Source organism: Lontra canadensis, unplaced genomic scaffold (genome assembly GCF_010015895.1).
Source record: "Lontra canadensis isolate GAN:19392208 unplaced genomic scaffold, GSC_riverotter_1.0 scaffold63, whole genome shotgun sequence".
Lineage (NCBI taxonomy): Eukaryota > Metazoa > Chordata > Mammalia > Carnivora > Mustelidae > Lontra > Lontra canadensis.
In genome coordinates this window covers 5,879,871-6,024,049 of record NW_022631057.1, presented here as the reverse complement: position 1 = coordinate 6,024,049, position 144,179 = coordinate 5,879,871, and the positions used below count along the sequence as shown (strand labels likewise).

The 144,179-nt window shown below is 35.7% G+C and overlaps 1 long non-coding RNA gene across 3 annotated transcripts; it reads left to right on the top strand.

Moving 5' to 3' along the window:
• The first annotated feature begins 76,042 nt into the window (after positions 1-76,042).
• On the top strand, positions 76,043-139,043 carry LOC116879764. 3 transcript variants are annotated; one of them, XR_004385100.1, is made up of 6 exons: positions 76,043-76,086; positions 111,220-111,368; positions 121,258-121,345; positions 129,241-129,329; positions 137,536-137,583; positions 138,495-139,043. It is a non-coding gene; the product is annotated as an uncharacterized LOC116879764 (long non-coding RNA). The 3 variants fall into 3 exon arrangements; XR_004385099.1 differs by lacking the exon at positions 129,241-129,329; XR_004385101.1 differs by lacking the exons at positions 76,043-76,086; positions 129,241-129,329 and adding an exon at positions 107,799-107,830.
• Positions 139,044-144,179: the final 5,136 nt, after the last annotated feature.

Here is a 144,179-nt window from a genome sequence, read left to right as displayed (position 1 = left end):
AATTTTAAAAAAAAGAGAAAGTGAAAAGAGGAAAGAATACTTTAAAATAAGTAATAAACATGAAATACATTGATGTTTTCTCTAAACATGGACAGAATGAATTTGTCCACTAAGGGCAAATACCACATTGTGTAAAAATGTAAAACCAGAGTACCTAATGTTTATAAAAGATAGCTTTAAAATAATTGATACAGTAAGCTTGAGTACAGTAAAAGAGTAAAAAAAAAAAGAATAAATGCAAACTAAAGAAAGTTAGAGACTCAATGTTAATATTGGAAAAAAGTATCATTTAGAGTGAAAGAATGATGTTATTCAAGGAGGGAAATTATATAAAAGCTACTATATGCTAAAAAGTTTCAATGGTGATCAAAGCAGTGGACACCATATTCTGGAACAGCATGAACACAGAAGTAATAGCTAACATGGTATGAAGCCAAGAGCAGGTCTTGGTTATAAGCAGAGCAAACTCCCTGTCTTAATGGAAGAGAATCTCCAGCTGACTCGATGAAGTGTTTAAGGCAGCAAAGTAAGTTACTTTAACTAGTCTGCCCACTGGCTGCAAACAACCATGGAATAAAAACATGTCTTAGAAAAATCCTATTTACACATGTCCGGTTGAAGCATGCCCAAAGAAAATGGGTCATAAAAATCTAAGAAAAAAGACCCTTCACTCATGGTAAGGGCCAGCCGGGCAAAATAGTAGAGCTGGTGATTTTTTTTTTTTTCTGTCACTTTTGCCTCCTCTAGTTCAGTACTTCTACCCCCCACACCATGTCCAGTAACCACCACCTCTAAAGGTCGGCCCAGAGCTTTCTGAATGCCATTCTGAAAATAACCTTGTCTTCATTCCATTTATTAGAAACCTCAGAGAGAATGGGCACTAATCTGATTAAGGAAGTCATAGTTTATAGTGCTAATTTATCCTAATTCTTATGAGTAATTAGATAATATAATATAATTGCAATTGACTTTTTACCTAGACATAGAGCCAACCTATTCGAACTGAAGAGGAAACATCAATTCTCTTTTCTTCTTTGGAGTTAAGCTCTCTAAAACAAAACCATCTTCATCCATTCAGTTAATCGGTTGATATAAGTTATAATTTACTAATTAATTTTGTTCTTAAGGAAGAAAACCGTGAGGATTAAAAATGGAAAAGAAGACCAAAATGATTTATTTGGAACATAACAAGTGACTGGTGGGATGGGAGGTGGGAGAGAGAGAGAGAGAAAGAGAGAATGGATGGATAGATAATAGAGCAACTTCTATTATGAGTAACTTATGAGATAGTGTGTTTATGTAAAATGGATATGTTTATCTTTATGCAATTATTAAAAATCATATTTAAAGTATATCCAGTGGCCAAGTACCTGAGGGGAGAGATGGAGAGAAAGTAGTTCTTGCTGTCTTATTCACATGATTTTAATTGTGAATTTTACTTAAAAAATAATGAAGTGTCCCAAAAATGCAACATGGCAACAATGCCACTTTGTAACTGTGTTTCTGAAATACCTGTTTATTATCTGCTATAACATTTACATGGAAGCAAAAAAATGTAGTGGATTTTCAGGGGGGAAAATGAATTCTTATAGTCAGAGCTACATGTCACTGAAAGCAAAAAAATTGTCCACATTACCATCATGGCCCCCTTCATTACAGTTGTTCAAAGCTATTGTCCTGAAGAAAAGAAAGAAAAAGTGAATGTTAATAACTTTTGATTCCATCATGCTGCTGCCCACTGATATGACCCCTGCTGCCCACTCCCTGCACCACTGGACCACCCTTCCTCTGAAGCCTAGGCCTGGCCTCCCAACTCAGGGCGGCCCAGCAGCCCCCCACGACTCACACTGCCACCTGCCCACGTGAGCAGGAGGCTGGGCTATGGGGACAGTAGGCAGCCTACATGCCTCCCCTTCCCCTGCCCTCGCCATCCTGCCCCTCCTCCACGTGCCCCTCAACAAGTATTTATTGAGTACCAAAAAAACAAACAAACAAACAAACAAAAAACATGCCATTTCATTATAAGGAGAGGTCAAGCAGTTGTGGGCAGTACATGTGGATTTCATTCCGTCTTCCGCTGCCAACTTGCCAAGTGGCCTTGGGCGAACAAATTCATCTAATTGAGCCTCAGTTTCTTCAACTGTTAAATAATAGGCTTGACTGGGGAAAAACTATAGTTCTTTTTAGTCCTAAAATAATTATGGTTACAGTACCATAGCTAAGTAGAGACATTGTACAATCTTTAATTATCGGTGGTGTTACTACTACTCCAGACATACGGAACTTCTTTAGTTTTGCCATATCCATAGTAGAACAATAGCCTGTCATTTAAAAGAAAAACTCTCCAAAATATTTCTCATATTTACAATTCAAAGTTGTTTCCAAAACGGGCTGAAAGCCTATTTCCATCATTTTATTACTAACAAGCAACACATTCCCTTCTTGAATATGCAAATAAGCAAATATAGAGAATATTCTACATATTTATTGTTAATATTTTAAAATAACATTGATGGAATGCAAGTTTGAATGTGAAAAAATTCTATATTGTACAACTTAGTTCGGCTACACTCATTTAACTTGATACTTTTGAAATATGTCACCGTGATCCAAATGTTATGAACAGAATACTCTTCCTTAAACTTTGTGAAAAGAAACAGAATTATTAGAGATCATTGACAAAAATTACAACAAATTGGATTTGTTCTTCATTTTGATCTTCTTTTCGATACAACCTTTCATGTTTCATTTGGTGGGAGAGGAGAGAAGAATGCCAAAACCCATGTGGTTACTCCTTCAGTCTAACATATACTTTTCTAAAATAACAAATGTAACTAAGAACTTTTTTCTGAGTAGTATAAAAGAGTCAGTTAATTGGTATCAGTCTTTCTTTTTATAGTTTTCACTCTATATTTTTCCCAGTTTTATTGAGAAATAATTGACTTACATCACTATATAAGATGAAGGCATATAGCATAACGGTTTGATTAACGTACTGTGAGATGATTGCAACAAGTGGTTAAGCTAACATCCATCTTCTCCTATAGATACAATAAAAAAAAAAAGGGGGAAAGGAAAAAATATCTCTCCTTGTGATAAGAACTCAGGATTTGTTGTCTTAACTTTTTATGTCTCATACAGCAGTGTTATCTACAGTCATTCTGCTGTACATTATATCCCTATACTTATCTTATGACTGGAAGTTTGTACCTTTTAACCACTTTCTTACTGTCTCCCTTCTCTCCATCCCTCACCTCTGATAACTGCAATTCTAACCTACTTTTCCGAGAATTTGGTGGCTCTTTTATACTCCACATGTAAGTGAGATCATTTGGTATTTGTCTTTCTCTGTCTGACTTATTTCACTTAGCTTATGCTCTCAGAGTCCAAACATGTTGTCACAAATGATAGGAATTCCTTGTTTTTTTATAGGTTGCTGAATAATATTTCATTGCATACATATTGTATACATCATATATACATCACAATGCTTTATCCATTCATCCATCAGTGGACACTGAGGCATTGTTTCCATGCCTTGAGTATTGTAAATAACGCTGCTATGGACACAGAGGTGAAGATATGTTTTCACCTTTGGATATATTTACAGAAGTAGAATTGCTGGGTCATAATGATAGTTCTATTTTTAATTTTTTGAGAATCCTCTACATTGTTTTCCATAGTGACAGTAGCAATTTAGAATCTCAACAACACAGCACAAGGGTTCCCTTGTCTCCGCATTCACACTAGCATTTGTTAATTCTTGTCTTTTGGTGATGGCTAGTCTAATAGGTGTGGGATGATACCTTATTGTGTTTTTAATTTGCCTTTCCCTAATGACTAGTGATGTTGAACATCTTTTCATGTGCCCATAGGTATATGATCTTCTACATAGGTAGATAGGTAGATCTACATAGATGTACATAGGTAGATCTTTGCAGAAACGTCCATTCAGGTCCTTTGCCCATTGTTTAATTGGGTTATTGAGTTGTATTACTCTTTATATGATAATTTTTAGATATATGGTTTATAAATATATTTTCCCATTCCATAGGTTATCTTTTCACTTTGTTGCTGGTTTTGTTGTTGTGGTTGTTGTGCAGAAGCTTTTTAGTTTTTGATGTGGCTCCACTGGCTAATTTATTATTTTGTTGCTTGTGCTTTAGGTGTCATATGCAAAAAAAATCATTACCAAGGCCTATGTCAAGGAACTTTGCTCTTACTCTTTTTCTAGGAGTTCATAGTTTCTGTCCTTACACTTAAGTCTTTCATCCATTTTGAGTTAATTTTTGAGTGATAAGATGAGTCCAGTTTCATTCTTCTAAGTGTGAATATTCAGTTATCCCAACACCATTTACTGAAGATACTATCTTTTCCCCATTGAATATTCTTGGTTCCCTTGCCAAATATTAGTTGAACATATATGCTTGGGTTTATTTCTGGGCTCTCAGTTCTGTTCCATTGGTCTTGTGTGTTTTTATGCCAGTACCATATTGTTTTTGTGAGTAGAGCTTTAAAGCATAGGGCTGGCAAAACTCCTCATTTGAGGATTTGAATCGAGCAGATCTTCACCCTGCTGAATTCTCTCATTAAACTGTGCTCCTGACTTTTTTCTGCAGGTGAACAAGGCCACTAGTTACAATTACTACTTGGGTACTGCAGGTGTTAATTTTGTCTACCAAGAACCATGTGCAGTTGTTGTAAGCAACTCCCAGCTGTGACTCTGTCATAGTCAGATTCTCAGTGGAGAGGCCCTAAAGATTCCCCTTTAATCCCCATGGTGTGAGATCCTGGTAGGGGCCCCCACAATGTAACCCACTGTGCTGGGGAAGGCTGGTTTCCCTCCCTGGGTTTTCTTTTTCCACTGAAGAAACCAGAGGCTCAGGGGGAACTTCTCCCTGTGGTGCTGTGTTGTTCTGGGAAGGGGTGATACAGTGAGCACAGGGTAGCTGCTTCTCTTACTCTTCTAGCGCAATCTGTCTTTGTCGCCGAGGTGAGCCTCACCCTATGGCCCTCGCAGTGGTGACTTGTTCTTCTTGTGAGGGGGAGTTAAGTCAGACACAACCTATGTTGCCCTCTTTGTGACATCACTCTCTGTCACTCTTGATTTATACTAAAGCCATAAATGATTTAGAAGTATGATGTCTTTGATTTTTAAAAAATATCCATAATCTCCACCCATCTTCTTCTAGAAGTTCAGACTGCCATGTGACTGGTTAGTTTGTAAGACTCTTGCTTTCATGCTGTATCTCCTAGGTCAACATTTGGACACTGACCCAAACAGATCAGCACAATTCAGGCCTTGATGAGGCAGCCTGTCATTTCCTGTCTCAGAATATTATAAATTTGTTTATTCTTGTAAATTTTCTTCTCTCGACAATTCCAGATCTTTATAAAAGCCCCACACTTTCTTTTAGATTTTGCAGTTTTAAAAATAACATTTTATTTTCTTATTTTTTAAAAAAAAAATTTTAATTTTTAAAGAGATTTTATTTTTAAGTAATCTCTACACCCAACATGGGGCTCAAACTTAGCAACCTCAAGGATCAAGAGTTGCATGCTCCATCAACTGAGCCAGACAGGTGCCTCTAAAATCAACAGGTTTTTTTTTTAAGATTTTATTTATTTATTTGACAGACAGAGACCACAAATAGGCAGAGAGGCAGGCAGAGAGAGGAGGAAGCAGGCTCCCCGCTGAGCAGAGAGCCCGATATGGGGCTTGATCCCAGGATCCTGGGATCATGACCTGAGCCGAAGGCAGAGGCTTTAAACCACTGAGCCACCCAGGCGCCCCTAAAATCAACATTTTAAGTGAAGGTTTAAAGAGAATACAATTTGAATAATATTACAAACCTGAAGACTCTTATACAAGCATAGCAAATTCTAAATTTGAAATAATTACATTTTCTGGAGAAATGAAAGCTGAACATATTTTATCAAAATATAAATTCTCACTTCAGTCATATCTTAAAACATTTAAACATATTTTCTTTTATAAAATAACATTTATTGTCTGCCACCAGTCACTTCATCTTTAAAATGTGTTAATTATAAATACCGTGTGAAATAATAAATACAATAGAGTATTTGAATCAGGACACCATTATAAAAATAAGGGCAATATAAGATGAAACTAATAATTATATAATTGATCTGGTAATACAGTAATTTTGAAAGTGTACTTTATGTAGTTCTGTATTATTTGATTTTTTCTTACATTCATAATAAAATATATACAAAGTTTAAGGAGGAAAATAAATTGCCAAAATTACATTTAACTTCAAGTACAGATTTTAATGTTTCTTCTATCAATCAAAACTTTGTTTTTATGTTATTTTATAAATCTTAACTCACCTTTTAAAAAAATCATAAATAACATACAAAATCAGCTTTAGATGACAATTTATTATCTTGAGGATGAGTCTCTCTTTCTGGCTCTCTCTGTCTCTATGTATATAATCCCCATATATCTATACATATATTGTCTATAATAAATATTTACCAATTTTTTACTTCTTTCTGTGTGTTAAATATTGAATATGTTATTTATTTCTCAAAAATCCTTATGAAATAGATATGATTTCATTTCTGCTAATGAGAAATGGCTTAGAGAATTTGAATACTTGCCTAAGGTTACTTAGCAAATGACAGAGAAAGCCAAACTTTTAAAGTCAGGTATGACTCTATTGCGAGCCCTATTTATCCCAATGCTTCCTTCCTTCGTTCAAAACACCTGCTCTATGCCAGGCACTATGTCTGTGCTGCTAATTTCTGGTTGGCTGTGACTCACAATAAATACATATACACCCACACATACAAATGGGCACAGCTAAGATGCAAATTAAACAGGTTGACTTTCTGGGCTGGGTGACAGTGGCTACTTTAGGATTGGTGACCCACAAGAATTTTCTGAGGAGGTGACATTTAAACTGAGATTTGCATGCCAAGGAGGAAATAAGCACAAGAAAATAAAGGGGGAGCAGCTGTAACCATAATGTAGAGGTAAATCCTGGGATATTCAAGGACCAGAACATAGACTACTGTGACTGTTGCTCTCTGAACTGGGGAAGAATGGTGAGTGGGGACCAGTGAGGGACCAATCATACAGGGTGTTGTTAAGCAACCAAGACATTTGGATCTATCCTCAGTGTTTTGGAAGATACTGAAACATTAAGTAGAAGGATGGGATAATCTGGGTTTCATTTTAAATGGAATCCTCCAGCTCTTCTTTAGGAAAAGGATTGCAGAAGGGGAAAGCAGATAAAATATATATTCATAAGGATTAGGTATGGATATATATTTGTGTGTGTAGGTTCACAAACAATGATAAGCATATTGACTTTAAGATGTTTATATTTTAAATAACGTATTTGTTATAATGATAATCTTCAAATTATTGCCTTGCAGAAAAGCACAAATTAAGAGTATATACTATAAAAACCTCAATGAAAAACTGTTGAAAAATAAAATGAAGATATTTATAAGTATTTTAGCAAGCAGCATTAGGAAAAGCATATTTACAATAACGTAGGATTTAATGTGTTCTTTTAAATAACATGTTATGACTTTTTTGACAATAGTATTTCACATGCTATAGGATGCATGCTTTAAAGTAATTTTCCAAAATGACAACACAAATTCTAGCAAGTGAACATGCTTTTGATGTAGACTGATTTGATAGCAGTTACTGAATACTAACCATGTTTTTCATGCTAGAAAAAAACGTATTAAAGACTAGGGCATCAGTTTGTTGGGAGGTTTTTATTCATTTTATTTATTTTAGAGATACAGAGTACCACTTTTAAACCTCTGATTATAAAGGATCATTTCCATTCTATTGTTAGCAGTTTAGGGTTGTATATAAAACAAATTTTCTGCGATACTAGTCCTTCCTGGTTCATACAGTGGAGATCTAAAAATGTTCTTTTGTTAAACCACAGTTCTGCAATTGAATGATTTTTAAATCAGTGAATATTTAGAAAAGTGTCCTGAATCTAAATTACATTTAAACAGTTTTTAGAACAATTTAGTATCTCTGAATATACTGGCACTTGCTACTATTAGAGAATTAGCCAATTCTTACAGAATATAGATATTATAATCATGCATTCTCAATAAGCTAGCACATGAAGTTACATTCCCAGCAGAATACATTTCTGAATTCCCTTTTATTATAATAGCATTACCATATGTAATATTAAACATTATTACAATTTTCTTTAATGTTTAGCAATTCTTATGAAAGCATAAATCCCTTTCACATATGATGTGGCTGTTTTACAAAGCACACACACTGTCCTAGACTGTCTTCATGTTAAATAGATTATTCCTTTCATATTACCTTCTACTTTTACATATTTTGTTTTACATAATTGAAAAAGGTTAAATTATCAATCTATGTACCTGTCTTTGCTAATCAGTCACCTTACCAATACAGACAATAGTTTTGATTAAAGCAGATAGAAAGTTCATTATCATTAGAAAACTGAAAAATCATGGACTATGAGGAAATGAAGTTAAGCTTCCTTACTTTTATTCTAATATTTAGGACCTTATGACACTTTTAGGAAAACTGTCACCATTTATGTAAAAGGTAATTTCTAAATAGTCTCATATGTTTTCTCTAATGCTGTACATTTCTATCATTCTTTTAAAAGCTTTTTATGTTTCACAGTGCAGTTAGAGCTGATCTAGAAAAAAAATAATTGGAAATTTGAGTCTATTTCTCTGCAGTATTTTCTAGTCAGATGCCCACTAAGCTTTGCCACTTTTTTTTGAAACAAAAAATTAAGCAATGTTTTAATTTTCCCAGTACCTAAATATTTAGACTCAAATATTTTGTAAAGTTTTGTCAACTTATTAAAAATATTTCTTGAGCTATTAAAACATGCAAGGCAATGTGCTAGGTCCCTTGATACTAAAGATGAATCAAACACAAATTCTGCCTTTTAAGAGGTCATGGTCTTGCCATTTGCAACAATGTGGATGGAACGAGAGGGTAGTATGCTAAATGAAATAAGTCAGTCTGAGAAAGACAATCATCATATGATCTCTCTGATATGAGGAATTTGAGAGGCAGGGCAGGGATGCATGGGGGGAAGGGAGGGGAAAATGAAACAAGACAGGACTGGGGAGGGAGACAAACCATAAGAGAATCTTAATCTTAGGAAAGAAACTGAGGGTTGTTGGTGGTGGGTGGAGGGGGGGCAGATAGTGTGACTGGGTGATGAACACTGGGGAGGGTATGTGTTATGGTGAGTGCTGCGAATTGTGTAAGACTGATGATTCACAGACCTCTACCCTTGAAACAAATACTACATTATATGCTAATAAAAAATAACAATAACAACAACAACAAAAAGAGGTTATAGTCTAATAGATATACATCCACAATAAAACTTGGAAAAAAAAAAGTTCCTTAGAGTAGGTTTGGTAAGCTGTTAGAGTAGAGAAATGGGAAGGATTGCTTTCTAAGACTTGAGAGAATTTCTCAAGATAAGTGGCATTGAGATATAAGTTATAGTATAATTAACATTCTTGGTCATGTAGAAGACCTTTTCAGGCATGAGGTAAAGTAAAGGATATGTATTAGTTTTTTGTTGCTGTGTTGGAAATTACCACTAATTTGCCACCTAAACAATACATATTATCCCACAGATCTATAGGTCTGGAATCCTGGAATTGCTTAGCTGAGTCCTCTGCTTAGGGTCTCAGAAGACTACATCCCTGTGTTCATTAAGGAATGCAGTCTCATCTGAGCCTTGTCTGAGGACCCATTTCAGTTGGCAGAACTCAGTTTTCTGAAGGTGAAGAACAGGGTACTTCAGTTTGTTTTTGGTATTCAGCTTAGAGAGGCTACCTCTGTTCCTTGCTATCAAGGCTATCGAGTATGAAACCCACAACATGGAAGTATAGTTCTTTAAACCCAGTTAGGGAAAAATAGACTTGACCAAGATGGTCACACAATCTTCTATGTGCAATAACAGACATGTAATTACAGACCTCTTGTCCCATTTGCTGTATTGTGTTAGAAGTAGATCACAGGTCATGGCCCTGCTCATGGGACAGTACTGTGCAAGACCATGAATACCAGGTGATGGGGATCATGGGAAGCCACTCTAGAGTCTGTCCACCACAGGTTGAAAGGTGAAAGTTTTAATTTTGCTGTGACATTTGACACATGGCAATCAATCCAATCAGCTTGGGAAAGAAGCTTGGATTCAGATCATGGATGGAATTGAATTCCCTACTCTGGAACTAGACGTTATTTTACGTACAAAAGAAGACTGTTGTAATACCTTTGAACAAAGAAGGAAAATTAATGGAACTAGGCTTCAGAAAGTTTAATCTGGAAATGGCTTCTAAAATGGCTAGGAGTGGAAAGTAATTGGTTTAGGGGAAAAGTGAATAATTTATTAACTTGTTGAAAGAGTGAATTAAATAATGATGAGTATTATTATAGGAAAAATGATCAGATTCAGAATTTAAAACAAAACTCTCGTCCATCAAACTGCATTACAAAAAGTAAGGATGACCAGTCACTTGACAGTTCCTTAATATATGAAAATGACAGACTTCCTTTTATCTGTGAATACAGTGTAAGATGCTTTTTGGAACTACATCTGCAAGAAGAAAGGTGGGGTTATGAGATATTCAGGTATGGAAGACCAGTCCTCCTGATACTCTAGAAGGGAAGGGAAGATGAACTTTGCGCATGTAAGTTAGTATCTTCAAAAGGGTGTACATTTAAAAAGATCAACAATAGTTTGTCTAAGAAAATATTAAGTATGCATTAGTTTTTGGAGATTTTAAAGCTGTTCTCTAACTGTTAACAAATAACACTATCAATTAAGAAAAGGCTGATTATTCATAAGCATCATATGAGAGACATGAAGATCAGATCAGCAAGAGTGACAGAGGAAACAGAGCTTGACAATAAAGGGATGTCACAGAAAGATAAAAATAATAGGTATTTTGAATCCAGGTGATTAGGAGATTAGTGGTAACTACAAGGATAAGAAATGAGGGTAAGGCACCAAGTTTTAAGGCCAAGAGAAAAAAATTAATTTGTACATACTGAATTTAAAGGATTTTCAGAACTGTTAGTGAAGCTGTATAGTGCACTCTTTGAGAACACACTGGAACTCATGGGTTAGCCAGGGGTGAGTGTGTAGACTCTTCATAGTCACTAGGTAAGGGTATCAATGAGTGTGTAAGATTGGGTGAGGGTGCCAGGGGAGCACGTATGGTGAGAGAAGGCCTACGAGCTTATCTTATAAAGTGTGAATATTTCAAAGATGGAATGAGGAAGCAGAATTGGAAGAACTTGAGGGAGCAAGAACAGAGAGAATGGTCATAAAAGTAATTCAACAAACAAACAGCAAACAAATGAAAACAAGGGTAGTGTCTAAATTGGAAATATATCTCAAAGGAGAGCCTGTTCTAAATAGGAGTTGCTTATTTCATTCCCTTGAAAGTCAGGCAGATATCATTGGAGCAAGCCAAGTATGAAGTAATAAGAAAGGGTGGGACAGAGGCAAATAAAATGTGTGTGCCCCATATTAAATTTATTATTATTATTTTAATTTTAAGTAGGCTGCACACCCATGTGGTGCTTGGACTCACAACCCTGAGCTCAAGAGTTTCATGCTCTACCAACTAAGCCAGCCAGGTGCCCCTTAAAGTAATTTACTTTAAAAGAAATAGATTTTTTAGGCGCGCCTGGGTAGCTCAGTGGGTTAAGCCTCTGCCTTCGGCTCACGTCATGATTTCAGGGTCCTAGGATCGAGCCCCGCATTAGGCTCTCTGCTCAGCAGGAAGTCTGCTTCCCCTCTCTCTCTGCCTGCCTCTCTGCCTGCTTGTGATCTCTCTGTCAAATAAATGGATGAAATCTTTAAAAAAAAAAAGATATAGATTTTTTAAAACAATGTCCGTGTGGAAAAACACACTTGTAATCTTAATTTGGTCTGCATATGCCAGTGTGTGATCTCTGGTCCAGAATTTAAAAAAAATGATTCATAGAGGAGAATTATTATTATTTTTGTTATGTTAAATAATTTATTTATATATGACATTTATTTATATGACAGAGAGACTATAAGCAGGGAGAGCAGCAGGGAGAGGGAGAAGGAGGCTCCCGCTTAGCAGAGAGCCCGATGCGGGGCTCGATTCCAGGACCCTGGGATCATGACCTGAGCCAAAGGCAGAGGCTTAACCCACTGAGCCACCCAGGCACCCCAGGGAGAATTATGATTAAATTGAAGAATACCCTTGATTTTGCAAAGAAGTGGTCTTTAGAGATATTTAAGTGATGAAGATAGAATCCAAAGTATAAAATTTAAGGAGAAAGTGGGTGATCAGGAAGCAAAAACCTTGTCCTCTTTTATTTGCAACCTAAAATTGGAGAAAACTATCTCAGGTAGTTGTGAAGGCAGACAGAGAAGGTCATAGCTGGGCATGGACAACAAGAAAATAAAACAAGGCTAATTACTGAGTGTTCCAATTAAAGATGATTAAGAGCTGCATGAGGCAACTACAATAATCAGAATTGGGAATTGGGAATTCAGATACTGAATTGGCAGTAGCACCAAGGGAGTGGAAGTCCAGCCAATCCTAGAAGTCCAGCCTTGCTGGTTTGTAGCCTACTTCAAAATTTGCTCTTCATCCCACCTTACCAGTCTCTGGAGAGACTTGAAGTACACCCAGATTATCAGGGAATAACTTACCTTTGGAAGATGAAGGGGAGTTGCTACATGGGCAATAGTTTGATCAACTCTTTGGGTGCTGGGAGTTTGGGTCTTTATTTTTAGGAGACATGAGTTGTGCATGGTTGTGGACTGAATGAAAGCAGCCATAGGGAACGAGCTGCATTCCAGAAACAAAAGGGATGCTTGATAACCATTGGGCCCTGAAATAAGAATTTAGAGGATGGAATCAGGGTCATGGGTAAAGAGGTTAGCTTTGGAGTCAGAAAACAGCACTTCCTCTAACTCTGGAGCTAAAGAGGAAAGAATACATGGGAATAAAGATACATTTGAAGGGGAGCAGAGAAGTACTAAATAAAATCAGTCTCTTAAGTACCAGGGTAAGTCCATAAAATACTGGGAAGGGCAGGATCACAGATTACCTGTGCATGCCAAGTTAGCTTTTCAATTTTATTCTGATGAAATGTGTGGTTTTCATACTGCTAAAGAACAACGATTCATGTTTCCCAGTTTGTGTGGATGATTTCATGCTCTGTCCCTGGGTTCAGTCATTCAACAAAGATTTATGGAGGTCCTACAATCTGCCATGTGGCATAGTTGTTTTCTCAATCTTTATTGTTTATTTTTACGACTAGAAAAGTAATATTTGCTCTTTGTGAAAACCTAGTGAAAAATGAATAAAATATCATTCAGTCAGTAAGTGTTTCTTGAGCCTGTACCATGTGTTAGACCATGTGTCTACTAGAAGTTAGGTATAGGGGCAAACAAACAGATAGGACTCTAGCCCTATAAAATTTATAATTTAGTGGAAGAAACTAAATTTTCCCCAGACATTCCCCTATTCCACTTCTTCCCGGGGAAACACTCAGTAGTTCTGTGTCTATTCTGCTCACTGCTTTTCAGATTTAATATAATTTGGATAGTTTTATCACATCCTGACAGTTACATTTTTCATCTTTGCTAAATAGAGATTAGGGTTGCTTCTTGCCATATTCAGAGACTAATTCTGACATTTTAGACAAAGATGACCCAGAAGGGATGGCAGAGAAGGAGATTGGAGCTGGGATGGATTGCAAATTCGGTCCCTCTCTTTACAATCTCTTCTGAAAATCTTCTTACTCCAAGCTGTATAATCAAAAGGTTAATTTACATGACGTAAAACACATTAATTTATTCCATCAAATTTTGAGTGCCTACCTTGAGGAAGATGATGTTCTTTTTTTTTATTTTTTAAGATTTTTATTTTTAGAGAGAGCACAAGCGGGGAGGGGCAGAGGGACAGAGAGAGAATTCCAAGCTGGCTCCCCACTGAGCACAGAACCAGACTGGACCAGGGGCTTGATCTCACAACTCTAAGATCATGACCCTGAGATCATGACCTGAGCCGAAATTAAGAGTCAGATGCTTAACTGACTGAGCCACCCAGGCACCCCTAGGGAGATGATATTCTAATTGCTGTTTATTTATCAAAGCAAATTTCCATGAAAACCTAAATTTTTTAGGAACAAACAAAACCGGTAGAGAGGACCTGATAATAAATACTATTGTGAAATCAGTATGTTCCAGGTTAAAAAAAGGAAAATTAGGATTCAGAAAGGGAAAAGGAAGAGAAGGGGAAAGGAAATTTCAGCTAATTTGAAGGGTAGATAGGCAACTTTCTGGATTTCCTTCTGGCTGCAGTCAGACACTAACTTCTTAGCTTCATTCTTCACTTAAATTGGGGTTGTGACACTATCTGTCAGCTATCTGTGGGTAAAAAGGGATTTGTGCATTGGAGCACATAAAAAAATAGATGTGAGATGATAGAGTTTTACAGATTTGTTTATTTTTCCCATTCAAATCGCTATTATGTTTTTCAAAGTCCCGCCTATAGGAAACCTCACAGAGAATGTGACCCGGGCGATTTTGCTTACTCTGCTACAGAGGAATATAAGAAAGTTTATATAACTATAATTTATGACACAGCAGTGACAATAACTTAAAGATACAGGATAAAACCCATCTACTTAGGGTTAAATAGTGGATGAACTAGGAGTTCATCATTTTGTGGATACTTCTATCTCCAATACTCAAAAAATTATTGCTACTGCAATTTTCTCCATTTTTTTTTAACTTCCTAGAAATGTCACGTATAATCCAGTGTAAAATGGGGACAATTCATGCACCTCTCACTCAGGTTGTTACTACAAGAACAATGTTCCGAGGTCATCAAAGTTAAGTGCTTAAATATTCCATGCATCTCAGCTCAACAAACATTTGCTGAGTACCCAGTATTATGGCTTACACTTCAAAAAGTTCTGGTAAGTACTCGAAGAGGGAGATTAAATCAAAAAGGCTGAAGAGACGACCTCTTGCCAGGCAGGGCTGGTTGATGTTGAGCAATTTCTTGACAAAGGGCTAGCAAATCTCTTTTCTCTCCCTCATCCTTATGAAAGAAAAATAAGACTAAAAAACTAAGGCTAAAGTAACAAACGAAAATGTGATTTAGGAAATTTTATATATAAGGTTCACACTGCAATGAAAAAGTAAACATAGCTAAGTGTTTTGTCTCATTTGCTGCCAATGAAAGGCTCATAAGTGGTGGGGATTTTTATCGCAAAGTGTTTCCGGAAGGGATCTCACTGACATTTCAGTTTGATGCTCTTATTTCTCCAGGGGACCACTCTGAACTTTTTTTTTTTTTTTGTAAGATAGGCAGTAGACACAGAGGAAAAAAACAAAACAAAACAAAACAAAAGCTTACTCTATCCCATTTCTCAAGTTGTTGGCTATTCTCAGCCAAAGGAGGAGTTAATCTGTCTTCAGGAGTATGCCCACAAAATATCCTCTCACCCCTGCTTGTGTTTAAAGAATAGGATCTCAGGGGGTGCCTGGGTAGCTCGGTGGGTTGAGCCTCTGCCTTCGGCTCAGGTCATGATCTCAGGGTCATGGGATCGAGCCCCGCATCGGGCTCTCTGCTCAGCAGGGAGCCTGCTTTCCCCCTCTCTCTCTTCCTGCCTCTCTGCCAGCTTGGGATCTCTGTCTGTCAAATAAATAAATAAATAAACCTTTAAAAAAAAATTAGAAAAAAAAAAGTTAGAAATTGGGGCACCGGGGTGGTTTGCTTGAGCATCTGCCTTGGGCTCAGGTCATGATCTCAGGGTTCTGGAATGGAGCCCCACGGCCTCCCTGCTCAATGGGGAGTCTTCTCCTTCTGCCCCTCCCTCACTTGTGCTCACTCTCTCATACTCTCTTTCTCTCAAAAAAATAAATAAAATCTTTTTTTTTTAAAGAAAAATAATGAATTTTAAAAGAAGAAAGAAAATGCAAGGAATCATGTGAAGCGTGTGTGTCCGTGTTCCTGGGGAGTACCAAGCAGGTGAACAGAACGTGCAAAGTTTCTGAGACAAGCAAGGTTTGCTTTGAAAACTTGCAGGGGTTTGCCAACTCTTTTTAAATTACAGTTAGAATGTCAGGTGTGGTGGGATTTACATAAGCATGTGTGCCTGAAGAATGAGTGTACAAGTTGGGAAAACAAACCTTGCTGTGTAAATACAGACTCATTTGTTTGATGAGGACACACTGCGGGGGGTGGGGGGTGGTCTTAAATCCCTCGAGCACTGTGGTTTTTAAACTGAGTCCCGCTCTCTGAGATACGTGCATTAATTGGACAGCAGGGGTTAGCAGGATGGACTCTAGAGACAAATGGCTCTGGTTCTGATCCTGGTTCTACCTCTTACTAGCTATATGGCATTTAGAAAAGTAATTCACCACTCAGCCTCAGCCTTGTGATTTGTGAATTCCAGGCGATAGTGTGTATCTTGAAAGATGGTTATATTAGGGGTGCCAAGGTGGCTCATTTGTTAGACCCTTGATTTCAGTGTAGATCATGATCTCAGGATCGTGAGATCGAGCCCTGCATCTGGCTCCACACTGAGCATGGAGCCTGCTTAAGATTCTCCGTCTCCCATCGCCCCTCTCTGCCAGCCCCCAGCTCATGTACATGTTCTCTCTCTCTAAAAAAAAAAAAAAAAAAAAGTTATATTAAATGAATTAATGTATGTAAACAGCTTGGGACTTTGCCTGAATACCTCCTATGTAAGTGAGTGTTATTTTTTTTATTAACATTACACATAGTTGTAACAAAAATATGACAAGAGAAAAATAAACCCATCTGACTGAGACATGTACACCCTGATTATCTCATACTATGAAGAGGAGTTCATTGTTAAAGAAAAAATAGTTCAAAATGGTTCTCTTTAGGAAAACCAAACAAATGGTGACCTAGTAGACAGATTTTGCTTTAACTCATGGAACCAAGTTAAAGAAAGTACATTTTAAAATAACTAAAATGGGCCTTTTTTTTTTTTTTTTTTTTAAGAATAGCACGCCTTAGACCCAAGGGACCAATTCTTCTTGAGAACTGTTTTAAAATATGGCCCATTTTTAAGTTTCATATTTTATTATTTATCCCCTTGGAGCTCCCAACTTTCAAATAAAAGTGAATGTATTTCTTTTAAATAAGAGGAGGTCTGTGCTACGCACACGTCTAGATCCTGATAGCACCAAGGGAATTTTTTTCAAAGCAGCAGTTCAATTTCAGCCAGTGCCAAACGGAACTTAAAGCTCAAAGGGTTTGACTAAATTTAGAAACCACAATGTTCAAGTGGTTCTAAATTTGACAAAGCAAACTAGAAGCTAACCAAAATCCTATGTAAAATGATCTTTTCCGTCATGACAACAGATAGGACAAGATGTCGTGATCCTGCATTTAGGAAAACCAGACCGACAACAAAGTATGATTAAATTAAGGTCCAAAGAGAAAACAAACGTGTTGATAGTTCAGAATTCAGAATTGTCCTCATGAAAATTCTCAGTGATTTCTGTAGTAAGGCATAAATTTGAAAATATTGAAAATACTCATCAAATTCAAGGGAGAAAAAGAAAACTATTCCTTCCAATTCTCTATGACGGTGCCTCAGATCTGAGTTTCGGTATTGTCCAGAACAATGGATGTCTGAGACACTTTGTGATATAAAAATGGAGTTGTCTACCTGGCTGCCCATTTTATGGTTACGTATGTCATATGCCAGATGACACAGTGACATGGTATCAAAATTGATTTGGGCATTCATTTGCTTTCTTCATATTTAAAAAATTTTGCCTGAAATTTTCAATTCTTAAAAGATAGCGTTGCTCTTTATTCCCAGAACACATTCTTGCTGTATTCATAAAGCTGCCGTCAAGGGCAGCGATGAAAATCTACCAATTTTCCTTCCCAGGGTAAAAATTCCAGGCTAAATCAGGGAAGGTTCAGATTAACTGCTAATACTAGGGAGGCACCTTTAATGATTGGGATACAATTACCTTTAAGAAATAGTGGCCTATGCAAATGCAATAAGCCAATTTTCAGTTTAATCACAAAGGAAAATATAGAAGATAGCATCCATTAAATTTTTCCAACAGATGGGGCTTTAAAGACCGTAACAGTACTGGATTTTACTAATGTGGAAGCTACAAAGGCAAGTTAATTTAGAGACAAGTCAAAGGTGAAAGTAATGTATTTTCTGAGAGGAAGAAAGTGGCCATTTTTTAAAACTACTTTATGGTCTACACCAACCTTTAAAAGAACCTATTTAGCTTCCCAGTATGTCCCCTCACTCTTACACTAGCGTGAAGTCCAACTACCTAATCTTCCGAAGGAATCTGTTGAATTAAGAGCTTTGTCAGTTCAGAGCTCTTATGATCTGGTACAAAAACAAATATCATCAATTTTTAAACAAGGGTCCTTTCCAAAATTAGATTATTTCTGATGAGTGCAACTTTAGATTTTCATAACATGCCTACTAAAGTTCAAATGGAGAGGTCAAAGGCTTAAAAATCCCCTGCTGCCTCCCTAGGAATATGTTAGACATGGAGTCCAGTGAAGTTTTAGACTAGAAAGTTTTAGTTTTATTCCACATAACGGGAAAGCTGAAACCCAAATATTTCTAATTGTGTGTCTATTTTACTTCTGAAGATAATTTGTTACAGTGTCCCTTGAACATTAATATATCAATACATTACTTTGGGATCATGAGTCTATATTGGAAACAGGACCCAGTCTCTGCATTTTCTGGTGATTATTTATCTTTAAATGTATCATGCAGTACTTGAACCGGGTACAAAGAGCTTGCATTAAATCATACTGAATAAATTGGAGGTAATTGCAGATCATTACTGACTGCCTATAGATGGGTAAAAACATTTTATTTTAGGATGAAGAAAAGTATGTTGAATATTTTTCTCACCACAAGCATAATTCACTTTCATTATAAGGACTTAGAATATGCAGATAAGCAAAATAATGACAATATGTCCAGAGGCAACTCACATTAATATAATTGGGGGGGGATAATTTTATTCATGTTTATAATTTGATTTTTATTGGATCTAATCAAGAGAGAGAAATCATGCAGTGATTTAAACAGGAAATGTTTAAAATAAATAGATTTTAATTGTAACAGAGGATTGGAGTAATGAGAGATTTGTTAATAGGCAATAAAAGAATTCTAAAGAATATAGGAATAACAGATACAGGGGATAACCAGTATCCCTGGGTCTGAGATAGAGCCGGGACAAGGGAACACACCATGACCACAAGCATCCTGCTCAGCTCAAGGGAGGAACAAGGGGAAACTTCTGGCTTCCATTCACTAGGGGATTCAGGTACAGGAAAATCCCTGTGCTGAAGAATGAGATTTGTTGAGTGACTAAATGAGGGAATGAATGGGTCTCATCTGACCCATCGGATATTTCTTATTAGCCTCTGTTAGATGCTCTTTCATTCTCTTGGCATTGCCCGCAGACTCTTCTTTATCCCACCCTATACTCACTCCCTGGGATTTCTTTATCCCCCCCACCCAGAGGCATAGATCTTAAGCAAAATAGCACAGAAAATAATTGGGTGGATTTTCCAAGAATCTAAGAATACAGGTCTCTAATTTTCCCCGTATCTAAGATAGTACATAGCATGCTGAGAGGACTCAATGAATATTCTTCGAATAAACAAATGAAAATATGTGCTGAAAAGCCAACATAATAGATTTAAAAATATTTAAGTACATTATTGTGAAATTTGAGGACATTGAATATAAAAAGGAGACACTAAAAAACGTAAAGGGAGATAAGCCGGATCACTTATAGTGGGAGCTAGAATATAACATCCTTTCACATGGTGATACCAAATGCCCACCTCTCCTCTCTCCCTCCCCTCAGTAAAATTATATCACAATTTTTATTTAAATCACACTTCAGTGTTTCCTTTTATTTTAACCTCTGAAGTCTACTGCTTTTTGTTACAATCTGAGTTATTGATTTTTTAAAACTCAAACACATACTAGTTTATTTTTTTTTTAGAATTGGAAAAGGGTTTTTGTTGTTGTCCTTATTGTTTCATTTTTAATGAAAGCAATGGGGCTAAAAGGAGAAGGTTTCTCTCTGAGAAGATAACATGAACAGATACAAAGAAATGCTGAAGTGCACAATTGCTGGTTTCTGCAACTCCATCACTCAACCGAACTGTTTGAGTACGGCTTCTGCTGATTTCTCAACATCTTTCCCTTTAATCCCATCTTTCACAGAACTTCCAAAATTATCTCCTAATCACAGATCTGGTCATTCACTCCCTTGCTCGAGTCCAGAGCAACTCCTGACTGACCACATTAAACTCCACTGTGTGACATGTCGTAAGTCCAGAACCAGCTTAACTCCAGCCAAACTGCCCACGTTTATTTCTTACTAATCAATGTATTAAATCTCCATTCTAGTTATGAATGATTATTTTCTCAACTCTAAATTAGACAGTCCTTTCCCATTTCCATCAATTTCTTTTTTTTTTTTTTAAGATTTTTATTTATTTATTTGTCAGAGAGACACAGTGAGAGAGGGAACACAAGCAGGGGGAGTGAGAGAGGGAGAAGCAGGCTTCCCGCTAAGCAGGGAGCCTGATGTGGGGCTCAATCCCAGGACCCTAGGATCAGGACCTGAGCCGAAGGCAGATGCTTAACACCTGAGCCACCGTGGCGCCCCTCCATCAATTTCTATATTGATTTCCAGACCTGACATGCCCGCCTTGCACTCTCCCTCTTCAGCCTACTTATTTCCCATTTTCCTAGACATGAAAATCCCGCAGCCTCGGGAAATCTCCAGTCAGCTGAATAGACACAGAATTGTGTTTTCCTTCCACGTTCCCACTGTGCACTACACCTCCATGACAGCACTTGCAACATTCTGTTTTGACGTACCATATGCCAAACTGATCCACAAGGAAGCACTTCCTTCCTGGAGGGGAGAAGCTGTGTCTTTTTCAGAGTTTGCCCTCCTGTGAATGTTTATCACAGTGCACGAGCAGAACAGGTACCCCACAATTGTCGGGCTATACACAAACGATTGAAAAGGTGCAAAAATGCACCTGCCCATTCACTGTTAATACTCATGAAGAATCTTTCAAAGGTACACAGCGGTCTAACTATAAAAGTTTTTTGTGTTTCTTCATTTGCTAGAAGTCAAGATGCAGCAACTAATTGTTTAAGGCTTCAAACTACTGGTAAAACTATTCCAAAAGTTCTGATAAAATTTGTATTTGAGTAATTATCACTAAATAGAATTTCCAAAATTTATCAGAATGAAAAATTAAGTACATTACAAAAATGTAAGGTCTCATTGGCAATTTTGCTAGCAGCCTTTTTATGAGTGAGATAATGTTCTTGATCCAGTGAGGGATACAAGAGTGAGTAATCTTTCTAATTGTAAAATGGAGATCTTTTGATTTTAAAGTTTAATTTTTTTTTGGCCTTAACTCTATTATTATTGTTATTATTATTTTTCTTTTTAACTCTGCTGAACTTTCTATATATAGTTCAGGAAGGATAGTGACGTCTTTTCATTTTTTTTTTTTTTTTGCCTTATCCACTCATTGTCTTTGTTCTCCAATTTGAATTTACCAGTTAGCTAAATAAATCAACTTCGAGGGTTGAGTAAGAATATTTTTCAAAATTGTTCACTTGGCCTTTTAATATAACACATGTCAATAAGAGAAAACTGAACGTCTGTTGCAATGAGCTTTTGAAGCATTTCCCTACCTTAGCTGTGTCAAGTACAGTCATAGCACATAGGACCAATGCATGCCATGCTATTTCCAGAAGTTCTATCTGCAAATCAAAAATGGTTATTACAGGGGAAGAGAAAATTTTCTCTCCACTTATTTTTTTTTAAAGATTTTATTTATTTATTTGCAGAAATCACAAGTAGGCAGAGAGGCAGGCAGAAGGGGGGTGGGCGGGAAGCAGACTCCCCGCTGAGCAGAGAGCCAGATACGGGGCTCAATCCCAGGACTCTGGGATCAGGACCTGAGCTGAAGGCAGAGGCTTAACCCACTGAGCCACCCAGGCGTCCCTCTACTTATCTTATTTTTCCTCTCCCTTCATCTTAAAATCTTCTCCTGAAAACTGAAGGAAACCAAGCCAACTTTGATAGGTCAGTGCTGAAAAGAGAAATCAAATGTGCTTTTAAAAATTAGGAGCATCACAGATTATACATAACTCGACATTTCCTGAAATTATTTTTTACTACTCTGCTGTGGATGGGTAAATTAGGGCAACACTTTCATATATACCAGAATGGAAACTATTTGAGAAGTAAAAACATTTGAATTACAGGAATTAAGAAATGAGTAACAAGTAAATATCAATATAAATTATTTATCAATAGACATTTTAAATATTTCTGCAACAATTTCCTATTTTATAAACATCTATACTGCATACCATCTGCTGAGACTTATTTTAATTCATAAAAAGACTATATTTAAATCAAAATGTAAGTGACAGAAGCAGAACAAAAGAGAAAGGGCAGGAGAATAAACTGAGAAAGTTCCAAATATGACTTCTAAAGGCAGACAATATAAAAGCTATAATCTTAGTTTAAGCCTTACACTCTTTAAACACAGTAATTATAGGACATCTGCTGGGAACACAGCTTTGCTATTGGGTAACATTAATTGCCCTGTAATATTTCCTGACACTCCCCAAAATATGCCCCATTGCTAATAATTCATTCACATTTCAGTACCATTATTAGCTACTAATTCAAACAATCAAGACAAAGACAACGAATGGATGACCTTGAACAATTACCCACTCAGTGAACAGAATTTATTTTGTGCTTTTCAAAGACGTAACTGCTTTACAGAGACTGTGAATAGCACTCCCAAATCAGGCAAATGCAAACAAGGGGAAAAAAAAACTGTGGCGTAAGCCTGAGGTTCTTAGTGTTCTTAGAATTTTGATAAAATTCACCCATATAGTATGCTTTCTATAAGGAAAAATAAAAAAGTCAGATGAAGTTCAAGCAAAAGCCAAATTCCTTTTATAATTGAGAGACAATTCAGTCATGAATAGGCAAGTATACAAATGGTTATTTATTTTTTATTTCAACCTGTGAGAACATTTAAGAATCACATAAATTTAGAGCCAGAAAAAACATTCACTTCTCACAGCAAAATGGTGGGAGTTTAATGGACAGCTCCTCAGGGGGCTCCTTGTGCAAAATATTTTAAACACAGTCTGCCAAGTTAACACTCCCTCCTCTTCACCACCTCCTTGTTTCTCAAGAAATTTGAATTTTTTAAGAAATGTTGTACTCTTGGCCTTTTCTAATATGGAATGCATTAAGAGAAAACCCATAAATAAATGCTTACATATGCTCGTGAGAAAGAAAGCAGACACCTCAAATTGATCTATTTGCCAACAAAGGGGAAAAGGAGCAGGCACAACTGAAAACTAAGGCAGAGGAAGTAATAAATGATACAGGCCGGCCGACATTCCCACTATATTTCCTTGATGTGTTGGGGACCATATTCTGGTCTGGTGTGTCCCAGTTAGAAATGCAAGAAGAATGGGGAAAAATGGATTAGGCATGAGCAAATCCTGTTAAGAAAAGAGTGTTGGCATTTTTTCCACTGTCTGAAAATCCCGGCAAGGAAAGTGAAAATACACACTGATCTAATAAAAAATCCCAAAAAGAAAAGGCAAAATTTGAATTCCTTCACTGATAAGAGATAAGAGACCCTAGAAAACAATTCCCACAACATTCAAAAAATGAGGAAAATATGCATCTATCTAAAGAGCTTTCTTATATTGGAACCTCCAATTCTTTTTCTTTCTTCTCCTCTTCTTCCAAAATTTTATTCTTCTTATGAAATTTATTATCATCAAAATTGATAACACAATGATGTTATTCAAAGTTTAGAGAAAAAGCCTTAGGAATTAATTGTTTCTAATTGTGTCCTGTTCCCACCCACCCCCAGTGTAAGTTTAATGCATTGCAAAAGTTTTTCTATTGTTTTATTTTTTCACGTACAAAAACCCAAAAATATAAATTACATAAGCACTCCTCTGTGTATCTTCCACTCGAAATTTTAACTTTAACTATTTCAGCTTACTAAAAATAAGATAGAATTCATCCATACAACCCTCACCTCACCATGTATTTTTTTTAATTCCTTTTTTCTTTGCAGATGTTTACTGCCTTCGGGGATATTTTGCACAGAGTCAGAGAAGTTTATGTTAGAACACATGTTCTACCATAGAGGAATAACCTTCATAAGGTTGCAAAAAGACAGAGCAAAAGAACTCTACCTAAATGATAAAAAATGCAAGTGTTAGGAAGCTGAGAGTGCGAGGTTGAGGAGGAACTAGAGAACATTTGCTCCCTAACACTTGATCAGAGGTACATAAAATAAACAGAAAGGAAAAAAATCTCTAAATCAGCTCCCATAGAACCTAAGATGATAACTTGATCACTGTGAGGTTTCTTTAAGTATTGAGATAGTTCTAAGAGCACCCTGAGTTTACTAGCCTCCAAGTAGTTATTAATAGGGTTACTGTCTATTTGTTTTCAAAAATGTAAAATTCTCAGCTTGCTCTCCTTGAGGTTTCATCTTGATATTTTTAGGAAAGTCAGAGGAGGGTCTTCTCATGTTCTTGGCACTGTCCTTATTAGTCCTTGAATTCCTCCCCTCCCTTCCACCACATTTCGCCATTGCCTCAATGCCCCTGTAGGGTGGCGTTTCCCCATGACCATCAGCCTCTGCCCCCATGAGAAAATCCAATGTCTCCTCCAAGGGCAGGATCTCTCAGTGTTTCCCAGGTTGCTCAGCTTTGAGATTCCCAAGAGATTCTGGGATTCCTATGCTCTTCCTGTTCTAAAGCAATAAGGGAAGCAACCTGTCCTTCCCTCTTTGTAACACATTACCTCACAGAAGATTATCACCATTTTACAGATGAGAAACTTTGGCTTAGCAAAGTTGAATGATTTGACCAAAACCACCCAGGTGGCAAATACTTATTCACTGGTCTTAAATATTATGCAAATTGCATATCATACTCTCAATGGACAGTCCTGAAATTGTCTGGATTCCAAGAAGAGCAAAATTTGGGGTAACTTGAGACATTTGCTACACATCTAAAAGTATGGAAAGCAATGTAATGTCTGTGCTAAGAACAGGCACCCACAGAGCAAGATGTCAGTGGGAAGGAAAGGTAACTCTAGAGGGATTCATGAGTCCTGAATTTATTGAATCCAACCTACTTGTTTTCCCTGGAATTAGTATCCCCTTTTGAGTATGACACAGGGCAGACAAGCATCTTCACATTGCTGAGTAAAATCCATGAGCATCCCATTGTAGCTCCTTCACTGCAGAAGCAAATGTGGGCATCACTGTCTAATCTACAAACTTGAGCCAGCAGTGGTATAGCAAAATGACAAGAAGCACAACTCCAGGAGATGGCTCTACCATTGAAGATCTATGTGGCCATGAGCAAGACCTTAACGCCTCCTTATCTGTGGAAGGGTCATGTAATGGTAACTCCATCACAGATTTGGTAGGAAAATTCAATAAATTAGCATGAAGTGTTTAGAGCAGTATCTGGCCCATGGTAAAAGCTTAAGTATCATTAAAATTAATGTTATAGGAAAGACTACTCTGTGCGTGACGTAATGAGAATGGGGAATGGCAATGACTTTCAGACCACAACTGCCTTTTACTTATATGCCTTTGGAACCCACAAAATATCATTCCGAACCCATGTATCCTTATTTGGCTTCTATTTGCTCTTAGCAAAATATGCATTTTCACATATAAAGAAAAAGATCCAAAATAAGTATCTGGATATCAAATATAACAAATATAACAAATATAACAAAATAGCATTCTGATGAGAGGAAGATAAATTAATCAGATTCATGTTGATTAACTCTCTTTGAAAATGGACTAAACAAAAACAAAAAGACAAAAACAAACAAACAAAAGCCGGGAAAAGTGAGCTAGGGCTTTGTAGAAACACATTTGCAGCCAAATCCTAAACATCACTCCACAAGCTCATGAAATGTGTTGGACCTGTTTAAATGGAAGCTGTGTTGAGCTGCACAATTCTTTATCATTTTAGGGACACTCAGATACCTTTATATGTAATTTGCTTCTGCATTTTTTTATTAAAAGAAGACACCCTATGTGACTTTCTTTGCATAATAAAAATTAATATTTACTTAAAGGTCAATTCTAGATATGCATTTGTCTATTTTAAATATTTGTATGCTAAGCATTTAACACCCTAATATATTTTCTGATAGAAGAAAATACCAAATTATTCTGAACATGGCCCTTGTTTGGCAATGACCTGAAGTTCATTGTAGAGATTTTAGGATGTTACTATTTTAGGAAATAAATGAATGCATTGGTCTATAGCCCACATTCCATTTTGTCTAGAAAATTATATGTCACAGGCCAGGAGGTATATTTTTTCTTAATAAATAGTTGTGCAATGTCATGATTAACTGCGTGGAAATAAAGACAAGGAGGGCGTTTTACTTCCAGGAGAAGTAAAATTTCTGGAAAGGTACTTAGTAATCTTTTCTATTCTTTCTTTTTTTATTTAAAAATTTTTTTATTCTTAATTTCTTTAAAGAACTATCTGTTTAAAATCGTTTAGATTAAATTACATCTGCTTACTTGCAGTTTTGATATTTCCTTCTCAGAAACCAAAACACTTTTCAGCTAAAGTTCAGGTCCTAGCTTAAACGACATACTTCTGGTGTTCCCACATTTCATTTCAGATGTTGAGCCAAGCCCAAATTAGATTCATATTTTCTGTTCTTTTTTTTTTAAATCCCACAAACTCTATATGGTTATAGATGATGTCTGTTTAGAAAATTTTGTTGAGACTAGAAAGATAAGCCATACAATATGAACTTCACAATTTAGCCTACAAAATTCTCTTTAAATCAGTGCCATTAAAAAAAAAAGTAAAAATTAAACGAATCAAGGCTAGTTTGTGAGTAAAGCAAATGTATTTAAATAAGAACGGACTTTAAAAGAAACATGACTTCAAGCAAAATTAACATTTTGTATCACAGGCCTCGCGATTGCTGATTATTCACCGTGTTTTACCAACATTCAGTAGCACTGAATGCAAAGAAAGTCTTGTGCAACTGTTTTATGAAATATTTATTTAGTAAGTAAAAGCATAGTTCCATTTGCTAATTATATTCTTCAAGTAAGTCATTTGGAAATATTCAAATTTTATTATCTTACCCAACAAGTAATGCCGTTGTTTGATCTCACATCTTGAGCTATGCCCATATGAGTTACACAATGCTTTTGATACTACAGCCTCACGAGGCTTGTTTTCGAAGGATAATCTAAGTGGATCTTAGAGATATCAGATTCCTGTTTCTCATATTGAACCAAAGGTTGCCAGATACCAAATGAGTAAACTCATGCATTACTATTCACAGGAACTTGTTGCCAATAGTGTAAGGCAGTTGTAAACGGATCAAATGGGTCCGCTCAAAGAACCAGAAAAAGGACGTCTATAAAGTCAGAAACATATGACCTAGGTTCAAGTCCCTGCTCTAACATGGATTGCCTTTAATCACATTATGGAGTATTGGGAATTATTGTCATTTTAAGACCATACTAGAGTAAAATTTCTTAAAAGGAACTCTACGTGTGGAGTAAATCTATAAGGATCTGCATGAGGGAAGACAAGGCCAAGTAAGGCTGGGTCTCATGATAGGACTTAGGAACCGTCCGGTCTGGATGCCATCAGAAAATGGGAAGTAAATGCAAGGATCCTGACCAAACAGCAGAGTTGAGAGAATGGGGTTGATAGCAGGTGACGAGAAAGTAGCAAGTTTGTCCTGAAATTGAACTCAATCGGGTTTTGACGAAGTCTACAAAGAAGACAGATGGATAGAAACTTTTCTGTGGAGAAAGTGTCTTAATTAATAATGACTTTTAACTTCTAAAATAATGTAAGAATTCTCATCTAATTAAAATGTTGTCAGGGACAAATCTTGTAAAGTATTATTGATGCATAAATTAAAAAGCAGTATATTTTATCAGAGGAAAGGGGCGCCTGGGTGGCTCAGTGGATTAAGCCTCTGCCTTCCTCTCAGGTTATGATCCCAGGGTCCTGAGATCAAGCCCTGCATCTGGCTCTCTGCTCAGCAGGGAGCCTGCTTCCCCCCTCTCTCTCTCTGCCTGCCTCTCTGCCTACCTGTGATCTCTCTCTCTCTGTCAAATAAATAAATAAAATCTTTAAAAAAATTTTATCATAGGATGAATTTTTCCCCTGTATATTAGAGGCATATACTTATCCCAGGGTGTTAAAATTTTGTTAAAAAAAAAGGTATAATGTGTGTGCATATGCTTTTATTTTATTTTTCTAAAGTTATTTGCAATTGTGTTAATGTTTCACATACTTATGCACTATATTTACTGTAGTAAATATCTATTCAGTTGATACTCTACACCAAGCACCATATTAAGTAATAAGGATGAAAAACACATTAGTGTCTTCTCTTGAGGAGCTCATAATATGTTTAACAGAGAGAGATCCTAAACATGCATAAATTTGCACTATAATTTACTAAATACTCTGGTAGATTTAGAAACAAACTACTATAGGAACACAGATGAGGAAATAATCCTGATTGAGCAAGAAGGGAAGGAGTTTTAAACAAAATACACAGAGAAGGTCTTTGGTGTGAACATTGAATAGTAGATAGTATTTTATCCATTCTAGAATCACAAAATATTATTACTAAAAACGTTTTATTGATTATTTAGTTCAAGTTCCTCATTTTAAAGATGGGGACTTGGAGCTGTTAAATGATTTACTGAAAGTCACTAAATAAATAAATAAATAAATAAAAGGCAAAGAGGAGTAAGAATCCAGGGGTCTTGGTTTCCAGGTTACTGGACTTTCTATTTCATATAGGACTCTTTTTCCAAATCAGTGTCTCCTTTGCAAATCCCACCCCTATGTCCACATCAAGCCACTTAGCATATGTTCATTATTGAACAAGAAAATACTTAAACTAAATCTCTATTTAAAGGAAGCAGTGATTAAGTAAAAATCTGGAAGTAATATTTTTAATCATTGTTTCAAGATATTCCCATTTATTTACTTCACTTGCTAAGAAATATGATATTGTTTAGACAGTATTCAGTTTGGAACAAAAAGAAATATAATACTATTTACCTTTTTATTGAATGCCAGAAATCCTTAAATGACCAGTATTATTTATTATTTAAAACATCCCTTGAAACCCATGACCATCTGACACCCACTTGCTAGGTCTGGCAACTTTGAACTGGACCCTTTGGGATTTTGACGGATGTTCAGAAATATTAGTAGCCAAAATACCATATATGTGCATTGATTGTGAAAGTTTTGGGTGTGATTCTAAGCTTAATCGCCCACATGGTTTTCAGTGCTGATTGACACAATCATGATTAAAGAGAGGAGCATGGTAAAAATGTCTCTTCACTTGGTGGCTATATATAGATGTTCAAAATCTCCTGCTACTTTGTAGTTCTCTTCCTGGATAATCCCATTCATTTTTAAAACTACAGAAAATTGCATTTTGAATATTTGTAGGCTTCCATATATTTTAAGCATATGCTTCTATTTGGATGTACCTTAATTTACCCAGAGCAGCCAGACAACAAATTTGGCACTCAAGTATGGATTGTAGCCATGTTGTGCTCTCAGAATTAGCAGAACATTTACATCATTTAGATTTAATATTTTATTTTTCTTACAAGAAATAGGTATTATTGCCTGCTTGAATTTGAAGTATAAGATCCAGCTGATTGTATTATTGATCAAATGTATACATCCGGTTTTAACAGATTAACATTATTTTGGCCATTTGAAATGATGAAATTAGTTTGCCCATATGGTGACCAAATGGCAATTATTAACTTCTCATTAATTAGCTGTTATAATAGCATAAATATAACCATATATGGGTCAATTTGGTTAAGCTGTTGAGACTGCTTCTTCCTAGTATCACCTATGCAGTCTTTTTAAAGAAGCCAGCAGTCGAACTCAATTTCCTCCTCACTTCCAATATAACGAATATGAATATAGTTAGTCTATTAACTAAATGATGATATAGTTATTGGTATCAGTAGATACAATTTAATGTATATTAATCATGTAATGCATACTGATATAATTTTAATACACGTAAAAATGTATATTTATATCATGAAAATTGTCAGTTTTATGAATACTTCTTTTGGGTTCTAATAAGTATGATTTTTTTTCCTTTAACCATTAATGAAAAATGTTTAACGTTTCATAATTATCCTGACAGAGAGCACAACAATGTGTCTTTTTTTCCTGCTTAATTCTAGTGCACTGATTATGATTAGATGTTAAATTTTAAAGTTAATGTTTAAAATGTTAGGGGATCCAATGGGAAAGAAAACAGTGTCTTTTATAGTTTCTTATTAAACAAGAATTATATAGTTTTATGATGAATAGTACTGTGGAATCTTCTGGGATAATATGTGGTACACATTTAAACAAATGACATTAATCATTAATACTTTCTGTAAAATTACCATACACCAAAGAAGATAACCATACTAGTGGGTCTTTCCCTTCAAGGAAATGAAGTAGGAAAGATGATTGGCATGGCTATTTCCTTGTCTTCCAAATGCAAGGACAACAATGATCACTCAACTCCTCCATTCTTTCCCTAGTTTGAAAAATAGTATGTGGGTAAAGATCTGGCAAATCATGTGGAATATGAATTATATTTACTCATCTTTCTTCCCACCCACCTGCCCTTCAAAATGAGACATTTCTTTATTGGTTATTTGAGTATAGAGATAATTCAAATGCAAGTAGAGACTATCTTTTGCACTTGAACTCACAGTGACCCACCTCAGAGCTCTTCATAAATAGATCATAATGTAAATTCTTTAGAACCAAACAAAGAAAAGCATAGACAATCGAGATTTTTGTACACAGCTCAAGTCTTTACAAGTATATAACAGTTCAGCCTCCTGCTAGTTAGGTGGGAAACATGACTAGAGAAAGACTATTTCATTTTTCAATCTTTTTGCCTTTGGTTCAGTAGAGGCTACATTGGAAGGAACACTAAGAAAGTAGTTCTTACATTTGTTTTCCTATTGCTGTGTTTTCCTTAACTGACACCCTACCTCTACTGTGGATTATAACATGACATATACTAAGAGTTTCAAAGATTGACTGGTTTCTCTTGAGAGGAAGGAAATGATTTCTCATAAGAGATATATATAATAATAATGTATATGTTAATATTAATTATGTATGTATCATATCAATTTATAAGAAAATATTCTCTGTAGTTTGATCATGTTACTGTTTGGGGTTATAAAATGAGAAAAATAAATAAATAAATAATAAAATAAAATCATAAAGGATAGGGTCTTCTAGATGGCTCAGTCAGTTAAACAGCCTTCAGCTCAGGTCATAATCTCAGGGCCCTGGGCTCCAGCCAGGATTTGGGCTTTCTGCTCAGTGGGGAATCTGCCTCTCTCTCTCCCTCTGCCCTCCCCCCACCATCCCAACTCCTGCTTTCTCTGTCTCAAATTAAAAAAAAAAAATCTTTAAAAAAATAAAGGATATGGAAGTACTTGAGAAAGTTTTAAATCTGATCAAATAAACTTTTTTTTTTTTTTTTAAAGAAAGAACATGAAAGAGCAAGCACGGGGGTAGGAAAAGGAAGAGGAAGAGGAAGAGGGATTGAGAATCTTCAGCAGGCTCCATGCCCAGCACAGAGCCAGATGTGGGGCTCAATCTCATGACCCTGAGATCATGATTTAAGCTGAAATCAAGAATCTGGCACTTAGGGGTGCTTGGGTGGCTCAGTGGGTTAAACCTCTGCCTTTGGCTCGGGTCATGGTTTCAGGGTCCTGGGATCGAGCCCTGATTTGGGCTCTCTGCTCAGCAGGAAACCTGCTTCCCCCCCTCCACACTCTGCCTACCTCTCTGCCTACTTGTGATCTCTCTCTCTCTGTCAAATAAATAAATTAAAATCTTAAAAAAAAAAAAAAGAGTCTGGCACTTAATGGATTAAGCCACCCAGGCACCCCTGATCAAGGAAACTTAAAAAAGGATTTTTCATGATAAATTTTGGAATAGAATTGAGGATAGATATATCCTTGTGAGGAAGTTTATACATATAAAAAATAAGATGAATATAAAAATAATTATCATGCTAGACCACAATAAGGCAGTTTTCAAGTGAGGATCTTCATCTAGTTGCTTTCCAGACAACTGAGAAATTGAAGACCTATTAGATAGTGGATAAAACAGAAAATAAAATGGTTAATGTGAACATCTTCTATTGATTTTTCAGGTGATCTCTTGTGTACTAAACTTGACTCTTTTCTTTATAATGAAAAAGAATAAAGGTAGGGATTTTCAAGGGCCATGGTTTATATCAGCACAACAAATAGCATAGCTTTAATAACTACATACAAATTTTGTGTCTGTGAGATGTTACCTCAGAGTAAAAAGAGAAAATGGAGTATTAATGATGGCCTTTTAAAAATCATCCTATTATAGCATACATTCACTTTTACAAAAATACCAGTCTTGATAATTTTACCAAGAAAAAAAAATGTTAAGCTTAGGATAAAAATATTTTTCTTAGCTAGTAAACTTTTTTTTTGTCTTCTCTATTTCCCTATGCTAGGGAAAGCTCTGGATTACTAACATTAATGTATAACATAAGGTAATATTATTACAAACTTCCAAATAGCTGATCTTTGAGACAAAAGGCTTATGGTATTTCCATTATATATTCCCAAGAATGAATATAACACACACACACATTTTAAGGAGACATGCTAGCAGGCTCTCTAAGTTTTTTTGTTTTTCTTTTTTTTTTTTTAGATTATTTATTTATTTGAGAGAGCGAGAGTGAGTGAGCGAGAGAGAGAGAGAGAGAGGAGCACAAGTTGGGGGGGGGCGTGGAGAGGGAGAGGGAGAAGCAAACTCCCTGCTGAGCAGGGAGCCTGATTTGGGTCTCGATCCCTGGGACTCCAGGATCACCGACTGAGCTACCAGGTGCCCCAGCTCTCTAAGTTTTATTCCTACTTCTAGTTGACTATCAATAGAAAAGCAAGTGTAGGAGAGAGGGACTACAAAAATTTTGAAAGCAAAACCACCACTGTTTTCTGATGTCACCTCATGTATTTTATTCCTTGGATACTCATGTTTCATAACTTGACCAGCTGTCTCAATAAAAGAATGGGAAAGGAAACCAAATTTCAAAAAAAAAAGAATGAATAAATTGAAGATTCTTAACCAACTTAACTAAAACAAAAGAAATTAACAACTTAAGTTTATCAATATCCTATTCTAGTCTCCTGAAGTCAAGTGATGTGTCATTTTTTGTGTTATTGGGTCCTATCTGATAGAAGAACACAATGTCAGGACATCTTATGGTATATTCAACCTGTCCTTGTCTCTAACCCTCTGTATCTATCTAATCTTGTGTTAGGTCATGCATTTCCTTGGTCATGGCACCATATCTTCTATTGATGTTGCATGTGACTGGTTGTTGACCCTCTAATAACTAACATCTCGTTGGAGTCCACTGAGGTCACTGATGGACCTTAAGCTGTAGATTTTGTGAATTTGCTCCTTAGAAAGTACTTATTTTCATTTATTTGTGATCCCATCATCTTTTTCTTGCTTAGCTTATGTGTCCCCTGAGTACCAATATCACCACCCCCTGCATTTGTTTTCTTAATATGTCACTTTGAGTAAAATATATTTGTGTTGGATTTTGAACACCCTCAGAATGTGAATTGTTTGCAGATTATTGTTTCTTGAATTCTCTGTGAAAGTATAACTCCATTCGTACTTTAGTTTATTAATTATTCACTACACTACCTAATGAGTCTATCATTCCAAATTTTATCATATTTTTATGTAGTGATAAAACTCTTCATAGACAACTAAGGTGCAGTAGTACAAAGTAATTATCAACTTAGCTGTTGATCTCCCTTTTTCCCAATTTCATATGCATCAAGAATATGGGTAGTAATATTTCCTCCTCGCTTTTAAGTAGTTAATTTAAAAAAAAATTTGCATCATGGTTCCTGGATGAATTTTATTTCTTCTTTCATTTGTTACTGTGTCCTGTGCCTCATACAATTATTCCATAGGCAAAATTTCTTAAGTTTACATTTAAATAGGTACTGATATTTTAAACATTTAGATGCAGGAAAAATCCCAATGTCCTTGAAAATGTGTTGTGGGAATTGGCAGACATAATGTACACAACTAATTGATTTTTAACAAGTGCATTTTGAAAATAAGTCCAAGTAAATCAGCTTCTCTCTAGTACGTGCTTCCCATGTACTAGACATTTCTACTACGATGAGAGCTTTTGATTTGAACTCCCAGCATTAAGCTACATTTTCTTCTTTTATCATTGTCATGCTGTTCATTGGATGTTATGCTGGCAAAAAGAAACTTCCCTTCAGATTCTGGTATAATGTTTGTGTCAACCTGTAGATTTAATAAATTAAGAAATGTCTTTAATTTTACATAACATTTCAGGGATGTATCTGCAGTTCTAAACTGAAGAGTTGGTTTTAAAATCATGTTGAGCATTAGCCAAACCGCTTGGTCTCTTCCTCATTGCCAGCTTTGCCACATGTGGTGGCAAAGTTGCTACATGTGGTCCTTTCTAATTGTACTTGAGGAACATGCACAAACAAAGTCCTGTCTGGTGATATATCAGCTTCCATGGAAAACATGCATAATGCTATATGTGTATGGACAAATTTGACATGAATATTTACATGTCCACATAAAGACACACATTTATAGTTTAACCTTCATGACCACAACTGTAAAACATGAACAATCATAGTCCTGTAAGATTGAATTTGAAGCAGAAACAGCTTCATATTTTAATACTTGTTTTTCTCTCAGAAGAACCCATGTGCAGAGAATTAAACTGCAGAAAGGATTCACATTAATACTGAATTTAATCTTTTAAAAGTAACGATGGGAGTGAAGGATGGTCATGGGAAAGAGGGAATAATATAACAGAGCAGGAAGCATGTAAGAACTTTACGACCCTTCCAGAAAACCCTTGGCTTTATTTCTTTTATTTTTTTATTTTTATTTTTTTTAAAGAAAGTTTTTATTTATTTATGTGAGAGAGAGAGAGTGAGCATGAGAGAAGAGAGGCAGAGGGAGAGGGAGAAGCAAACTCCTCAGTGAGCACGGAACCCAGAATGGGCTTGATCCCAGGACCCCGAGATCATGACCTGAGTTGAAGGCAGATGTTTTAACCAACTGAGCCACCCTGGGTGGCTTTACTTCTTTATTTTAAAGAAGTAAAGGCAATAGTTAAGTTTTCTAATGCCCATGCAATACTTACAAGTACAGTTTTTTGAGCACCTGTCATATAATCCTTATCACCACTGTACAGGGGAAATGTTGTTACCCCTATTTCACAGACGAAAAAATGCAAACTTAAAGACTTGTCATGATTTGCAAATGTAGTACATTAAATAAGGGACATCTCCAGGAACCAAAGGCAGTTTAACGGGTTTCAAAGCACATGCTTGGCCCTCTTCATCATGATGATGCTTAATATTTATCATGTTTAAGTCTTTCCCGCTAGCCTCATTCATGATGATTTCCTTTTTCTTTTTTTTTTTAAAGATTTTATTTATTTATTCAATGGAGAGAGAGAGCACAAGCAGGGGGAACAGCAGACGGAGAAGCAGGCTCTCAGCTGAGCAGAGAGCCTGACTTGGGACTCCATCCCAGGACCCTGGGATCATGACCTGAGCGGGAGGCCCACACTTAACTGACTGAGCCACCCAGACATCCACCATGATGATTTTCTAAACCACATAGTTTTTCTCCTTTAGACTCTCTTCAGGCATTACTCATTCAACAAACAATGATGTGTCATCTGATGTATGATGTGCTACACCTGTTCTTCTGGCCTGGAAAATACATTCCCTATTTAATTCTCACAGAGGAAAATACTCAACTTTTTTAGGCCACAAATTCCTGTTCTTTCAATATTTTCTGAAATACAGCAGTACAAGATAATGAACATAATCTGAGAACACTCTAAGTATTTATGACAAAGTCTAAAGAGTACATTTTACATCCCTAGCTTGCCCAATTGAGAGGCCATAAATCACAATTATATCAAATATTTTAGCCATAAAAAGGGATATATTTGTGTCTATAAGAAGGTAGCTTGTTTCTTCTAATAGGATGATCCTGACAATTTTATTATAAGCTTAGTTACATAAATGACTTTTCCCTCCCTTTTTCTGCTAATAAAGTGCTTTTAGAAATAAATTACTTCAATTTCTGTGTAATGGATGAGGACATTAAGCACAATCTTGTGAACTGTTAATCATGCCCGCAAGTCACTTATTTTTACCTAGAAATTATCTCATAAATTTTGAAATTGGGCACTGGCTACTAAGTTTAGCTGTATTTCTCACTGTAAACCATAATAAATGGATGTATTATACTAAATTAGATGATGAACAATTGATGCTTCTCAGGATCTCCTCTATCAACAGTTTTATAATGTTTAATTCCAGTGGATACCCTGCTTACCCCAGAATTGAATTAGATCCTGCATCTTGTTTCAGTGGAGACAGGAGTGGACATAGGTATTTTTGTGGAGACAGAGGTTTAGAAAGAAGTCTCTTTCAAGTTTACGGCAAGTACTAGAGTAATGGGTTTTATGGTGGCCTTCTCAGAATGATTGGCAGAACACTGTGGCCCTGATTTATCAGATGAATGACCTCCAACACAGTCAGGAAGGTGGGGAATCAGGAGGCTGTGGACCGAAGCTATTGAATGTGAGAACGTGTGGACTTGGTTGTGATGTGGGAATTAGATACCCAGAATCAGGCCCAACCCCCACAACTGTATAGATATTGGAAACAGAGTCTGGCCATCACTGCTAAGCTACCATTAATATCCAAGATACTAAGCACTAGATTGCTATGCCAGAAATCCTGATTACAATCATAGTTTCTCAACTTTTACAAAACTGACGTCGGCATCTCCATGATTTGGCAACAGGAAGAACCAAAACCTCAGTAAGTTGATTTCACCTGTGCATCTGATTGGAGAGTCTTATTTTCACTGCTACTCCTGTTTTCAAGAGAGATGGTGACTATAATTTTTAAAGTTAACATATTTTATAGAAGAGGCAGATACACAGAGGGAATGTTGAATGCTAATTTAACCCCATCTAGTAGAGATCCTGGTAACTAGTGCATCCTTGTAAGTAGTAAATGGAATAATTTTTAAAGTAGTAATTATAATAGTGTCCTTATTGAGAAAGAGTGTTATAAAATAATAGGCTACATCAGTGACCCAGACTCTGAAAAGTAGCCAAAAGTTTCCAAAATGTTATATATGATTTGAAGAATGCATGCTTAAATAAGCTGGAGCATATTTAAAGACCTTAGAGTTCATTTGAAGATTTCTCTATGATACATTAATGCTAGAATAGAAATAAGATGTTTTGTTTTAACTACAAAATATGCTAATATATTGCCACCAGGTTTTCTTCTGTCTCTCCGTTCATTCCCATTGCTTTAAATAATATTTATATATTTTGATTCCAAAATTAATATCTCCAGCCCAGATCTCTCCTTTGCACATCAAACTGACAGGCCCAAATTCATATTCAGCATCCCCCCCTTAAATGTCTCTTAGGCATGCTTTGAAAATGGAGATCTGGTGATTTCACCAGTTTAGGGTAAGAACCAAGCCTATTTCTTTCTTATTCTCCATCTCAGTACATGGTACCACCTTCCATCCAATTACAAAAGTAGAAACCTGAATTTCTCTTTTGTACACTACATTAAGCTCATCACCAATGCAAAGGATAATCTTGATTTATTATCCTAAATATGCTTTTTCCCAAGTATACCTCATCCCAATGAATGTAGATGCCATCTACGTCTGATTGCTTAGGTCAAAAGCTTGGGAGTCATCCTTGACCTCTCTCTTTCTCTTATATCACACATCTAATCCATCAACAAAACCAAAGTGTTCTGTCCACAGAATATACTTCAGATCCATCCCCTTCTTCATCACCAATTTTATGTCTTAATCCAAGCATTCATCATCTCTCCTGTGAGCTAAAGATATGACTTCCAAACTTGTTTTTGATCTTCTAATTTTGACCCCTCCAAACCATTCTTCAGGCAGCTGGTGTACCTGAACATTAAATTTAAAATCCATTAAATGGCCTTCAAAGCCTGATATAATTCATCCTTGCCTATCTCTCTCACCCTTCTCAGTCCACTCTTCTCTTTCTCTACACCACAGTTACACTGGATTTGGGAAATTCTTAAAATGCATCCTTTTCTTTTCCAACCCCCTCTGTTCCCTTGATTCATGGCATCTAATCTCGCAGGGCTCAGCCTTAACACTAGCTCCTCTTTGAGCACTTTCTTGATCATTTTGTCTAAATTAATTTCCATCCCATTATTATATCATTTTGTTTCTTTCTGCTTAACTGTTCACCATCTACTTTCCTCATCTGATTTTATAAGTACATACGTCCAACTGTATAATATTACTCTTCTATCACTTATCCCTGGTGTCCAGCACTGTGTCTGGCACATAGTCACAGCTCAGTAATTATTTATCACAGTATTTTCTAATGTGAAATGTAATAAGATTCATTTTTTCCATTTTAAGTAGCCAATATTTACTAAAATAGATAACGTTATTAAATGCTTATTGTAAGCCAACATTGCGCTAAATGCTCCACAAACATGTTTCCATTTACTACTTATAATTAACCCATGAAGTAGCTGTACTTCAGTATTCTTATTTCACAAGTGAAGAAATTGAGGCTTGGGGTATTGACAGAACTTGCTGAGACACAGGGCAGGGAAAACAATATCAATCTTTTTCCATAAACGCAACTTTTCAGTATTTTGACTAGACTTATCTAGAGCAAATGTGAGTCACAATTGCAGTTTCTTAAGTGACAGGCATTTTAATTATCTAGAGTCTCAGACTCTAGGTCTAACTTATTTAGAAACAAAAGCAAGTTTTGTGGGTTTTTTTAGGTTTTTATTTTAATTCCTGTTAGTTAACATACAGTGTTACATACAGTTTCAGGTGTATGATGTAGTAGGTGTAGTAAGTCAGCGCTTGCATACATGACCCTGTGCTCATCAGGACAAATGCACTCCTTAATCTCCATCACCTGCTTCGCCCATCCTCCACCATTCTTCCTCCAACAACCATCAGATTGTTCTCTATAGTTAAGAGTTGGAGAAACTAAAGCAAATTTCAGCCTTTCTGTGTCTCAATTACCTCATCTGTAAACCAGCATAGTATTTTTTTACACATTATCATAAGATGAAATTATCATAACATTATCATAAGACGAAATGAGATAATGTATAGGAAAGCATCCAGAAATGGATTCAAGAGCCACAAAATATAGGGGTTTTGTGTCAAGGGAGGGCAAAGAAAAAAATAACATTCATTGTGAGCCTGTGATACAAAAAAATGTCTGGAGAAGCGTATGCTAATTTTTTAATCCTCAAAACAAATCAATTGGGTACCTTTGATTTGCTGCATTTTTATAGATGTGTACTCCAAGTTCATGGAATGCTGGATCTCTTTTGTTTAAACCTGAAAACTGCTTATGTCTATTAAAAAGAAAACTGTTGAAGCCCTGTCTCTTTATGAAAATGGTATGATGACAAATCTAAAATTAATAATAATAATAATACATTTTTAAAATCGCCACCAAATAACTTACATTAACATACACACCTACCAGCTCTGCTTAGCCCCGTTCACGTATGTAAGTTATATTTTTGTTTACTTATTTTTAAAGTCAAGCTAGCATATAAATCCTACATTATAAAATGTTTAAATTTTTATTGTAAAAAAGTTACTTAAACATTTGTAAGTTTAGACTTACTCCACTTCAAGGGAAAATAAAAGCAAAAATACCCAACTTTGTACAGCAGTTTCCCAGAGTTGTGAATGTCTCACAAGTGCCGTGATGTGCCACATACACATGTATTTTGAAACCTTCCAGGAAGGGAACATGACTTCATTGCGAATATTTTAAAACCCTGTTTATACTTAAACAAACACAAGTATTGTGGGCTGGAATGTAAAATGACTATATATTTGAGAACATGAGACTTTAAAGACCTTCTGGGCTTCAAACTCTCCGGTTCAAGTTAGGACTTGGGGAAGGAGGGTACACACTCACTTGCGTTTGTGGTCAAGGAAGTGCATCAGTCAGCTCTCACAAGCTCACGATGCATTACAAACAACTCCAAGGCTCAGTGCTTTACTGCCTTAACTGCTTATCCTTCACATTAGACAGTGGCTGCTGTGGGCAGGCTGCTGTGTGCTTGCTTCTGGCCAAGGGTGAGGTTCAGGTTTGCTTCTCCTCACTTTTGATTTTGGTAATGAGACGGCAGGAATCGCCTTGCTTGGCATGTGGAAGAAGGCACAGGAGCAAGAGCACTGGCAGAAACCCGCTCTGCTTTGACAAACTCCTGCAGCCACATGCCTAGGTATGCGGAGACCATCCCACCGATGCCCACTCATCGGCCAACCCAAGTCACCACCGCTAGTGGGAAAGGGATGCCTAATTGCCTTGTAAGGAGATGGGGGCAGTGAAAGTTCGGGAAAAACAATGCAATCTACTTCAGGTACTTAGGAGGAAAATTCTTGGAAGTCCTAACATACATTGTTTTATATTCATGGAAGCCAGTGAGACTGCACATATCGATCCCCACTTAAAAAAATCAAGGAACTGAGTCTCAAGGATGTTAAGTGGCTTGCTAAATGCCAGCATCTCCAACTAACTATCCAGAATAGTTTTTCAAGTGCACCATAGAGTAAATGGAATGCTCACTTTTGTATACCTTTTAGTACTTAGCACAGTTGCTTGTGTATGGTGTTGACTAGATTTTAGGAAATAAAGCTCATTCTTTCATTTAGCCATCAAATATTTATTGACAGTTCATCTTGAGTAAGCTACTGTACTAGGTACTGAGGATAAATCTGTGAATAAGACAAAAACACTCTTTGCCTTTGCTGAGCTTTATGTGAAGTGGGAAATAGTTCCTTTTTAAAATACAGGATATTGTCACTATTCTTCTACTCATACTTGGAAATTTCCTGATGAATTTATGTTAGCGTAAGTCTATTTATCAATGAAAAGGACTAGGAATGTTGTATACCGTTTTATCATAGGGAATGATGAACTAAGGTAAGAGCATATTCTAGGATCCTTGGGGGTTCAATCTGCAGAGTCATTTCCCTAATTTACAGTATTCCCCATGTTATTCTAGCCCCTTCTATGTGAACCTTTCAAGTTTTTAGTCTTTCCAGGAAAGGTGATCAGTACTTACTTCCAGATCCATACACTTAAAACGGAAAATTAATGATCAATAAAATAGTGAGATGTTGGCTGTGGTTTGCCTAGAAATATCTTGTGTGTCCTCAGGGAGGCAGCTGGAATCAATGGCTACAATTGCAAAGTGGAAACTTAGGTACTAATCATCACCTCGTTACTAAGATGCCTCAGGGTCACTTGTTCCATTGTGGAATCTTTAAATTGGGGGGTAAGAAGAGGATGGAGCACTTGTTAAACCTTCTTAGGTATTATTGCTAAGGATTATAGGTAATCTTTTTCTACCTCTGTTGTACTTTCTTTGTATCACATGTTAGCTCTTTTTACATATTTTTTTTACTACACACTTGACTCCATACTTGGTGTGTATCTATATAGATATACACATTCCAGAAATAAATTATTCACAACTATACTTGGTTCTGATGGTCATTATTTAAACCAGTCATATTTGAAATTTTGACTAGAAATATTTCTAATCAGTATACAACTTAAGATAAAAATGACTAAAATACAGTCACCTGAGTGGCTCCATCGGTTAAACATCTAACTCTTGATTTCTGCTCAGGTCAGATCAAGATCTCAAGGTCCTGAGATCGAGCACCATGTCTGGCTCTGTGTTCAAAGGTATGGGAGGGCTGCTTGAGCTTCTCCCCCTCTCTGTCCCTCTGCATCTACTCCCATCTTTCCCTGTCGTATTAGAGGAAACATTTCCTCTCCCAAAGGACCTCTCAAAGCCAGGTCCTGTAGTGTTCATGACATGACACCACCCCACAGAGACACTGTACTATTTCCTCTTCCTTGCACAGGCCATTCTCATCCTTGATAAGAAATCAAATGTGACCAAATCACTAGCATCTTTTTAAAAGATGTCACATAAAGAAAGGGAAATTTTAATCCTGCCTATGCCTCTATTCTCACCACATTCCTCGCACAGCCAGTCTTCTTCAATCACCTGCCGTCTGGTCTCTTGCCTTGCCAGTCCTTCATAACAGATCTCACTAATGTCAACTATGATTTCTTGGTCCTGGGGCCTTCACTTCTTCCCACAGAAGTGGACAGTGGCAGGAATAAGTGTCCAAATACCCCTAGTGTGAGACAGGGATCTGAAGCTGTCTTCCTGTAAGGCAGAAAGGTTTTGCTTTATACTTTACCTGAGAAATAAAAGGAACTCATTCATTATACTTACACAGCTATCTATATTTACTCAAATAACAAGATGATTCATACTCATTATAGAATGGAAAAATGTTATTAACATTTATTCATCGTATCTAAAAATATATTTTGAGAACCTACTTTGAACAATCCACCGGAGATTAGATAAAGAGCAAAATCCAGCATAGGTCTTTGCCTTCATGAAGCTTATAGTCACTAGTGGGGGCAGAAATTAACTATTACACAAATATAAAGTTACAGTTTTTGTAGGTCCATAAAGTGCTGTGCACAGTGCTATAGAACATTGTGGATCAAATTTTAAGTGTCCTTGATGGAAGGTTCTGTGCACTGAAGAGTATTAATGCGATGCTTTTTTAAGACTATAATTTGTTATTAGTTATTAATTAAGCTTTTTAAGTTGAGCATATTTTATTCTATTTCTAAATCTAGCTAATTTGAAGGGTTTTAAATAGGGTGTAAATTAATGTTTGGTTTAATTTGGAAACTTAATTAAACTCATTTAAACATTTTAAGCTCCATTTATGTTTATTGTATTCTACTTCCTTTTAAAGTATTTCAATTGTATAACCAGCAAAACCGCAAACAAAATCCGCAAGCACTGAATAATGTCTTTAAATATAATAAAAAGAACCTATAATTGAAAAAGAACCTTACTTTTTCTTAAACGTTTCGATATTAAGTATGCACTTAACACAATTTAACTTTAAAATCCTGTCTAAACCAATAATCAATGATACCCTTTAAATGGATACCACAAGTCTGACTTGTTATAAGAACAGGATGAAAATTCTAAAATATTGTAAGTATATAAAAACATGCTTAGATTTTTCTTTTATTACTTTATTGCCCCAAATTAATGCACTCAGTTATGACTATATTTAGCTCTCTGTAAGGCAGTTGTAGAGGGAAAAAAATCATCTCTGCAGATAACTGAATGCTTTCATGTAGCAGAACTTATAGCTTTGGTGGGTCACCAATCTTTCAGTCCTTTGTCTTTTCACCTGCCATGTAGCAAACAGACCAGAAACCTAATAACCTATCTATACTTCCTTCTTTGTCTACATTTGTATATTTTAATTAATTTATTGTTTCCTATCTTTTATGTTTCCTTACAAATTCATTGTTTTCCTTATATTCTTTGTAATTTTTCTTAGCAAAATTATATTACTGTCCTGATGGTGATTGCCTTTATAATTCTGTATTTATTTTGTGGAATACTGAAACAATGTCTCAATAGAATAAGAAAAGGCAAGCTATCAAGATGGATTGAGAATGCAGGGCTGGATACAAAATAGAAGAAAACTGTTCAAAGAAAGTGCTCTAGAAATCTGTTTAGGAGTTTCTGATGTTTTGGTCCAGATGTTAACTGTGCATGAGCAGGTGGAAAGAATGTGAGGTCTGAAAAAGGGTGACGGGGCTATGAACTGAACAGAGACCTTAGAGACCTCGCCATGTTGGGAGACGTAAGTTTTCCAATGATCCTGAGTAGAGAGAACACACGGAACCACCCGAGCATTTAACTGAGTTCCCAGAATTGCTATATACTACAAACAAGACTGCTCTAGTCCTAGAAGGAAGTCTACTATAAAAAAAAAACAACTGACATCCCTCAAGAAGATCAAGCTCATCTGCCAGTGTAGCAACTGCCTTCGAGAACTAAATTCAACACTCTGGTTGTCTTGAAAGGAAGACAGTTCTTAGTAGGACTCGCAACAGTGTATCCATCCGTAATACCAGCACACAGTTTTAAATTACTGGACGTGAGAAGACTTAATAAAATGTTAGTCTCTAGCAGGCAATGGCATTAAAATGTCTATTAAAATGAGTTTAAAATATAAAGAAGAAGATACACATAACAAGTGAAAAGATGAGGAATCGAAGCAGAGCCACGGAGACTATAAAAATGAACCAAATGCAAATCCTAGAACTGAAAAACACAATAACTGAAATGAAAAATTCACTAGGTGTGCTTAACAGCAGATTGATGCTACAGAAGAAAAGATCACAATAGTAATTATGCAGCACAGTAGTAATTATTCAAATTGAAACTCAGTGAGAAAAAAAAGGCTAAAAAAAGAAAATGAGCACAGTCTTAATAACCTGTGGGACAATAACAAGCAGTTTAACATATATGGAATTGAATTCACAAAAGGAAAGAAAGGAGATATTGGGACAGAAAATATTCAATATATATAAAATATTCCACTCTTGGAATAGAAGTTGCAATAAAAGTTACTTACCACCTCCTCTCTTGTTCTGTCCATTTTCTTGGAATATTACCACCCCTTCCTTCCAATAGAAAGCTCCCCGCTCTAGTCATTGTGGGTAAAGAATTGCCAGACAATGCACCAGATTTCCCCCCCTCCTCCCTTTCTCTGTTGTTTCTTATCATGTAGGTCCTCTCTGGCTCACTTGATAATCCTTACTGAACTCCTGTTTTAATACATGTAAGGCCAACATCTGATATAGTAACTGCAATTGTAGTTGCCATCTGATTAAATTATAAATAGTCCATAACCCATTGCCATTTTCCAAAACTCATTTGTCTTTTGTGCTGCTTAAATTGGAGAATTCAAAGTCGATGTGACAGGAATCCCCAACCGTGCATTTTTCAAGTCTCTGATAGTGTCACTAATCTCTGTTATTTCCCTAGCTACACAGAATTGCTTGGGGTTTAATAGTTTGGTGAAGAGTGGAAGTTCCAGAAGCTTCCCTCAGCCTTTCATAACACCGTATCTCTCAATCTATTGGTTAGAGAGACAACGTGAGGATTCTGCAGTTTTGCTGAAAATACTTACTTTAATGAAACACTGGAAGCACTGAGGATGGGGTTATGAAGTGAGTTTGAGGATCCAATGAGCTTACTATAACGTGAGTTCAGATCAAATGTCCATCATCAAAGGATCCTCAGAAGCACCACCTCCTGACTGAGAGCCCATGGAGGCATTCTGGATCCTCAGGAATCAAAATTCCCTCAAATTCAGGGTCCAGTAATACCTGGATGTAATATTCTTGTTTTCCCAGTGCAGAATTGTCTGGTATCTAAAGCCAGTTTGGGGGATAGTTAGTGGCAAATTTAGAATATGCACTCTGACTATTATTAGTGGGTTTTCCTTCAGGGTATTTGATTCAAGGAGCTATGGCCTGTGAATTGGTCTGGAAATGGAGGGAGGGGTCCAAAATTCTCTATTTTGGTATCTCATCTCAGGCTTTTACCATGAATTTTCCCCTAGTAACTAAAACAAAGAATATTTTTGTGAATGGCTTCATTCAGCCCTAGAGAATATCTAATCCATTATTCCATCCCAGTGAGACCCATCTGGTGAGAAGGTGCAGCCTGAAGCCTATCCTGGTGACCACTTTCACCTGGAATTACTGTCGCATTGCCACTACCTGGCATGACTAACTTCTTGTCTTCTTGTTGAAATCAACTCTGGAGTATGGAGTCTACCATCAACATCTTTGGTATATAAAAAATTTCCACTAAATTATTTTTCAAACATGACAATTCACCCTCCCCCCAGTTTGTTTGTTTGTTTGTTTCTTTCTTTCTTTCTTTTAAGGGTCTGGATGAAGGGAAGAGCATCTAGGTCTTTTAAGAGGGAATATCTTCTAAAATCTTTACTCAATAAATCTCTGGCATCTCATCTGTCTTGTGTGTGGTCCACTTTTGGATCAAACCAAACTAGGAAACAATTCAAACTACTCAAAATGGCTTGTGCTGTCATGACTAGATTCCCTGGTAAGTACACCAAAGCTTATAAATTCAGCCTTGTTTAAAATCATTTCTCCCTTCCTCGCTCTATCAACTCAGAATTCATTCTCACATGTATTTCTTTGAGATTTGCCTACATAAATCAGTAAATTCTTGCATTTTTTTTTCTAAGAAGAGCTAAAGATATGGTACCGCCTATCAGCCTCAACATCAGCCCAGTTTCTTTTCTCTATCTTCACGTCATGGTGTGTCAGAACCCCCAGATGCGCACAAATATGTAGCTACACATGGCAACCCTGTTTATTCACACTGTTTTATGTGCTTTGTCTTGATAGCTAAAGACTGATGCTGTAGCCACTGCAAAATACATGGTCTGATGCAATGTGTATAGCTCCCTCTTTATAGTTATCAATTAAATATTCGACCTGGCCTTTGTAAAGCATTTCAAGAGCCATTATTTATCACTATATAAATAATATAATTATGGTTTTTAGTTTTTCCATGTTTTTATTACCTCTACAGTTAAAAAAAAAAAGGCAAAAACAAAACGCAGAGTTATTTAACGCAGAGTTATTTGTTCCAACATTTTTCTGCTCAGAAGGTAGGATCTATCTGACCAGCAGAGCAAGCTTTCAAAGTAGCTAGTTCTCCTTTAGCTTTCACTCTTTTCTCCATCTTATTTGAAGATATAAACTCCAACATCACCTATTTAAGACACATACGTTTGCAACATTTGAGGAAGCTGCCCTTCTCCAGATCTGTATTACATCACATTCTTACCCTATACTCCAGTATACAGAACTGCTTGCTGATTCAGGAAAGTACCAGGCAGCTTCCTACTTCCTTACCTTTGAACATGCTGCCTCAGCCCTCTGGGGATGGTGGTTGCCTGTTCACCTTTAATAATCTTACATAACGACATATCCTGACCATCTCATAATGGGCAGGCAGCATTGAACACACTCCTTTTATGTAAGGCCATACTGTATTTCAATTATTTTGTTTGTATCTTTGATCTGTCCGGGTAAGTGCCTCTAAGGCTCTCAAAATGTAAATACATAAAGAAGTGGCTTAAATGAAGTGAGAAAATTAGGATTAAGCAAAATTAAATAGGAAAATGAGGATTACATCTTCTTGAGATTATAACATTATTACAATAAAACACATTAAAAAATTCAAGTAGAGTTTCCTAAACTTCTACGTGCTTTGAAATCCTTAGATGTGCTTTAGTCTTGCTTCTGAAGCCTAAGTCGGTGGGACGCAAATATGTTGGGGAGGTCTTAGGAGTTTGATAGTTATTCTGTTTGCCAGAGCCGCAAAACCAGACTCCTTTCTCCATGCAGGGCCTCAGGAAGGTGACTTCTGTGTAATGCACAGAGGCTGCTGTTGCTCTATGTTAGATACAACATACATCTTTTCCCTTTTTGGCTGCTCCTTGTGGTATTTAACCAGTGCGATCCACTGGCCAGAGACTGGAAACTGGAGGAGAGATCAGGGTGTTTCTTGCCCTCTCTCACTGATTCAGGCCACATTTCCAGCATGGCTGGAGCCTCTAGGGCTGGAGCCTCCAGGACTGTAGCTCTCCTCCTGTAACTTGTATCCGTCCTCATCAGAATTCACTGCAGTGTTAACAGAATGTCTTCTCCTGCATCCTTTAGGCCAAGGGTGATGGAGGCTTCTCACTTTTTCTAAACTCTGGCTGCTTCAACAAACCTTGTTGGTTGTTCTAATTCTGTTCACACACTTTATTAGAGTCTCTAACAATTTTAGTTATGTTCTATCTCTAGCCTACACCCTGATGGGTACAGAGTGTTTCCAGTCTGCTTACTGCTTTATGGTTCAGCTTAGGCTAATGTAAAGGCTAATATAAGCCTTTACTTGTACTTCTTTAACACTAAAATGCATTATTAATTTATCTCTTGGCTCCTAAAATGGAAGCAATTAATTTATTTATGACCTGGGGAGATATGACTATAATTTATAACTTTTCCCCAAAAAAACCCATGACATCTTTCTTGGTATAGATGAAAATGTAGATGAAGCTTTTTCAAAAATAATAAATCATAACTTTAGAATATATCTTTCAGGGATTAAATTATGCTTCCTAAATTACTTTTTGTTCAGTGTTCAATTATGACATATTTTCCACTTAAACATGATCGGTGAAGATACCATATGCTCTATTACCCCTGTTGACGTTGACCAGTAGCAGGTCAGTTAATATTCGTGTTTAAAAGGCTAGATCAGTAATTATCTTTAATTTTAGGCTGTTAATAAGTTCCAACGATTATCAGAACTGTGCTTTTTTTTTAAATTATGTAACTACGATTAGTGATCATTCGGAAACCATTCAGTACCTGTTACCTGATAAAATGTACTGAACTTGATTCTTAATCACTCAGATCAGGAAAGGAATTAGCACAGGCAGTGCTTGCTAATTCCTTTCCTGATCTGTAGTGTGGGACTATAAACACACACAAACTGAAATTGTACAAAGCAATCTTAATGGGAAAATTAAGAGTTTTCAATGGGAAAATTATGAGTTTTCCATGGAGTTTTAAGTTTTCTTTCTAAAATATTAGAAACTCTTTCTATCAGCTATAAATGTATGGAGGAATGAAAATAAATAGTAAACTTAATGTTTATTTAGGACACTGTAATGTAAAACATGAGAAACATTGAGAATTAAAGTATTTTATTTCCATCATAAGCATCTTATTAATAGTAGTTTGGAAAGTGCTTGCCTTCTCATAATGTAATGTCTTTTCTGTGCCTTAGTGAATGGTCATATTCCTTTCTAAGTTTGGATCAACTTCCAATGTTTTATCTTTTGCATTTTCAGAGTCATGAAATACCTCCAAGAATCCCTTTAAAGTGAAGTTTTCCGCTTCCTCTGGGACATGTTTCCCATCCCCGACCCCCTTCTGGAACATCCTTTTTTCTTTTTTCTTGTCCTTTCTCGTCCTTTCCGTTTATGTTGATACATTCATCCTATTAAGCTCCTCTGACTACGTGTGTAGAATCTCTTCCCATAATCAGGTATTTCTCATATACTTCCATCTACTCAGATTTCACAGCAAGCATTAATATTTCTCATTGTTTTAACTGAAATTTTGTCTTCAATGTCTAATTCCCTCTTTTGATTATTTGCCTTGCAGAATGCCATGTTGGTTTATCATGACGAGGCAAGGAGGTGACACTACTGCACACTTTCCTGTCTGTGTGTGAACAGAATAACAAATGAGTGATAGACCCTGGAAGAGGCAACATGTTTGGCCACTGACCGTGATTTGCATCCATGATTTATGTAGTGATTTATGAACTAAAGAGCCAGCGGCAAAGGGTGTACTTTATGCAAGCGTTCACAGTTAATATGATGTGGTAACTGAAATTTGAACCATGTCATTTGGAGGTGCATGTTACATAACTAAACCATGGTAACTGAGACCAGTGCATATTGGAACCTTGATAAATAACTGCCTACATCAGTTTGGATTTAAGAAGACTCTTTGTCATTATTTAAGATTGTTTAAGTCCCTAATACCTACTGGACACAGCTTGGTACAAAAGTCACCATGATTTGTGATTTCAAAGAGAATTTGTTTTGGAATGAAAACTAATTAATATATTTTTCCTTCTTCAAACCACATATCTTGGCAGGCTACACAATAGCTATTCCAACAAATATTATCAATACCAGAGCAAAACCCTGGCCTCATTTCCTCCATCACTTGTTTTGGACATTAATATAAATTTAATGTGAAAACTAGATTTAAAAATTGCAAGTAGTTTGGGATCTACTCTCCAAGCCTACTTTATGCTGCTGCATAACAATAAACTCAGACTAAAGTTGGAATTCTCAAGTCACTTGTGAGAATACAGAGAACAATGGCTTTCTGAATTCTGAATGGAGTAGAGAAATTTAGTAAGTTGTGAAATGAGAACCACATTCAGTCTAGAGTAAACAAATTAGTTATTCTTTATTGGTTGGACATAAATTGTGAAAAATAAAAGCAGATTACTAAACCAATTGAAGTATAAATGTATTAATTATACTCCCAAACACAATTTAAAACCTAGAACAACACAAAAAAATAACTAAATCAAGTATCAAAAGCATTAAAATCCAAGAACAGATGTTGTAAGGACATTTTACTTATTGGAGTAGAACATTCACATTTTGTAGTTTCACACACTGCAGAGAGAAGCTGATTGCCTGAACCCTACTATTGTTGCTGGTGGCTTGTGTTCATGCCCTAAAAAGCCAGATGTTAATGAGAACATTTCTTCCTTTATTTATTAATTCACTCACTTGCTCACTCATTCATTCATTTTATTCATGTATTTATTCATTCCTTAATTAAATATTGCTAATGTTAATGTTCCATATGCTAAATACTGGGGATACAGTAATTTATTAAAAATCCACAATTCTTGTGAAGTGTGTAAACCTGGCGATTCACAGACCTGTACCCCTGGGGATAAAAATATATTATATGTTTATAAAAAATAAAATTAAAAAAATTAAAAATTAAAAAAATAATAAAATAAATCAAGATTTAAAAAAAAAATCCACAATTCTTGCCCTTAATGCAGTGACTAGTCTACAGAACAGGCAGACATCTAGCAAGCAAATACACAGTAGTAAATATATAATTTCTAGTTCATGTGGGGAAAGAAAAGAATGAAATGAGCTGAGAAAATAAAAGAGGGGAATTATTTTAAATAGGATATTCAGTAAGACCCCTCTGAGAGACATGCTGAAACCTGAGGGGGGAATAGGACCTGCCTTAACAGTAGGGTGAGGTGCATTCTGTGCAAGGAGAACTAAGTAAAATTACTGAGGTGGGACTTTTGCGCATCAAAGAGTAGGAAAGGCCAGTTGGCCAGAAGATAATCAGTGAGGGTAGACTCCTGTAATAGGAGGAGGGAAAGTGGGTCAGGACTCTCAACATTAAGAACTCTTGAAGTCACGGATTTAATTATATGATCAGAAGGAAGCCCTTGGAGGGGTCTCACGAGGAGAATTATATGAACTGATTTACATTTCAGTTACTAACTCGAGTGCTTTGTAGGGGTGATCGAGAAGTATAACGAGCATGTCCACAGTGAGGAAAGAGGGGACAGCGGGGCACAGGGGGACATGATGTTCACTTTGGCAAACGCTGAGCTTCCTGCCAGTGTGATTTTAGTAGGGAGAGCAGTAGTATTTATGATCATTGAATTCAAAACTGGTGACAGTGACCCTGTGCTGAGTTTCTGGGTACAGCTTACATTCCCGCTAGTAGGGAGGCTCCCTCAAGGTTTGGTTCCTCCTCTTCATCTCTAGATGTGCATGAACCATCAAATGTAACATTTTCTCACTTTGCTGTACTACTGACAAGCTATTACTGACTTCCGTCTGTGACATCCCTGACCCTGATTTCTTGGCCTGTTCTTGTTTGTGTGCATGGATGTGTGTGGCTCTTGGACTACAGTTCTTGCTTCCTGCAGCTGAGCCATAACTCCCAGTGCACTGGGAGTCCACTCCGTGGACTATATTGCATTCCAGCCTAGTCTTTTTAAGTCTTCAATCTGTCAGTCTTGCCAAGCTATGTCCTTGATATTAGAATTCGCTTATTTTCCTGGATCCATTCAGAAGTGTTTGGGTAGGGAGTTCAGCTCTTACCATTGAAAGCCTGGGCACATTTGATTAAATGCCTTTAGGAAAAACGTATATTAACCTTGTCTATCTACTTCTTTATAGGTCAGCCTCCATTTCTCTCTCTTTCTCTAAATCTCCTTGATGATCCTATACTTCTCTGTAGCTTTAAATAACATAAAAATACAGACTTTTCAATTTGTTACCTCCAGCTGAGATAATTCTTCTAAGTGCCAGACTCATGTATCTCACTTGACATACCATCATAAATGCCTCATAAGCATCTAAAACTTCACATGTTTATATTTGATCTTGCTCTCCCTCCAGTCTCCCACTCAAAAACCCAACTTGTTCCCTCCTGAATTTTCTGTTTCAGAAAATGACATCAGCATAAGCTTAGATGTTCAGAAGTCAATTCTGACTTTTCCTCGCCTTCAGATCCATCAAAAAAAGATCTGAAAAGTCTTTTGATAGTATCATCAGAAATTATCTAGAATGATCTATTTTTTTTTCCCTTCTCACACTAGTGTCCTCATAATCTTCCATGGCATCTTACTTTGTCACTACAATAACTTAGATTGACTTACCCAGTTGCTTCCCTCCACTATATGCCAAAGAAGAGAGGGTACCTATGGTGCCTGATCTCCAGAGGTTCCAGCTATCAAACACAGCAGGATTTCTATTTACATGTAATGCTTTCTGGTAGTCGATTTAAAATGTATTCAATGCTACAATTAATTCAGAGAGGAAGGAGCCACAAGGAGCCAAATCTGAAATTTCAACCATGTGGCCAGACATCCTGTGAGCCTATGAACATATAAACATTTTTACTTTTTTTTACTCTTGAGTCTATCCAATACTGGCTGAAAGAGCTTCAAGCCCAAGCATAAAAATATTCTTATAATTATTGCATTTCAATTCTCACATCTCTTACATTTTTGTGCGCTTTCAGAGAAGAAAGTGATAAAGTTGAGTATTTTTATTTCTTCTGTTCATAGTTTGAGTGAAGCAACATGAATCTCTACATAAATAGCCAATGACCAAAAAAAAAAAAAAAAAAAAAAAAAAAAAAGAAAAAAGAGATATCTCTTTTTTGGAAGCATTATTTGTGAAGATATAAAAATCCAATTATTTATTCTTTACCTACTAAGTCACAATCGAAACGGAATAAACTTAAAACCTTGCCATCAAAGCCACATTACTATAAATAAAATTTTAAGGAACAAATTATAGTTGGTTAAAAAGCAGGATAGAAGTATTTTAAGAAGGTAGAAGAAACTGAGATGAGTTCAAATAAGAATGACTAGACGTTATCTCCCTCATCTGACACAATACAGGAAGTTGTTTTTTGTTTGTTGTTTTTTCTGGGGGAGGGGGTCGTTTTATTATTTTAAAACATAAGCAGTAATTCTCCAACTTCTGCTTAACTGTAAGTTACTAGGTAATCATTACTCTCATAGCCCATTACATTTACATATAGCTCCAATTACTGGAAAATCTCTCATTCTTTTTCCCTCGCCAAAAGTTTGGCCAGTGATCCACCCTCTGGAGCCAGGTTGCATTCTGAGTCCTCTTCCACAAGATCTCTTTCGGGGAAAGCTCTTACTCTGTCTTATTGGACAGCTTATCTATTTCAACTTAAATTTTTGAACTTCTTTTCAATCATTCCTTGTATGATTCTTCATCGCTTTGTTCAACTTTTGTTAGGTATTTACTCTTGGCTACTATCAGGAGTTCACATCAAATTTGCAAGTCTATAGTTTCCAGAATCATTTCATTTTTTACCCTTCAAAAAATCTGTACAATAACATTTCTTCATTTGTATGGAAACATTTCCGCTTTCTCTAAATTCTTCTAAAGTCCATGTTTGAGAGTTATTTCAAAGCTTTTGTGTATAATTCTTTTTTTTATTTATAATCCTTTTGATCATATAACAATTTGAACTCATTTGAAGCAAGAAATTCCTTATTTTGTCTTAATGCAACGTGAGTTCCAATTCTCCTTTAATGATACTCATCAGCCCTTTCCAGATTAAAAATGAATTTAGATGGATGAAAATCTGCAAGCACACTAAAACAAAACACATACACACATACCCCAAACCTTTCAACAAGATCACTGTCCTTGTGCCTCTTGCTCAGCTGAAATTTAAAATATCTGGGCAATCATTTTTTTTTTTTCTATTTGTTTATAAGACGGTTTGGTCATTGGTCCCACGTAAAAATCATACAAGAATGCTGGAGTATTCCAGATAAAGCTGATCCCATTATAATACATTGTTTTCTCTCCGGAAACAAGTGTATGATTTCATAAAATGCATAACCAGATTTTCAAGTAGTTTAATCCATATTTGCATGGCCTCAACTGTATCCCATTAACAGAGGAAAAGGGGAAAAGCTATGAAATACATATTAATCTGTAATTTATGACCCTTTCCCATCCTCCATATAATGAAAACCTGAGATTTATTTTCTTACGTAGTTGCACGAGGTAAGGAAAGTGGTACCCCCCCAAGTGCAGGCTCCTAGTGAATGTTTCATATCACTGGTTAGTAATGCTACATATTAAATTTAACCACCTCATCTTCCTGGTACAGTTACTACGTGATAGTTTCAACAGTTTCTTTTTTCTTCCCTGGGCTCATTATGGAACAGATATTACAAGGGCTAAAAGGGGTCATACATTAACTGGATGAGATCCAATTATGGGAAAAACCAGAGCAGTACTCTTGGGCAAACTGAAAGCTGTACTAAAGTGATCATATGACCACACATTAAAAAGCATGAAAATGTTCACTTTTTTTCAAGATAATTTAATATATGTATGTCAGTAAAATTATGATTAAAGAATCCACTCATTCAGTCATAGATACCAGGTGACTAGAATTCCTAGAAAAAGGAATTCTTGCAATTAAAAATAAACTCTCTTCATATTCAGTATTTGCTATAGAAATATACATTTGGGAAATATGTAATTATTTGAAAATACTTGAAGGATGGTTTTTGGCTTTCCACCTATATTTAAAATATTTAAAAATTGAAGTTATTATTGCTTGCTTTATAGGAGAACCACATTCTCATACAAACTGTTAGACAGTCTGAATTCATAGAATTTGAGTTTTAAAAAATCATATATTATTCTGGACAATTACCAATAGCTGAATAGTGTAGGAGACGCCCAAAAGTGTATTGATATAAAGATCTATCCACTTTGGATAGCAGAAGGCAAACATTGATTATATTTTAGCTTGGAAGATAATATATTATTTCAAGTATATAATTTCTGAAGTATTTCTGGGATTTGAAAAAAAATCCCAACAAAAGGTGAGTCACGCTTTATAAACAGTGTTGGAATCCTTTATCTTTGGCATTTCAGAATTTTTTTCCAGAGTTTTATATTGAAATAAATAAAACAAGTAGACGTTTTCTGGCAGCTAAAAAACAACACCTTTATTTTCAGTACTGATTTTGTTATGTATCAGAGTACTATAAATAATACCAAAAAGTGTCATAAAATTTACCTCCAAATTATTTCATTATGCAAGGAAATGAGACAGTATTAAGTTGCAACTCCCAAACTGTTGGAAATCCTGCCTGATGTGATAAGTGAACACCCATAGCGAGATGCACCAAAGCACTTGAAGAAAATGTCTTCTCGGAAGATGGACCTGGAAAATAGCCAAATAACAAGTCGAATTCTCAGGCAACCAAAAGGAAATGGACACTGAACTAAACATGGGAAACTAAACAAGTCTGGATCGACTTGGTAACCACAAGTTCATCCAATGCCAGCCCAAGAAATAAAGATACTTGATTGCAAATGAAAATCAGGTTGGATAGATCTGTACTCAGCTCAGCTAGGGGTTCCCGCAGAGCCACACAAACTCGACGGTAGCATCTCTATTCTTGGAGAATGCAAAACCTGGTTCTGAGTCTGCTGGTTAACCTGAATCACTTTGCATGAAGAAGAGCTCTTCTGGGTCTGAAGGGTTTGTCATATTCTTCAGTGGGATGGGCATGGGGTGGGGGAGGGACACCTGCTTAGCCATTCAGTTTTAGTGAAATCACCTGTGACAACATATAGTGCCATTTCCCCCACATCTGTCGTTTTAGCTAAAATGAAACACGAGTACCTGGAGAACATTGTAATATGCTTCAAATTAGAGCAATATCATGATTTCTAGATAAGAGCGGTCCCAGTTGGGCAGTATCCTCACCTGGGTCATTACCTTCCTCCCCAGGCGCCATTGTCATCACCTTTTAAAGTTTGGATTTAAGATCCGAAGATGGGGATGAGGTGATGAGGGCAGTAGATCCTGATTTTTCCCCTCTTCATTTTCTCTTGGTTTTTCCTAATGGGGATGTTTGTGGGTTTAAGGTTAATTTCAGCTTTTTGAATTCATGTTTTAAAGGCCAGATAATTCTAAACCCTTCCTCTTGTGCTTTGTTATATTCTCACCATTCTTTTCTGGTGATGAATGAGCTTGAGTCCCTGGGGTCTCCCCTGTGTCCCTCCTTCAGGTATCTTTGTTTTGTTACAGTGATAAATTAAATCTACCAAATCTTTTTAGATGTTATTCAGAGTTTTCAAGAACACCTTTATATGGGGGTTCTGTAATACAAGAACCCCAACAGTTTCTCATTTACACTAGTGCCTGTCACAACAAAGTGGAGCAAAGGGACTGTCGGGCCATCATATTTACCTCCTCTATAAATTCTGTGCCGGTGAGCCCCTCGCCACTGCTGTGTGTGGCCTTCTGGTGTCTGGTCCTGCATGTGAGGAGCTTGGGAGCCCCCACTCTGTCCAAGCAAAGAGTAAAAAGCTCAAGAGACTGAAAAATCAACAACTCTTCTTAGCCCCATAAGAGCAGGGTGACCCACTGCCTCAGAGTTTGAAAAGACAGGTGAACACAGGGAGTTGCGCTCCTGGAAGCAGCTGCTCAGCCCCCAGAAACCACCCAGGAACTAGAGCTGGGGTAGGAAACCCTGAACTGTAATTGATGAATTGCTGGAGGCTTAGTGCATACAACTCTGCGAATCAAAAACTCCAGGGGGATCTAGTCATGGGCAGGGTCCTCATAATATTATGTGATTTAACTCCTGGAGTTTCGCCAGGTTCCCACAGTGAATCTGGAACTGAGATCCCCTTGGACTTCTGGCAGAGGAACGGAAGAGGGAACCATTTGAAATATACATCAGCATGCCCTGTTCTTAACAAGGGCTGCCTTAGGGGAGACTGCTTAAACTAGAGTTTAACCTGCTGGGGATTATAAGTGCCTAACCTACCTGGGAAGTGAAATAAACAACTCCAGTCCACTCTAGCCATCCTGTTTTGCCTAAGGTGTGGGCAACGGGGAGCACGAGGAACATGAGAAACTCTTGTGAAGCTCAGTCCAGAAGTACAGGTTCACTAAAAGGCAGAGACCTAATCATAGGGCTATAGAAAGCTTTCTATCCTCTCATACCTCACCACCACATTACTGTGGGCCTATTTACAGCGGTTCTTTTTGCCCTGTATATTATGGCTGGCTATTAAGAAAAAAGAAATTACAAGGCATACCAAAGGCAAAAAGCACAATTTGAAGAGACAGAGCAAGCATCAGAAAAAGGCATGGTGGGGATGTTAAAATCAGAGAAAACAACTATGATTAACATGCCAATGGATAAGGTAGACTGCATGCAAAAACCTATGGCTGATGTAGGCAGAGAGGTGGGAATCCTAAGAAAGCCAAAAAGAAATGCAAGAGACACAAACACTGTCACACAAATAAAGAATGCTTCTGATGGGCTTAGTAGTAGATTGGATGCAGGTGAGGAAAGAATCGCTGTGCTTGAAGATGTATCAATAAAAAACACCAAAATTAAGAAACAAAGAGAACAATTGAGGAAAACTGAACAGAATATTCAAGGACTGTGAGACAACCACAAAAGGTATAACATATGCATAAGGGGGACACCAGGAGGTGGAGAAAGACAGAAAAGAACAGAAGAAATATTTGAAACAATAACAACGGAGAATTTTCCCAAATTAATGTCAGACACCAAACCACAGATGTAGAAAGCTCACAGAACATGAAGCGCGATTATTGCTAAAACCAAACCAAAACAAAACCAAACTCTACCTCAGCATATTATTTAAGAGTTACAGAATATCAAAGATTCAGAAAAAATAAAACCTGAAAGAAAGCAGAGGGGGAAAAAACCCACCCACTTCTGGAGGAATAAAGCTGAGAATTACATCTAATGTCTACTCAGAAATCTTGCAGTCAAGAAAAGAGTACAGTGAAATATTTAAAGCTTTGAGGGAACAAACTAATCCAATTAGAATTCTGTATGCTGCAAAATTATCTTTCAAAAGTGAAGGAAAAATAAAGACTTACTCAGACTAACAAAAATTGGAGAGAATTTGTTGCCAGTAGATCTGCTGTATGAGAAATGGTAAAAGAAGTTCTTCGGACAAAGGAAAATAAAATGAGCCCAGAGACTTAGATCTACAAAAAGAAAAGAAGAAGGGACAAGTGAAAGTAAAATAAAACTTCATTTTTCTTATTTTTAAGTAATCTAACATATAACAGTGTGTTCAGAATATTGCAACAATGTGTTCAATTATGTATGCTTATGTATATATCTTCTATATCTATATATGTCCATGCTTATGTATACTTAACATATGAGTGAAATGGATGAAGGCAATGGTACAAGGGGAAAGGAATAAGGCACTAGGATTGCTTTGTTGTTACAAGGTACTCACACTATCCGGTAAAGTAGTACAGTGTTATTTGGAAGTGGATTTGGATTAGCTGTAAATGTATATTGAAAGCACTAAGGTAACTACTAAAAAAAAAAAAAAAAAAAAAAAAAAAGTTTAAAAAAGGTATTACAGATATGCTAAGAAAGGAGGAAAAAAAAAAAAAGGAAACATCCAAAATGCCCAAGTAAAGCCACAAAAGAGAAAGAGTTGAGAGAAGAGATAATGTTGGCAGTGTTTGGTTATTCCTCAGCCATCAGAAATACACAGATTTTGTGGGCTCAGGTGACTATCAAATGTATCTGGAAGAAATGAGTGTAAGAGGGAACCCAACTTATGAAACTCTCGTGGGTGTACCTCTTCTGCCGTTCCTGTCTATATCGTCCATAGCCCAATGGCGAGGGGTACTTCTGCTTGTTGGAAGTACTGTTCCTAAAACTGGCCCAACCCCTTTCCTTAGTGAATCTGCAACTTCTTTCTCTACTGCAGGATGACCGGACTGTCTATGTGGGTGGATGTCTGCTTCACTGTGGGATGGACCCCCCCCACCTCCTCCCTTACATGAGGAGGGTTGGGCCCCCTACCTGGATGGAAGAGGGACATGTGACTCCTTCCCCTTAGGTACATGTGACTAGGACTTTACCTTAGAAAGAGGGAGCAGCTTCACAAGTAGCCTCATCCCTTTCTTGTTTGTATAGTTTTCTTTTCCAATTTTTCCCTAGAATGACTCACATTATCTCTACTCAGGGACTTGGGCCTTCCTCCCATCATCTTTAGGACACTTGAGAGCGTCTCCAGTGCCTTTCTCACTTTGGTTCTATACCATCACCCTCTTCCTCAGGCAAAGAATTTCCTCTGCTACCTTCTCGATTGGAGTAAACAAAAGTCAGACTTCTATCATTCCCTCCCATTCTCTACCCTCCTAATTCGACTTTGATTCTCTTGATAATCCTGCTTTGTGTATTCCCAAGTCTCCTACATCCCTATAAACCCCAGAGCAGAAAATAACAGTTCCTATCTTTGCTTTTTCCTTACCCAGCCACTTTAACCTGGACTTTTTGCCCTACCAGTTCAAAGGACAGTCTGTAATATCACACCCTCACACTCACACACTGTATTGACTTATCACAGAAAAGAGATTAATTCAACCAGTTGTGGCAATGTTTTCATCACACAAAAGCAAAGTTTCATGTGGATTTATGCAAGCATTGGGGGGGGGTTGTCTACCAGCTCGGAAGATCTCCAGATTTCTTTAAAATTTTTATTTAAAACCAATTCCGGGGACCATTTAGTCAACATTTAATATATGAAATGTATACCATGTCACAATACATAAAAACTCTCCAATTTAAGGCTTCTCATCAGAAATAGAGTTTTCCAAGGAGGAGAGACTAGTGCTTTTCAAACTAAGCCTAACAATGTCTATAATGCTTTCGCAAGAACTCAGCCTAATACAAAGCTTCTCCCTACCCCAGTTTAATCCCCACAATGCCACCAGGGCTAGCTCCCTAAAAATAATTCAGTAAATTTTGTTTGACTGCCTCAAAGCTCCATACCCTTCATGCTCTTTATAAACCTTTTATAACTTGTTATCACCTTTTCTCTCTTCTTCTCTTGCAGTTTTTTTATTCTATAGACCTAACTAAAAGATGCCACTCACACGAAGCCTTTTTCATGTAAGCTTGCCTGGAAACTAGTCATTTCTCCCTCTGTGGTGCTTTTTTCAGAAAAAAAAAAAAATTAAAAAGAATACAAAGTTTAGTTATTGAGTTGTTTTGACATTTAACTCTCTCTGCAAAGCTATATTTGGTCATATGCATTGCTGGAAATTTTTATAGCACATAGATAATTACTCATAAAAACAGATAACTTGTATGAAAATAAACCCTGAATGTAAGCAACCACAGTAAGCACATTTGCAGAAATCTGTTTTGAAAATCTAGTGTAAAAGTGAAAAATATCTCGTGGTTGGAAATGAAATCCAGCTGCATAGGCTTGCAAGACCCAATTGTGCACATCTTTTCCCCACGTGTTCAGTGATGTCACATCAGCCACGTTAGGTGTATTTACATCATGGAAATCAGTGAATGTTCCAAATCAGGACGCTCTCCTACTTCCTCTTCACCGTCTCCTAAAGTCAAACATTCACCAGCACTCCACTGAAAACTTTTTTTTAAACCAACCTGCATCTGTGGTTTGTAATTAAACCTTCTTTACTACCCTTATTTTAAAATTCTTAGTCTTATCATCAGATTTTATTTTCAAAGCATGTTTTTGCTTAGGAATACCTTTCAAGCAGTATTAATTTATCTTTTGGGGTTACTTCCACAAACACTTGACGAGTTAAGCCCTATACTTGATTCAGTCTGATTGGCAAAATAATTCTGAACTTGAAAATCAATATTTTATATCTTTATGATGTGGGAATATTATGTAAAAAATTACAAATGGTGTTGTCACCAAACCTAAAAATTATTTCTAAGAATGAATGAATGATTTAAGTAAACTAGGAAATATAATGTAATTCTTCTATTATTTTAGACTTGTTTTCATTTTTCCTTGATACTTACATTCTGTTTCCTTGCCTTTTCCTGACTCTGGTGTCTGCTGGCATTCCTTGGTTTGTGACCACATCAATCCTACTCTACCTCCATCTTTATCTTGCCTTCTTTTCTTTCTCTCTCTCTGAGTGTTTGTCTTCTCCTCTTCTGTCTGTGTTGAATCTCCCTGCACCTCTGTCTTACCAGGTGACTCATTTATGTGTTAACATTTTACCCACCTGGATAATCTCAAGAGATTCACCATCTCCAAATATTTAATTACATTTTTACCAGTTAAGGTAATATTTACAGGTTCCAGAGATTAGAACTCAATATCAGCCCACTATTTCACTGATCATATTTTTAAAAGAGCTACTAAATATTGGCAAAAACATATTCCAAGGGAGTCTAGGTGTTTTAACCATTTTTCAAATGCTTGAACAAAGTTGTCTAGTATTGCTAAGCATTCACTGAACACTCAGGAGTGGGTAAAATAAAGATACAAATTATCTACCTTATTTATATATGGATTATTTTGATTGTTTTTGAACTTCATCTTATGCATCTGTCAGCGTAAAGTTTGTTATATGCGAAATACCTTGTCCTTTTCCTTTCAGTGGTATAGTATAACCCCATATTCATTTTTAAAGTTTGGTTATTTAGTCATGAAGAAATATTTTTCAGTACTCATCTTGTATTAAGTAATTCTTATTTCTTACCTGAAGATTCTATGACAGGTGTTACCAATTATGTATTTTTTCATAAGTTCCAGTATACATAAATCAAATTGATTTGTCAAAATTCCTTATAATCATGATTTGAATTATAACATTCTCACTGAAAATGTTTTCACTGAATGCCAAGTATGTCTTCACTGTTTTATCATCTTCTCAGAAAAATAAAGAACCACAAACTACTGTTAAGGAATTACAGAGTTTTAAGGAAACAAAGAGAAGTGATCACCTTCAGAAAGATTCAGAACCTTAGCCAGCACAACGGGTTTAAAACCAGATATGAGCTTATTGGTTCATACTATTTTACTCCTCCAGTGTATTTCACGTTTACTACCTCATTTAATACATGGAATTTGACAATGGAGAATCTATTCGTGTCATATAGACAGCTTTGTAGGGTGAGGGGGAGTGCTTTTGGATCCAGACATAGGTTGATTTCTTGATTCTGGCTCATATGTAAGAATGGAAAAATCATTACCTTGCTGTACTCATTTATTCTAAATGATTAGACCTAGTGAACCTCACAGTATATGATAATAGCTTTTAGAATACATAAGATAGAAAATGACCTATATTAGGTGGTTAGTGTGCTTGTATGTTCAGGAATTTTTTTAAAGTGACAATTATTTTTAAGGGAGTCAGAGAAGGCTTTAAGAAGGAGGGTTTTCAACCTTTAAAGACTGAAGAAAGGGATGGGAGAAAAGACATTACACACACACACACACACACACACACACACAGAGGCACTCACCCACACACAAAGGAGGAAGAAGAGGATCAGGAGGAGGAAGATAAAGTTATAGGGGATGAAACTAGCATGATATGTTTATATGACACTAAGAAGCAGCCTGGGTGCATTAGAAAGAATGTGGGTAATACTAGAAAATAATGTTGCACGGTTAGAAGGCACAGATACTGTAGATCTTGAAAATCAGGAAAAAATGATTACATGTGATGAGACAAGAGATAGAGAACTATTGAAGGTTTTTGAGCAGAAGAGTGACATAATGGAAATAGTTGATAATTTGCATATATAGTGAAAGAGTTTAAAGAATACTAATCAAATGAAATTGGGAACTGAGAAAAATATTTCTTCTGAAATAGACAATCTAATGGAAAATAGTGACAGTATCCAAGTAAATAACATAACAAGAAAAAGACTTTGCAGAATATTGATTTAATGCATCAGTTAAGCAAGAGAATATCTCAAACGTGCATTATCTATGCTCTATTTCCTTGTACCTTGGACAGCTTATCTATTTACCTCCCTCCAAAAAACAGGCACATTTTTCTACATGAATTGTTTGCTTATGATGTATAGTATTTAACAGTATGATAAACTGCATCTCAAAGAGAATTCAGCACTTTTAGAAGTTATGTATTTGTTATATGCCATGGGTTAGACTATCATAATAAAAATGACTAAAATTAAATTCAGACCAGCAGAGGATAACTGCCATCATCATCATCTGTTGAAAACATATCACTGCCAAAGAAATCACTTTCAACATGCACAAAAGTTTGTAAATTGCAATTTGACCCCATTGTATAAATTTCAATAGTCATCTGAAACATCAAAAGAACCCATTTAAAATAATTATGTTGATTTTAAATTGTACATTCAAATGATATGTTCAGTTCACAGATTGGGGATATGACAAGAACATATGCCATAAAACCAAGATGAAAAGTTGAAGTTAGTTATCAAGCCTATTGTTAATTTTTAGATGCAGGTATGGAAAAATCTACCTCTTTAAATTAAGAGGACTGATCTGGAGAAAAAACCAACAAACAGAAATTGTGTGCTTATGTCTATGTAGTTACCATATTAGAGATAAAATTAGCCTTTATTACAAGGAAAGCTCTGTGGAATTCTTTTAAGATAGAAAAATAAATGTCATTCCCCATTAAAATGAAGTGAATGCCTTATTTGGTCAAGGCAGCATGCATAATTTAATTAGATGCCTTAATATTCTGGAAAATGGCATGAAAGGGCAGCTCAAATATATTTAGCAGTTATGAATTTTAGAGATACTATAGATAAAAGATGTGTATCCTTACGAATACTTTATGATAGCATCACTTCTGCTCATGACTACAATGGGGTCTTAGCAAATTTCTATTTCCCTGAAACAGCAGAGCACAGTAAGAACAGGAATGAATGGATTTGAAAGTTGAGAGGCAGAGAGCTTCATGAATTTCATAACAAGGATCTGAAGAGATCAAGGTTTGCAGCAATCTGGAACTGGTAAGAGCTGCAAAGGATGTGGCTTTAGGGAGGAGAGGGTAGAGAGCAAAAGGCCCTTGTAATTGAAATTCTTTGAGGGGGGATGAGAAGTTTGATCTCACTTTTGTTTTCATGAATATAAGCAAATAAGAAAAATGATATCTTATTATTTATAAAACCCTGAATATTTTTACAAACCCCTAATTTGGGGTTGGAAGTCAAAATCAAATGAAATACACCAGTGTCATTTGAGTTTCCCTTCCCAGGGAGTTGATTTGACTCTAGTTCAAGGAGAGAATTAGTAAATGTGAAGTGAGGAAGATGAACTCAAAACATTGATAAAAAGCTCCTGCAAAGAACTTAATGAAAATCATACCCTTTACAGACATCAGAGAACATCAAAAACCAAAAGGAAACAGTTGTAAGAGAGATTTGCAGAGCAATGTTCTCGACAATTCGAGAACATCAGTGTTAGTGTTGACTGGACTTTTACATCCTCAATGTTGAGATTATTTTCTTTTCAATGGTTCTCATTTTTAGATTATATATAGCATACATTATATGTAATTCAATACATCAAAAGAAGCCTAAAATTCAATGTCATCTTTATTATTTTCAATGCGTTTCAATGATTCTATATCTTATTAGCTCTTCCTGTGAGGTAATGTTCCTCATTTTCATTTTCTCAACTGATGACAATGCTGGAAAATAGTACATTCTCAGTAAATTTTTATTGGCCAACGGAGTCAATCTTACTATACATATTATAAATGAAGAAAACATTTAGGCCTGACAGGGTTCTTGAGGCAAACTTAAGGACCACTTTGCTGTTGCTCCATGAGGCTGGAAGTGACTCTAATACTGACACATTATCTGATGGTTATGCTCAGAAGTTGCACAAAACCCGTCTAGAATGGATATTTGTTTCTGTGACCTACCCGTGTCTGATCTGAGTCAAAGGAACATAGGTCCGTGGGAATTGAAGGAAAGATGACAGGAAACCCAAGGCACAGAACATAACCAACGGTTAAGACTGAGACCAGACTCTGGCATTGTAGAAAATTCAAGAAGTGTACCATCCATATCTGTAGGCTCTTCTGCATCACTCTTCATTCTTGCTGAGGACTTTCCTTACTTTCTAGTCTACAGTCTTGCTGAACATGGACTGTCAGTCCTCCTCATTCTATTGACTGGAACTAAAAGCTTTCAGTCACAAGTTCAAATTCCCAAGAAAAAGGACTGAAATTAACTGGGCTTAGATGAAATCCCATATCTGGGCCAACACACTGTGGGCTAGGTAATAGGACATGACTGCTCCAGTTGCAGTGTGTAGATAGAAAGCTGCAATGGGACTTCTTAGAATTCTGGGGAAACTATGCACTAGGCATCCATGCTACTCCTGTCTACCTGTAGCTGCTGGCAGGAGTTCTGAGCTCAACAAGAAATACTTTAAACGCTTTTCCTCCCAGCCACACTTCCATATCCTCTCAGGTACACTTGGCTAGATTTAGCCAGTGGATTTTTATTGATCTAGTAATTGTCAACCTAAGAACCAGTCTACCATCATCTTTGTATGCTCCATCCATTCGTGTTTTTTTTGCCCTACCCAGACCTGCCACTCAGATTCTACCATACTTCACAGGTGATCACACCCACTAGTTGGTCCTTTTAGTCCCCACTGACTAAGAAGCATATTTTGGTCATTTGCTTTTCATTCCATGAGCCCATCTCTAGTGCTAAAGCTTAACCTGAAAATTTCCAATATGGCAATTATCTCTTAAGACAGCCCACTGATGTTACTATTGCCCTCACTCCCCAAACCCGTATGAGTGGAAAAAATAATCTGTTTTCGGGGAGGAAGCAGAATGATTTCATTTTCTTTGCATTATTTTATTGCTCTCATCATAGACAAGTCCATTAGAAGGATTTTTTCCCTATTTTTTAATGTCCTTTAAAACAATATTTAAAAGAGTATGTCTGGGGGCACCTGGATGGCTCAGCAGGTTAAAGCCTCTGCCTTCAGCTCAGGTCGTGATCCCAGGGTCCTGGGATCGAGCCCCACATCGGGCTCTCTGCTCAGCTGGGAGCCTGCTTCCCCCTCTCTCTCTCTGCCTGCCTCTCTGCCTACTTGTGATCTCTGTCTGTCAAATAAATAAATAAAATCTTAAAAAAAAAAGAATATGTCCAACAACCCATTTTTCTAGCTGATATTTTCACTGCTTATTCTGAAACTTTAAAATTTTAAGCTTCACTGGTAAAACTTTCAGCATAAATTATTAATCCAATTTAATTTAAATTTTCATAAGTTATTAAAGAAGATTGCATGTGAGTAACCAGTTTTCAGATTTGGTAAGTTCTAATTCAAGACAGCACTAATGTGCAGCCTTTGGGTATTAACTTTCCTTAAGTAAAGCATGAAATAATTTCTTTCATCCAAGACAAAATGTGGATGGCAGATGCTTTTCAAGGGGTTTAATTAATTATCTCAATTTTAGACCACCCAAGAGTTGGAAGTAGACTTGGAATTGAATATATAGATACAGCGCAGAAGTAATGTGATGTCTGGTAGGCCTAACAATTTTCATAATTGGAGATCTTAATAGATAATTTGGTGTGTCTGTGAAAGCTGTGTACTTTCCTCTGTTAAGAAACTAGAGTTGTGGAGTGAATTATTCTTCTTTCTGCCTTTTTTTTTTTTAATTTTCTAAGGTCAATAAGGTAATTTCTTGAAGTTATTTGACTATAAGATACTTGCTTTCATTAAAGTACCAACTCAGTCATTACCATGGTGTGAGAATTATTTTTGAAGACAAGTAAGAAATAACAGAAAAGAAACATTCATAAAAGAGTCCTGAAAGAACATTCTGCAAAAGTTTCCATAAATATTTACAACTCCCTAAATAGGAGTAAAAGTACTTCAACCTTGACTTTCACTATGTTACAACCATATGGACACTCAATTTATACCAAGGAAGTTAGAACAGCTTAATTTAAGGTAATCATATGTGTGATATTAGAAGAAAATGCCAAACCAGGAATGTAGTAGATAACACATCATTTAATGTTATTATTTGAGGATCACGAAATAATCTCACTTTTTATCAAAATGTTTCCTCTCCAAGTAGTCATTGCCTAAAATTTTCACCACTGGACACCCAAATGGATAAATGTCTTACCTAATTCTACTTATTCACACTCGTGCTGTCTAGAGGAACAATGCCGTTGTGGAATGCTTTTTAACAAAATCAACAAAATCAAACAAAATCTTTAACAAAATCGCAAAATGCTGAGCAAATATTTCAGAAAAACAGTAGATTATTTTCACATTTACTTTGTCATAAAAACAGCAAACACTAGGCAAAAATTAGTTATCATATTTTTAAGCCAAAAAAAAAAAATCCAGTTGCTAAGTGAAATCATACCAAAGTTCAAGTTGTGGATGAAAGATTAATGTAATAGCTTGAGTGGATAAATGAGGTAGCGGGACTTTGAGTAGGAGCTGTGGCATGGATCAACAGACTTTTTATAAATTCTGTTTTGCTGGCATGTGGCTGAGGATCAGAGAAGGATTGCCATGCCCCTTTGTAAAGGTATCATGTGCAGTTCCATAACTGCCCAAGACATCATATGCCAACAAGTGATAGCAAGGTATGATGAAATGTGGAGAGTTAGGGAAAGAATGGACAATAGAGGGGGGAAAGGGGGAAAAGGAAATGAGAGAAACTCTCATTGGAGATAATCCGTAAGTCCTACTGAGTAGCTGGTCTCTGATGCTATGTCCTAATATAATTCTTCTAAGTGGTTTCTAGAGCCTTGCTACTAAAAATGTCCTCAGCCAACCAGCACCAACAGCATCACAAGGGAGATTGTTAGAGGGACAGGCTGAATCTAGAACAATGCCTCCCACCGAGAACCAGCTCTATATTTGAACCAAGTCTCAGATAATTCATATTCCTACTAATGTTAGAAAAACATCGTTGTTTGGTAGGTCGATATAGAGACTCAAAAGATGTACTGATAAGTGAAATCAAAACTCTAATGAAATCATTGTTCTTCTACATAAATGTAATTGTGTTATTTTAATCTGAGGCAAGTAATAATGATACCCTGTTTTGGTGAATTTCATTTTAAAAATTAGTCTCCATGCACAGGTTGTATGACATCTATGTAGCTTGTTTCCCTGTGATTGGCAGAAAATACACTGCCTTTTATCATAGAAAGCATTAGACATTGGGAGACTTAAGAAAACAGTAGGTCAGCCTACTTCTCCCACTTGTTCACATGATGCCAAAACAGCCACATGAAAAATGACAAACCGAAATAGTGGGGTTTTTACTTTGTTCCACATTAATCACGTGCATATTTGGGAAATCCTCGATGTCTGAGTGTTAGTTTTTACTTACTTGTAGGAAATGCAAACATCACACTCGAGAGAGGATAATACACTGAGACAAATCAAAAGCCTTTCAGTCACTTAAAGGTAAACATCTAAAGTTCATAAAAGGTTTGTCTTTTACAGAGTTCAAAAAAGGAAAAGAATAAAAGTAAGAAGCAACCTCTTCAGCATGTTTGTTTGGCCCAACTCCCTAAGATCTGACCACACATCCCAATGTGTGCTCGTTATAAATTCAGAACAGTTGAGAAACTTCCTACTCAGATATCATTTTCATCTGATCTCAATTTTCCCACCCAAGTCTCAGACCACCCATGACAAACAAAATTATGACCAAGAGCTAATTTTATAAGAAAAACAGTTTGTATGTAAATGTGTGAAGACCAGAAATTTCTATGTATCCATTCTTTTAGAATACAAGTTTGAGGCCAAGTTAAAAGTCTTAACATAATCCAGTAATTCAGTACTTGCATGTCTGAGCTATAGAACTCTTAACATTTTCCCTGTCATGATAGCTGTAAGTGTTGGGAGTGGAAAGACATGGTGCTTTTTCTATGTTATGATGTTTCTACAAGTCAAGTAATTTCCCATATCTCAGTTTCTTTCTCTGTAGTAAAGGAGATAAGAATACTTTAGTACCTGCCTCATTGAGTTATGGTAAATATCAAATATAACAGTGGACCTTTGAGATATAAGATAGGAGATGTATCAAGTATTGTATAAATATGAAAGAGTTACTGGTAAGTGTGTTTTTTAAAGACATTATAGGATTTATAATATGGTATGTATTCAGAGCTTATTTAATAATATGCAATTTAGACGGTCCAATTCTGCCATCAATGACATTCATTGATGATGATGATATTCATTCTTCAATAGATTTTCCTTCAGAAAGTTGAAAGTAGAAATTGACCTTTCTGATATAGAAAGAATATGTCTATGTGATAAAAACTTTATTGACTGGACTTGAACAATTTTAAGAGCATATATATACAAATTTGAAAGAAGGAGCAAAATACATAACAAAACTAATTTATTGGTGTTATTTTTGTTTTATTTTCATCACCACTGCATTTGAGCATTTTATTCAATTTCATTTTCTCAATCAATGCTTTAGAACTGAATATACTGAATTTATACTATGTTTATACTATATTTAGAATTTTTATACTGTATACTACTTATGCTATACTTAGAATTTTTTTAGTTCAAATTTTGAACAATAAGCACAGCAATTTCAGAAAATGAAGCTCGTTTTCAGGCGGGGAGAGACATATAACAGACAAGTACATTTGAAAAATGAGATATTTTCTGCTAGTAATAAGTTCAATGGGCAAAACCCAAAACCAGACAACAAATTAGATAGGATAATAGGTGGGTGTCTTCCTAGAAGAAAAGATGATGGAAAGGAGCCAGAAGGTGAAGATCTAGGACAAGGGTATTCTCAGCAATGGGCACAATTAATCAAAGAGTTTGAGGAAAGTCTGAGCCAAGGCAAGTGTGATTGCAGTGCAGTGAAAAAGGGTGGATACAAGATGAGATCTGGGTGTTAAGTAGGGACCACAATAAGATGACGTTGGGTCTTATAGTCATAGTAATGGAGGAGGAGGCTATTTTGAGTGTAGTGGGAAGCAATTACAGAAGTCTAAGCAAGAAAGTGGCAGGGTGTATTTTATATTTTAAAAGCTAGCTGCTCTGTGGAGAACATACTGTGGTGTGAGTCCATGTGTAGAGGCAGATGGACCAGATACAAGATGATTAGAATAATGCACGTGAGAGATAATAGTGGTTTGGATGCACATAGCAGCAGAAGGCATCGTGAGAGGTAATTGCATTTACAGTCTATTTCCAAGATAAGGCCCACAATATTCACTTATCTGTGGGCACATAAAAAAGAAAAAGGGGACTCAAGAATGGTAGCTAGGTTTCAGACTCAGCAGTTTTTTTGATAGATGTGTTGCTAGCTGATTTAGAGAAAGCTGGAGAAGGAGATGCATGTGAAAAAAAAAAGGAGGAGGCTTCAAGAAAATTACAAAGCATGTGACTTGTCCAACCTCGTAATTGCTATTAGTTCTTTTATGTTTAGGAAGCCCTTGCTTTTACAGACCCCCAGAAGAGGAGAGAGATGTGTGATAGTACTTCAGATTTACTAAAACTCTGCTGGAGTTTCAAGACAGATTGTAGGCCAGGGGAAAGGAAAACAAGTCCGTCTGAGTGTGTGAGTGGGTTTTGAATCTCCTCTAAGAGGAAAGGTATTGAATCCACTCTGTCTTTATAATTTAGGACTGGAATGTTAGTTTCCCCTGGGAATGCTCCAAATCACTAAATAAATGTGGTACTTTGCTGATTGCATCAATTTTACTTGAAGATTTCAAGGGCTTGGGAGGCCAAGTTTAAGAGGCTTAATTCCATGTAACATATAATACCATTTATAAATTATGAAATAGAATAAACATTTCCATGCATTTTTCTAGATAAGACATGAGATTATAAAAGCAGGAAACTAAATGCCTTTTAGGTTTTGCCTTATGGACAATAGAGGTCACTCAAGGGTTTTAAGTGGAGGAGTGAAAGAATCAGCTTCCCTTTAGAAGACCCGTTTGGCTGCAGGTTTGAGAGAGGATCATTGCAGCAGTGAAGGTGGTAGAGTAGGGGTTAGCAAGACTGGAGATAAAGGAGACCCCTAACTTGAACTGTTGCGCACACTGAGGCATATAAACCAGGAATGAGATGGAGTGAAATGGACAGATTCATGATCTCCATGGGCATGACAATTAATTGGGTATGAAAGCCCAGTAAAGGGAAGGAAGATTTAAGTATCAGGTCCAAGTGTTCTGTCTTCAGTCCCTGGTGTACTCTTCAGTGAGACAGGCAACAATGAAAGATGCACAGATTAGAGGAAGAGATGATGACTTCAGTGTTGTATGTATTGGGTTGAGGTATCAGTAAGTCATCCAATGGGAAAGGTACAGTGGGATCTACAGTTCCGGTGCTCAGGAAAAAGGCCAGGGTTTCAGAGAGAAATCATCTGTGTTAAGTTGTCATTGAACTCAAAAAAGGTGACTTAAAATCTGTTGAGTGAGAAGAGAATAGGGTCTGAGAAGGAATCTGAAAAATACAAGTATATTAGAAATAAGAAGAGAAAAACCAGTTTTTATAGAAGAGAATGAGAGGCATAAGAAAGAGAAAGAACCCAGGAATAAATGAAGCCAAAAGGAAAGAACACTCCAAGAATGAGAAAGTGATAAAATGCCTAAATATTTTAGAGAACACAAGTATTAAAAGGACTGAAAATTGTTCATGAGATTAAGTAACACAAAGGCATTTGGTGGTCTTGCTAAAAATAAATTAATTAATTTAAAAAAGGATGGCAAGGACACAAGCCAGATTATAACAGGTAGAGAAATGAGAGAAAAGAAAGTAGAAATAGTGAATGTCACAAAATTATCAAAGGCAGGAATTTTTAAATATTGAAGAAACTTGAGATTCTTAAAATGCTAATAAGACTTTGTAGGCAAGGAGCTGCTGACAATTTGAGAAAGATAGAAACATCTAAGAAGAATTTTCTGAAAAGGCAAAAGTTATCATCTATGCACTCTGTAATTGATTTACCTTAGACAGGTTGAAAAATTTTTCAATTGTAATGGGAAGGAATTAGAAAAGGATGAATCTACATTTTGGCAAGTTTGTTGGTTTGCCGCTGAGAATGGGAAGGCAATGCAGTCTAGAGAGAACAACAGAGTAGAGAGAAAAAAAATGGATAATGTGAAAAATGAGAAAAAACTAAGTGGGTAAACAGTTTTATACACCATTGAGTAACTAGTCAAATTTGGAGACTATGAGCTTATAGTAACATCTTTTATAGACAAATTCAATGTTTAGCTACCCACTCTTAGAAGCCCAGAATACCCTAGAGGAGATTTTCAGTTGGACGAATCCCAAATTGGATTTTGCCTGGTGAGACTGATGGGACATCAGAAAGAAAACAGATCAAAAAAGGTACATGTCTTGACTAGAGGCTGTATGACATCCTGAAATATGGGCTCTAATAGGGCAGGAAGTATGAAAGGAAAAAGAATGGAACATGAATGAGGAGACAATGGAGGAGCCAAAGAACTGAAGTATCAAAAATGTTGAAAAAGAGGTATGATAATAGAGGTGGAAGGGTTGAAAATGGTAGATGGAAAGTAGGTGACCTGACTTTACAATATTCACAGAAAACTTTTCCAATGTACACTTTGGGTGCAAGTGATTGTGGTAGGACTGGAGGAGGCCACATCATCAGAACTGATACCAGTAAAGAGTGTTGAGTGGATTGCCCTTGTGAGCATTGAACTAAACCAGGGTGATGGCAGAACTAGAGATGAAGGGGAAATCTGAGACCCAGATGCCTGGTGTCCAGTGGATGAAAAGAACTGAAGAAAAAGTTGGTAGGTGACAACAGGGAGGAGTTACATAAATGTGTGCCAATCCTGTGACCATTAGTTTGGTCAGTGTAAGTGTCCTATATGATTAACTTACACCAATATTGGGGGGAATCTTTGGTCTCACAGTAATTTCCCCACTTGTCCTCCAGTGTCTGATTCATTTGTTTGGATTCTATTTTAAAATATTCTTTCTAATATGCTGACATTATCTACCAGATTTTTTGTGATCTGTTGGCTACTAGTGAATAGGTCTTTGCAAGATGGGAAAAAAATTCAGCAAAAATTAATCTCATCTCTTCTTATGAAAGGCATTATGAGGGATTAAAAATAGTGAAATACAATTCAGTCCTTGAAATATTGACACTCTAGTACAGAAATTTAATGAAAATAGGATAACATAATACCATCACATGGGTATTGTATGAGAAGGCAGAACTGGAAAAATTCTGGACAGCATGGGGTGATGACAATTTAGGGGAAACTAAGCACCACTCAATGAAGGAGAAATATTCAAAAAAGGGGAGGACTAAAAAGTATCTTCTAATTCTACTTTGGATCTGTTTAGCCTATCCTAGCTACAATATACTCTAAGAGATAGCAGTGTGTACTTTAGATTGGATTGGTGATGAAGATGCATTCGTATTTCCTTCAGAAATTACCTCTAGTCTACAAAAAGACCACACAGAGGTAGAAGGAGTGAATGGGAGTTCCCTTTAATTTGTATGATTTAGGCTGCAGGAGGGACACATCCAAGAAACTCCATGAGGGCTCTTGATATTTCCCTAACAGAAATGGAATTTTTGATGCCATTTTGGAAAGGATCCATGACTTGTCTGATCCTATTATTCCATGGGCTTCAAGCTCTGAACCAGTCATAGGGCTCCTTAAGCCCCAGACTAATGTTCTGGGAAAAGCGCATTCCTTTAACAAATATGGAAGCTTCTATTGTTTCAAGATTCTGTGCAGGGGCTCTTGTGGGGCCCAGAGAAAAATATGGCTCCATGCCTGTTACTCTAATGCCTGTTTATAGTCACATGTGGGTCACTTTTAATGCTATGGTCTGGGTCTGAACCAAACACACTGACATGACTGAAGTGGATATTCTCTATTTATGCTGAAATGTTTAAATATATTGTACTGGAAAGAAAGAAAGAAAGGAAGAAAGAAAGGAAGGAAGGAAGGAAGGAAGGAAGGAAGGAAGGAAGGAAGGAAGGAAGAGAAAGAAAGAAAGAAAGAAAGAAAGAAAGAAAGAAAGAAAGAAAGAAAGGAAGGAAGGAAGGAAGAAAGAAAGAAAGAAAAGAAAGAAACACCTTATTCGGCACCATGACGAGAATGCATATGGTGTGTAAAATGGATGAGTGTTGGTTTGAATCAAGTACCATCAACTACCAACTCCATGGCACTGGGTAGTATCAGCCCCATTTTCTCATCTACAAAACAGGGATAACAGAATAACTAATTTATTAGTAGTTGTGAAGATTAAACAAGATGATGTGAAGTGCACATTACTTGGCATCCACCATAAGAAGGTACCTGTCTTAGTGATAACCATTATTATTTTAGAAGACAACATATCTGGTTGAAAAAGATGGACATGCCCTCAGTCATGTATGGGTTAAAACCATGGTAGTAAATTATCCGTTTTGCCCACAAGAAACAAAAGTAGTACAGTGGACTCTATGGGTTGTTACAACGATTAAATTACACAAGACCGGCGAGGTGTTAGCAGGTACACAACAAGAAAGAGCAAACTACTACTCACTTAAAAATCCCTTCATTTATTTTGCGTAACTCTGTGGATCAGTATAAATGAATAGAGTTCTTATTTACCAGAGTCTACCTTCCCCATTTTCAATGCTGGAAACATGGGATTTGATGATCTCTAAGATAACTTGTACATCTAAATCATAGGTGTTCACCAGAGATTTTTAGAAATCAGGCGAATGAAGTCATCCTGAAATAGCTGAACGATAACTTCTGGCTGCCAGTTTTATGAAATTTTTGCATTTACCAGAAGAGGCAAATTAAAAAAGGACTTTGAAAAAATTATACTTCCTCTTCATCCCTGCTTCGCTGAAGCCCTTTCTTTGATTTCCTTGACATTGTTGCCTTTTCATGTTTTCCAGCGTTATTTCCCCCTCTGCTTTCTCCAAAACCGAATAGCTACTCAAAAAAAAGTTAATTCTATTTCTGTGTCACGATTGACTAATTCAGCCTGCTAATTGAGAACTGCAATAAAGCTTCATTTTCAAAATAAAATCTGTGACTTCATCACTGGAAAAAACAAAAAACAAAAAAAAAAACAAAAAAAACCCAAAAACGATTTTGTACTTCTAAACACGATTGAGTTCCACAAAGGAATGAGATGATAATTTACTTTCTGTCACCTCCAAAGTTAACCGGGAAAACAAACAAGTAAACAAACACGTTTTTCTGACAGGCAAACCAGGCAAATCACAGACAGAACTGCAGGGCAGGGGGATCAAAAGGAAAAAAAAAAAAAAAATCTTGAAAAAGCCGAGCTTCCAATCTCCTCCCACTGGTCTCCGTGAAGGATGACTTCAGTCCCTTTCTTAACTAATTCTGTCACTGTAAAATCCTACAGTCATTCTTCCACACATAAAGGACAAATAAGCTCACGAGGAGGCTCTCGACGCTTTCAGTTTTAACTATCCACCAATGGTGGAAAAGGCAGAATGCCTGAGCTCTGTCCCGGCGGCCAATCGGATGGCGGTGGATGTCCCACGTGACTCGCTGCCCCTGTCTTTCACATGGGCTGTAATTTAGTTCAATTCAGAACTGCAGATAGTACAGCTTTCACAGGAGCAAGGGATGCCTGAGCACAAGTGGCTGAGTTCCGCGTGACTTTATGAAGCCCTTTCCCACCTCCCTCCTTCAGGAAAACGGGGGATTCTGCACCTGCGTCAGGGACAGTCTGGCAAAAGCCTCCGGGGACGAGGAACTAGCACAAATAACCGTTTTGAAATTGTGAGTATACATTTCTTTCCGTCCAGGGTGCCGATGAAAATAGTTTTATGTCATAAGCATCAACGATTTGGAGATTTTTTTTTTTTAATTTTAATTTTTTTTTTTTTTTTTTTTTTTTTTTTTTTTAAGGGCACTTCTTTTAAATGTGTAGGAAAAGGTCTCCGGCAGGCAGGAAGATGGTTCGGGGACAATTGTTGCATGCTTTGTTATGTTAAAGAATTAAAAATAAAAGTCAGGCATTCCAAAGAGTAGCTGCAGGAGGGCTGCACCCCGGAACCTTGCTCCTGTAGGCTGCTTTGTTCATAAGAAAAAAATGAAGGCACACTCATAGGTACTTAGTTCACTTCTTCTCGTTCTTTATGTCTAATCAGATCTGATCTGTCCCCAAGAAAAATAAAAGACAAACTTTGCTGACTCCACTGACAAGGGTACCATAGACTTTCCAGACATCTGACAGTTATTATAATTAGCTATGAAAGACTGCTAAGACACTTGGGGGCAAGTCGCTCTTAAATTCTGAACAATGGCTTCAAGCCAGAGCTTTCTTTTTATTTATTTTTTAAACCACCACTTTTCATTTCATCAGAATGATAGAAACGGAGCTGGTTTCGGTGTTTTCGTCCACAAAATGTGAAATAAAGTCCCAGCAGAAGTGAAAGGTGACTGGGTATAAAGTGGGCAGTGTAAAGAGAGAAGGAAAAGACAGCTTTCTGTATCAGGATCCAGCCTTCCATGTATAAAGATTTTTTTTTTTTTTTTAATTCCTAATAGGGTGGAGTGAGGATGTGGGGGTGGGGAAGAAGCATGCGGAAGCTTCTTTATAGAATGCTTGAAGAATAAAAGAATTTGGGATTTCTTCTTACTAGAAGGCAAAAGATACACTGAGCATCTAACTTACATGCTTGGTAAGGTTTTTTGATGGAGTTTCAAACAGAAGCGACATACAAGCCAGTTTTTTTTTTTTTTAATTTATAAAATAATTGGAAACAAATGGGGGAAGAATGATCCTGTATTATTGCTTTCTTTTTACATTGAGCTAGGCTAACCTAGCAATGCATTATTCCTTTACTTCTAGAATCATCCAAATTCTTAAAAAGTTATAGGCTAAGTCTCATAAGAAATTAAAAGGCAAATCAAATCGATGTGATTGTGACTGATAAAGATTTTGAACGACAAAGCCTCCAACAAAAAGAGAGTTTGTAAGAAAACATTGCCCTCCTTATTTTTAAAAGAGAGTATCAACTCCATCAATTATTGAAAGGAATTATTCAAAGGCTCCAGACATAACTAATTATGGCTTAAAGAGATCTGCCAGAGCAGGGTTTGTGTTCTAATTATAAAAGTCCAAGACGGTAGGATTCATTTTTTAAAGAGGACTTGGACACAAATTTTCGCATAATCTTTTTAAAATACACCATTTTTTTTTCTTTGTCTGCTCTCATGTTATCTACACCTCCCCCATCGCCGCCCACTGTGTGCTGAGACACCTGAAGGCTAGACATAATGATCAACAGAGCTCCAGCCTGTCTGGACTCCAGCCAGGTTTTTTTCCCCCCTCTACAATCAAGGAGCTTGCACGCAATGCATGCCCAGCCTATTCCACTGCTATGTGCAGATCCGGGATGGAAGTCTTACACATACTGCGGAAAGATTAAAGACAACAATATCCCCTTTCTTTTACCCCAGACAGCCTCAATTTTTAACCCTTTCATTACCTTTCAAACCAAGACGTCTTCTCCGTTCAAATGCAGGGCTCAAGGGACCCTGCAACTCCTGCATCATATCATATAGCTACACATGCCTCACTGGGTATAGAAATCTCATCCCTACAGACCCATCGGGGGCATATTTTAGGATGAACAGTGTGCTAAGGAAACAAAACACAATTTACTCGTGCGGGAAATGCATTTTTGAATGAACTTAAGCTGTGTGAAATCTGGAAAAAGTCAAAGGTCTGTGGAAAGATTCTTGCAAAGCTTGCAGAAGGTTATAGCGTTTCTGATGATGCTGTTCTTTAACCGTCTCTCTCTCTCTCTCTCTCTCTCTCTCTCTCTCAAACACACACACACACGCACACACACACACACACACACACACTCAAGAGACACATTCAGCCAGGCAATTATATCATTATATCACAGAGAAACCCTGGTTTGGTGGTGATGTCATCACATATAAAATTTTGCCTTTGTGGGCAACATTTGCAATCACCTAATCTCCAACGTCTGTTGGGTGTGTGCCCATAGGAAGTTCACATGTTTGTGGGATTAACCAACACCCACAGGAAAGGACTATTTTATTTGTAGCTATCTCTCTCTTGAAGATGTGTTTATGGGGCAGTATGGACATGTTTATCAAGGTATCTGTAGTCAGGCAGAGTTTCTGGTTCTAGGAAGCCTTACTAAGATGCTGGTTGAACATTTTAGAGGTGGCTGAATTTCTATGCTATGAATAGGATTTAGAAACGGTGAACATTTTGCAATCACGTGGATAAAAATGCTACAGTACTGAAAGGTGTTATGACTTGGTGATTCTTATTTGGCATTTACATTTTTGTAAACATTAAATCATTTCACTCTTAACTTACTGGTTAAAGAAAGAATATATATAAATGACTTAAAAGTAATGCTCATTTCATGTGCTCTGGGTTAGAGGATAATTGGGTTAAAATTTTATGGGCTGGTGCAGTGTTTGTATTTATTTTCAAGTTTATTTTGTGGGTGTTACACTAAACAGTTGTCCACCAAACAAGTAGTCTAGATTTTTAATAATGTGTGTATTTAAGTGTACTGTTTTATTTCACTTAACTCAAATAGAACAAAGCTTAATAATTTTATGGGAACAGATTGCCATATCTGAGACATAAATATAGAGCAACCGTACATACATAATGTCTCTTAATTACTAAGTTTTGATTTGTAATTTACTCTTCATTAATATAGAACAGCCAGGTATACTTACCAGTTCTTATATACCAAGTATTTGATACATTATTTTTTTGAATTTTGCAATTTGCTCTGAATACTTCTTTCTTGCATACTTAGAAAAGGATTAATTCTGAAAGGATTTGCAACACATACGTATATGAACAGCACGATTTATACACCAACATACAAAATAATGAGATTGATTTTACTGAGGCATTTATTGTATGACTGTTTTAAAACGAGAAAAAATGTTTTGTTCTGTTTTTCTTTTGTGTTACTTTTGTTGAGAAAAGCATATAGCTCAAAGAACAGACACATTTTGTACTTAGAAAAAACAAGCTACACAAGTTAGGTGACATTCTGTGGGGTAAGACTCCAGTGCGAACTAATAACTTTTTTGAGAAATTTTTGGGCTTGACTCCATAATTTTTACATAAATAGTTCTTCCAGCATATACTGGAATTTTTGCCTGAGGATGAATTATATAATTGTTTTGTCAAACATAAAAAAAATGAAAAAGTAGTTGTTGGATTTAAATTTCACCTACTTTCTAAAAACAAAACATGACATTGCCCACTGGGGATACAGGTTACTAAAAAGGCATCTTTCAAAGAATAGAAGATAATGGACTTGATTGAAATAGTTGAACTACGTAACGCCAATTCAAGAACAAATGGTTTTTCAGAGCATAAAGGAGAAAGAACAATTTACTATAGTACAGTTTATTCTTCTTACACAATAGTAATGATTTATTTGAAATGGCAGAACAAACAGTAAATATACAAAAACAACCAATGATATCTCATGTCAGAGATATGTCAAGACTCTTGTTTCACAGGTTAGAATATCCTTAATTCAATTATTTATCTGAAGACTTTAGTGAAAACCTATACTCTTGCTTGCTTATTTGATATAATAATCATGTGTTCTTGCACATGTGTATAGATTGGGTATATATAAAATATATTTGAATGTAGTTTTATGATGAAAAATATGTGTTGGTATTTTACTATAAGCAAAGTTTTTTTTTTTTTTTTTTTTTAATCTTGAGTTAGAATAGTAACATATTTTAACAGAATGTAATTTTGATGGGGAGGTCCACATAGCTATGTCTATGCTAGCAGGGGGACATACTCAGATAATGGCTAAATTGATGTATTGATGTAATTATTGCAAATGCCTCATATCAAAACATATTTTAATCATTTCAAAAGATATGACTCTAATGTGGCAAACAGTATAAAACGCTATTTTTAAGAAAAACTTTGTTTCTTGACATTAGGAAGATGACTTCTAAAAGTTGGCTGACACTCCTAATTTCTCTTCATGAAAGGACAGATTGGGTTTAAAAAAAAAAAAAAAAAAACTTGCCTTTACGCTTGAGACCTGAAATTATTTTTAGTAGATGCCCTAGCACTGCACAGAGAATGCACAGGAACCTCAAGTCACAATGAGAAAAGAAGGAAAATTGGTTTGGTTGCTTGATGTCTCAGCTTTTATTCTTTCAAGCCTACATGCAGACAGAACTCAAAATTAATTTGAGTGAAAACTATCTGAGTTATTTTCACAATTTTCAAAAGACCCACGGTCCTGTTGCTATCCCATTAAGGAGTAGTGTTCTAAGAGTGATTGAATGTTCCCCTGCCTGAAACTCAGTCAAGCTCAGTGAGGCGCTGGGGTCAGACGGGCTCATGAATCACAGATAGGAAATGAACTGTGTATTGCATATTTGGAGGTTGAAAAAGAAACATTTGGGATATTTTACCGTAAACAGATTTTGGGTTGAGTTTTGGCACATCTTTTTAAACATCAAGCCTGCAGTTCAGCTGAAATAACTTTTTATATGTATAGCTAAGACCAGATGGCCACGTGTTCCTTTCTTATTTAGATGAGACTTTTCCTTTCAATAACATCTTTCTTCCTGACCTGCTTAAAAATTCCAGCGAATGAAATCAGCACAGGATTTTCAATTCTAATTGACCATGTGCAGAGGAAGGGCCAGTGGAGAAATCAGTGGAGGCATTGTAAGGCTTTACTGCCTCAGTTTTGCCTTTGTGTTTTTCCCTTACTAGCCAATCTAAACTAATTGAAAACATTTAATTTTTATTAAAATTAATATAGCTGCGAGATTAATCCTCTATACAAATTATGTGAGTTGGCTGTTTCTACCATTTCATCTTAAGTAATCCAAAGAAAGTTATCATGTACCTGCATAGTCTCTTGACTAACTGCTAAGCAAGTGATTGGTTTAAAAAAAAAGCATTAAAATACTGGCATAATGATTGAGTTAAGATGAAAAAATGATGATATGAAATGTATTTGGAATAAATTATCATTATTGGAACATACATGTATTTTAAAATTTACCTTGAAAATATCCACTATATAAAGTTCTTAGTCCATTATGTGTGTAGTCATTATATAAAAAAGAAAAAAAAATCTGGAGATTTCATTTGGATTTAGGTTACTAAAAGATAACAAACATTGAAGATGATCTGTGTAGTCAGTGGCTCACTTAGCAAGTCATACACGCGGTGAAAGTGGGCATGTGAGTTTTCAGGTTCTGTTTCTTCTGGACGAGTTCATGACTCAAATAATTTTCTTCATAGTTGATTTATTACTTCGAAGAGTCAAAGATGTTCACTTTTTAAAAATTTAATTCTCAAATGGTAAAAGTGTTAGGTGAAAACAAGTTATCCCTCTGATCCTGACATTATTTTGGCCAAGAAAGATAGAAACATGCACCAGAGGTGCATATTTTTAAAATATATAATTGAGTTTAGAAAAACCCTAAATTAAACATCAGTGTCATTGAAAAATATGAGCCTCACAGTAACACTGTCTCTGATTTGGAATTCTTAGCTCATTCTTCTGCAGGCAACTTTTTACCTCCAGCAAATCTACTAGTTGTCAAAAGTGGGATGCCTCATCAAAAGCCACACTAGTGAAATTGTTTGAAAAATGCATCTTATGACTGATCAGATCAATTAGGATTTCTTTACATCAAAATTTCACAAAAACTGAAATGCAATTGCCCATGGGATTCACACCTATGATGGCATGTTCTAAGCCACCAACATATAAAGTCAATTCTTTATGAGCCTTGCAAACAGTCAATTTGTATGACCAAAATGTTTAAACTCTCATTGTATCATTAAGTATATGCATGAATTACAATATCTCATATTTGATAATTTTCCTCCTGATTCATGTATTTAAAAAATGCATTATAAAAAATATGTATGGCAATGATTTAACCCATTTTTGTTCTATTACCCTAAATGCATAAAATATAGTTAGAAAGTTGAGACATCAAAATATAAACAGAAAACCTAAGCTAAAACAAAGTCTAAAAAATTATACACATTTTAAGCTAAATTTTACTTTTAAAACAAATTCTAATTGACAGGGAATCTAGCCATTTGTGTAGGAGATAATGGACAACAGGATCTTGGGAAAAATAATTAAAATTATATTGGTGCTGTAATTTCAGATGATTGAAGCTAAGATGTTCAAAATAGAGTGGTGTAAACAAGGAATACAGCTCTGAGTCACTCCCACTTTCTTTTCTTCCATGTTATTCTGAAAAATAGATGGGTCTTGATTCTGTAGGATCACAGATAATCACAAATACTAAGGGAATTTTAGTCTTTATATTTATATGGGGTCATGGTTGAGATTGGCTAGTCTGTTTTCCTGTATATCCTAATTCTTTAGATGAACAACACAGGAGAAATTGTGATCAGTTTGGCGAGCTTTGCAGCTGTGTAAAATGTCTGCCTCTCACTCTATCCCCTTTCCTGTTCTGTAAGACTGGATCATCAGTCAGAGATAGGGCTAGCTCCTCGAGAAACCCGGGCCCCCTTTAACTCTCCGGAAACCATTTGTGTCTGTGTTCACGTTCCTTCTAAAGAACCTTTCCCCAGACTAGAGCACACTTCTGAACATTGGAGGCTTCTCCCCCAGTTTGCTATGTTCTCAGCCATTCCTGCTTAAGTAAGACTTTGCCTCACCCAGCTGTGGTTCACACTCAGAGCTGGTTTTTTTTTTTTCTGTTTTTGTTTTTGTTTTTTTAGTTTTATATTTTTAAAGTGTGGAGGAAGTGGGGGCAAACAGGGTATACGTGACATCAAAAGAATAAATGTAGGGGCAGTTGCAGATGTCTTTGGCATTCTGGAAATCTGCAGGGTTGTAAACAGAATAACAGGGTGACACTGAATGTGATTGGACAGCTCTCACTTCCCGCACGTGGACTATACCCATGCCAGAGTGGAAGTTTTCTCTCAAGTAATGCCCTTGAGGTGGACTCTACATTCCTGTAGTTCATACTTGATTTGGTATATTTCTTGCAGAGAAATTTGCTTTTTTAACTTAAAAGGCCTAACCTCTCCTTCAGCAAATGTGGACGAGAACAAAGGTATGAGAAGAGATTTATGTCCATAAGAATATGAGAGTGGGAACGGTACCAGAGAATCCAAAATGAGGCAAATATGTCAAAAAGTTGATTCTTAGTTGATTATATTTTTATCATCCATATGGATTGTCTAGAAATCTATATGGAGATGTCATCTCTGTGTGATGGGAAACCAGAACTAAACCAAAATTCCATGTACGGTTTTAAGTATCCTGTTGATTGCTTAGGAACATTCATGAAAGAGACGTATTTCACGGAATTGTGGAGTCGTCTGGTCCTTGTTGCCATTAGCCATCTCTGCGATATCCGTCAATGTTTAAGGGGAGAAAATGAAACACTCACCACTGCCCCGGTTGTTGTAAGCACTTCACAGAGTGCCCCCCGCCCCAAGCCCTGAAAGGACAGAAAGATTTAAGCTGACAACAGTGACCAGGAAGAAATTCATTCTTTGGTTAGTCTGAGGACAGAAAAGGGTTAATTTTTCAAATCTCTGTGAAGGGAAGGGGGGGACCCCTGGAAGATAAAAACCAAACCAAAGCCTAAGCTGCTAGTGATTTGGTTGTATTTATGGATTATACTACATCTTGAAAAGAAGAAAATCAGAGCTGTAAGATGACGCTACAGGGGTCGTCTGGACTTTTCGCTGAGTCTAAAGTCTGTTTAGTCAATGCTTATTAAGGCCTGGATTTGACCTTTGCTCTCCTCACTCCTCCCTGTTCCAGGTGCAACATTTTTGCAAGTGCTTTACCATTATTGGACACTATGTACAAGCTTCGAATAGTGAATGAATAGAGTGTCCTTAGCATAAAAAGCAATCTAGTAGTTATGATGCCCGCACTAAAAGAGAGAGAGGTTAAAAAGATCTGTAAACTTACATACACTTTCCTTTATAATAAATACAAGGCGTTCTTCAAGATATAATTAAGGTGGTTCCATTGTAGCTTACATTAAAACCAGTTTGGTACGATATGGTGAGTTTTTGTAAGAAATTTAAGGTAGTGATTTTAGTCTAAACAAATTATCCTTGAAGTTAACAGAGAAAATCATCTATAATGATTTTGTTTAAATTTTTACATATACACTCTTGGTGATACCTGAAGCTCTTATGTTCTAGGTTTTGTTTTTGTTTTCTAGAGGATTAATCTTCTAAAAATTGTATCCAGTGAGAGAAGAAAACACAAAATTCCCTAGTAAAATTTGCTCCTGGAATAAAACAAGTCACACTTGTTTACGTCAACAAATCTACAAAGTATATTTCTTATTTACAGAGTGTTTGGTAACTCTAAGAGAAAGGCCATTTATACATATGCATTAATTGATATTTTGAACAAAATAGCCATGTTTATGCCTCTGAAATGTTAGATAACATGCATAAAGCATATGACTTAAAAGTAATTATATAAACGTAAAAGGGGATAATAAATCTATTATGTATAGAATACATTAAAAGCTTTAGAAATTTATCTTTCTGCTGAAAGTTTTGTTCAATTGACAGTTCTCTAAATTACATAAATTTACTCATTTTAAATATATAGTTTTGAACTTTGAGGAAAAGGAAATCTCTAACCGATAAAGAAAATGAAGGTTTTAGAATTTCACAAACTAAGTCATATATAAACATCTTTGTAAGCTAGAATACAAAAAGTAGGAAAAAATCATTTTTAATTTAGAAGTATTTCAAACTACACAAAAGGTATAAGCAATGTAAATATATTTTCATGCTTCTACACCAAGATTGACAATTTTTAATGTTTTTCTTCATTTACTCCAAGCCATTAAGAAACAAACTATATCTAGCTGAAGATCCCAACCTCCTTTCTATTTCCTGATGTCCCTTTGGCTTTAGGAGTAATCACTACCTTTTACTTGCTAGATCATCCTTTGTATCTTCATTTTTAATCACCTAGTTATGTATCACAAACAGTAAAAAATGAACAAAGTATCAAGTAGGAAGTCTTATATTCACTGCTTCTTAATTTACCTTAAAATTATTGAAAAATTTTCAAGTGAACATATTCATTGGAAACTGTATTTATTCATTTCAAGTTAAAATACCATAATGATGATTTAATATAAAGATTTAGGTTAAAAGATCTCTTTGCCCTACCTCCACTAACTCCTTTGGTTGTAGAAATTGAGAAAATGTCTCCTGTCTCCCTTTTATTCAAATTTTTAGAATTGAGCCTTTTACAGTTTACTGTTTTCATGTTACATAAGGGATTGGTAATATGATTAAAGCTTTATACTTTAACATGATCTCCATTGCCCTCATTTTATTGTTTTTATAAAGGAGCAAGTATTATAGGTAGCTTCATGGATATTAGTTTTCATATTTTTACACTCATAGTATCTCATATGAACCCTTATTTTAAAATATTCTAAGGAGCCATAGAGTTATGTTTGGTTTGGTTTGATGAGAAAATGCCAAAAATATCATAGTTAAAGAAACAAGCATTGACTTTAGGACTGTTTTTTGCCACTTCATGTGGAGTCAGATTTCCGTTTAAAGAGGACCAAATGCATTTCTGAAAAAATGTATTGAAACCAAGATCCTTATTTGAACACAGTATTGCCACGGATTTGCATAAGCTATGTGGTAATTCATTGCCATATAGACCTCTTAATGCTATGTATCCTCTGTGAATGCATCAGAGTAGAAATCTGCATCAGAACATTTACTGTTATAGGTTACCTTTAACATCTTCAGAGAGAAAATTTTAGAATTACCTGAAGGTGAGTTTGAATTTATTTTTCCCTATAAATCCCTTAAAAATTATTTGGGTAGCAATCTATCAAGAGATACCTAAAGTCAATTTAAAACTTAAGATCTTAATGCCTCAGAAAAGACGTTAACTAAAATACCTAGGTCAGATACTTGAGCTCACTCTCCAACAAAACTGTGCTTTCAGCTTTCATTTATGAACTACATGTTATTTGCAGACTGGACAATAGTAACCACTAGTAAATATTTACTCCAGGCAATATGTATGCTGACATAGTTTAAAGATGATAATAGATAAGTATGCACGACTCCATCTTTTTTTCAGGTTCAAACCAGGGTATGTTGTAGCCCTCAATAAATGTGACCCCTGATCTTTTAGGCTAGGTGAAAATAATAATAATAATAATAATACAATGATCTTGACTGTACCATTCTTAAAAGAATAAATTGCTATATAACATATTTAAAATTGATATCATCTATAATTTTTGTGTACCAAATCATTTATTCAAAGATAGCACCTTTTTACTATAAAATGAATTCAAGAGTATGGAAAACTGGTCTTTAAAGGCTCTTCTCTTATAACATGGCCAAAAGAACTGCAAACATATTTACTAAATATTTATGGAACTTTTTCTTTCTTTTCTTTTTCTCAGCCACCTATCATCTTCCTTACCCTTTAAGCTACCAATAGGCTTCCCCTTCAGATAACTTCATAGTTAGTGTCACTCATTAGGGGTTTTTAAATACTCATTTCTCCAAAACTCTGGTCAATTCATTAACATCTCTCAGTATTTTTATGTCTGTTTCTTATTATAGTCACACAGCAAATAAGAAGAACACTGGGTAAAGAATAAGAAGATAAGTTACTAAGTAACTGGGTGACTCCTTTGGGACCTCAATTTCCCTGTCAGAAGTTTAGGGAATTAGGGCTACTGGATCTTCAAGGTCCCAGGACATAGCTCTGCATGATTAGCTGAAATTGAGACTATTAACAGATTAATGAATTCTGTGCTTTCAGAATAATCTCAATATGTTACACATGTGCCAAGTGGTCCAGCCTATTGGAAATCTAGTCATATTTATAATTTTTTGAAACAATTCCTTTTAAATGTCTAATTTTCACTGGTTAAATCCCTTTGTCCATAAACTTTGATTCCTAGATGTGCCTTCTGAGGGATGTTCTTCATCTGAATCTGATTTCCTGTGTGAAGTATCATATGTAAAACCATTAGTTTAAGGAGAAGTTAGAATTCAGAAAATTCATTTTACTGATGAAATAAGTCAAATCAGGAAACAACATGGTCACTTATTTGTAAGGATTGTGTGTGTGTGTGTGTGTGTGTGTGTGTTAAGGATATTCTTTGCAAACTCCATAATAATCTGGAACCACTGGGTTGTGCAATAGAAGAAGGGGTTCACTAAATCTTAACTGTTATTATTGCAATGATATGATATGACTGTGGGGGTTTCCCAGATGCTGATCTGGACATTAATACTAAAAATACAAAATAGACATTTTCAAGGTACTACCAAAGTTGTATTTCAAGTTAGCACTACCCCTATTTTTATTATTGGAAGTTGATCATTGAAACACTGTTGAGGAACTCTGAGAATGTTTTTCCCCTGAATTTTAGCAATGCAAACTTACTCAGATTTCTTGTTTATGAGCAACTTAGGAAAGTTATAAATTCTCTTGTTAATTCAGGCTATGCTTTAGGTTTAAACTAGCTTATAACTGTGGTATATAGCTTCCATAGGGAAGAAATGCAAGGAGTTGAATTTTTCAGTTTCAGATGTCAGAAGCAGGGCTCATACTAAAAGTCCAAAACGGGAGTGCAGCAGAGTGATGGGAATCCATGGAGGAAACGATCATGTCAAGTGAGTTAAATAATAAATGTAAAATGAGTTATAAAAATACACTTGAAATATGAAGAGTTAAAACTATACTGAGATTTTTTTCTACTAAAGTCAATTTAAGATATTTAATTTATCCTTTAAGAAAATTGTGATCCACAATTTTCACAACTATTCAGATTATGTCATAAATCAGACAGGTGAAGTGATTTCTTATGCCTGTTTGTCCACCAAGATTATCTTTGCCACCAAAATATGACAGAAACACAGAATAGATCCAAATTAAATTGCCTTTGTAGATATTCACAGCATACCAAAATCAAGTGTTATAAAATTATCTATAATATGAATTTGTGGAAATGTCTATGATTTTCTTTATCCCTCTTTTTTAAAAAAGTCACTTTATTCAAATAATTATATAAACCTAATATTTAGAAAGGGAGAATGAAGAAGAAAAATAAAATATCATATGTGGTCTAGAAAGTAGTTTCTTAACTGAAAATGTGAATTATTCAATGAAATCATGTAGCCTTTCAGAAATATTTACCTATATCAGATTTTAATTTTGTTTGTCATTCTATAAAGCTGTGATACATTATACCATAAGCCACAGAGTAACAAACAATAGATTATTAATGGTCACATTTGAACTTGGTAGGGAAAACTTTAATTCCATAATTGCTGTCAATGCTAAGTTGAATTTATGCATCTGAATTTCCATTATAACTTTTTTTTTAAAAATGGGATGCAAACCAGAGGAGGTCCTGAGCTAGAAAATATCAATGCCTAAATAATATGCATAAAATTAAATGCAACATTTTTCATGGTCACAATGTGGATTTCTTTTCTTTTAATTTAGGAAACTTATTTCTTTGAGTCAAACTTCAGCGTTCAAGAGTTTGATGATCTACTTTGTGAAATAATATTATTTTCACACAGAAAAGGGCCTTAGAGGTTACTTGTAGACAAAGAAACTGAGCCGTGAAAAGAGAAGTGAGCCATCCAAATTCATGGAGTAAATTATCTAGCATGATAAGAGAGAATTCTTTCCATTTCTCAGGTGTCTCTCTTAAAATGACTGGATAAAAGAAAACATAGAGATGAAAGCACAACATTTCCATTTGCTTAATAACATTCGTTCTGATAAAAGCCCTGCTACAGATAAAGCTGAGTCAATTTGTTTTAATAAGAAGCATCAAACCTCCTACAGAAGCACTTAACCCCTTTGTTATGCAGCTTCTCATTTGTGAACCGTCTCACACATAGCCTGTATATCCCATGACACTAGGGATGTTTATTAAGTGCTTATTGCCAGTAAATCATAGTGCTATGTACAATGCATCTAATTCTCATTAATACTTCTATGATGTAAGTCCCATTATTCCTTTTTTGGAAATGAAGAAATTTTTCTAAATTTCTTCATTTCCAAAAAAGGGTGGCTAAGTGTTAAGTCCATGCTGCCACAATACCTGTATGGTAGACTAGCATTTGGATCCAAAGACCAGACATTTCACCTGTGCATCTAACTGCTTTTCTTCATGGTTTTTCTTCTATTACTGTCCTAAAATATGGGATAATAGGTGGTGGTGGGGGGACATCAGTGTAATAAAGCCTTTTATAAATGCAAGATGGTATTAATTCGAGAAAGGATGCCTGCCCAATCTCACATTATCATGGGTAATCAATTCTTAGATGTGCAGGTCAAATCTTTCTAATGAGTTCCATTACAAGGAAGATGGAGACAGAACATAAGCACCATGGAAAAGCCCATTTATTTTACTTGTTTATTTAAAATTCCTTTATACTGAGTTCTCTTGAAAATCACTATAATAGGGTTTGACCTGTGTGGATAATACACCTTTTATTGTCACGCCAATTATATTTGTTTTATGAAATCAATTTGTTCTCAGTCATATTTCCCTATGGCTCATCAGTTTCCTGTTTTTATCTCCTTTACCTCATCAACGTATTATATTGTGCTATTCCATCTAAATAGCAGTAATGCTGCAAAAAAGTGTATATTAGTATTGGTTGCAAATTTAAAAAATTAATCCATAGCATTTTAGTAAATGCACTGAACTCAGCTTTAAGATAATTTACAGTAACACCGAAGTCCACCTGTACTGGCCTCTATCCAAATGAATGCAGCTACCAGTGATCCTTATGAAAGGACAAAATTATACCCACAGATGTGCTATCAAGTTGTTACAATGTGGCCATTTCATAATCAATCTATAATGTTTACTGAATGTTAGCTCTAGAGAAGATATTGGACATCAACATAGTTAATGTTCTCATGTTTTTTAAAAGAAAATCTGTAAACAATCTCAATCTTGGACCAGGGTTAATGGAGTCTGTCGAGAAATAAAAATATGCACTTAGAAATTCTAAAACCTCACACCTCAATTTTTTTCTGGTATTTTCTAAAATTTATATAAACTACTAAAATCTGATTTGGTTGGTGGCTTGGTTGGACTCACAAGACTTTCTCTCTCGTGATTTCTTAAGTGTTATTCAACTGGATGTTTCTAGATGTGAAACTCTGACTCAAATCAACTTCTCTTCTTGGAGAAGAAATGTCAGTCATTGCCCGAAAATTTTTTTTTGCTTCTCAGCTTTCTTAAAAAAAAAAAAAAAAAAAGAACAAACAAAAAAAAACACAGTTCTTGATTTCATGGCAGGTAGTGAAACTCATTACAGAAACTCATTCATTCCACAAACAACAGTAAAATATTTTTTTAAATATACTATACCTAAAAGAATTCTTACACTATGTATTTTTCATCCACTGAAAATATCTTTGAAAGTATTCACTATTTTAAAACATGTATCTAGTGTGTCTATGTACAATCTCAGCTACTGGGGTAAAACTTGTTAGAGGTCAAGCGTAATAGCAGGGGACCGGAACCTAGTTTGGCAGTTTCCTATCTGCAGTGTTGCTCTTAATTCTGAGAAATTCTATTATAAATTTGACGTTGTCTTCTAAATCTTTGTTGACCATTCTAAAGAAGTTCCATTATTTATCTCTGAAAAGCAATCACTCTAACCAGTCTTTCAAATGTTATTGCAAAAGTCATTTTAAAAAACCCTTATTAGAAAGCTTTATATTTAAATACTTGTTCATAATTTGCATCTAGTTTTCTCTTAAACCTTCGTAAGTGATTTTGAAATCATTCAATAGGACATTCATGTATTATCATGAATTTGTTACCATTTACATGAAGAGTAAAGTTAAACTCACATGGTGTCCCTAAAGAGACAAAAGAGATGTTCACCAAATTACATAGATTCTGGTCACAGGGAAAAAAAAGTAGAGACTGGATCTTGTGCTACTTTAATTCAATGCCTATTTATGGAGCTCTTGTTTATTCTCAAAACTGGCCTATGCAGGTGGGAAGCTATAAAAAACATGAGAAAAACTTATTCTCCATCCTCAAAGTGTTTATAACCATGTTGATTCAAAATAAAATAAAAGCAATCAAAGTAATTAACTTTTACTCAAAATACAGGGTGAAGTTAAAAGACAGCCCTCTTTCTACCTGGTTGTAGAAGAATTTATGACAAAAAATCTTAGATTTGAGGGTAGCAACTCCTAAGTATGCAGAATCCAAAGTAAGCAGAAATGTCAAGGAATTATATTTTCAAAATTATCTTAATTTCAATAATTTTCAAATAATTGATCCTCATAATAAAGACCAGCAGAAATATAAGCTCAGAATTATAAAAGTAAACATTGGATTATATACCATATAATTTTTGGATAGTCTGTTCTTTGGTTCCTATAATATCTTAAAATGGGAATTCATGGATTAATCAAATGTATCAGTTCATTTTAAGAAAAAAATAGATCTGTTTTAATGTTTCTTGTTTCATGTAATTTAAAGGAGTATTTTTAATCAGATAATTACCACTTATTTTGATACTGCACAAAAAAGTGCTATCAAGTCATTATTGGTTGACTATAATCACATTCTCCCCAATCTGAGAGCATATACATGAAGGAAACACCAAGCATGATACCTTCAGTGTGATCAAACAAGTAGCTACTGCTGTAAGACATTTGTTCCAATAAATCTACAGGCATTTGGAAGAACTCAGATACATTTCAGAAAACACTTGGGATCTTAACATTCATTCCTGTCATTCTCTTTGTTCCAGGGTTCATATCCATCAAACCAATGATATCATTGGGAATGTAGATGTCACAGCATTAGCAGTTAGCATAAGCATTGACCACACGTTCTGGGTCAACTCAGTCCTACCAGTCACTGCCTCAAGAATCTTCAGAATTAAAGCTTCCCTATTCTTGGGTCTTCAGTGGGTGATTCCAATATAATCTTTTCAGTAGACCTGGGAACCAAAAAAAGTAAATCATTTCAAAGCAGTAGAATTGATGGAATACCATCATGCTTGTGGAGTTAGACGGAAACAAAATACTCCAATTAAACTGCAATTTCTGGAATAATTTGGAGTCTCATAGCAACAGTAGCTCATGGGATCATTGATTTTACAGCCATAGGTCCAATTGACAGGTGAGTTCTTGCCACTTGTCACTTGAAATTTGGGCCTATATTTCTTAGATCCTTTATCTTACCAGTGAATTCTCATTTAGTTCTGTCCCATTCATCAATGTCACCATGATGATCTTTCTACTCTTTTATTTGTACAGGGCAAATGAAAAGAGGCTTATTTTGACTTTGACTCATTCACAATTAACCTTAAGGATATTTGAGCCAGATGACAGAAGCATACTTCCTAGAAATTGCCGTAACATCATCAGGGATTTCATTCATTCTGGATATGATCTGAAGGGACACGTTCCACATGGAACTGCTAAAAAGAGTTTCAAAGTTATGATAATTTGCAAGACAACCTAGAACAGTTTTATGAAGAGCACAAAATTTCAGGGAGATCATAAGGGAACATACCGTGATGACTAAATGGGAGTCAAGGGACACCATGACCAGGGAATCAAGATGAACCTTGTGAGGCATTCAGAAACAATAGCCATGTTTCTAGTTTGGTCATAGAGACTCAGGTGTGCAGTGCCACTTCCAAAGAGACTTCAGGTGTCCTGAATGGTAGCCCCTGGCATTCTGTTCCTCTCATTTTTGTGGAAACCACACCTCCTTGTAGGATTCCCAGCAGCAATGAAAACAGCTACCATGGTGCTCTCTCAGGAGTGCCTTTTCTTTCTGCTGACTCAGCTCATTGTCTGAGTGAGCCTGTCCAGATGAACATTGTTCATTATAAGCCACCCCTGAAGTGTTGACTGTGACACACATATAGTCTCAGATTATGTCCTTTAGAATACTACTGTATCTCTTTGTCCCCAATACAGCCAGTTTAAAGAGTTTTGACTAATTTGTCATAGTTTTTGGTTAAACATTATGATGCTAGAGTAGCATCCAACTGCTATTGAAACCCCTACGGTTCCAGTTGCTAAGAAAGTAACTGAAAAGAGAGATTTTTACTTAGCTCTTGGTTTTAATAGGTTTTCTCATTGGAGAGAAATGCCACCTCTAAATTAACGGGAACACCCAAGGAAAGAATAAAGAAATCGTAATACAGTAGCAGGGCAGTCATCAACCTCTATGTTGGCTCCTTGTAATGTCTAAAAGGAATAAAGAATTAAAAGGTTTGTAATGGCAGTGCATGTCAGTTCTACAAAATAGCACAATCTGTGGTAAAACATTAAAAAAAAATTATTAAAGCCATTGCTTTGTTTGGGTCAAATTTATATACTCTAGGAGAGTGAAGGAAGTTATAATACAGGTGTTTGCCATCAAAAGTCTTCATCTGTTTTCATTTCCTTTGACTTATTCTAATATAGGTATAAAATATCATTTCACCTCAGAGAAAATTAAGTGTCAGAAAGACACTTTTTTCTCTTTTGAAGAGAAAAATAAGAATATCTCATTAGGTTCTATTACCCACACACAATTTTGAGTCACAATTAAAAACACAAAGGAGTTAAAGTAACAGTATGAAATATAGGTAAATGTATGTTGGTGCTGCTTCATTTTCATGCAGAAGACAAGGATTTGTTTGTTTCAAACAATGTTTTCATTCCGCAGGCGGGCCAGTTCTTCAGGGATAGAAACAGAGAGAATGAGAGAAACACACACACACACACACACACACACACACACAGATGGGTATATGCTAGCTCACGTGCACAGTTTTTCCTTCCAAACTTTCCAATTAAAGGCCTGTCTGGAGTAGAATGAATAAGAGTGAAGAGTATTTTGCCAGTTTGCCAGTGGAGTCACTTCACATGAAAAGTCAGGAGCAGGAGAAGGGACTTTTCCCCGTAAAGATATGCATAAAAGAAATAAAAGGCAGTAGAATATACAGTAGAAAAAATAGTAAAATACAGCTTTAGAGTGAAAAAAAATCCCATCTTTGATTCTTTAAGTTAATATTCTTGAAGGCCACTAACAAATTATATATATATATATATATATATATATGGTAAAAAGGAGAGAGTTCTCCACAAGGAACAGTCATGACCAAAGGTTGTAGTGATTGCCAGAAGTTTCCATTTAGAGCCTTGGATAGAGAGCCCTTGGAGATTTGCACCAGAGGCAAGTTCCCTTTATTCTCCCCAAGGCTGAGATACAGGTTCCAAATTGTAAAGAGTAAAGCAAAGTGATCCTTCACCCAAGCCATCCCCCCCAAAATTGCTTCTCAACTTCTGCCTACCCTTCTACCAACCATTCAACTCTGGTTTTACCACCAAATTAAACATGTCCTTTTAAATGAAGGATTCCAGTCAGTGTTTCTAAAATGGCTCCTTCTAAAACCACCTCACTACCTAATATTTAAAATAACAGGGCATGGCAAATAACTAGAAAAAAAAATATTTCATGATATGAAAAGTTTTGTTTTCTGAGATTCATATTTGATGAAATTCTTCCACAAATACTTCAAATTGTAATGGGGAAGAAGACATCTCTAGACAAGTCATTTCACCATGTAGTATTAATTAATTTTTGGAGATATTGGAAAGAATTTTGCCCAAAATGTTGATGGAGGTATGGAATTCTCTCCTATTTCTCCCCCACTGTCTTCTATTCTCAGCCCTTCCACTGATATCAACCCTTTGCCTCCTGGGGCAGCTAACAGCAGGATGTGGCATAGCAGAAATAACCTTCAAAGTTGCTTCTTTTCATCACAGACATTCTAGAGATGTAATAGTGACTACTGGGGTAGTCAGTCCTGCATGTGGGAATAATTCGAGTACAAAGGTGAAGCCAGCGTATCCAACAGATCTCTACTGACCTAGTTCTAAAATAATTCTAAGAGGGAGTCTGTGACAGGATTTGACAAGGAATTACATGGCAAAACCTACCTGAAGAGGCTGGTTGGTATTCAGATAGCCATCTTTAAGACATCCAACCTCCCTGTAGCGGTCGATGTTCTCCGTAAAAACAGAACCAATAGGATGTGTCTGTGCACTTGCGTCTGTGTGTATGCGTGTGAGTGTGTGTGTAGACACTAAAAGAGAGAGAGAGTTTGATTTTAACAAGTTGCTCATGTAACTGAGGAGGCTGAGAAGTCCGAACTCTAATACAGGCCAGGAGGCTGGAGACCCAGGGAAGAATTGCAGTTTGGGTCTGAAGGCAGTCCCCTCTAGCATTCCCACAGAACACCTTGGTTTTACAGAAGCATTTACTCAATAAACCCGTTGGGAGTACTCTATTCTGGGAATCCCATGTAGCTCATTCGTAAACACATGGTTCCTTCCCACAGCCATGAAGTGCTTGCTATGTATCAGGTAATCGGGGGTCATTTGGTCATTGGAAGATTACAAACAGAAAGAATGGCAGGTTCAGATTTGTATTTTAGAAGGATAACTCAGGCATCCGTTCAGATGAGGTAACATTGGATTTGCCAAAAAATTAAATCATGATCCAAGCATGAACTATAACTTGTGTTTTTTCCCAGACGGTTTACTCTCGAAACAAAACACTAAAACGTGGAGCCATTTATTTCCCCCTTTATTTCATCCTCATTTACACATTTGGAGCACATGCTTAAGTCAGTGTAGGTAGTTTCAGGCTAAATATAATTTTATTCTTGAAAGTGTAAAAAGCGAATGCAGCCCCATAAGGAAGAACTCTAGGTGGTTAGTCCTAAGAACATGTGCCTGGACACTAAGGGGCTGATGATGGCTTGGCTCTGCCTTGCTCAATATCCACTTTGTACTGGAACAGTAACATTTTTCATTTGAAAATGATGCTATATAAAGTGTAAGATGCTTTCAGATGTGGAAAATGCACAATGCTGACATTCCAACTGAAAGTAATATTCCCTTCCTTTGCCACATATTTGCTGGTAATGCAACAGATTGTGAAAGCTATAGTGAAATTATAAATTGCACATAGAAGATAAAACATTCACTCTCACTAGAAGTACAAAAATGGAAGAATAGTATTACCCTAAGGTTTCTCAGGAGGTTTGCCATGTTTATATTCACTGCTGCACAAAACATGAAAACCGTCTCAATGTGCATATGTAGGCATGCATCGTGCCACATAAGCAAGGATCTGATCGTGTTAACACAGTTACAATGTGACCTAACGTATATGTCATATTTCCCAATTACACTGCGTATAAAGAATGGTTTAAAAATGTATGCAATTTTTTTCTTCAAGTGCTCAAAGCTAGATATGAGTACGTTACCTGTGATAATATGGGATTATGACTTATGAATTTTCTAATCCATTGAGGTCATTGAAGATTTCTTTTTGTTTCAAAATACAAAGCTAGGGAAAACAGTGGAAATGTTTAGTTTTTTTAAATGCATATTTTCAAGCGTATACACAAGTGCATTTAAATGTAGGCCTTACTATGTTTTAGAGTTAGTATATTCTTATACAGAGAACTTAAGTATATAAACAGTCATAACCCAAGGTTTCCCATTATGTGAACCTATTGTTTTGTTTTCCATATACCTTCCTAGTTTGCCTATGCTATTTCCTCCTATTGAAATGATTTTTCCCTACTCTTCTCCAAATATCCAAATGTAGCCCAACTCACCACCTTCTCCAATACACCTCCCTAGCTATCACTGCTGGGTTTAATCTCTTCTTTAAACCCTGATAGCCTTTCAGCTCTATCCCTTTCAGGGTATGTAACACTTTGTTCCTTGTGTTATTGTTTTTGCATCCTTAGAAGACCAGTCCTTGAGGGCAGGATCCTCATCACTCAGCAGAGTGCCCTTAATGTAGTACGTGCAAAGTGAGTATTTGTTGAAATACTGAATGGATGGGTAAGGACTTAGAAAAACCCCTGCAAAAATCCAAGAATTGGCTGTAAGAATGCAATAGCTCTAGCAATTTTAAGAGTCCTAAATTTTCTCTGTCCAAATTGTAATAAGCAGATGGTCCCAATTTTCTTTATAAGTTGAAGACAAAAACCTTGGGAATTGAGGGAATCAGATAGGAGTTGTAGGATTTTATCATATAAATCACATTTCCTTTAATTCCCATGACTTTACGAATCTGTGACCAATAAATGGCCAGAACTGAAGACAATGGTTACTTTTACAGATTTTAATGAGACTGTAAGTATTAATCATTATAAATACAGATAAAGAGCTCATCATAGAATAAACCTGGAGAAATAAATGAACCACATAGAGAGATACCATTGTTAAGATTAGAAGAGGTGACTGGAATACAAGAAAAAGATGGAATCTTAAGAGATTTAATGGCTTAGATACCTCTAAGACTGATTGCTATCCATTCATTCTGTTACTCAACGCATATTTATTGAGTACCTATATTTTAAGGCTGACACTCCTCTAATTACTGAAAAGACCAGAGTAAACACATTCTCTGCTTACAGTAAATACATCTATAAAAGCAGTAAGGTGGCAGGCAGTAAGTGGGATATGAAATTTTATATAAGGCTGTCAGGGAAGACCGCTATGATAAGGTAGTACTTGAGCTAACCGTTGAATGAAAGGGTGGTGGGAGCAAAATGAATATTCAAAGAAAGCTTTGCAGACCCTGGTACTGCAGGAGTGAATGCCCTGGAGAAAGAATGTGATTAAGGTGCTTCAGGAAGGATAAGGAGACCCTTAGAGTTAAAACAGAGTGAACAAGGAAACAGTTGCAGGAGATACTACGTCGGTGTGGGATGGGGAGACCTCATAGGGCTCTTGCAGGACATGGTTACCATTTGGGATTTTACTCTGAGCGAAAAGGGAGTTTATTGGAGAGTATGAGCTTAATCACGTAATGTGATTTGGCTCTACCCCTAAAAGGACCACCCTGTCTTCTATGTGACGAGCGTGTTAGGCTAGGTTGGTGATAATGTATAAGGGTGAAGCATGGAGACCAGTTAGGACATGATGGCCATAATCCAGGCAAGAGAGGCAGGTGCCTTGTATTAGGATGGTAGCAGTGGAGGTAATGAGGATTTTGGATGTATTTTAAGATAGAACCTGTATCAAATTATTCATTCAGATTTATACTGAGTAGGGTTCTACCACATGTCAATGAAAGAAAAATCTCTATTCCAAGAGACCCCACGGTATCATGTTTATTGTGGCCATTATTTTCCCGCTTACTCTTTGGGGAGAGCTCATCTGTTAGACTTAATCCCAGTCCTCAAAGAAGCCTGGATGACATGCTTTGTGTCAGAAACGAAGCCAGGGGCACCTGGGTGGCTCGGTGGATTAAGCCTCTGCCTTCAGCTCAGGCCATGATCTCAGCACCCTGGGATCGAGTCCCGCATCGGGGTCTCTTCTTGGCAGGGAGCCTACTTCCTCCTCCTCTCTCTCTCCACCTGCCTCTCTGCCTCCTTGTGATCTCTCTCTGTCAAACAAATAAATAAATTCTTAAAAAAAAAAAAAAAAAAAAAGAAAAGAAAAGAAGAGAAGTGAAGCCAGATCCCAGCGCTCCAAAGCTATTGTTCCCTCCGATTATATTTCTGATTTTCCCAGTTTTCTTCTGCATACCCAAGAAGAGTTTTGATCTAAAGGGCCATGTGTAAAGTATTTTTAGCAGTAGGAGATATTCTGAATATTGACTGCATGGTTCGCTTCATAAAAAAAACAGTAGCGTTTTCTTTTCAAAAAATTATTGTATTGGATTTTTTATCAGTGCTTTGCATTTTGTAGGCTCAAAACCATGATGCAATAATTCATATTTGAGTGATTTTTAACAGGCACTCAATGTGGAGGAATGCTTACATTTGATTAGTGATATTTTCTTTGTTGTCTTGTTTTCAAATATGTGTGTTTAAAATTTAAACGTTATTGAAAGCATACCTGAAGATATCACATAGCAAACTTTTTTAAATAAAGGAAAAGTGTAAGTTTCTTTCTGGTCTTGACTATTGACGTAGCTTTTATTGTGTAGTGTTAGCCAATGACCTATTTATTTTAATTCTGAGAAATTTCTCAATCATTTCTGCATTTACTTTAAAATATTAACTAATCAGATAACAGGTTTTATTGTAATGATAGTATTGTGCTAGACAATACTTTTTACTGGACCATTAGGGTTCTACCTCATTCTTTTTTTCCTGTTCTTGAATAGGAGTTGAAGTATTCTTAGAGAGTCTTAGCTGCTATTATATTTAGACTGCTAGAACATGATGCAAATGTCCATATTTTAATCAGGAAATATGGACATTGACATTTTTTAAAAGTCTTCCCCCTCACATTCTTGTGAGTCATTTTTCCTCCACAAGATTCTTTTCTGCATATTTCTGCTAGACCCACACCTGACTCAAATAAACTCTCAGCCTCTTGAGTCAAGCATTCATTTCTCTCTTTTCTTCATCCTCCTCCTCTGAAAACTCAAACAGAATTTAATGCATTGTGTATCTATTGATGGTCCCTAAAACACTTGATATTCAGACCAAAAGATGGGAAGAATAACAGAGAATTGGACACAGCCCTTGCTTTCTGAAGACTTGACTCCTAAATAATCATTTTAAATGATCTAAGGAAAATCTTGCTATTTGCCTTCAGAAGCTACATAATTGATATCTGGTGACTCCTACCAGTTGCTTATTCTTAAAGAAAAAAAAAAAAAAGAGCATTTTGTCCAGTGTCCAAAGAGAATTTTTAACATTTTTCTGTCCCATCAAAGATAAGTTTCATTATCTCTTTTAAGATATTTTCCCTTTGGATCCCTCTTTTTATTTTATTCCTCAATGTTGTGCTAACCCTTGATCATAGGAGAATTTGCAGATGTAAGTAAGATAGCTGAAGAGCTTAAGAAACAGGAAACATCAACCATCTTCTACCAGGGTTACTCATCCCATGCAGAGTTACTGGACTAAGGATATATTAAAATACAGAAAGAAACAGAGTTTGTTTAAGCATGGAGAGTCACCAAGGGCATTCAAGATGGCACTCTATATTGGTTACATAGAGTATCTTGGTCAGATGGTGTCTGAAGCCCCTTCCAATGAAAATCTTTCACATTCCCAAAAAGATCTTAAGGGGAACAAGTGATTTTTCCTGGCTTAGAAGATGTTATAATGGTTGCATATGGATACACCATAAGTAGGATAGAATAATTTATCTTCTCAGAGTCGCTGATGCTCAGCCCTATCTTTCTAAAAATTGGATTGATTGAAAGCAAGACATGCTTAAACCCTGATTGCGTATTTTAGATATTTTCAAAAGATTATGTAAGTGTAGAAATTGGAGTGTATTATCCTCTGTGCCTTCTATTTAATGTTCTGTTCTGTTTTCAATGAGTATACTAAATATGATGAAAGAATATAATGAAATAGCTATTTGATAGTTTTGTTAGGTTCCAGGGCCCCAAATTTTCTAATCCCATTAACAAAAAAATACATTGCCCCTCAAAGCTACAAATATCTCAAATATTTAAGTTTATGAAACTAATAATTAGCATTAGAAATATTTTCTCAGAGAGACTTACAACATAACCAAGTCATTTTTCTTGAAATTATGCATGGAAATTTAGTAACATAATATAAAAAATAAAGAAGTTCTCTTTTTATACTATGTTGACAATAAATTTCATAATTTACAGTGTTAACTTTGCAAGAGCTAATTACAAAAAATATTGTTGCGTTATATATAACTAACAGTGTGTTTTGCTGAAAGAAAAATAAAAGTTGAATGGTTTTGCTTAAAAAACATTGTTAAAGGAAGAATTTTTATTATCTGAAATTATAATTTAAAGTCATGTAGCAAGTTTGGCTTGATTGGTATATGCTGTCATAGAATTTACAAGAGAAAGTGCAAGACTTACCAAAAAGAAAAGAAAATCTATGGTTTTCCTGTTCAATGCATTTTTTCCCGAGACATGTAAATGGCTTTGATTCTTTTCCCACCTTGTGAAATGGGGAAACCAATGAAAAGAAGAGGGGCTTTCAAATAAAAGGGCACACACCCTGTTTATATGAGCAATAAATACTTATTTAGGGAATGAAAAAAAAAAAAAAAAAACCAGAAACAAGCAGAGCTGATTTGTGTCCCATTCTCTGTGTACAATTTGACATGCCTATTTATCACACTTCAATAAAAGTGACCTGGAAACTTAAGGGATATTGTATCCTATGCAGAATGGAAATGTAGACTTGAACAACATAGGTCCCTAAAAGTTGCACACACATTGTTCTAGTTCCCTTTCACGGAGTATTTATGTACCATGTTTTAAAAGTTTCAATAAACCTTTTATCTGGAAGCAAATAAAATTCAACAAAATTCATGATGCAAACTTAGGCTTCCTAAGTAATCTATAAGAAAATTCACAGGCTCTTAAAACATCAGGAATTCTCTTTAAGCAGTATCAGTCGAATTTTTTATTTAAATTTTTAAAATGCAAATTACACTTTAAAGTTATTTTTGTTCTTAAATATCCACAGATGTTGTAAAGCAGAACTAAATCAGTTTCTGAATATATTATGGATGAAATATATTCTACCTGTTAAGCTACCAAGATAAACTTTATGTTTTTTGGGTTTTTTTTTACTTTTTACCTTTTTTTTTTACTCTAAATAAAATTTATACACATAATTTCCTCTCCAGCAAAACAAATTTGGTTTTCCTTGAAGGAGTACTATGTGTAACTGGTAGGAAAAGAAAAAGGAAGAAGAAGAATATCAATTAAATGGCATAATAATTTGCCATTTGCTCTTATCATAAAGCAAAAAATTAAAAAGCTTGATTTTCTATTTTAAGCATGTTTTATTGTTTATTACAGAAGAATCAGCATTCTTGGTATTTATAGACCATGTACACATCCAGTCCTGACCTGTATTTATACTACAAATAAAATTTTAATTGTTGCTTCAATGTAAGTGCCATCACAACCATCATTTTGTTCATGCTCCAACTTTTAAAAACAGCTCTTCAATCTTAATAGTTTCTGCTGCTAGCACATTATTAACAAAATAACATGTTTCCCTTCCATAGGTCTGGCATATATTGCAGGGTGCATATTTAGAAAGACAACAGCAATAGGAAATACATCGAGGTGTGCTACCTCAAGCGCACAAAAATGCAAGACAGAGATCCAGAAATCTGGCTGAAGCTTGGAAGCGTTTTCTTGCTTGAGAAGTATGAAATAGTTTGAGAGTTTTGTTCGATGATAACAATGAGGCTAAAGAGGGAACAGTGAGGGGGGTGTTGAAACTGCTAAATCCTCTGTTAGAGAACTGTACCAACACCCCAACTGTTCCCTATCTCTTCAGCCAACAGTGTGAATGGAAATTGCCCAGCTCACACCTGACAATCACAGCAGAAATTTCCTAGCTCCTATTGGAAACTTGCTGGGTACCGGGTGGACCACAGGAGATACTAAAGCTGTTAGAAGGCCAGAGTCACCAAGCAGTCAAGAAATATTTTTGACACCTTCCATCATATCCATGTTTTATCTCTTTGAAATACCTTTTAGAGAAAATTTACAGAGGACTACATATATCAATAAATACATACATAAGTAAAAAGAAAAGGAGGAAAGACTGAAGTCAGGAGGTAGATAATCAGTGTTTCCTGAGGCAGGTTCCTAAAAAGCAAAGAAAACAGTGTGACAGAGAAGCCATCAAGCATGCATTTATATAATGAACAAACAGAAGAGGGAAATTCACATACCGTGCACAAGCCACTTGACCAAAAGATGTTACTATTAGAACATTTACACAAGTCTATCTTTGCTTTATCTACTTTAGCTCTTTGATCAAAATATTGCTCCAAGCCCAGTATAATATTGAGGTTCATATCCATAATATTATTTTTTCCCTCTAAATCGCCATTTCCAGGAAATGAAATTTTAGTTAGTCCTTTCCTATATAAGCAAGATGATTTACTGACTGTGGCAATTATGTGCTGAGCTCATTCTTGTTCTCTTATTAAATACAAATTTTCCCCATCAGCTTCATCTAAAAACTAGGACATAGTACTCTGATGGAGTCAAAGAAAGGAAGGGAAAGTTATTCTTGTCAGGCACTGGTAATTCTGTTCAACCTAACCAACCTGAGAAATAGGTGTAACCAAATCTTGGGTGGCTCTGTGATCATTTCTTTGAACAATGTAACTCATATCATCTATATGATCTTTAGGAAGAACCATTTCTAAGAACAACTTCAAATGTTGTGACATGGAAGTGTACAATAATGAATTTGCCTGTGAACATGATTATTTTTATCTTCATTGTTTCCATAAAAATTTATGGTTAGTAATTAGAATTTTGTAGTTTATACTTAAAAGTCTTCCATGATGATCCTTACCTAAGAATTTTGGGAAAATATTTTATTTTTCAAAGCATCAATTTGCAAATGGCATAACCTAGTACTAAACCTGCTTGGCTTTACTTCTCTTTCTCTAAGGATCTAACAAAAGAGAACTGCAATGGCATGTCTTGTAATTTAGGATTTTTAAAATTTATGTTTTGTTTTTTTTTTTTACAAAAAATATCCTAAATGACTGGCATATTTCTAATAATTAACATGTGTAGTCCACCCTATACATAACAAAAATCCAAATAAATATGCTTTAAATTTAATCATTTTAAATTTGTACCCACTTTTCTTGCTCCTCTACAAACTTATTATATTTTATAGCTTAGAAATATCTTACTTGCCCTTGCAATTAACAGTGCTTTGCACTGATAACTTTTTCAATACATTTTTTCTTTAAATTCAAGATATTCATTTTGCGGGTTTCAAATTCCACAATGAATATAAGATTGTGGAGACAGAATGTGGCATACTTACTTTTCGTCATCCTTGTATTTACAAAATATGAAAATTCACATTTATTTTTAATTGACCCAATCAACTCTGACTATAATACCTCTGCTTTAAACTTATATTTACTGCAGATTTTGCTAAGAAAAAATTAATTTTAGTTCCTAGTTCAGTTACATGGGTGTGTATTACACATGGGGAAACACCTCTGACCCTGGTACTCACGGCACTTTCCATTCTCATTTTTCTAGTGTTAAAATGTCACTCAATGGGTGCTTACCAGGAAAGCACATAACTCTGGCTATGTAACACAGTTTAGGTTTCTTTTTATTACACTAGAATAGTCAAAATACATCCTTTAATTTGCATTATAGTAATCATAAAAACACTTTTGCCATCATTCTTTATTTTCCTATTTATCTTGCAAAATCAGATAATAAACATTTAATAAAGCTAAATTTTGCATTCAACAGCACTTGGATGGATAATTCCCTTTAAAATGTGATAAAACATTGCCACTTAAAGGATCACCATCTATACCTAAAAATTAACTGCAAATTAAGTGGCTAATGCTGTTAAAAAAAGAAAAAAAGAAACTCAAAGTGATTTCAGTGTTTCTAAGAAGCAGGGAAACCACATATCACATCAGTTTACTGCTCTCAAGGTCAATACTAAGATCAGAGAGTCCCCACTGTATGATACAATTGGAAGATAAAGACACATTACTTCCCTGGGAAGCTTTGTCTGAAGCTTCAAGCACAAGTGGGTCAAGTTCCCAGTGATCCTTTGCGCCTGTCTAATTAATGACTGTTGCATTTAGTTTGCCTGGGACTTTATGATGATATCCTCCCTCCCACCCATAAAACAACCTTGCACACACCAAAATTATCCTGTTAGGTGTTCTCATTTCCAGAAGTTTGCAGGAGGAAGAGCCTTTAAAAATCTCATAACAGGTTTTTTTTTTTTAATTATCTTTCTTCACATGTACTTGATCGTCTAGAAAATCTGTATTCCAAGAAATGATGTTTTTTCTGCCTAAATGTTAAACATACAAATAACGTGAGATCACTTCAAATGCTAATGAGTGGGAGAAATGATTACACTCTACAAGCATGTGTTTATATGGTCAGAATTCGCCTTGAAATGTAAAATTAATGATCATTTACTCTGGAGTTTTATGTGAGTATTGCATAAGTACGTGGAAATGGAGACACTCAACTGTACAATGCTGCATTGTTTCATTTCCCATGTTTCTGTGTATATGTTACTGTTTCAGTTTCATTTGTCAGCAAGTGTCTGTTTACCCTGTTTCCTGTTATTAATTATGGGAAACAGGTTTTCTTGAAATATATTAGAGACTCTTTTAACTCTTGTCCAGACACTTCAAGGCAAGATATTGATGATTCTTTTAATGTCTGTACAAAGCCGGAAACTGAGTTAAAATACATTGTTGTCTCACACAGCTTACAAGTTCTTATCTCTCACAGGAAAAAAAAAAAAAAAAAAAAAAAAAGAGGCAGAAATAATTAAAAAAAAAATCACAGCAGCTTCTATTCCTATTACTAGACACCAAAATAATAGAGTTGGATACGTTCTTCATCGGCCACAGCAGTTGACTAACATATCACAATGTGAATTCTGAACTCAAAAATGTTTCAAAGATCAACTCAAATAGTAAAGTGCTAGAAGACAATGAGATATATTCTAATGTAAGTGTATCCACAAAGAGACAAAAATACCAACCTTATTGGTGCATTACTAAGCTTTTTATATAGAAACATATGGTCAGTGCATCCAGCTCTCTGTCTTTGAAATAGGAGGAAATATACTTGCATGCATTAAAATCATAAAGGAGCCAAAACATCTGGAAGTTTTAGAAGAAAAGCAAAATAGTTATGGGAGGAAAGTCCAGATTAAAAAATGCAGATGTTTAATTGGGCTGTCAGTTATGTTATGAGGAAATAAGGGCAGAAATAACCAGAAGCCACTGGTGGAAAATTAAAATAGTTTCGTGAACCCTTGCCAAGCTAAAAGCAATGAAATCGGTAACATAATATGGACAGGGGCATTCTCAACTGAGATCTGAAAATGTTACCATGTGCAATTTTATAAATTAGCCATTTCCAAAAAATCTTTTTCATTAAAGCACAATAAAAAGTTTTTCAGCCTCTCTTCTCTCTCTTTGGTCATTAACATCGGGCAGTTATTCGGAGTTTGGCTTTCATCAATGACAAGCTCTCCCCCCACCCTCCTCACCCGGTTTCTAAGACCCTCTAATACTGCTGAGTGGCCAGAAATTACAGATGCAAGGAAAGCTGACAAATGCCTGCCAGGCCCCTCCCCCATTGCCTCGATAGTCAAAGCCCCCGCCAGAACATGCCTGAGAGCAGCGCACCGAGAGACAAAGGCACAAAGATTCCATTTTCTCAGGGAAAATAGATTTCATGTGTAAAACACTAGTGAGAAAAAATTGAAAGCTGACACATATGTGCAATTTTAGAGAGGCAGGGCTGAGTATTTCAAGAAGATTGAAATTGCATTTGATTGCATCAAAGCCTAACAAATGTTGTTTAACCTAAAAGTCTTTTCAGTCTGTAAAAAGACATTCAGTGGCAAGATATTTTATTTTTTTTTTAAGCACATGGTTAAAAAGAAAAAAGAATCTTGAGCTCAGTGGAGAGATGTTGATTACATACTACTGTTGCATAAAGAATTAACACTGGCTCACATCACAGGGTCTACAAAATAAAGGGGGAAAGTTAAAAAAAAAACAAAACCAACCCTATTGAATCAAAGGGTTCAGAAAGATAATATTAAATCCTTATGAGTATGTTTCCTATAAAAAGAATCCCCTCCCAGCAGCCCCAGGGTATCATTACTGGAGAGGCAGTGAGTGGTTTATTAGAGATTCAAACCTTGGCATCTGAGCCTTGCCAAGCATGCAAGTTTTAGCTTGTGAGCTCAGGGCCCTTGGCTTGCACAGTCCCTTCTGGCATCTAACAGTGAGGGCCGTCTGGTTGGTCTCCACACGCCAGGCAGTGTGTGGGTGCAAAGGCTCAGACTAGGAGACAAAGGAAGATCATCATTTGCTATGGAAGGTCATGCCTCATGCTTTTCTTCCTACCTAAATTCATCTAAGCCAGCAAAACATTTAGGGATGATAGGAGAAATATGTGAAAAAAGAAGACATAACAAAATGAATCAGGGAATTAATCTATAACATATCTTCAAGTGATATAAATAAATATACAGAGAGAAAGAGGGAGAAAGAAAGAAGGAGAGAGAGAGAAAGACGGAGAGAGAAGGGAGAGAGAAAGTTAGAAATGTTGACTTAAAATGATCTTTTCATTGAAGGGGAGGAAGAAGCTTTTCCCCCCTGCCTTCTTAGATTTTTAACTTTGGTGGGTGGTTTTTTGGTTTGTTTTTTTGTTTTTTAATTTTTAATTTTAATTATTTATTTGACAGAGACAGACACAGTGAGAGAAGGAACACAAGCAGGGGAAGTGGGAGAGGGAGAAGCAGGCTTCCTGCTGAGCAAGGAGCATGATGCAGGGCTCCATCCCAGGGCCCTGGGATCATGACCTGAGCCGAGGGCAGATGTTGCACAACGGAGCCACCCAGTAACCCCATTTGGTGGGTGTTTGTGTTTCTTTAACTTCATATACCATGCAAAGCTAATTCAGTTGTACATGAAAAGAAACGGTGAGGTCACTTTTATTTATTTAAAAAAATTATTTAAGTATAATTAACATACAATACCCTGTTAGTTTCAGGTGTTTATCATAGTGGTTTGATATTTTTATGCATTATGAAATGATCCCCACAATAAGTTTAGTTACCATCTGCCACCACAGAAGATCATTACAATATTATTGACTATGTTCCTTATGCTGTACATCACATCCCCATGACTTATTTATTTTGTAACTGTAAATTTGTATCTCTTAATCCTAGTCACCTATTTTGCGAACCTCCTTTACCCTCCTTACTCTGCTAACCAACAGCTTATTTCCTGTATTAATGAGTCTGTTTCTGTTTTACTTTGTTTTTTTTAGATTCCACATGTAAGTGAAATCATACAATATTTGTCTTTCTCTGTCTGACTTATTTCACCTAGCATAATATCCTGAAGGTCCATCCATGTTGTCTCAAATGCAAGATTTCATTTGTTTTCATGGCCAAGTAATATTTCTTTGTAGATATATAGCCCATCTTTATCTGTTCATCTGTGGATGGGCACAGACTGCTTCCATATCTTGACTATTGTAAATAATGCTGCGATGAGCAAAGGGGTACATCTCTTCGAATTGGTGCTTTTATTTCCTTCAATACTTACCCAGGAAGGAATTGCTGGATCACATATAATTCTGTTTTCCGTTTTTTGAGGAATCTCCATTGGCTCCACCAATTGACATTCTCACTGGTATGGATTTCTTTTACTCCACTCCTCGTCAATACTTGCTATCTTTTTCTTCTTTATGATAGCCATTCTGACAGGTGTGAGATGATATCTCATTGTGGTTTTGATTTGCATTTCCCTGATAATTAGTGATGGTGAGCATTTTGAGCATTTTTTTTTTTAATGTGTCTGTTGTGCATCTGTATGTCTTCTTTGGAAAAATATCTATTCAGGTCCTCTGGCCCTTTTAAAATCAGGTTGTAGAGTTGTTGTTTTTTTTTTTTTAAATATTAAGTTGTATACATTCTTTACAATTTTGATATTAACCTTTTATCAGATGTATGTTTTTCTCCCATTCAGTAGGTTGCCTTTTTTTTTTATGTTTTCCTTAGATTTGCAAAAAAACATTTTAGTTTGATGTAATCTCATCTGTTTATTTTAGCCTTTGTTACCCTTTCCTGAGGAGACTGCCCCCTCTCAAATATTTCCAAAGAGCTCACTGACTATGTTTTCTTCTTTCTCAAATGGAGCCTGCTTACATTCCCTCCGAATCTTTCAATAGGATGCTGTTCTTGATAGATGGGTTCAATATTTGCAGAATATTTGGAACGGGCTTAATATATGTTGAAATGTGTTGGACCATTAACAGGTTAAACTGTAATTAATAGTAGCTGTCAGGGGTTAGAGTCCAAGAAAATGCACTGGGAATATTTTAATTTAAAAAAATTACAATAAAATTTTTAAAAATTGAGAACACATTCTGTACTGTGCCACTCCCTTTCAAGTTCCTGCAGTTCTTAAATTCCTTTAGTCAATAGGAATATCAGAGAGAGAGAAAGAAAAGAAACTAACAAAGTACTTCATAACCTTATAAGAGATGACTGAGAGGAAAAACGAGAATCTTAGGTAAATCCTATGACCGCTCAAATGTTTTACACAAACTCTATTTCCACAACGATATTCATGTCAGGAAACATTCTAGCTGTCCCTCCCAATCTAATCAAAATAGTATACAGCATTTTGAACAAGATAGTCATACCATTAATTAATAAAACTACTATTTCAATTAGGTTACTAAAAATAACCTAAATGTTCAAAGCCTTCATCTATTTGCTATCAAAAGGGAGTGTTCCACATACCTGAGTTGGGAGCATAATTACACGTATTTAGCCACTGTAAGTTTAGTGAGTCTCAGAGCCTGTTCCCTTAATATAATATGAGGAATTTTGTCAACCATAGGAAATTTGAGGGGAGGGGATTAATCCACAAAGGCAGTGTTGGCTCCCAAAATGCTAACATACATGTGTGCACAGTGGGAAGAGAGTGTAAAACTTCTGTTGTCTTTTAAAAGTTTAAAGTTTAGTATGAAGATCAACCCCATGTCATTAATGGAGAAAGGAAGTCTCCGGTGAATTCAGTAAAATAAATCAAGGAAAAGCTACGTAATCACCACACCACGGACCAGTTCATTGATGTATTTGTACACATTTTAGAATGTTTCTGTAACTTTGAATCTGATGCTCTGCGATCTCAAATTTCTTCAAGTATATGTGACGTATTGACATTAACTTTCTCTCCCGTTAGTCATGTGTCTGCTAAGCCAGTGTGCACAGAGTAGCAGAGTGAGCCCAAGTGAATCGGGGTCATGTCCCAAAGTCCACCCAGAAAATAAATTCCCTTAGGCCCCGCCCCTCACTGCCAAGTCCACTGCCTTGGCCTCGGAGGACTTTCCGTACACTTCCTAGTGTGCCAGCCAACAGGGTCGTTCATGCCTCTTCAGGCATACTTCCTCGGCAACCCCTAGGGCATCACCTCAGGTGCCGAAGCACAGAGAAGAAAATTATGAAAAGAAAGCTTATTGTTATATGGACGATATTGAGGAAAATACTGATAATCTTTTAAAATATATGTATCCTCGAAGAGAGAACATGTATGTCTGACCTAAGAAGATCAACAAACTTACACAGTCTAAAAAGTGTTTCTTCCAGTAATTTTTTAACCAAATACCAAGATTCCCTAATTAAGGGTAAAAAGGAAAATAATACTGTGCTTGTCTTCATTTAACCTAATTGAAAGGGAGAAAACCACATCGATTAGTCACATTCAGTATTTTCTTTTTTGAAAATTCAACTGCTGTCATAGACTAGGATAATGATACAGAGATAACGTTGTGTTATTTAGATAAATGAGTCTCTATAGAGAAATTAAGATGAAAAACAAAGCAAATATATTTAATATGTCTGGTAATAAAATCTATTTATCTATCAACTGTAGTAATGGTAGGTAGTATTTTAAAACCTTTTTAAACACGGGAAGTATGTCCAAAGGAAAATGAATCCTTATAACTAATTAACATTGCAAAGGTAGCCAAAGCTATCTGTTTTATCTTTTCAGGGGTTTCTGGTTGTTACTTGACAAGACATTTTATGGTGGGGAAACCCAGACAATGTTTTCTAGGGCCAAATTTGTAGCCTTAGAAAAGGAAAAAATTAGGACACGAGATGTGGCAGATCTCTACAGAGTGTTGGATTGGAAAACATCCCTATAAGAGGACAAAAATCAGTTGTAGCTAATTTGCTTAGCATGGCCTGAGTTTCATTTAATATCTTTTTGTTTCGTATAGGGATCTTGGCAAAATTTGCAACGAATCCATAAAGGAAACTGAAAGCAGTTTGATCTTCATCTTCAGTGACAGTCCCACAAAAGTTGAAGAAATATGTTATGTCTCCAAAGAAGAGTACAGTTGTGCCCTAAAATTAAAACATGATTAAGGTATGACATTTCTTTTAATTCAGTTGCAATGCTTTGTTCTTTCCATTACAGATAATTTCTTCCTTTTTTCCCTCAGTCTCTCTTTTCCTTTTCTTCCTCTCATTAGCAGATTGTCTTTTATAATTGATGTTGTTTACTGTCCTTTCATCAAATATATGCCACATCACTTAGGCGAGCCATCCGACAGGGCACCTAAATACACATTAGAAGGTACTGGGAGCCATGAGTCGCTTTGACTGCCTCATCAGGGAAGTTATAATAAGCATCTTGATGCCACTGAGTGCAATGCCGTATTCAAATAATAGCCTTCATCTTTACCCTCTTTAAATATAAAAGTAAACCTTGAAGTCTTTGAAGGACCTAACCAAACAACACACACATGAAAATAGACCAGTGAGCCTTTGGGGGAAAAAATCCTTATGTAAAATCTGTAAAGAATCTTAGCAGTTTTTCAAGAAAGACCTCTAGGTAAATGATGGCTGTGAAGGAGACACATGTCCATCTCAATGTTATGAGGATTATTATTGTGGGCCCTCTATGCCAGTTTTGCTCCCAGCAGGATTTTCTTTTCTCATCAAGTTTTCAGGGCTATCTACTGTTCTCTGTGTGTAAAGCGTATTTAGTGGTCCCACAAAGCTGCTCTAATTAAAAAAAAACAAAACACACACACACACACACACACACACACCAACAACAACAATAAAAAACAACCAAAAAACTTTGTCAAGTGGTCAGACAGACTGGAACTAGAGGATTATAGGTAAGAGGGATAAAATGAAGGGTTGGAAGCTATAATTTCTATTTCTGCGGTGGCAACCGCATCAGCTGTTGGAGTCAGGCAGTTTAAAGAATATGGCTACTTAAGCATAGAGTCTGGGAAGAAGACACTTCAAAATATAACAGTAAGTCAGGCCTCTAGTCGTAAAGATACACTAAATGACGGGCAGCCCTTGCTGGGTCCCTTTCCTGATTGTCCCAGCGTCCCTCTTTCTCACACGGATGTCTTCCACTTCCATTTGATTCCATCCTTGTCTTTGACAAAGCCATCTATTACTTTATATATATATATGTATTTAAACCTTATATTTTAACTCTAGTTGCTTGGCCTCTGACTACCATCACACGCTCTGTGCTCCTAGAAAACAGAAAACATGTTTTAAAAGGAGACATTGTGGGGCGCCTGGGTGGCTCAGTGGGTTAAAGCCTCTGCCTTTGGCTCAGGTCATGATCTCAGGGTCCTGGGTGGAGCCCTGCATCGGGGTCCTCTGTTCAGCGGGGAGCCTGCTTCCCTTCTCTGTCTCTCTGCCTGCCTCTCTGCCTACTTGTGATCTCTGTCTGTCAAATACATAAATAAAACCTTTAAAAAAATAAATAAAAATAAAAGGAGACACTGCATCTCAAAGGGCTTCTCATTTGGCCGAGAATAGTTCGTTCTTGAACAAGATCTGTCAATTTTCAGAAATAGCCCCTCCCTGGAAATGGTTTTAAAGAATGTGTGTGTACATATGGGTGTCAGGCAGTCAAATTTGTAGATGAAGCAATTTGAAGAATGAATTATTATAGTGACAGGATTGCTTATAAAATGATGAGAAATATAGATGTCTGTCTAGCCTACATAATATTCACTACAATCTTGGGAATTTCATTCCATAATTTGGCCTTATATTTTTATTGGAATTAACAGAATCAGAGGGTTGGTAGAAAGCACAGAAATTTTATAATACAGCTCTCGTATTGAAATGAAGAAAATGAAGCCCAGAAAATAGTCTGTTCCAAGTCATTCTGCTTGTCTATAAATGCTGTTGGTTTAATTTTAGTTTTGCATATATTTAGGCAAAGAAAATATTTTCCCAGAAACTGGTTACAAATGTTTGAGAAGAGATATAATCATTAAAATATGTATGTAGTAAAATATAACTATTATTCAATAGTGGATAATATATATTGAAGTTGCCTGGGGATTTAATTCATCTAGGAAAACTTACTTTCATTGTTAATATATCCTCTGATCTCTATATATGTATAATATGTAAAACAGCTCAAATATCTATATAAATGCACTTTATTTTTGTATACAAGTACAACCCACTTTTGACTTTTTTGTGTTATGATTATATGTTACTCAAAGTTCTGTAGTTTTAACCAGAACAAAAAGGATTGCCTAGAAGAAAAGAAGGTAAGTTATTTCATAAGTTGGGTTGGAAATTCAGAAATTCTTTTTACATTACCAACATTGTGTTCTTTAAAAAAATAAGACAAACTCTTATTTTTTCATTTATGAGTATTTCCATAAGAACTGACAGAAATGGGGATGGGGAGGAAATCCACAGTAGGTACACAGCTAGACCCTATTATTAGAGGCAATTGGGTGGCATCCTATAGGAAATATAGTTTGCTCTTGAAGATGGAATAGGCTTAACGTTAAAAAAAAAAAACAACTAAGATATTATACATACCAAAAAATATGTTTATAAAACAAAGCTTTTACATTTTTAATTATATCCCTAAGCTGGCTTTCTAGTTTTTCTAGGATATGAAGGCATTCAAAAAAAAAAAAAAAAAAAGAAAGAAATATTTACTCAGATTAGTGTTGGGAACATCACATCACATAGAAATATTTGTGGTGATGTTACTGGAAATGAGTATTTTTGTAAAGTAAACAAGTAGAATGGCTGAGCTTTAAAAAGCCTGCCACACTGCCTTAAGGTTAAAAATGCAAGTCTAGATATATCTAAGAAATTGTAATTTGTTTAACTTTTTAGTTCTAAGCATTTTCTGATGCAAATATTTAAAAGATGGCTATGTCTTCAGTTAAAAATGAACATTTTGATGAAGTAGTAATACTTAGGTTGTTTTCACTTTCCATAATTAAATGCTACTTGCTACTTATTCAGGGCATACGTTTCAGTCCCAAATCATTGAGGACACATCTAAGTAATATAATATTTTTTTTTAAATTAAACAACAATTTTGTGGCAGTTTTCAGGTTTGATTTCAATTTGTGTTTTAGGGACTTCAAATTTAGTTAAATAGCATCAAGATGTTAATTGTCTCTATGATCATTATAATTTAAATAACAATTTGTAAAATACAGAACATGATAATACAATAAATGCAGATTTATGGAAAAATTAAATTACTTCATCCAAAAAGTGGGGAAAATCAGGTCAAATGAGGATGAACATGATTATTTTTCCTGGTACTTTTATAGACTGATCTATGAAAGTTGGATTTGATATACCTTGTCTTAATGGTATATGAAGCAACCCATGCCTGACATCAGAGTTTTTAGGTGTGTGGTATGTATATTCTTAATAAAGATATCTATGATCCAACATTGCAGAGATAATTAGGCTTCATGTAGAACTACCTCTTCTAGAATCTTCTTCAGGGACAAGGAAATGCAGCTATGTATCACCTGCCCCTTCTACAGATAGTGCCAAAGGATCTAACTCAATGAAAATTCAAATCAAAATGCACAAAATACAGGATTCCCAACCTGCTGTTTGTATCACCAGATAAATTATATATGCACAACAATATTTGCCCATTGTTAATTTTTATGTTGCACAATTATACTGAATTTTGAGTGGCATCTTTAACAAAAGAAGCCTAGAAACATCCTTTGGTAACGAAGGAAAAAGTCATCACGTATGCTTGAGAAAACATTTTCAGAGTTATTGTGGGGATTGCTGGAAGACACATTGAAAGATGTTTATGGCTCGAGAATATATTTCACTTAAAAACTGGGCTGTGCTTTTGTATTTTATCAACTTCATAATCATAAAGGAAACTTAGAAGGAGAAGAAATGTAAGTGAAAATCTTGTTAGGAACAGTAATTATACAGTTAGCAAAGTGACTGCTTATTTTTTCAAGATGAAGTTCATTTTAAGGAAATAACATTTTTGGGAAAAGAAGTTGATTAACAAAACTGAGCATTCACACAAGGCTGTGTGCCACATAACTCAAAACGCCAGTGCAAAAACGTCAGCTGGTAGAAGGGGATTCAATGCTGGTCTATAATAATTAGGCATATTTAATCCACTGAGAAGAAGAGCTCTCTTCAAATCTTGAGCGCTAGTGTGGATATGGACATTTTGAATATGAGAAAAGGGAATTTGATTCATATTCCATAGTTATATGGCCATGGTGGAAGGCTCTGATTTCTCCAGTGGGTATCATGGAAATCACAATAACTATGACCAACTTGTGTTGACTAAATAGGACTTAATTTTTCTCTGGGCCAGAGTTCCTCAACAGAGGCACTATTGATATTTTGGACCAGATAATTCTTTGGCATAAGAGATTGTATATTGTAGCATTGTGCTTTGTAACACTTAGTCAGTATCCTTGGCCTCTACTCACCATATGTCAGTAGCATACCTCTCTCACCACATTGATATTATCAGACATTGCCTTTGGTTGAGAACCACATGTCTAGACATTTTTCATTTCTTCTCTTATCTCAATGGAAAATGAGTTATGTTGATTTTTGCATTATCTTTAATAGACATTTTCTATAAAGTACTTTTATGTACTAAGTGAAGAAATGGTTTACAATGTTAATGTCTCTGCAGGTTACAAAAAATAGGAATCTCAATGGTATATTCATTACTTGAAACATTAAATATTGGATTAAAAATACACAGATTATAAGGGATACTGAATGTGAACTCACACTTTGTGCCATACCTGAAAACTTGCAGTGCAAGTCAGGTAAATTAAAGCATGTTTGCCTGTGATTGGACATGAAAAATTTCTTCTTGTGTATTATAGTTAAATATAGCAATACATTTTCAGAGGTAACTTTCTGCAGCAGAGAACAAATTAAGACCCTACCAGATACTTTTTCATGGAGTCCTGATTATAGCAGGAGAGTGGCCCTCATTGCGCTTTCCATAAATGTTGGCTTTCTCCATCTACTAAAGCACAATTTCCCTGGAACGGCTCACCAGATACTGAAAACAAAAGCAAAACATCTGCAGAGAACTTGGGAAATCATCATCAAAATGGGCTGATAGCCATGTGTTTAAAATGTGGATTATCAACTATTTTTTTAACTAAGAACAATGAGATGGTAGAGAATTATTAACTTGATACATTTTGGGGACTTGAGGGGTTTTTCGGTGGAAATCAATTGATAGGAAAGGAAAAAAAAATAAGCTACGTGGAAGTCTAAGGAGCAAGCCATCAAAAGAGAAATATGCAGGAAATAAGGAATTCCAAGTTTTTAGAGCATAGGGGAAAAAATGTGTTGATAGTATTGATCCACTGGTCTTCTAAAAACCGTGAAAGTCATTAAGCCAATATGTCTTAGCTTGGTTTAGCTTTAACCAAAAAAAAAAAAAAAAGCTATATGAATAATTTCGATGTATTAAATAATGTTTTATTTAGCTTTTGTATACAATTATAAGTGTATCTGGCTTCCCCAGTGAGTACCTGGAAAACTGAGCCGATTTGCCTTTCCTTCTTGATGGCATTCATGTACTTTCTCCAAGCTTTATAAGATCGCCTACTTAAAGACCCTCTACTAATGATATGGAGGCGTTAAAATTTAAATACAACTAATATTTATTTTTTATTATATTTTTCAGACTTGAGATTTATAAAAAGTCTCTGGATCCATGAAAGATAAAATAACAGGTTTGCCTTTTACAGACCTTGAGTCCTACACTAAGAATAGATACAGGCTGAGTTCCTTTCTAGCATGAATTTGATTATCACTGAACATATAGCCATGAATCTATAATGCAAAGAGTTAGACATAACACTTGGAAGGCTTATAGCTCCAACTTGTAGTAATGAAATTGTAAGATAGAGTTATGCTTATAGCTTTTTCTTTCTTTAAAAGAGCTCAGAGTAACGGTACTTTTTTTTTTTAATCTGCAGTGAAGTCTTTCCCTGGTAACACATAAACAGAAAAGTGGCTATGAGGACTTATCATTGTTACTGAATTTTAAAAGTAATAAAGCATTTTTATAGAAGATACGTAGGAAATTGAAAATATAATTTCCTTTGCCAATGCATTATGTCACTATTTCTTGCAACTTAATTACTAAAGGATGATTTTAATAATCACACGTTTTCTAGGGCAAAATTTCCCAAGCTTTTGCATACCAGAATTACTCGGAAGACATGTTAAAATATAGATTGCTGGGTTTCAAGCCCAGCAATAGGCAGGGCCTGAGAACTGCATTTCTTGCAAGTGCTCAGGTAATCCAGGCCCAAAAAGGCCCATGGCTTTAGACACATACTTATTTCTGATGTAGCTTCTTACTGTGCTTAGTAAGTATTGAAAGTGGAAAGTAAGTAAGTATTGAAAATGGAAAGGCCCACTTAAATGTAAATTTGTTAAAGGAGTTGTATATATTTTAGTTTACTCATCAGTAGTAGACCAAATCAGCTTTGTCACTGAGAGGAATGACTTATGACAGTGGATGTTTTTAATAAAAGATTCTCCACACAGCATTGAAAGACAGGAAACCCTAAAAGAAAAAAGAAAACTGATAAAACTACACTCAAACAGGGCTTTAAATTAGCTAAAAACTTTTTTTTAAAATCCTGCCTGCTTACAAAGTAAAAGTACATTTTCTCACACTTAGCAAACACTTAGTTATCAATATTTTGTTCATATTTTTCCTTAGTCATCCTTTTTCCACTTGCCAGAAAAGAATTAATCATTCTCACCATTCAGTGTCCCCCCAACCACAGTATACAATTGTTCTTGCCCTTATATATTATACAGCTTAAAAATGTACAGTGCGACCCTACTAATTCAGTACTTTTATTTAAACTTTGGCAAGGTCCCATTAAATTTAAAATGTCATTACACTACAGGACATTAACTATACTGAATAAATTATTCAGGATTCAAAACAATCTTTTCAAAGGTATGCAGGCCTGTTACCTACAGTTGTACAGGCTGTGCACTGCACAACTTCTGGCGGCACCATTGATCTAGATGATGATGTGAATGGTACTCTCTGGAATTGTGTGATCAGGTGTTCTTAGTCAGAAACAATAGGCCATGTTTAATAAGACAGACATAAAGTTCTTGTTTTAACTCCAAAATTCTTGGAGAATTGCAGAAGAATTGCACATGTGATTGTGTCTGATTTAGTTGACTGCTGTTAGCTCAGAATGGGTCAATAATAATCTACACCTTCCCACAAAAACTGTGAAAAACTTAGTGTTTCAGTGAGTTGGGTTTCTGGTGTGAGGGAAATGAGAAGTCTCTTAGCTTCGTAGCTGGTAGAATGAATCCAGAGCTGACCACGTCTCAGATACTATTTTCAATCCTGCCTTGTTTGGAGGTAAACCAAGGTACCAACTGCGAATGTTCATTTACAAAGAGCACTAAACAGATGTTCCACACTCAGCATAATAACTGAGAACCTTAGAAAAGCAAGAAATTGTTGAATTTTTTTCGGTTAACCTCAATGACCTCTGAACAAATACATACCAGTTTTGCCAGTGAGGTGTGCCAAAATAGCACCTTGATTCTGGCTTTGGAATAAAAGTTTATGGAGTTTTTGATAACTTCTAGCCTTTGACAACACAGCAGGGGAAGCTGAGAAGGGAGTTATTTTTAGCTGAATACTGGAAAATCATCATCCAGTTTCCTCTGCTCAGTCACTAATAACCACAGACAGCCTTAAAAAGAGTTGTTGATTAATCTGTGTCCAAACATTTTATTTTTTTCTTAATGCCGTCATTCAGAAACACTTACAGTTAAACCTTGCCGTCTGGTTCTTCTTAGAAGACCAACTTCTGCTGATAATACCTATTAACACTTTATCGATGCTTTATAAAACCAGCAATAGAAGGCTTTGAGAGTGTCCACTTTTTGTTTCCCACCCATTTTAATCATCCTGGCCCATCCTCTTCCGCAGAAGCAAATGTACAAATGTGGAGACACTTCTGCATGAAGACCGAGTTCATAACGTGCACATCCAAAGCACTGACATTGATGCCGTATCCATGGTTTTCAAAGGGGAGGGTAATCTGTGATAACAAAATTGTATCCCTTCCTTCCTGCAATTACCTCACTATCCTCACAGCCTTGACATCTGGAAACCCACAGCTACAGTAGCAGCTGTGATTCCTGTTGTACAACAGGAAGTTGACTACACATTCCAAAGCGCCCTCATTGTTTTGATATTTTTCTGGCTGCTTAAGAAGCTTGGATATTGGAGAACACACTATTGTGTCCCAATCGCAGTTTGGAACCATACACCAAAGTGTATCTTGTCACAATCTGAACCACTTATACATATGGAAGCTTGTCTTTTTCTTCATGACAGATGACTGTTCATTGTGGTCATGGTCCGAAGTTAACCATGTTAGACATTGCACACTTTATTAGAGAATTAACTGATTTTGCTCATAATTGCACTCCTTTCCAGAGTTTATTTGGTGGTTGGTTTCACCTCCGCCATAATTTTCTCAAGTAATCAGCATGGAAGGAGGCTTTTCCAAAGACACGCTTCTATCTAAATACTTGGAAGAGAATTGATTATTTGAAGTTAGAAATTGATTCTCATAGTATTGTGAGAAGCACTATGCCTTACATTTGCTCACAGAGGGTCTCACTTAACAGAGATTTTCAGATCCTTATCAGTCTTCTAGAAATCAAGAGATCTCCAAAAGGAGTGCAGAATTATTAGTATTGGGCAAACACAATTGTGTTTTATCTTCACTAAATGCCTGAAACTGTTTTGTGTTTTTGAGCCAGTAAAATTATAATGTTGTTTATTCAGAATTCTTTTATTCCTTAGAAAGAATCAAAAGAAATAAGTATTGTGTTGTTTTACTGTTAATATATCTTTAAAGTGGCTACAAATAATAGATATCTTCATTATAAGAGCATTTGTGCTTTTTTTACTCATCAAATTAAGAATGAAATGGATTTTAGTAACACCCTACAATTGCCGTATTAATCAAAATTATTACCAGTGATCTCCTTGAAACTGAACTGGTTTGCTGTGGAACAGGCTGAGGATTGCTGTTCAGATTCAGAGCATAACTCTGCAAAAACATACTGACATAAGATTATTATTTAATTTCCAAATTTTACTAAGGTTTTCCTCTTTCCTATATTCCCCCCCAAATGTAACAATATCCCCCATTGTATATTTTTATTTGCCTTAATCTCCAATTTAATTTAATTTTTCCTTTTGCTCAATTACTTCTTCTGGAATTTTATACTCATAAGTGATGAAATCTCAATCTCTCTCTCTTTCATAATTAAATAGTTGATTTAAAATAATTCTTTATGTCCTCTATTCTAGTGACTATAATCTCTGGTATTGCCTTCTGGTTAGAAATATTTTTACACTGGCTTTATAATAAATTTCCTGTAATACTGATTCCGTGTCTGCTTAAGCATTTTGTCAGTTTTATCCAAATATTCCTGTGATAACAAGAAGTTATTGTGTCTTCTCCTAGTATTTTAATACTCCAGTGTATACTCAGTGTTTAAATAACCATAAAAGCAATATTTGTTTGCATAGTTATTGGCTTGTTTACCATCAGTGCTCCAGAAAATCTTGCTAGGCAATCTGCCTGGGGCTGATACTTATAACCATTAGCAATTACGGATTCCAGAAAGTTGTTGACGTGATTTTTTTTTTTTTTTAAATCTCAAAATCAGATACAAAATATACAGTGTATTCCTAGGGTAGTTTTTTGTTGCTATTCATGCTCTGGACTTTACTGGTTATCTTAACTGTAATTCACTTTTCCTCAAAGTGCACTGAGAAATAGGAAATTCCATATCAAACTTGGGTTCTTCCTAGACATTCATAGACAGATGCATTATTTTCAAAATTAGCAAAGCAGAATTATTTTTATATGATAGTGCTTTTACACATCATTTATGTTTTGCAGGGGTTTGGGTAATAGGCCAGTGATGTGCTTTTCATTGTCGAGGAATCCATCTACTACACAAAAGAGGCACGGATGCACCATCCAGCAGGTGGGGACTTCTGTCATCTGCCTTACGTATTGAGCTCTGGGGGAGATAAAGAAGAATGCATAGGACACTGCTCTCAGGGAGGTTACACTCTAGAGTCTGTACTAATAATATGCCACCAGTGGGCAACAACAAAAGCTAGGCAAAGACTTTTTAACAGTAGCCCCTCTATTCGTCCCCACACTGGGACCGGAAACAAAAGAAGCCTCCGTTGCTCCTGAATACAAACCACTCTCTGAAATAGTTAGAAGAACAGCATTAATGAAGAGTTCAGTTACAAGCTTTGGTTGTGATTTTGTTTGCTTATTGATAGGTGTTTTGTAGAAAAGCCTGATGCATTTAAATTGTCCTTTGAGCATGACCTGCACCAGAAATAGTGCTGAATAAGCTTTTTTCTTTTTCTCTCATTTTTTAAATGACTTAATTTTCTAAAAAAAAAACTGTCAGAAAGTTGACTTTTAGAATTTTCTTATGTCGTTATAGAACCAAATTATCAAGGAAAAAAAAATAAATACTATTTGTGCATATGACATTTCACTTTTAAACTATTTCCAACCTGACTTTAGTAGTTTATTATCAAAATTTTAGCAGATAGTAGGATTTGACAGAATAAAAATATGATTTTTGGCCTTTAAGTATACTACTTCAATCATCCCCAAAATTTCACCTTGAAAAGAAACTGGAAATAGTTCTTATGTGTGAGAACAGAGAAAAAAAAATGATATTTATATAATATTAGATTCAATCTTGGCAAAAATATTCTTAACTTGGGATCTGTTTTTTTAAAATTACCTCTCATTTTTTTAAAATTAAAAGAATCAAAATGTGAATACTTAAGACCTAAAGTTTAATGGATTCTGGAAACTATCACTGGCATCCTGTAGTCTAAAAATAATATTTGTTTTTTACATGAATTTATAATGAGCTATCAGGACTATGTGCAAATCACAATGAGTAATTCTTGCTGTCGGATTTTCCAAAGAACAAGACCTAATGAATCTACTATGAACATCTCCCAGATTATGTTCCCCTTAAAATGTAACATATATACGTAGAATTTAAAGCTAAAAAATTGTTAACTATCACAGGTTTTCAATAATTAAAAGACTTGCTCAGGAGAGAATTCACTGTGAATTCACTGATTTTGCAAATGATTTTATTACATAAATTTTATTACAAATTACTAGCTCGTGAGGTTTCTCACAGAGGTCAAACATGTTTATGGTTTGCTAATTCTTAAAAGAAAAATATGTCCTTATTCTTTAAGAAACGTGTATAAAAGAAGAGAAGAAAACAACAGTGTTCTTAATTCCTAAGATACAAATGCCAGTAAACACATCAAGACATTTGGAATTAGAATCTAGTCACTTTAAACCCAGATGTGTGTATTTTGAGCACATTTTTTTGAGCACTACATAGTCATAAAGTAACCTAAAATAACAACGAAAGAAAACTAAGCTCTGCTGATAAAATACACTTTACTTTTTATGTGGCGTTAACAAAATGACTTAGATGGAAAATGAAATCTGTCTTAGCTTAAGACAGAAGCACAAAGACATTTCCCTTCTGGACAACAGACTTTGGCATTGAAAGATCAAAGGAACAATTTTATCTGCATTGTGACTACAGACCAAAAAATTTTACAGTATTCCTGTCTCCATGCTAGAGCTTATGTGTCTTTAATGGCATTTAAATTATAGCCCTTCTGCAGTCAAGTAGTCAAAACACCACGTCATCTGATGAGACACCATATTATAATCTGTCAGTATGTCTCATTTAAAAATTCTCCTATACTGTACTTGCCCTCATTTTTCTCTTTTGCTGGAAAAATGGAGCAAATTGTTTTTTAAACTGGGTTTATGAGTTGACCTAATCAAGCTAGACAAAAGACATACTTTGGTTTATACTATTTTAACTTAATTAATTTAAACCAATTTGTAGATTTTTTCCCCCCTTTTTATTGTGATAACCCCTCTCCACATTTTTTTGCTTGTTTGTTTTTAGGGTTTTAATCTTTCTTAGATATGAAATGATACATGGTTTATTATAGACAAATATTAAGTGAAAATCAAGAATGTGTGTCCATTAAAGAATAATAGCTAAAATATTTTGTTCTTAAAGCAAAGTATTTTATGTTAAGCTAATATATAATAGAGGGATTATTATATATAAGTGGAAGGAGCTGTTCTCTGCATTTTTGTGTATCACACAAATATAGATGGTGTTTCAAATGTCAGAAACAAGTTTTGAATGTGTTCCTTTAAAGTAATGTTTACTGTAGTGATTTACCAATCAAAACTTTCTGAAAATGAGTATTTCAATTAGAATGGTCTTGCAGATGGGAAAATAAGATGTTACATTTTTTACAGAAACAGTTTTTTTCTCAAAAATATAAAAATTTTGGGATACCTAGGTGGCTCAGTCAATTAAGCAGCTGCCTTCAGCTCAGGTCATGATCCCAGGGTTCTGGGATCGAGCCCCACACTGAGCCCCTGCTCAGCAGAGAGCCTGCTTTTCCCTCTCCCTCTGCCTGCCTCTCTGCCAGCTTGTGTGTGCGCTCTCTCTTTCCCTCTGTCAAATAAATAAATAAAATCTTTAAAATATATCTATGCATATATATTTTTTAAGAACTTTATTAAAAAGATATCAGCAAGAATATGTAATCAATTATCTTATACCTTAATACTATCCAGTATTACCTATATTTATAAATGGTTACAACAGATATTTTAAAAAGCAAAATTTATTTTGTCTAAAAGCGTATTAGATTAGTAACTGACGGATAACTTTGTTTCCATGTTTCAAAAATATATCATGAGAATTTCATGAACTTTCAACTAGACTTACCTAAGTTTTTAAAATAATATTTTTTAGGGGCGCCTGGGTCACTCAGTGGGTTAAAGCCTCTGCCTTAGGCTCAGGTCATGATCCCAGGGTCCTGGGATCGAGCCCTGCATCAGGCTCTCTGCTCAGCAGGAAGCTTGCTTCCCCCTCTCTCTCTGCCTGCCTCTCTGACTACTTATAATCTCTGTCTGACAAATAAATAAATAAAAATCTTAAAAAAATTAAAATAAAATAAAATAATATTTTTAAATCAAATTAAGTTTGAGATACAAGATGCTTGTTGCAATAAGTGACTTTAATGTCACCATGGGAGGCTTTTTTTTTTTTTTTTTAAGATTTTATTTGCCAGAGAGAGAGAGTACACACAAGCAGGCAGAGAGGCAGGCAGCTAGAGAAGCAGGCTGCCTGACGAGCAAGGAGCCCGATGCAGGACTCGATCCCAGGATGCTGGGATCATGACCTGAGCCGAAGGCAGTGGCTTAACCAACTGAGCCACCCAGGCGTCCCTTTTTTTAATGAAAGTGACACTACCTTAGGTCAGCTTCAACCAAAAACATTTATATTAGATTATGTCCATCTGTTTTGGAAAGAGTCAACCATTACAAGTAAATTGATTCTTAATTTTCAAACAATTTTAAACAAATTTTATTCCTAATAATTTTGTGTAGAAAATCACAGTAGAGTATGCTGTACACTCCATATTGTGTAGGAATGATGGGAATCACCAGACATACAGTAGGTTTGAGAAGTCAGATCTTTTTCCCAATCTAGATGTGCCAGGGATTATTCAACATATTTTACTTACCTGAGGAATTGCAGAAGATATTTACTGAGCTTGGGACAATTTAATATATCACTTTTTCATGGAATCAGGATTGGATGTCTCCATACTTAGTTAATATTTGATAAGAAATCATGACAAATATTTAATTTTCAGAATTTGATGTAGGTAAGTGGGGTCCTATAGTGTAATATTTTGATTTAGGATATGTATTTTTTTCTTAGGTAACCAAAAAAAAAAAAAAAACAGTGATTTTTAGGGATGGAAGAATAGAGTAGAATAAAAAAATTCTCCATGTATGAAAAATAGTTGACTTTATATCCCCACTCTCTTCTATCCTAAAACCCAAGATATATCCTAGAATTATTTCTGGGAGTCTATTATTTGTTAAATACAAAAAATTATATGCAATGCAATGAATACTTATAAATCTACTCTCCAGTTTAAGAATTAGAACAGTAGAATTAGAATTAGAATTAAGAATTAGAACGTATGGGAAGTGTTGCTTCTCCCCTTTCTCCCTTCTTCCCCAGAAGTTATAGTTACCCAGTCCATTACATATGAAGTTGTGCAAAGTGTGTACTTTATAAATGCACAAGATTTGTACTTTCATATCCAGCTGGGCCTGATATGAATGATGTCCTTTGAAGTGTGCAGTGTAACTTACACAGATTTTCACAATGGCTTTGCCACTTTTGAGACTTATTTTGAGATTATCTTTTTATGTATGTATGATAGTTTTGCTTGTTTAGAGCTTTGAAAAAATGACAACATTTTCTAATAGCTTTACTAGCACTAGCTTTTTTCACTAAATATGTTGCTAAGGGTCATGGACATTGTTGCGTATAATTATATGTTTGTTTACTTCACCGCTATATAGTATTCAATTGTGCAAATACCCTCAATTTATTTTTCTATTCTCTTCTTTGACATTTGAGTTATTGTCTGCTTTATAGTTAAACATGCTGTTGCTATAAATATCCTTGCATATGTCCTTTGGTGCACATGGGAGAGAAATATTCTAATGGACTAGAATAGGAATTTTGGAGTCTAAAAGCTTATGGATGGAATAAGGGTGTATGTGAAAAGTGAAATTTTAAAGATCTGATGAGGGTATATAAAGAATATTATGATACTCAGTTACATAAGACTTTCCTTAAAGGACCCAATTGTAAATACTTGCAGCATTTGTATGAGTACTATTTGTGTACAGACCTCAGTTCCATTTATAGGGAGCTATTTGGGTGGTTCTATAAAATGCCTGCCTTGCTAAATCAATCAATCATTCTAGTCCAAACCCATTAGCTAGAAGAAGAAGCAAACCCAGAAGCCATTTTGGTTATCGTAACATAGATTAAATGAATTTATTTTAAACTCAGAAAATAGGGATTAAAATGAGATGATTCAGCCAAAGCAAAAATGATCAATTTTACTCCCCTTTCCACATCCCATTCAGATTATTTTTGGACATACTGAATACACACCAAAAACAAGATTGTGATTACGATTCTAAGGAGGCAGGAAAATGTACTGACAATTATTAGATAGGAAGATTTTTTTTATGATGTAATAGATATGTATAACCTAAAATTTAGACCATTTTTAGTGTACAGTTCAGTGGCATCAAATACATTAAAATCATTGTGCAGTCATCACCACCATTCATCTCTGGAACATTTTTTCTCTTCCTAAACCGAAACTCCATGTCCATTAAGCAATAACTCTGCATTCCATCCTCCCCTGCTCCAGTCCTGGCAATCACCGTTCTACCTTCTGTCTCTATGAATTTGACTACTCTAGGTACCCCAAGTGGAATCATATGGTGTTTGTCCTCTTGGGATTGGCTTATTTTACTTAGCATCTTCAAGGTTCATCAATGCTGTAACAAAACTTCCTCATCTTTTATGGGTGAATAATATTCCCTTGTATGTATATACCTCCTTTCATTAATTCTTTTGTCTATTGATGGACAGTGGGTTGCTTCAACCCTTTAGTTATTATCAACAGTGTTGCAATGAACAAGGGTGTACAAGTGTCTGTTTGAGTCGCGGCTTTCTCTTTTCTTTAGGTATGAAGATTTTTAAGAACTCCTATAAGTCAGTCTCCCAAGCAGGTACTACTACCCTAGGTGTCAAAAGAAAACCTAAAAATACTTTCTAAAGATTGATAGAAGGAGGAAGAATAGAGACAATATACTTTTCATACTTTTTCTTTTACAACGTTCCCCTCTTACTTGAATGCATTCTTTTCTTTCAGTGACTATAATTAGATTGATATAATATCCTAGTTATTATTCTCTAACTTAAATAATATGTAATTGCTTCAGAATTTTAACTTTAGACATAAAGTTTCAATTTAAAGAACACATTTGAGAAGTACAATTTTTCCTCACACTACTTCCGTTAATAATAGGTTACATTTACATGGAATATTAATCAGAAAAATACTTTCTTCTGCTTTATTAATATTTGCCAGCACTCACAATGGGATGATTACCAGACAGATGATAGAGAGATGGATAACTAGTCAGTCTGGCTCAACTTTCTTATACCCCTTTTACAGAAGGGGAAAATGAAATTTTTAAAGGTTAAGTATATAAGGCCCTTCAGTTAGAAAGTGGCAGAAGCCCAAATTCAAACTTGGTCTTCCTGGTACCAAAACCCATTTTAACCATTATAGATTCTTTCCTCCCTTAGCTATGATAATCTGCACCACAGCAGCATGAAGTTGACTGGGAAGTTGAGAGCTATTCATTTTGTCTTGAGGAATGGAGTTCTGAGAGATTAAATCATTTGTTTAAGATTTCTTAGCTGATAAGTGGTACATCAAAAACTTGGGTCTTCTGTTCCATTCTTTTTTTTTTTTAAGATGTTATTTATTTATTTGACAGACAGAGATCACAAGTAGGCAGAGAGGCAGGCAGAGAGAGGAGGAAGCAGGCTCCCTGCTGAGCAGAGAGTCTGATGCGGGGCTCAATCCCAGGGTTGGGATCATGACCTGAGCAGAAGGCAGAGGCTTTAACCTACTGAGCCACCCAGACACCCCCTTCTGTTCCATTCTTTATACTCCTCCTCCACCCCATAACCTATGCAGTCATGACTGCCATTGGTTTTTGTTGAAGTTAACACATTGTATGCCCAAAGTTAAAGTCTGAACTCTTAAGCATTCCATGCTCATGGACTAGAAGTACCGTAAATATATGTATTTTTTAAAAATATAGGCAAAGTATGCAACTTGCCCTATGCCATACTTCTCTTATCAACAGAATAAGCATCACATTTTAGATTGGTTGAGTTTAAAAATAGTTCTCCATCATCTGAACCTTAATCTCATTACTTTTAGGAAGAATTACTGTAAGAAATTTTCCTGAATATCAACTTAGAATGCATTTGTGCTTCTGTAGTATTAAAAATACTTTGAAGCTTTGATGCAGATCATACTAATCCCGAGCCGATGTGACAGGAATTGTGCAGGTACTCCAAAACTGGATCCTTCAAAGAGTTCCCACCTAAGCTTGTCTTGACAGCTAACGGTGGATCACTAGCACCATGCAGTATCTTCCAGTGTGCTAGTTTTTTAATCCATAGAAAAATTCAGTAATCACTGCTAGAACTATTTGTAACCTAGCTGTCTTTGAATTTTAGTAAATACAGATCATATTTGTGCATTAATATATGGGGAAGAGAGTATCTCCTAAAGGTACTCATTATTTTTTGGATTAATCCAGTTCCATGTCAAAGAACTGAACTATAGTTTCCACACAACTCAAATGCATATGAATAAGTATAAATATCATGAATTTACCTTTTTTTTTAATATAGCCTAAAAAAATGCACCCTCAAGTCACTTCATCGAAATATCTTTGTCCCCCCCTTTTTTAAAGATTTTATTTATTTATTTGACAAACAGAGATCACAAGTAGGCAGAGAGGCAGGCAGAGAGAGGAGGAAGCAAACTCCCCGCTGAGCAGAGAGCCCAATGTGGGGCTTGATCCCAGGAACCTGAGATCAACCTGAGCAGAAGGCAGAGGCTCTAACCCACTGAGCCACCCAGACACCCCTATCTTTGCCCCTTTTATTGTAATGTCTTTTCAAAAAGAAGAGGGAGAAATGCATTATAAATGTTAAAATACGGAACTATGTGAATGAAGTGCTTTTTCAAAATACAGATGGAACCCCTCTTAGGTTTCTATTAAGAAAACATATTACATCCTCTTATTACGAGTGTGTTTGTTCTCCCCTCTCCCACTACTGGCCTTCATTTCCACCTAGAGATATCTGTATGCCAATCCCAGTAGGAATGCCTATGCTCTGATAAGTCACAGCTCACATGGCCCCTTTCTCCTGGAGAATGAATTATCAGGTAATCTCTACTTTTATCCAATTGATTTTACTTCCTCCACATTTCAATTTCATTAGCATAAAACGGAACAGTGCTTAATGATTACTTAAAACTAAAGGAAAGGAAAACAAAATTTGTTGGTAAAATATGGTTGGTAATAATATTAGAATAGTTTCAGATGCAAGCAAATATTCTTCAAATATTTTTCTCTAGAGAAAGCTAGATACATACCTATGTTTATACTTTTATTATAGACACTACTTTAAAAATGCAAACATTCTGAAATATTTGTATAACACAATTTCATTTCCAAAGGAGAATGGTTATTTGTCCTCATTTTCCCCCATTAAAGTGAATAAACTTTGTTTTTCTTATGATAGATTAGCTAACTGAAGAGACTTTTTTCACCCCACACAAAGTATAAACAATTGTTTCCCAGACATCAACTTTGGAAAAAGCCAGCCATTGGTAGCTGATGTAGTCATGGATGTTTGGAAGAGCTGTGTTCTGATTCTCAGAAGATACCTTACCAGAGTCCATTTGTTTTCAAGTTTGTGGAGTGGCCCTTCTGCAATGATACTTTTCCTGTCACTTCCAAATATTCCTGTACTAAGGTACACAAAGTGAGACCCAGAATGTTTTTTTAAGACTCTGGATTGTTTGAAGGCAAGACATACTCTAAAATAATACATGGGGATAGATGAGTAAAAGAAGGTATTAACTAAAATAAAATAAAATAAAATAAAATAAAATATGGACGTATTCAATAAGGCAAAGAAAGAGAAATAATATGGAGAAATATGGGGGGGTCTGTGGTTGTCTCTGCTTCAGAAATATGAGGGCTCTATTGGGAAGGGGAAAATAAAGTTTGAGATTGTCTATTAATTCACTTCTAAAAAACTCACTACTTAAAGCAAGGATATTATTTTTTAAAATATATATACATGTATGTTACTAAAATATAGATATATGTGATACACACACACATCAAAACCATCAGCGCAACAATTTCTTTGTTTCTTAGAAACAACCACTATGATACACATGAATTTTATTTTTTGAATGCAGTGTACTGGTAAGCACTGTAGCAATTTCTAGAATTTGGTCACTCTTCTTTATGGTGGTAATTTGATTTGAATGTGTTAACTTGAATATTTAGACTTTAAAGTGGCTGGAATTTTCTAATATGATTAACATCCAGAGTATCTACTTTTCTTTTTTTTTTTTGCATATGTGTTTTATATACATATACATATATATATATTTTTTTTCCTTTTGACTTTTCTGTTCAAAAATGGATTTCTACTAAATTTTTTTAGGTGCATTTGACAAGCTATTGCTGAAAAATATTTATTACTTTTTTATTGGCCTATACTGTAGATGTACAAATGTGCTACTGGCCATGTGAATTATATACAACTCTAGGAGACAAACACAATCTCCAGTTACAAATGAAGGGCACACATGGGTGATCCAACATGTGAGTCATCAAGAAATTCAATACTGTGCAAAGACTGGTGAATCACACAGTCTGTAAAGGCAGCTTTTTGAGCTTTTCACACAGATGACTACTGCAAAGCATAACAAAGAATAAGGAAGAGGAGGTGGTAGGGGAAAGGAAAGGAGGGAAAAATAAGTGGTGGTTGGGGGGCTCTCTATAATCTGTTTTTATTATTCCTTACTTTCTTGACCAGTGAACCAACAACAGAAAGGAAACTTGCAGCTCTTTTCTACAATGACCATTCTCACGTACCGAGTGCCAGCTGAAAATTCTAAAATTGATTATAATCGATTTAGAATTGTCCTTTAAGTCTTAACACCCTATGCCCTGTAAAGTGACTTGAGGAGTAAGTTTCTACGTCGTTTATTTAATAATGTTGTCTTCCACTCCGTGGAAGCTTCATGGGAGCACAGAGCACAGGCCTCACAGTTGATGACGACCTAGTGCAAGAAAGAAAGAAGGGAGAAAGGAAGGTCTTCCAATGTTATTTTAACACCTGTGAAATGTATTCACTTTTTAAAGCTCTGTCTCTTCCCTGTCCTCTTCATCTTGAAACAATTCATGTCAAAGAAAGCATCTTAGCACAAAAAAAAACATTAATTCTTGCTCTAGCCCACAATGTAGATGTACCGCTACCTATATGAAAAGTCAACAACAACCCTGGTGATTCTGTGTGGGAGCTGTTTATACATTCAATGACCCATCGAATAGTATCCAGACTCCTCACCACAGTGCTGAAAACTCTTCACAGTCTCACCTCAGAAACTAAGCATCTTCCAACATCCTCTTTGCCTCTTTCCTCACCCCATGTTCCAGCCATATTGGTCTGATAGTTGTATATTATTTCTCTGACACATAAATTGTTATGCCCCGTTGCCTTCACTTTAAAGCTCTTTCCCCTCAGATTGCCTCTGTATGTCCATTTTTCCTCACAGAAGATTTCTACTCATCTCGTAGTAGACAAGAATTGCTCAAAACTTTCCAGAATATTTTCATGGACTTTGTATTTAGAGGAAAGAGAACATTAAAACAGAAAAGGATTTAGGGATTGTCTAGCCCAAACTTTCCATTTTGCATCTGAGGAAACGGAGACAGAGAGAATACTGCCCAAAGTCACACATGAATCAATGATAAGGCCAAGGCTAACGACCCATCCTTTGCTGTTCTCTTCAGTGGTGATCACGTCTGCCTTCAATTCAGACAATTCTGGAATTAACCTTGGGAAATGTGTTAACATTTCTGAGTCTAAACCTAAAACTGGACATAAAAATAGGTAATCTAGAATAGTCTCTTTCTTTCCTTCCTTCTTTTCATAGTCTTTTGTGATTCCCAGTTCAGCCATTTAATCTACATACCATGTAGACTCCCTTACTTTCAGAAAGAACTGGGATATAGTAGCAGAAGGTAAGAGTTAGCACATAGACTACGGGGTTAGAATTTTTTGGTTCAAATCTTAATCTACCTGTGTGCTTTGGGCAGGGCACTAACTGCTTTGCCTCAGTTTTATCATTGGTAAACTGAGGATAATTAATTTATTAAATTCATTCACACATGCTTAGTCAGAACTTCCTGTTCTAGGCTTTGAGGATTTGGCAGTGAACCACACAGACAGAAGCTCTAATGGAAGTTCCATTCTAGAGGAGAGATAATCAACTGATAAACTATACCTCCCCTCCCCTTCCTCCAACCCCACAGGAAGTGTTCTTTCTTTTGCCCAGAAGTTTCCTTCCTGCAGCTGTCTAAAAGGCTAGCTTCCTCCCAGCGCTCAGGTTCTTATAACCACCTTCACTGGGCACCTACTTTAAATTTCAGTCCCACCCTTGTCACAGTTCAATTCCCTTTTCTGCTCTGTTTCTAAAAATAGTGATTCCTTATTACTATCTAACACACCATATGTTTTTATTAATTTGTCTAGTTTGTGTTGCATCTTCCTTACTCAAATGTAAACCCCATGAAGGCAGGGATGTTTGTCTGTTTTGTTTTCTGCTGTATCCAAAGAATCTAGGCCCACTTTATAGGCCTGGTATCTATCAGGTACTCATTTTCTATTTACTAAGTGACTACATTAATATCTAGTGTAATGTCCTATGGTGATATTTGCAATTAAGCAAAATAAAATTATATAAAATTAAATTAAACAAAATAAAACAGAATTGTGTAGAGAGAAAGATCTGACACTGTTAGATTGAAGTGGTGAGGGAAGGCCTTACTAAGAAGGTGACCTTTGACTAGAAACATGAATGCAGAGAGAAAAATAAGCTGTGGGAATAACTGATGGTTGAATGTTCTAGATAGCAGGGACAGCCTGTGCAAAGGTCCTGAGGCTAATTCATATTTTACATGCTCTATCAATGGCAAGGAGACACAAGTACACTAGAGCAGAGTGTGTGAGAAGAGGGGTAAGAGAAAAAGTGAGAGAATCCATTCAGACCATTCGTGTAAACCATGTGAGGACTGTGGATTTGGTAATAAGAGAGCCAACCAAACTGAGGTGTAGAGAGATGTTGAGAGAGTTGAAGCCGAATATCTGACATGTACACATATTCAAGGTTAGTTACTGTATACCAGGGATTGAATCACAGTTATAAGTTACAAATGAAGGCAATGAAAAGAACAAATCAATGAACACTGAATTTCCTTCCCAATCTCTACCCCTTATGACAACGACATCAAAATGCACAGAAGGCAACTTAGGATAGAAAGGGACATGTGGAAAGTTTTACTGAAAAAAAAAATATATATATATATACAAAGACTGGAGATGTATATATATATATATATAGTTTTATTTTTTAAAAGGCATATCACATGTAACAGTGACACTCAGAACCTGAAGCATTTTAGTCATAGTCTGTTATGGATTTTTCTGCACTTATTTTTATTCTTATAATATGCAGCTGCCTTTTATCAAATAATCAGTTAACAAAATGACAATAGTTTCCTGTCACGGATTTGTTTATTCCAAACTACTGTTTGATCTCACAGACACACCAAAACATTACCAGCCAGACCATTTAACCTCTTTAAAATATCCCCCCTTGGATGGAATGAGTTTTACTCTTGATAACGTCAGTCCAAATTCTGCACATGTTTATATTCATCCTAAAGCAAGAAAGTACATGGTAACATTAAAGCTTGTGCTTTACTCTATACCTTATTGATCAAGATTTTGTATTAGTTATTTTCTACCTTCAGCACAGTTTCTGGAATTTTCAATAAAATATGACGACGTTTCTGAAGAGAAAAATTTCAAGTCACCTAGTAATTAATTCATTGTCAAAGTGGCAATAGATTCAGTATAACACCGAGGCATTTTCTTTCAACCTTATCAGAGAAAAGAGGGAACTGCTTTCTTAAAAGACACAAAATAGGAGTCTTTGAGGGTTTTTAAAATTAAGGGCCATGCTTATTCTTTATTATTTAGTCCAATTCTTGTGTAATAGTGAGCATCTAATCCATTTAGCAGATTTTATTTGTCAAGCTAAAAAAGCATATGCTATATTTAGTTCCAGCAAGGGTTGTAGAAATCAGTTGAAAAAATTCACATTAGAGTTGGTAGAACACGTAGGCTTTTAATTATTTTACTTGTCCAAAGGGCACACCAATTGGGCAGACTGCCTACTATACATTATGAATTAATTCCATTTGTCCTGAAAACTTGTTCATTATTTCAGTACTTTGAATTTTGGCTGCCCTAATTAATCTCTGTTTTATAATTCAGGTACTTGAACCTCTGCAAAGGCTGCATTTTTCCAGCCTGTAATCACACTCTCAACAGACAGCCGAGCGCTGGGGACAATGGCTCCTTCACCTTCTCAGCTATACCTCGGCTTCCGTAAAGACAGACCTTCTGTCTCTGATTTACGTGCTGAGTCCTCCTTGAGGAGAAATGCCTGAGTGGGGAAATGCACAGCCCTGAGGCAGATTACTTGCCTCAGTCTTTGGTCCTGTCACCCGAAGGCTGTCCCTTGAGCACTGATAGAGAGCCAAGAGGCACCTTGGTATGTTCCCTGGGAGATACGAACCCACCCCACCGTCAGCCTTTGCAGGTTACATCTGCTTTCTTTTCAATCCATGCACTGTGAAGGCTGTTGTACTCAGGGGTCTTGATGCTGCCCTTTCTTGCCATGGCACAGGGGCCTGGAGCTAAGGGACACTGGTAGGCGCACCCTGCCTACTCAGGCCTTGGCAGTGTAAAGGATCACCATCTTGCCCTGCACTCTCAGAGTTCTCTTGCTACATGACTGCTCTTTTTGAATGAATGGAAAACTATTTTTAACTTCAGTTATTGTTCATTGAGAATGAAAAAAAAAAAATGTTTCATCTGACCTTTTCTGAGTATTTTCCTTTTACTTCACATAATGATGCAGAGAAAGTCCTTACAATGAATTCTGTGTTCAGACAAACAAACAAACAAACCCCAATTTACTTGTCACCTAGTTCTTCATTTATTTCTGGAAAATCTACTCCCTAAATCTTATCAAGGAATCATAGAGGAAAGCTAGCACATTGTTTTGCTTATTGATTCTTCTGGTAATTGTAGAGGTAAGAATGGGACCGTGACTCTGTCACAGATAAGGACAGGGGTCCAGGATAGCTCCTGATGCCTGACGTTACAGAAGATTGCAGACCTCTGAAACGAGCTTTGTTCCTGCTCAGACAAGGCTTCAGATTTGTTTTTTCTTATTTGTGTGGACTTCTCACTTACTACTTTCTATTTTTCTAGATCTTTAGAATTAGTTTTATACTTTCAGAAGTCAATTATCTATATTTTGGTGTGTTTAGATTGGGTTGGGGGTAAAAGGCAAGAGAAAGTCATAAATAGCAAAATTCAAACTAGTGTAATAATTAATCCATAACCTAAATATCTATATTAATAATACAGGTTGGTAAATGTCTCTTACAGTATATTTTTAAATTTAAACTATTTCTCACATAGATTAGATAAAAGTTGAGCTTTCTAATATTATTTTTGGAAAATTAATTCAGTCAATTCAATAATGAGAAAATATATTGAGAAAATTCTACTTTAAGGTCCGATGTATAGTTCTGTAGGCAGTGCATTCTTTTGCTTACAAGTTATGCTTTACCTTTCTTCATTTCAAATATTGAAAAATAAGGTGGCTATTTTTGAAGAAGGAAGAGGAGGAGGAGGAGGGAGCGGGAGGAGGGGAAGAAGAAAAGAAAAAGGAAGAAGAGGAGGAGGAAGGGAAGGAAGAGAAGAAGAGGAGGGAGGGCAGGAGGAGAAAGGAGGAGGAAGAAGACGACAAAATATCCAGGGCTTTAAGAATTAGATAAAAAGTTTTTATTTATTGCAAAACAGAAAGCATTCAACTTCTTGTCTTAAAGAAAAATAACAAAGGAAAAAATCTATTAAACTTTGCTCTTCAAAAACAAAATGAGCGGAAGTTTGTTTTATGACATTTTGAGATCGAATGTATTTCCTAGTGGCTTTTTGGGAGATGGGAGGGAAAGGTTGAGTGGAGAGATTGGCTGTCCATGTGGCACCAGTGTGAGGACACTAATGTGAAGGAACTGTGAAATTCTAGATTCTTTAAAAAAAAAAAAAAAAAAAAAGGCAGAGGGGCACCCGGGTGGCTCAGTGGGTTAAAGCCTTTGCCTTTGGCTCAGGTCATGATCCCAGGGTCCAGGGATCCAGCCCTGCCTCGGGCTCTCTGTTCACCGGGGAGCCTGCTCCCCCGACCCCCACTCCGCCTCCTGCCTACTTGTGATCTCTGTTCGTCAAATAAGTAAATAAAAAATCTTTTTAAAAAAAGGCAGAAAAAATTAAAAGAGCTTTAAAAACAATTTGAATAGGAGATAAATGATATTAGATTTAACGATTATAAAGCTCTAGGTGTTATCTTTTGATAAAAAGATATTTTATGAGAGTATATGTTTGTGTTTTCAAGTGAATGGGAGGTAATCTAAATTTATACTCACTTTCAGCTAATAATCTATAATCAAAGAAGTAGTGCATATCTGTTTACTTAGGATATAATACATGCTTATTTGGTGTCAAGTCCTCATATTAATATTCTCTGAAATTATAACATAAACTCTTATAATTTTAAATTTTCCAAAGGAAAACCAAGATAAAGCACTTTTCAAAGAGTTGTTTTCCTTTTTCTTAAGATAAAGTTGTTGTTCAAGCATGCCATTTAACAATCTTCCCTTTTCTTCCCTCCCGCCTTCCTTCCTCTCCTCTTTTTGCTTTTTTGTGGTGCACTTTACTAAGAAAAAATGATGGTAGCTTTAGATGGAGAAATATTTTATTTATTTGTATTTGAGGCTTTGATGCGCGATTATTAAGTTAGCAATAGAAGTGGAGTGTTTGATTTTCATCTTTGTTTCTAGACATAAGAAAAAAATGGACTGTTCCTATTTGAAAGTTTGAAATTTAGGTTCCTGCAGACTTTCCTTATGTTTGCAAGGTTTTGTAACAACTACCTGAACACAATCTACTGAGAATTCCAAAACAAACTTTATAAAGTCATAAAGTAAGAAAACTGATGCAGCCTCCAATTTCAGCCTTATTCCTGTGGAAGGATATTTGAAAACAGCTCTGGCGTACATTTTTGTGCACCAATCTCTGAAATTGTTAAAAATATAAAAAGAAAAGGAATGAGTACTGAGCAAATGTTTCATAGGGTGATGTACAAAAGCATGAAGATAAGTCAGCTTAGAGCAGTTCACCAATCTTAATTCTTTCAAATATTCCTCCAGATGGAAATGTCCTGTTTCGCGTGGAATAATTGTAAAGACTCAACCTCAGTAAGTATAGAATTTTGAATAAAATATATTTTTCCTTTCTCACCCCCACCATCCAATAGACACGCAAATTGTCCTAAAGAAGAAATGTCATGTTTTGGAAAAATATACTGCTTGTAAGTATGTAAATAAGTATGTAAATATGTAAATATACTGAATTTCTGGAGACATCTGTTATGAATTTCTTGGTGTGCTACATATATATATTTAATTCCATTATTTCTTCTAAAGTATTCCAAATTTGTGATAATGGATGTACATCTAATTTTAAATTTTACTATCCACTCCAGTAAGATATCTTTAGAAACTATAGAAGCTTATGAAAATTGTACTTTCAATGTAATATTGGTTTTAACTGAAGTAAAAAGTTATATTTAAAGGCAGTAGGAAAATTGAAGCCCTTGCCATTATTTCTGCCTTGTATCTCAGGCTATTTCCTATAATAGAAGGGAAAGCTTACTTGTTGATATCTTTTGTCTCCAATAGATATTTTTATCTTTTTGATACTAATTTTGTATCCCCCCAAAGAAGATATTTCTCTGGAGTGCCTTCAAATGTTTCCCATATAGAATGGGAAAACTGTGGTAACTTAAAAGTGCTCTTTGAAAGATATTTCATGAAGCTAATGTTGCTTATTAGAGTTATAGTCTTGTAGTTTGTGTCCATAGAACTGTGAGTTTTTATGGTGGTTCTTAAATCAGTATAAATTAACAAAATTTTATCTCATTCAGGTGACCGTAACAAAACTGAGCAGAGTGTAGAATTGAGAATGTGAAAGAAACTATTTTGAAATGAGCATTTAGGTCAAAAACTCTGTTTCATAAAAATATTTTTGTTACCCTAAAACAACAAAAAGAATCGAGGGGACTCTTTGACAAGTCATTGCCAAAATTATTTTTTCCTTTTTTTGCCAGAAAATAAAGCCGAAAATAGACTGAAGCATAATATATTTTTATAGCTCTCTCTCCAGAATGACAGAATTTTCTGTAAATCTCATTATGTAAAATATGCCTTCCCTGTGGTAAGTATGAGGTATGGGGAGAAACTAATTGGATTGCTCAAATTAGTCAATATGTCTGAAACTATTTTGGGGATGCTTAGCCTTTTGGGTAACTATATGATATAATTTGTTGGTTTCTTGTGAGAGTTCTTCTTTTGAGCAACAAGCAGAAATCCAGCATAAATTAAGAAATGCAATTTTAGGCACAATACAAGGGCCACAGATGACCACAATGTGTATAGTCATCTCAAAGAGAATGATGTACTGAAAAATTAAGAGTGATAGCATGACAGTGGAATGACTGCCAACTTTTTGGACATCGATGTAAGCTGAATTTAATAAAAGCAAAAGAGATGTTAGAGAAGGAAGACTCTAGAATAACTTATTTTGTGATTTTGTTAGGGTTTTTCTAATGGTATCTTCTGGGGCAAATATCTTCTAGCTGAAATGATTGTAATTAAAAAAAAAATAAAATTGCAAAAGGCCAGAATATTTTCCCTTAAGAATATTATACTTGACAGTATCTTAACTACTAGTAAATATGTCCTTGTGTTTCTTTAAATCCTCTGTGGACTAAATATTCCATTTGCTGAGATTGTTTTATAAATATCAGTATTTATGTTGATTTGACTGGTTTTTTTGGATAAACATAGCCCAGTATACACATCTGAACTCCATTGGCTTCTTGACGTTAATTGCCTCAGGAGGTGGCGCCACAGGCCAGGGGATCTGCCATTGATCACATTTTGGGAATTGTCTTTAAATCCAACTCCATTTATTTTTAAACCCCATTTTAAATTCAATTAGCCAACCTATAGTACCTCATTATACTGAAAGAAGACAAATCTCTAGATCCTTTGAGGGTGATTCAGTGTTCAAGAGTCGCTGGAAAACCCATAATGTTACAAAATTTGGTGCATAAAATCCTTGATTATTGATTCACTAGGACTGGAATAAAACAACAAATCTAATTTTCATCTGTGCTGAATGAAATACCTGAGAAGTTCATTTTGGATATTTGTTCTGAACACCCACTTAGAGTCAATACTAAAAAAGGAATGAGATGGGAAAATAATTTCTACTGGACCTCAAGGAGGGAACAGTCTGTGGTTCATAAATTTGGATAGAGGGCATGAAACTCACTCCTAAAGATGTGTTTTGGTAAGAACAGAAGTAGATAAGGAAGAACTTTCATGTAACCAGAGCACATCACTGTCTCTCTGTTCTCTTTCACATAGCTTTTTACTAAACAAAACTTGGGGACAGTTAAAGAATATAGTTTTGAATGGGTCCCCAAATTATTAGTACCCACATGTCTTGTTCAATTGAGATAATATAGAAATGTTTTCAAAAATGAAAATATCATAAATATAAAATCTCTCAAGAGGTTTATTGGGGGGCAGACACATATTTATGACTGCAAGGGTTAAAAACATGATTATCTTTGTTCTTGTCATCCGAAAGAAAATACATGGTCCATTGCACAACAGAGTAAAATTCATAATCTAATAAGATGCTTTATTAAAGAAAAAAAGAATTATTTGTCTGTAATTTAACCCCGTGCATTGCTTTATGTCAGTCATTTGGATTGTGGCCAAGATCTCTGATGAGCATTGACCTGTTTGCACTTTTCCACACCAGAACCTCTGAAGATGATTAGCTTCTGTGACTTAGACTTGAGATTCCAGGCCATCCAGAAGTGTGGGACCCCAAAATGGAAGTTAGCTCTTTCTACACTGTTTTATATAAAGCCAGGAAAACGGGGGATAGATGGGACGTTGACTGTGTCTGTTGAGCAGTTAGATATAGATGTGTGCCAGAGAATTAAGGAGGAGACAACAAGACTGAACACCTACCATGTTCAAGGAAATACATCAGGTCCTCAGATGACGAAGAAACAATCCCTGACCTCAAGGATCTCACTGTCTAGTGGGGAAAATGGACAAAGAAAGAGAAGTATACAAAAAAGTACTTTCATGAAATTATTTGTGTATCTATTTTTCATTTTCAGAGTCCACAGGGAAAATATATATAATATTGACACTAGAATTCCATGTCTTCTTGGAGTACATGTTATTAATCTATTATATTTCCCTCTTCTCCCCTCATTTTAAAGTTCAACAGGCCACATTAAATGCCCTTTAAAAGTCTCAGAGTATATACGGAACATTATGTTGTCCTCTTACACAATTAAAAATAATTCTTAGCTAATAATTATGCAACAAAAAAGTGTTAAAAATAGATGCTGAGTAATTATATAGAAAGAATTTGATAATGAGATGAGGTGCGCAGTAACCATAGAATTCTGTCACTCTCTGATAGCTTGTCTCAAATTTTCCAGTACTTTTGAATCTCTATGTCAATCGAGTATATAATTTAGTATTTTTTAGGAAATAAATATTTGTCTTTATTCTGTGGCTATACGATATGTCTATTTGCACAATAATCATCATCACTTCCATAAGTTATTTAAGGCACTTGTGGGCATGTCTATCGTCTAATGTCTCAAATTCTTTGACATCTAAATATTTCCCCCAGCAAATCTATGCTTTTGAGACCCTCTTGCCGAAGAAATATAACAGTATTTGCATTTGTGTAATTTACTCATCACTAGCATCATGGTTGGAATGTTGCAGCTTCTTAACAGCTTTGAGGAAACACTAAAAACTAGTTTTAAGACAGGAAACTGGGAAGAGTAGTGTATTTAATTGGCATTTCAGAGGGGATATTTAAAAAAGCACTGAAATTGACTTTGATCCAAAATTATCTGATTCATACCTTCATTGATTAAAAATTATAATCTATAAAGCCATTTCATTTTTGTTGTTGTTGTTGTTGTTAAAGATTTTATTTATTTATTTGACAGAGATTACAAGTAGGCAGAGAGGCAGTCAGAGAAGAGAGGAGGAAGCAGGCTCCCTGCTGAGCAGAGAGCCTGATGCGGGGCTCAATCCCAGGACCCTGGGATCATGACCTGAGCCGAAGGCAGAGGCTTTAACCCAATGAGCCACCCAGGTGCCCCTCCATTATTAATAGTTAATAACTAATTGTTAAAAAAATAGTTCCACATATATGTCATTGTGTTAGTTTCCCTCAGTATTAGTCTCCAATAACCATTTATGATTAATACAGGAGAGAGGTTGCTCGTAAATTAAGTCCAAAAGGAATAATTTCAAAAAATCTAGTACAAATAGTATCTATTTGCCGGGACTAAGAGTTTGCTAGCTGGATTAGTGGTGGTGGGGTGGTGTCTTTGCTGGGTTGCAAATATTAAATTCATAAAGATAGCTTAAATCAAATCACAGTTTCCCACTTTAACCTAAGAACATCAAAGATGGCGTACCTCCATGTCTGATAGACTTTCATATATTTCGTGGTACTTGTTGCAAATTTAAGCCATCCAATTTTCTGCAAATCTGTAAATATGAAAGAAAAGCAGCCAAAAATGAAGATTTGAAGATTTGGATGAGAAGGAAACTTTCTTACTATGAAGTCATTTTCTTATTTCTGTCTCTCTCCCAATCTCAAAACATATTTTAACATACAATAATTTCCATGTAACTTTTTTTTTTTTGGAGAAGAAACAGTTGTAAAGAATATAAGTAGTCATATAAAATTGTTAACGTATCTGGATTGTTGCTACACATTTAATAAGGAACATTCTTAAACTGGTACAAACATAAAGTAACCTCTGAATGAGGTCTTTTGTCTTTCCTCTTTCCAATTATGATTTCAGTGATTGAGTTGCCCCATGGTCTTATTGTTCAAGAAACAAACTGATCTATTAATATTTCTTAGAAGAGAAAAACACTGTGACATTTGTCACTAAATATTGGGTTTTGTCTATTTATTTTTTAAAAATGCAGAGTGGAGTAAATATGAATAAAACTCTATAGGAATTATTCTCTTTGTCTAAGAAAGATAAAAAATAGAATAAAACTACACAAATCACAGAATCTTAGGTCTAGACAAGGTCATTTTTCAAATCAATGCATAAGTCCTTTAGACAATTAATCCAAATATGTCATATGGCATGTATTTGATGGATAACTTGTGCTACAGCCTTTCGTTTTCATAAGGTTTATTGAGCAATATGATATTTAACTGTAATGGATTCTTGACTTGTGGCTAGAATCCTTTCTCAGCCTTGAAGTCACCTGTGGAGAGAACATAGCAGCCTGCTGGTTATCTTAGTAAAGTCCTGGCATGTCCAAGTTTGCTTTAGATTTTTCATTCTTAAAGCGTGAATTCTTATAAAGATGATTTTGATGGAGTAAAACAAAATCCATGTAATGCATATCTGAACTTAATATCATAAATTTTTATAAACTTCCATATTTTCCAAATATAGTATTTTACGTAATATTAGAACCATTTTTAAAAAAAACCAACACCCTTTAATAGAGGAGCAGCGTTGTAGTTAAAATTGTCAAGTTCTGCTAATCTCATTAATTTTAAATTTATATGTAGAATAGAAACCTAGAAAGATATCATAGCTACTTTTATGCCATAAATTCTCCTTTTTATTTTCTATTTTTAGTCTATTTATCCTAGTCTATTTATTCTATTTTCTTTTTTAAAGTTTTGTAGACTGTACTTTGTAATACATTTTTTGTTTATTCTTTTTCTTCCCCTTTCCACCACCCTAATCATTCAGACATTTTTTTACTACCAAGTCAGTGCTTACTGAAAGCTCATGGGAAATAAAATAGTATTGTATACATTGGTTCATACAGATTGATGTAAAAAACATTTGGTATCCTGTTGATTGAAAGAACAGATGACCGTATAATTTATGAAGCCAGAAATACCTTCACAATATCTTCCAAAAATAGTAAGGTATTTTAATAACGTAGTTGTGGGGAATGAAGTCAAAAGCTTAGAAGAATTTAAATTGTAGACTGACTTTTGAATGGAACATAGACAATTTGAAAGATGTTATCAATATTCAACAAATATTATTGTAACCATTCATGTGTAATGTAACATAATAAATCACAACTTAATATTTGATTGTTTCACATGAAAATTTTTTTTAAAAAGCATAGCTTCTTAAAAAAATTATGCATCTCTTATCTCCTCCACAAACAAATTTTAAGCAATCTATATAAGCAAGGTCTGACTTTATTCAAAAACTGGTGTTTTTTCTAGGAAAAAAAAATACTTACTTTCTTTAATACATGTGTTACTCTTAATTTTTCACAATTAATTTACTTGTTTAAGAATATCAGCATAATAAGACAAGTTGTGTAACTGACATGGTATGTTTACTGGGGCTTAATTCTCAAATTATTTTAAATATCAGTCAGCATGACTATTCTTTCCAAACTGAGGGATTAATCAACCATTCCTGCCAAGTCTCAGATCAAGGGCACTGTATTTCCTTGCTAAAAATAAGCACGGCCAACTACAGTTTGTGGAAGTCGCAATGGTTATCCTATTGGCATGATGAATCTTCATTATGAAAAAAATAGTTTTTAGCTTCAGTTGTGACTTGAATTTTTCATTTTATTCAGCTCATTCCAAACTTCACACTAGCATTATGCCTTATGTATAAAAGGAGGTTTTATTCTAGTAAAAAAAAAAAAAAAGGAATTTT